General features: G+C 40.5%; 2 protein-coding genes across 3 annotated transcripts; both read left to right on the forward strand.

Moving 5' to 3' along the window:
• Positions 1 to 27,408: 27,408 nt before the first annotated feature.
• LOC140364988 (phospholipid scramblase 1) lies at positions 27,409 to 29,068 on the forward strand. Its single transcript, XM_072451361.1, has 5 exons — positions 27,409 to 27,469; positions 27,547 to 27,767; positions 27,857 to 28,018; positions 28,529 to 28,690; positions 28,952 to 29,068. Exons 2-5 carry the CDS (start codon positions 27,660 to 27,662, stop codon positions 28,979 to 28,981), a joined length of 462 nt encoding a protein of 153 aa, XP_072307462.1. The 5' UTR covers positions 27,409 to 27,469; positions 27,547 to 27,659; the 3' UTR covers positions 28,982 to 29,068.
• An 18,977-nt stretch (positions 29,069 to 48,045) lies between these two features.
• plod2 (procollagen-lysine, 2-oxoglutarate 5-dioxygenase 2) lies at positions 48,046 to 80,229 on the forward strand. 2 transcript variants are annotated; one of them, XM_072450916.1, is made up of 20 exons: positions 48,046 to 48,338; positions 58,935 to 59,026; positions 59,320 to 59,456; positions 62,118 to 62,281; positions 64,138 to 64,250; positions 64,970 to 65,033; positions 65,298 to 65,395; positions 66,117 to 66,218; positions 68,450 to 68,575; positions 68,651 to 68,772; positions 69,888 to 69,992; positions 72,327 to 72,452; positions 74,686 to 74,827; positions 76,004 to 76,066; positions 76,965 to 77,078; positions 77,745 to 77,810; positions 77,936 to 78,040; positions 79,063 to 79,209; positions 79,297 to 79,422; positions 79,532 to 80,229. In XM_072450916.1, the coding sequence occupies exons 1-20, from the start codon at positions 48,236 to 48,238 to the stop codon at positions 79,685 to 79,687; spliced, it is 2,271 nt and encodes a 756-aa protein (XP_072307017.1). In that variant the 5' UTR covers positions 48,046 to 48,235; the 3' UTR covers positions 79,688 to 80,229. The 2 variants fall into 2 exon arrangements, with proteins under 2 accessions (XP_072307017.1, XP_072307016.1); XM_072450915.1 differs by lacking the exons at positions 76,004 to 76,066; positions 79,297 to 79,422; positions 79,532 to 80,229 and having other exon boundaries at positions 79,063 to 79,278.
• Positions 80,230 to 144,179: the final 63,950 nt, after the last annotated feature.

Here is a 144,179-nt window from a genome sequence, read left to right on the forward strand (position 1 = left end):
CTCCTGCCTCCTGCCTCCTTCCTCCTGCCTCCTGCCTCCTGCCTCCTGCCTCCTGCCTCCTGCCTCCTGCCTCCTGCCTCCTGCCTCCTGCCTCCTGCCTCCTGCCTCCTGCCTCCTGCCTCCTTCCTCCTGCTTCCTGCCTCCTGCCTCCTGCCTCCTGCCTCCTGCCTCCTTCCTCCTGCCTCCTGCCTTCTGCCTCCTGCTTCCTGCCGCACGACTCCGGCACAATTAGCCCTCCTCTTGACGTGGCATACAGGCTCCTGTCAGTTGCGTCGTGCATAATACATACCTGACATTCTGCTAACTCTGCCTGCCACGTGTAACCAGTCACACTGTAAAAGGCGTTTGTCGTGCTCTCCCGCCAATCAAAATGCTAGAGATTTAAAATTAATGGCTGTGATTAAGATACTTTAAAACCCGCAAATGGTATATTTAAATATTAAGTCACATGTAATTAAGCAGGGGAGAAAAAAAAAGTCTTCCCCGGCGTTAGGGCAATTATTACAATTTCCATCAAGAGATTTCTTAGCTTGACTTTTGTTCTTGAGCAGTGGTGATTAACATTGTGATTAATTGGTAGTAATTTCTTGAAAACTTTGGTCATTTCCTCTTATTGTGAAGAAAACAAAAGGGGAAAAAAATCAACTGGACGTCCGAAAAGACAGAAGAGGTCATATAGTGGACCACACTGGGTGATAATGTTTCCCTTCTAATCATCTTTAACATATAAGTATAATTGCCTCATTAGCTGGACAGTAGGTATACATTCATCAAGTAATCTTAGAAGTCTCTATATGGCTTTCGTTGACCTTCCTTTGCGGAAAACCTCCACAAAGCGCAAACTTTTCTCACTCTGTGGAAGCTACATCTGTCCCAATTAATAGATTATTTCCATATTACAATTATTTGAGCTAATTGCACGCCACACTGTTTTGCATAATGATGATGAACGACTCGACTCACCTGTTCAGCCACAGGGAGAGCACAGGGATATCTTAGATTTCAGACTCATTTAGATATTTAGATGGTTGAATGCTTAACTGAATGACATGTTTGCCTGCTATATTTATGTTTACCAATCTGACGTCAAAGATTGAATACAAATTGAGGGAAAATATAGGTTCCTAAAGTAGATGTGTGTTAATGTAGTAACAGTAGCGAGTAGTAGTAGTAGTAGTAGTAGTAGAATTAATAGAAGTAATTATCAGTGGTAGTGAGAAGCATCAGACATATTCTTAAAGGAAATATATAAATTAAATGAGCTTTAAACAGCGGCGTTTGCACATAATTACTTACTCAAAGTTGTAGTTTCATTGATTCCCCCCATGTCCTCCCACATTCCTGTACTTAGTTACAATTGTTTGCGAACTTAAGACGCCATTGCTATATTTAGGGTATGTACTTTTCAGAAAACAACAACAAAAAACATGTCATTGATAATCTGATGATGATGATGTTACACATTCATTTAGCTGAAATCTGTATATTTATTATTGAAGCATGTCAACCAGCAGCTGTGATTGGCTCAAACTCAGTTGAGAGTCTCTCCTGTTCCTAAACTATATTGATGGGAACGTTTCCAAAAGGATAAAGAGTAGAATTCCATCAGTCAATCTGACGTCAGACCGATTAGTGCTTTACCTTGACCTAAAAGTAAAATTAAAAGCCATGTTATAGTTAAAAACTAAGTAAAAGTTAAAAATCTATATGTTAAAGAAATTAAATTGTAAATACAATAACTTTAATAAAATGCAAAAATATATATACATCAACCAAACAAGTCTATAAAGAAATACTTACTGATACTGTTAAATGAATAAGATCCCCCCCTCACCATTTGCAGCCACATAAAGCCATTACATGAAGTGAGTTCAAATCCTGTTCCTCTCTGCATCTTTGTTCAAATGTCTAGTTCTTAAAGTACTACGTTTGAGTACTTGTCTTCACGTGTTCTTCATGTGTTCTTCACGTGTTCTTCACGTCTCGACAGGGGGACACGTCTCTCTTCAGATAATTGCTCTTGACTTTTAAGTAAACATGGGCTCTGCAGTAAGACCCTCCAATCAAGACACCTTTTACCACTCTTCTTGGTAAAATAATGTAAGTGATACTGTCCCACACCCAGCAGAGCCCCTTCTGAGTGTTATTACAGAGGCAAGCAAGGTCAGATGATACATGGCAAGCATTTTCCGCATTAGAATCTTTTTTTTTTCTTTCTGCGTCACATATTGACCTTGGCGTGTTTGACAGTAACATCCATCAAAAACATGAAACCTTTCCAACAGGCAGCACAGCGCGGCCAACTGAATCAGATTAAGGACTAAGAGCAGAGGATGGATGCTTGACGTCAACATGGCGGAAGGATCAACCGGACTTATCCAAATGTATTCTACCTCAACTCAACTGTAATGACCGACAATACTCACCCCGTGACAGGACTGACTAATGGGAGGAGGATTACGCGTGCGTTCAGATTGGAAAAGGAAAAGAGAACTAGAAGGTGTAATTAATCACAGTCAAATGTTTCTTTAAACACATGAAAAAAACATTACTGCAGAACGGGAGATAGGAAGTGTCTGGGGAGAGGGATAAATGATAAGTATCCATGCTAGGTAACAAAAGTGCACTAATAACTGCACTAGTTGTAGCAGCAGTTCTATCAGTATAAAACATTTTACACAAAAACTATACATTATTATGTTAATCATGAATTGTTGACTTTTATGTTTATTAAGTTATGACAGTTAAGTAGTAATATATAGTTTAACCAGATTAACTAAAATAATGTGAACATGTAATTGACATAATTAGATGGAAAATATACGTATATATATATATATATATATCACTGCTTCCGGCCCTTACATCCGAGTTAGCAAGAAGTAAAATACAATATTATAAAGACAACAGCTTTTTTATGGCATGTACTCTTTGAAGAAAAACACAAAATGTACTCATTTACAAAAAGTCAGGTACCAGCTTTAATAGTGTTACTTATATTTCAGGTACAGAGTTTGAGTACTTCTTCCACTTGCAAGCAATTAACCCGGTATCTTTATTCTTTAGGCCGTAACATAAAGAGCTGAGCTGGTATAACTCTACAGTTTTATAGGTTTTCCATCAAGTGTCACTGCAGGACGTCCCATTCAGGACTAATGAAACGTCATTTACAGTGAAGAGTTGTTTTCCTAACGCCACAAACTCTATTTTCAATTTCCTACAGACATTTGTTATTGAACCATTATTAAAGTGAATTACTCAGTTACTTGTTTTGTTCAAGAAATTACCAACTACTGGAAGATCACACTTTTCCAAACATGGAGTACAATAAGTTTTACAGAATACAATAACAAGGATTATTATTTTTTATTCTGAAATTTGATTTATGTATCATGATGAGGGAGAGCTGACCCTTGTGAATTGCATAGTCTTTGATACAATGGTGAATAAATGCTCATAACGACATCTTAATTAGCCTTATCTAACCTTAATAAAGCATGAGCAAAGACTTAATTAAAAAAGAACAAATAATGTATTAAGAATGATTCAGGCTTTGTTTCAATTTAAGGTTTAGGGTATTTTTAAGTAGTACTAAGCCTGACTCATTCAATAAACTATTTGTTCATTATCAATTCATGTTACCGTAGTTACCATAGTTTTATTTGTACTTACTTACTCGGCTAAACATCTGGCATTAAAATATAAATTGCACAAATACAGAGTTTACTGCATGTCTTTATAAATACATCACAAAGTACCGGTACATCAAGGACCACTTTGATGAAGAAATACTACGTTTTGTTACTTAAGTAAAAGTACAGATACAGGGAAAACATTTTGAAAGTAAAGGTATAACATAAAAAACCTACTGAAGCAAAAGTATTGTAGGATCTGTTTCAGATTTTACTTCAATTTTGGAACTGTTAAAGAGTCAAATTCTGTAATTTTGAAGGAATTTAGTAAATTTTCAGTCAATAGAAGCGATTGAACCTTATATTTATGTTGTTTTTATATAGACATTTTTGTTCAAAACCTGGACTCTCAAACCATAAACAATATGTTTTACTTTGAAATGCAGTAACAAATGCAGTGAAGTAGAAAGTACTGTCTCAAATGTGAAGTAAAATGTACTTTCTAGATAATAGAAACTGAACTGTATGCTAAAATGCAAATGTTCTTGATATTTCTTAAGGCATAAGATCTCTTTACACATATTTCCATTACTTGTTTTTGGCCTTTGTACAAGAAGTCAGAGTGGAAAAAGACATTACTACTGTTTGTGTGTGTGTGAGAGAGACAAGTATAAGTACTCAGCTGGGAGCATCCACTCGCTGACCCCTGACTGTCCGACCGCGGCGTGACAGCCCTGCGAGCGCGGCGGTGGGCTCCAGGACAGAGAGGTGCATTGTGGGAGCTGCAGGCCTCCTACGGGCCCCGGTCCAGGCTCATGTACATACCGGCGAACCCAGCCAGGAGTCGTGAACCGGCTCGACCCTTTGAACTCTGAACTGACACCGACACGGGCCGAGCGAGGCGGGTGACGAGCCCGGGTTCAACGCCGAGAAGAGGGAGAAATGCAAGCTCACGGTGCACGAGGACGGGAGCTCGTTCATCATCCAGGACATGTGGAGGCGACGCTTTCACACACACACACACACACACACACACACTATCAATGAAATTTCCCCATGTGTGGACAATAAAGGATTATCTTATCTTATCTTACACATTGTGAACACGAGCTGGACTTTTTGATTTGGTTATATAGTTTTCAGTGTTGATTTCATGACCCTAAACAAGACAGACTTAAAATCTGCTGTTTTGCCAATGAAAATGTCTTAAAGTAAAAACTGTGGAACTCTGGCTCAAAACCCCCCCGAAGCATAGGATCGACGACAAGACATGACTGAGTCTCGATGTCGATTCAAATTTGATAAATTACCCAGCCATACTTACATTACTTACATCTAATGAAATGAACAGACTGTGTTTTGTTTTTTTGAAAGCAAAAAAAGGTTAAAAAAAAAAAAGTCAAAAGAAAGAAAACGATGGAGAAACAGAATATGTACAATTATGAGACGAGTAATGAATGTGCAACTTTAACTGCCTCGGAAAAAAAAATAATAATAATAAAAAAATAATAAACCAACAAACTATTTGTTAAAATGATCTAAAAAATAGATTAAACTCTGACAGTGAATTCAGTAATAAAAACATAAAATATTTTAAAATTTTAAATAGTTCTTATAATGACAGTGACACAGTCAGTAGTTATTCCATCTTCAGCAGACAACTTGTTTTTTTGCGTCATAATAAGAATGTTACAAAAAAATATTGGCATAAATTGTGGCATGCCTTTATTTTATCATAGTTTATACGTTTCTGATTTTGAAGACTATTACTTTGTCAAACACTTTCCCCCCCAAAAAAAATTAATTAGAAAAACAAATAAAAATACAAATAGGCTATATTATATTATAAGGCTATATTATTTTGATAAGATAAAATATATTAAATAATATATTAGGCTATATTTATATGTATAATTAATATATTAGGCTATATTATTTTGATAAGACAAAGAAATTCATTCTGAACAACCTAAATGTTCGACATCTTCAATGATCGAACGCCACAGAACACATTTTTCACTCCAAAACGCAACATTTTCCAGCATTTTTTCATCCTTTCAGATTAAAATTTATAACATTTTGCCCAAACTTCTGGCCGCTAATAGAAAATAAAACCATCTTTCATATTTGTATCATTCCCAGCATGAGGGCGTTTTGTACAATCAGGTTTTACGGTGTTGCCAGCGGGGCTCTGTGTCCGCGGGGAACGTGCAGAGAAAGAGGTGAGGACCAGGTGCAGCCACGGCTCTACTGGCCCCATTTTTAACATTACACACTCTACCCCAAAATACAACCGCCAGAACTGCAAATTCGACACTTGTACGATTTCACACTGAAGCCCGCATTGACAAAACATGGAGGACTCGATCTAAAATGGGTCCTTTGATTTTTTTGGGGGGAGAACTGAGGCTGAATCTGGTTCTAAATGTGGGCTTGGAGCACCCTCTACCCATCACTCTTCAAAATGCAACCGCTCTGACCTCTGCATGTTTTTCAAGAGAATCTAAATGTTTCAGTCAAGTATTAGTGGTAGAAGTACTTACATCGTGTGTGATAACAATGATTGAAAGTGGTATGATGACTACTAAAGTGTAGTATGATCACAAAAGTCATCAAACGCATGAAAAATCAGATACTAATCGATTCTAAAAAGCAGTATTGAAACCAGATCATACTCATTTGAACAAGAATTTATACTCAAAAACACATTAAAATGATACAAATGTTTAGTTTTAGTTGTACATGATCTTGATCTGAACTAGCAAAAAGTAAGATGACATAATTTAAAGAAAGTGTGGTTATTTTATGTTGAAAATGAACATGAAAACGTCTAAAAAGAGAGAATTCTTTATTATCATTGCGGTATTGAAGTTAGTATAGAGCATTTTTGAAGTTTCAGTATGACAAAACTAAAAAGCAGTACTATAGTTTAGTATTTTGCAGTAATAACACGGACTGTATCACGTTGAAGTATTATCAGAAGTAGCACTTGGAGTAGTAGTTTGACCAGTTGGTGAAACTTGACTCAACCGTTCATTTTATTTGATCATTTTAGACGTTTTCTTCTTTTTTTCTTACCTTTCTGATCTCAATCTCTGCGTTATCCCTCCAACAGCATATTGAGGAGAGCAGACTAGAAGAGGAGGGTCCGAGGCTTCCCTACCTCCCCTTGAACCGCGGCCACGCTCCGCAGGAGGTGACAGGACCCGCTTTGAAAAATAACACCTTTGTGATCCTCGGAGCTGCTATCGTGGTCCACAGATGGCTCGGTTTGGACACGTCGTTGCTGGACGCTCTGGAGGATGAAGATGCGAGGATAGAATAACTCTTGGCTATAGGTGAGTGACTAACCTTGGTAAATGTTTACTTGGGTTTCACACGTCAACAGGTTTACAGACATCCTGATGAACAAAGTGTGGTATTTCCATGCGCAGACATGTGAGAAGAGTTATGTTCTTATGTGTCATCTGAAAACAACATGAAAGCCAAGGCAACGCTTATACTTTATATTACTACTGTCTGAAGAGAGACTTGAGGCCTGAAACGTCACGTGTGATGTGAATACAAAAGCTCCAACTACTGTGCGGATTGTTGTTTTGTGTTTTAACTTTGCATCAAGCTCAGGACCAGGCAGGTTTCATACATTTATTTTTCTACATAGTACTACTATACAGTATATACTTCATATTGTACCATCACATTACTTTATGGTTACATTAACATACAATATAGTAAAAACATGCAGTATTTCCCATGGCAATTCACATTTCCACTAAACATTGTATCTTTTACATGGTCACGAGTCCTACAAACACAAAGCTGCTACGTTTTGTAGACTTTTGACGTCATCTGCTTTGTACTATTTACATTATTATACTGTATTTATACTATAGTCATATTTATAAAGTTAATACTGCTTTTACTTAAGTCCCTCCTATGACTGTGTTGAGAACAGTGTTTTCCTGTGGCTCAGATCTTCAGAAGGAGAAGAAAGCTCCTTGGACCTGGACCTTGGACCCTGGACCTAGACCTAGACCTAGACCTAAACCAAGACCTAGACCCTGGACCCTGGAGCCTGGACCCTGGACCAAGACTCTGGACCAAGACTCTGGACCAAGACTCTGGACCATTTGCATTTCTCTCATCTTCTTTCTCTAGTTAATTAAATTGCTTATGACTTAATAACAGTTCTTAAGAAGTGACGGCTGAACTTAACTTGAGGATATAGTTTTTAATTTGGCTGCAATACGTTTTTAGAACTACACAGTAAAGTAACATTTCAGGAAGTACATGAAAAGTGAACTGTGACAGTCGTGGCAAATGTAGATCCTTTGAACGTTTGTCAAGAAAAACATTCTAAATTCTAAAAGGCAAAAGTGGAAGATGATGTGATTTCAATGGAGAAAACAAAAATACTTCAAATCAAAGTGGTTCTGGCAAAGTAAAAGTACTCAGATACATGCGAGTGATACCCGAAACAGGTTTAAACATTTACAATCATATTTTACTTAATTTAGTTTTATGTAATTGGAGATTATGACAAGCATTTCTGATGACAGAGAAATACTGCTTATTGGACAAATATCAAACCCACAATCGTTTTTCATTTCATCTGGAGGAATGATCGCTTTTGTAACGCTCAGACTGTATTTTTTTCCTCAATTCTTGACTTTTCAACAGTCTCATGACATAATATTTTGAAGATATCCTTAAAAGTGATAGTTAAAACGCAGTAACCAGTGAAGAAACTTGAAATTACTACATTTCCCCTATACGTAACACCACCTAGGTACATAAATGTAACCTTTAGACATAATATTACATACATTATAAACAGCGCTCGACTCTGTTCTTTGCTCATACGTTTCAGATGAAGGGGAGACGTCCACGAGTACTCTCCGGGCTGTAAGAGTACGAGCTCCAGCGACAGTACGAGCTCCAGTGACAGCGTCTGCAGCTCGGGGCAGAGGCAGGAGACGGTGCACGACGTGGGTTTGTGTTGCCCATAAACAGCTGTGTGCGGAGCCTCCTTTGTGCTGTTGGCCCTTTGCTCTATTCAGGGCTTTCACACTAGCCTCACTCACTTCTCACTCCCTGGGTTCCTCTGCTAAGGTCATAAATTAAACAGAGGGAGGGAGGAGGGAGAAAAAAGACCATGCAGTCGACTTGGGATTTTCATTTTGAGTTCATTTTTAACAGTTATTGCGTCAGGAAAAGCTGAATACGGGATAGAAAGTTAGCTGGTAGTGGAGTCTGTGGGTTTGTAAAGGATTCCGGGGTTCACATGGGGTGGTAATTTATAATTCTATTGATGAATTGTGTGCTTTTATAGTGTGTTTATGATGGTGGAAAGAGTGGAAAGGTTTGCAGGTAAATCAGTCAATGTTTTAATGTTACTTTTACAGAAATTTGGGCAAAGGATTTCTAAAATAGTGAAGAATATATGTACATTTTAATATAGATAAGGATCAACAGTTGTGGAAGAAGTACTCAGTTTTGTTAGTTCAGTAAAAGACAGACAAACTAATAATGTAAAAGTAAAAAAAACTAAATTGTAAAAGTATTTAAATACCTGTTAAAAAATGTCTTTTTGATGTAAAAATAAATAAATACACAGATTGTGAATACTATTACAGTCAAATGAAGTGGTTTTGAAAAATAATTGTGGAAATTATTTTTAATCAACAGTAACAATCTTATTTATATAGTCATTTTTTTATCTTTTATAAATTTTAGTTTTCTCAAAACCGGAACGTTATACAAATCTTTACACAGGAAGTCACCATGAAGAAAATAAACCTCAAACCATGAAAAGTACTTTTTACTTTTCAGATCTTTTAAACAAAATGTAGTGCAGTAGAACGTACCGATACTTGCTCTTAGATGTAGTAAAATGTACAAAACTACACAGACACCTATACATTTCACATAAGCGCAATACTTTGATGAAAACATGTATGAAGCATAACACTAAAAGTAGATTTAAACTGAAATAATAAAAAGATTTCCACACATTTTGACTATATAGAAGAAAATTGAAGAAATTGAAGAAAGTAGGCGGAGCTAAGTCATTATCCCTCGCATTAGCTGGAGCGTGGCTGCGACTGAGACAGTGTGGAGGGGTCAGCGGGGGGCACAACATGACCACGAGCCACGGGACACCTCACACAGCCCCTCCTGTAAAAAATAAAGCATGGTTTGAAGTGACCGAATCACGAAGCGTTTTACCTTAATTTGTTTGTATGGCCTTCATTTCCAGATTGGCGTATTGAATTCAGTTAGGTCGCATACGGAAGCCCACGGAGCACACTGCGACAATGACTTAATGACATGAAAGGGCCAAATATTGCACAGCTCAGTGGCTCGTATTGCTCGCGATTATCTCTTTGTGAAACCGAAAAGAGCCAAATTATGAAATATCATGTGGCATCTATTGAGCGGAATCACAAAAAGTCCCATTGAAAGCTCTTTAAATGGCTTTGCATGAGGCTGTGCGCAGAGCCATATGGAGGCCTCGGCATCTCCTCATTTCATACATGTTTCTTTTGACATCAATAACGCCGCGGCATCCAGTGGCGCTTGGAACGCATCCAAAACAATTATAAAGTTGCCGTGGAAACTGCCGTCCTGTGCCAGGGCGAGGCATACTGTCTGCGCTCAGATAACCGCATGGAAAGTCACGGCAAACAAAGCACTTGACAGGGGAGCGCCAGAGGAGGGAGGTGAGGGATGGGCACAGATGATGGAATAACAAAAGCTCGCAATGTGGTGGATTTGGATGTCCAGAAATGATCAAATGTACAGTGGAAACATTTGCAATTTTAGCAGTCTGGATAAAGGACGAGGGACGAGATCAAAACTCCAGCATCTAAAAGGAAAAGAGATTCATAATTTGCACGACAATGGCTTTTATGTGACAAGAAGAAAGCTTTTTTGCTCATCCTGACCTCTTAATTGAGCCCCATTTGAGATCACACACACAAAAATGCATTGTATTGTCTCCTTTAACCTCTGTTTGTGAAGAACTTTTGTCAGTTTTAAATGTGCTTTAGAAATACACTTGAAGAAAATGTTTTTATTGACCACAACATGTTTTGGACCTGATGATACTTCATTGATTTGAAAAAAAGAAAGAAAGAAAGCAATTGTATTAGTTGGAAAAGCAAAAAAAAAAAACCTGCATCATCCTGAAGTATATTTGATGGAGTTTTACAGCATCACCATTGAAAGAAGTGTCCCTGCTCCATGTAAGACAACGTTCTTCTTTTTAAACCTTTATTTACCCACAGTTAAGTGAATATGTTCTTATTTACAATAACAATCCGGTGGGACAAAGAGGGATTTAAGTACAAATTAGCAGCATATAGGCTTAGTTTGCCGTGATTCAATGTATATGTAATCTAATTAATTGGGCTAATGTGACTCTAACAGAAGTACAGCGGAGTTTAAGTGAATAGGTTCTATTAAAACAAGTGCATTGGTTTTAGTTAAGCAAAGTAACTGAAGACACTGTAAACACAAACATTCTACACAATAAATATTACGTATGTGCTCTATAATAGTTATAAGTAAATAAGTACATTTTATTTGTATAGCACCTTTCACAGACAGAAGTCACAAAGTGCTTCACAAAACACAGAATAAAACAATAAAAACACAAAAAACTTACAGTGAGCAATACATATACAACAATATACAGTCAAATCTGTCCCTAAAGCAAATGCAATTAAAAGGCTTGACTAAATAAAAAGGTTTTAACAGAATGTGTATACTTTTTACAACTTACTAATGCCATTCATTGACTTTCAAGTAAGTTCTCATGACTTTATATAAAGACATGTGTCCACAAAATGCTCCTGTTATTGGTTTGGTTACATTTTAAGATTCTGAAATAAAAAATATCTATTATTTCTTGTAAAAAAAACAATTCAGTTATTGTGTCACCGCCTATAAGATTTGCAAACCTGCACTTTCCCCCCCAATCGTGTACACAGAGATATCCAAGAACTTATTGTTTCAAGTTTATACAGGTGGACTGTGTGAAGAAGCATGTGTGTGTGTGTGTGTGTGTGTGTGTGTGTGTGTGTGTATCGCTAACACACACAGCTCGCCCATGGCACCTGCAATTTTGTGCGTGGAACACTGGGACCGGCGTAATGTATTGTAACCTTATGCTAACCTAATGAACACGGGGATGAAAGTGCTGTAATGGAGGTACTTTTACATTCATCTTTACGCTCCTCATTATGCGACCGATATGACAAGCTCGTTAGGAGAGCACGAAAGATTACCCGGGCTAGTAAAGAGCACCACCTTCAAACCCAAAGAAAAACACAAACAGAAAAGGATATTTAGGCAGGTACAAGGCTTTGCCCCGGACCTGGTGGAAGTCAGACGTTTCCCAGACACATTTTGAACACCTCTGTGCCAAGAGTATTCAGAAGGGAGAGAAACGCCATCACAATATGTTTGGATGGTGCTGATGGAGACAGTTGTTTTCCACAACAGCTGGAAAAGCAGCTTCCAGATTCAGAATGCTGTTAACTTAAATATAGACTTACTTACTCAAATATGCTTACTAAATTAGGCCTACGTCTTCTCTTCATGTATCCATATGGTGTGGCATCAGCTTCCCCTCCAGTGCATTTGGATTTGACATAGACTTAAAGGGTAAATATTATGCATTGTTTGGATTGTTGTTATCCTTTAAACATTCTCTTGAGCACCTTTGGATTGGAGTTTCATATTTTGTGAATAATAACATGTGTTTATAACGAATATAACTAAAGTACATTTAAATCTCTGCTGTTTCCCCGGGACTAACTGAGTTTTGGCACCATCTACTGGCTGCTGATTTAATTACACACCGTTTAAGTTACATTTCAATGCATTTCAAGTTGGTTTATCACTTCCTGGTGCCACTGACCCTGATTAGACAGAACAATTCTGGCATCTGGTGATGATTTATGGACTTAACAATTGTGTTCTTGATGCTTGGAGGGGAGAAGACTTTCTAACCAGGATTCATCAAACTAGTGTGAATGAAGCTAAATGCAAATCAGATATGTTTTGGATGAGGGAACAATCAAAGATAGAACACAGAATAAAAAAAAGTCAATTTTGCTCAATGCATTTATCAGGGCATGGGGATGGTACAACAGTGACCACTTGGTTCCAGAAGTGCAATGTCCATTTTATTTTTTCTGATAGGAAGCCCACAAAAATAAATGTTTTTTTAAGCTTGCTTGGGGCTAATCAGCGATGTGATTAGAAGACATATTTGTATTTTATTGTATGTTACTGAAAATTTGAGGTATTAAAATATTTTGCAGAATTTTAAGTTTTACATGTGTTTTTTGGACTAAAAACATGGCTTTCTTGTGCCTTTTACCTATTCATATTTGAATTATGCTAAATCCCTGTGGCAAACTGAATGAAAAATGGGCGGGATTGAGTTCCATTGTTGTTTTAGTACATCAACATTTTATTTTTTTCAGTGTAGGCTTAAACATATAAAAGTTCTTCAGGTAACTGTAAGCAATTGCAGTAAGATGAATCAATTAAAACCGTTGTCGGAGTGTGAAGTGTCAGCAGATCTTTGGCGCAGTCATCATTTGTTCTCATTAGTGTTTCTTAGAAGAAGGAGAAAAAAATCAGCGGTGCTTGAGTAAATCTGGTCATTTGTAATCGCAAATAAGGATTCTCGACCTAACAATGCACTCTCGTTTGTAACAAAATAGCAAGTGTCTATTTGTGACCATTTGCTCTTACACTGAAAAGGTGTTTTGCACATTAGTCTTTGAACAGAGCCCGGCCGAGGATCATTAGCTCAACACTGCTCTCCAGTGGACAATGAAGTGTAACTACAACTGCACAAACGGGATATTTTGATACATGTAAACGCTGTGTAAATAGATACAGATATAGATAGATAAAATCGTGGAATTGCTCTCAATAATAACGTTTACATTCCAACACTTTTGAGGGGGAAAACAATGGAGGTGTTCTTTTTTGTAATCTTTATTTAGTTTTCTTATGTTTTCATCTTAGTGGTGAACAGTCAAGATATAATTCAGCCGCCAACATTTGTCTTCTGCATTTGACTCCTGATCCTACGATGCAGTTGGGGCCTGTCAGGAGCAGAGGGCGCCACAGCGAGCGCTCCGGGGCCCATCTCCAGATTCCAGGCTTGGTCAGGACCTTAGCAGGAGGATTCCATATTGTGCATGTTTTGGGTTGATGGGGGGGTGGCCAGGGGAAACCCGCCCTGACGCGGGTAGTCATGTCAAGTTTATTCATAAAGCACATTTAAAACAATGGCCCAAAGTGCTACAAAGGCAATATAAAGAGCAATCTGATGAAACATATGAGGCATGGAAGAACACGCTAAAATAACACAATACAAATGTTTGGTTTGTGTTAACAGTGCAAACAAATGGGTTTTCAACAAAGAGTTAAACATATTCAGAGACAGTGATGTTCTAATACCCAGAGGAAGACTAGTCCAGAGTCTGGGACCTGCAGCAAAGACTGTGACCTCAGAATGTCTTAAATTATCCGGTTATCTGATCTCAATGCTCTATAGCAGAGCTTCTCAAAGAGTGGGGCACGCACAAGGGGGTGCAGAGCCGTGCCAAGGGGGGCACGAAACATTTGGAGAAATGTGTGACGGACGTGTTATGAGCAACAGAAACACGCCCTTGTGGTTATTCTCCTAATACAAGAGAGCAGCTGTCCCTCTGTCCCTCCTCTGTCCCTCCTCTGTGCGTCCTCTGTGCCTCCTCTGTGCCTCCTCTGTCCCTCCTCTGTCCCTCCTCTGTCCTTCATCCATCTCTTCTCTGTCCTTCACCTTTATCTTCTCTGTCCCTCCTCTGCCCCTCCTCTGTCACTCCTCTGTCCTTCATCTGTCCCTCCTCTGTCCCTCTACTGTCTCTACTCTGTCCCTCCTCTGTCCTTCATCTGTCCCTCTTCTGTCTCTCCTCTGTCCCTCCTCTGTCTCTCCTCTGTCCCTCCTCTGTCCCTCTTCTGTCCTGGTTCTCTTTGTGCTCGTCTCTCTCCCTCTAAAAGGTAAATTTATAAGGTTTCTCTGTTATTTTGGCAACTTCCGGTTTCACCGAAAGTGTTTTACAGTGAAACAAAAATCGACTTGGAAGCATAGACGTATTATATTAATTCCAGATAATTTGAGACATTCATAATGCAGAAGACGTATCCAGGGCATGAGTCAAAGAAAAGATGCAAAGTAAAGTGTGGTATTCCGAGGGTCGTTTAGCTTAGCCCTCTGTCCAGTGTGGCTAAACCAGACTAAACCATCTCATGTTTTGATAAAAGCCAACAACGCCACCTGGGAGTTGGCCCAGGACCAGCTAAATATAAAGGCACATAGGTTCGTCGTGATAGGCAGAGACTTGAGGTTAGCAAAAATAACTGTTTATTTGTACATGGTCAATAAATTAATCGGACATTAGTTTGAATAAATTACGCATGGTTCAATGTTCAGATCCAAGCAGGAAGGACACAACTGCAAGGCAAGAAGACAAAGAAGGCAGCAAGGCAGCAAGTAGAAGGCAACAAGGCAAGGCGGCGACAGTGCACCCTAGCTCCATGGTTCAGATCTATAAAAGACAACATGGTCACTAAATGTACAACTGTATTATTTGAATTACCCGCTACGCCACGCACCTGCAGCTGGATAAATGTCACGGAATTAGACATACACCAGATGCTATTCCGTAACACATAGATAACACAATTCAACTTAGAATATGAAACGACACAGAAATATCAGACATTTGTGTGGCAAGCTTGGGAGAAAACGCTGGGCTGTCAGCCAGGCCGTTGTAAGGAGCCTGGCTGACCCTCCTGCGTCTCACCCCGTTTTTTCCCATGCTGGTTGGTTTTATTAGATATTCTGGAATAGGCGGGTCACATTTCTCATTGGTCAGCCTCACATCAAGGCAATTGTTTTACAGCTGGTATTTTTCCTAGAGATCAAGCCTTGGGTAAACATTACCCAAACTCCTCTGGGCTGTCACCCCCCCTAGGGTAAACATCCTTTGGCCCATCTTTACGACCCCTTCACAAATGCAGTTTGTCACACACCCGTTCTTCTCTTAGACTAATGATGCAGATAAAATATCACTATTATGCAGATAAAATACATCACAGAAATATAATCATATATTCACATTTTATCACAGTTCCCTCCTGTTTATCAAAGCATTAGTCTACTGTCTCATATGCCAAACACATTACTCTTTTCAGTTTTCAACATGTCTTTCATATGTATATATATATAGGTGTTAAAATGACACTTTTACACACAAAAAGTAATGCACATTTCTCAACATTGAACACGCTTCTTTTCTCTCGGCCCACAACATTTCTACTGCATCACTGTCCTAAATTTTGAGTCAGATTGGTCAATCTCTGTAATTTGACAAACAAACAATTTATCTTGTCTATAATTTTGTGCGGTGTGATGGGAAATATAGAAGTACAAGCGGAAAGCCCTTAAACCCGCTGCTCTCTGGTCAGTCAGTTTGACTCGTCAGGGACCTCTCTGGACACCCCAATAGAATCTAATACGTAGTATCAGGTGCTACTGGGACCAGATTGTCCACTAACCTCTCGACCTTGACCCTGCGGTATGGTTATGGGTGATGCTGATCTTTGTTATGACCATGGCTGGCCACAAAAGGGATACATAGACACAACGTCCCACAAGTGTCCCCACATCACCACACGTCCTCGCTTGGTTTCTTAAGAGACCTTCTTCCGCTGCTCGCTTCGGTCACACCTATGACACATATGAACTGGTACATTTCCCATCTCAATTCATAATCTCATTAACATTACATGTAGTTATGTTGTAGCAGATAAAAAAGCTCTCTTAGTTAGTGTAAACAACAGTGGCTGTGGTGTAATATGCCATTGTGTTTCTTCAGCTACTGTCATGTCAATTATACATTGTACATTTCATAACCTTTCAAGTTGATCACTTATTTTCTTCCCTTTATATTCCATGTCTGTGTATGTTTCATTTACCGGTATACACAGTTGTGTATGTTGATCGATTGTCCCGATTGTCCCGATTGTCCCGTACATAATACAGGTGTTCAGCACCCATATTATCGTCATAGCTGTGATGATGATAACTGTTGATTCTTTTTCCACAGAGTATGGTACTCTGCGCACCGTAGCCTCTGGCTCTCGTTCATCGTAGCAGAGTATAGTACTTTGCGTACTGTAGAATCTGTCTCCGTTCATCGTAGCAAAGTATCGTACTCTACCGTAGACTCTGGACAAAACTCATACAACCAAAGTCCTGCGTCTGCGATGTTATGGATCTGCCGCTGTGTTGTCCAGACATTTCTCTCACTTTCCCATGAGAGCACCCCTGTTCTCGTCCCTCCAATGGTCGGTGTGAGGACGACATGGTGTGGCTCCGTCCACTTGGCTCGTCCACTTGGCTCGTCTCTGTAAACACCACATCTCCAACACGCTTTGCTGCGGTGATAAACAAAGTCTTTTCGACAATTCAGTGTATTTCAAACAGTTTTCTTGTTTACAATTTTTTTTTTTAGTAATTATTGATTCGGAATATTTGTTTACACGTACATATCCCTCCTTTTTGAGATATGGCTTTGCCCATTTCTCAAACTTCTACATTTAAACAAAAATCAATAATCCAGATAGTTTACAACGTTCACTAATCCAAGATGTAATCAAGGAAGAGATGGAATTGCGTCTGTCACTCCAACTCCGCAATGTAACCTCTTGACCCCCCCCCCCCTCCACGGCGCTGGGCCCCCACCCTGTGTGGGTCAATCAGTCTGTGTGTAATCTTACACTTCCCAAACCTATCTGTTTTACCACCATTTGTTTCAAACTCTAAATGTTTCAAACTCTAAATGTCTCAAACTCAAAATGTTTCAAACTCTAAATGTTTCAAACTCTAAATGTTTCAAACTCTATATGTTTCAAACTCTACATACCACATTCTACAAAGCCATAAATGACATGGCCCCATCCTACCTCAAAGATGCTATAGAACCATATCATCCAAACAGAGCTCTTCGCTCTCAGAATGCTGGCCTTCTGGTGGTGCCAAGAGTCTCTAAAAGTACTGTAGGAGGTAGAGCGTTTAGCTACCAAGCTCCTGTGTTATGGAATCAGCTCCCGACCCATGTTAAATATGCTGACACAGTCTCTTCATTTAAGTCCAGGCTTAAAACGTTCCTCTTCGAAATCGCTTATGGTCAGACTAGTTAGGAACAGAAACATAAACCCACAGCTTCAGCTACGCTGCCCTAGGAGTAACTATGCTGGGGGAAGTATGACAGCTTGAGCACTATCCTCTTCTTCTTCTGACTACTTATGCTATCAAACAATATTTATTTTTTGATTCCACTTGCAAACTGTTCACCGCCTTCTTTTCTTTCTCTCACTCCTGAGGACCTGTGGACCCAGATGCCCCTCTCCTGGTGAAGTGGTCCCTGCCCTGTGTGGACGGTCCCTCATCTGCCTGAAGAGTGGCTCCAGCTCGCTTCCGACGGTCCCTCATCTGCCTGAAGAGTGGGTCCAGCTCGCCTCCGACGGTCCCTCATCTGCCTGAAGAGTGGGTCCAGCTCGCCTCCGACGGTCCCTCTTCTGCCTGAAGAGTGGGTCCAGCTCGCCTCCGACGGTCCCTCTTCTGCCTGAAGAGTGGGTCCAGCTCCAGTCTCCTTGTGTCCGTCTGTCCGTCTGTGAGAGTCGGATCTCTCCTTCACTGGAACTCCTCCAGGTTTCTACGCTTTTTTCCCAAAGAGGTTTTTTTGTAGTTTTTCCTGGCCGAGAAGGAGAGTCTAAGGACAGAGGACCCTGGGACATCGTCCCTCGCCACCACAGACATTGTCTGACTCCCTCGCCACCACAGACATTGTCTGACTTCATCGCCACCACAGACATTGTTGATTCATTTCTCCCTGTGGCCCTCAGAGGCAACTGTTGTTGTGATTTTGGGCCTTACAAAAATAAATTGATTTGATTTGATTTGATACATGTTTCAAACTCTAAATGTCTGGTGTCCACGTGTGCGCGCGTATGTATGTATGTGTGTGTGTATGTGTGTGTGTGTGTGTGTGTGTGCCATTCAAATACATCAAACAATAATAATTATCTCAATAATTCCCCCGTTGAGCTGGCCATAAGGGTCAGTTCACAACGTTGAATTCTTCATCACATAATTAACATCAAATTTCACATCTCCTCTGTGGTGTGGCCTGCATAAGGTCACACATCTAATGTAATATGTGCTAATCTTCTATATGTGCTTCAGGTGAGTTTCAAACTCAATCTCTCACACCTGCTCATGTGGTGCTTTACAAACATTGTGTATTAGTTTGTTCTAGCAAGTCTATATGTGTATTAAAAAATCAAAATGATTCTAAACCTTCCCCTTGGTTATAAGGCAAGTCTCTTTATCAACCTGCTTTCCCCTTGTAATTGCCTACTTTCTTTGTCTTTTCTTTGTCTCTCATCACATCTTCCTCTCTGTCTTCCTCTCTGTCTTCCTCTCGTAACGGAGGAAACACCCATTTCCAAATTTCTAAAACTGCTTTTTCTTTCTCTCTTTTCACTTACTCTTTACCCTCACTTGTAACCTGATTTTACTTTCTAATTGCTTCTGATATAACTATCAGACGCTGCATCCCCTGGGATTCCCCTGTTATCCTTTATAATGTCCCTGTCATTCTGCTTCTAAACTCATGTATTGATTACCCATCCCCCTGTTTAGTTTTCACTATCTTCAGGTAATCTGCGGGTCTCATAAAATGTATTCTTCTCCTGCATTACGCTGCTCTACACTCCTCCAGAGTCTTTGCCAGTCAATAGCCCCTTATCTCTGACTATCTTTATGACTTGGTGTCCCATGTTCCCCCACTTCTGCGTCAATTGCCTTAGTTAATGACACATTCATGTCTTTTCTGGGAGGGCATTGGACGTCACTATTTAACTTATTCCCTCGCTTACGTCTACATGCAATACGAGGTTTCCTCATGATAATACAAATAAATAAGTTACTGATATAACTTTTACTATCACTTTACTTACTGCCCGTTCTACTCCTATGTCCAAAAACATCAGTAGTCACTCATTTACCCATATTATCACTTCCAGGCCTGTGCCTGTATTTGATTCTAAATTTAAAAACACTTCTGTCTTTTCGTCCTGTACGTTCATCTAGTCATGCATTAAGTCCAAAAAGATAATTTTCGTCAAGTCCAAAAATAAAACAAAACGTAGCTTTGTTCTGTGCACACAAAAAACAAAACACAACTTTTGTCTTCTATGTCGGGGACAGGAAGTGTCCTGTCTTGTCTGTGATCACATTCCCCAAAAAATTGGCTATCTAAAAAAATCTGAATTCATCTTCATCTCTTATCAAGTTTAATAAAATCTTTATAATTGATTTTTGTCAATCCAAACAAAAACCCTAAATTTGTTCTACAGAGCTCTCAAATACTAAAATTTAAAACCAGCTGGGTTTAGTTCCTAATTCATTCACGTTCAGAGCGTCCCCTGATTGCTGTCTTCTCCCCTTCTCCTGTCTTGTTGACCCCCCTTATCTCCCCCTCTCTGCCACGTCATCTGAGCACACTGGAAGTCTCCCTCCAAAATCCTCTTATGACTTTTCCTTTGTCTTTTTACAGTTTGGGGTGATAATTTTGGCATTATGTGGTCTCGGTCGTCTGAGAGAAATGCTACTTGCTTTACAGACACGTCATATCTCAAGCTTCTAGTAGAATTTCTTATTGATTTTCCACCGGAGATAATGCTAGGTGTTTAAAGATTCACCCGTGACTGCAAATTTTTGATCTCTCAGAATAACGCCTTGTGACCCTTGTATGATTAATTGTGATTCACACTTGTTAGTTAATCACTTATTAATCCTCATCCACACATTCACACTTCTCTCTTACTTACTTTGCTCGTACACAACGCTTACATTCACACATATGTCCTCAGTAATATCAAACTGGGCATTTCCTCAGTAATACCTAACTGGGCATTTCCTCAGTAATACCTAACTGGGCATAAAAGCCTATGATATTTTTCCAGTAAATATCAAACTAATGCATAAAACGTTTTATGGCTAACTCTTTTTCACACACAAAGTTTTTGTCTGACCTTCTTTGTCGCCTGTGTTCTCCTGCTGCTTCGAAACGACGCGCTCTCCTCGCGGAGAATGAGGTGCGATGGGCGGCCACGGGAAAAGTGGACTTCCTTCTGCTGTGCACACAGACTTTCACCGATTCACCCGTCAATCTCCGCGAAGGGGCTGCTTGTCGTCCGGCTCGATAGGACCAGAAAATGTCACGGAGTTAGACATACACCAGATGCTATTCCGTAACACATAGAGAACACAATTCAACTTAGAATATGAAACGACACAGAAATATCAGACATTTGTGTGGCAAGCTTGGGAGAAAACGCTGGGCTGTCAGCCAGGCCGTTGTAAGGAGCCTGGCTGACCCTCCTGCATCTCACCCCGTTTTTTCCCATGCTGGTAGGTTTTATTAGATATTCTGGAATAGGCGGGTCACATTTCTCATTGGTCAGCCTCACATCAAGGCACTTGTTTTACAGCTGGTATTTTTCCTAGAGATCAAGCCTTGGGTAAACATTACCCAAACTCCTCTGGGCTGTCACCCCCCTAGGGTAAACATCCTTTGGCCCATCTTTACGACCCTTTCACAAATGCAGTTTGTCACACACCCGTTCTTCTCTTAGACTAATGATGCAGATAAAATATCACTATTATGCAGATAAAATACATCACAGAAATATAATCATATATTCACATTTTATCACAATAAATGAGACGGAGGACTGGACAGACTAACTAGCACGCCCGTTAGCCGGCATAATGGGCGGCACACAGAGCGCGCGGGCCCATGGCAGCAAGCACTGAATTAAAGTTACAATCAGTGTTAAAGGAAGCTAAAGGTCTCACATCTGAATATAGGGAATACTACCTGAGAGTGGTGTGCGCGGCGCAAACACCGGGAAAAGAGCGCGAGGTCAGAGGGCGCAGGTAAGCGCTTTTAAGAGTGGTTCACGTCACCGTCAGCCAATAGAAATTATGCTTAGTAGTAGAGCCCGCCTGCAGGCTATACTGTTACAAAAGCTACGGTTAACTGTGAAAACATAGAAAAAACAGGGTGAACGTTCCAAACCCCAAAGAATAAGCTACAGTCGACAGGGGAACAATTTGAAATGTTTATTTTACAAATGTATGGAAATATTCTTTATTTTGTCTTGCCTAGCTCTTCCATTGGTTGAATGACATGGAATGGAAACAATAAAAACATATTTAACCATTAGTTCTGGCTGACTGGATGCTTCACCCCCTTTAAAAAAAAAAAAATTAAAAACACATTTTAAATTCCTTAGGCTTTATTAGACAGGACAGTTAGATTCACTCCCCTTTTTGAATCTAACTTTTTGAACTTGCTGTTGTTACTTTTAATGAAAAGGTGCATTAATGTGTTTTACGCTAAAGGAAAATTGGTAAAACTGAATTGGCATCAAAACACTGATGCATTGATTCAGGTCATCTAAGGACAGCATGAGATGGCGACAATAGTATAAGATAATGGAAGAAGAACTTCTATAGAATACAACAAAGTCTGAAGAATAAAGTCTGGCGGTAATGCAACACTTGGATGCCAACCGCCATAAACAACAACAACAAGATGGCGGCAGTGGAAGATATTGGGGACAAACAGAGTATGCAAAAGGCAGGATGTTAACTTGTGTTTGCAGAGAAAACGGTTGGTGGCTCAATGGAAGCTGAGACAGGACACGCAAGGACCAACTGCACATGGTCCACCATCATTTGCATATTCATGTCAATGTGTTAAAATACCGGGTTGTTGAGGAAGTGTGTCGTCTTTTGGTCGTGCCTAGCGCTAAGACACACGTAGATGGTCCGTCCTGGGCTGCGCTCTGGACTCGGTGCAGGAGGTGGGGGACAGGAGGGTCCTGGCTAGGTTCACATCTATGCTTGACCATGAGTCTCACCCCCTGCAGGACACTCTGTCCGCTGCAGGACACTCTGTCCGCTCTGGAGAGCAGCTTCAGTGAGAGACTGATCCACTCTCGCTGTGTGAAGGAGAGATTTCGCAGGTCTTTCCTTTCTGCTGCTGTCAGACTCTACAACAAACACTGCTAGTCCTGAACACTCGCAATACTGACCTAACCATGTGCAATTCCGTCATATGTGCAATTACTGTCGTAATTCATGTGCAATTACTGTGAAATTCATGTGCAATCCATGTGCCGTCGTGATACATATTCATGTGCAATTACTGGCGTGATCACATGCAATGGTATTTATGTATTTATTTTTATCTCTAATAATAAAAATCTATATGATTTTTATAATTAGAGGTTTTGTCTATGGGAGTTTTCGTTAATAGGAGATCTTCTACTGAAAGTGTTTTTCAGTCTTCCTATAAGTGATCTGTTCTTCTGTATCTACCTCTGTATCTACCTGCGTTGCATCAATGAAATTTCCCCATGTGGGACAATAAAGGAATATCTTATCTTATCTTAGATTGTGTGCTCAAGGACCTCAGCACAAGGAATTCTGTATTAGAATTGTATTGGCAGGGAATAAATCCTCGTGGCTTGAAATGACTGAATCCTGGTTGTCTCTCCTCGATGCATGAACACGCTTCAAGGTAGTTCAGAAGCTCTTTCAATGCTAGACCTTTTTTTTTACGGTATAGCGTAAAACACATACTTTGAAGACGTACAACTACAGTAGGTGGCGGTAATGTAACACTTGGATACCAACCGCCATAAAACACTAAAGAAGAAGAAGAAGGAAAAAAAAATGTCATGTCATGATAAATGCGATTCCGTTCCGCTTTGATCTCATGGACTTTGAAGAAGACTATTAAACGCAGTAGTACGAGTCAAAGTCTGGCGGTAATGCAACACTCGGATACCAACCGCCATAAAACAACAACAACAACCAACCGCCATAAAACAACAACAACAACAACAACAACAAGCTCCACGTAGAAGTCTAAAGAATAAAGTCTGGCTGTACACACAACAACAACAACACACACACACACAACAACCACGCAGAAAGCAGTCTGTGTGTGACGGTTGTGGACCTGCAGCGTTAAAAGTGATCCACAGTGACAAGAAGTGAGTGCGTCTTCTCCTTGAAACGCCGCTTGAACCGCAGTGAAGCACCAATTCTGAAACATCTCTTAATACAGACTCAAAATCAAACCTGTAGCTGACAGAGCCAGTGCAAGGAGGCCACAGGAGAAACGACCTTGCATTTCCTGGTGCCTGTGGGCAAATGAGCAGCCCAGACCCTTCTCTCTAACCACTCTGCCACCATGCTACTACAACTTGTTTAATTGTGGTTTTTGAACTAGAAATTTAACATGTTGCATATTTTTCTCACTATCCACTTCTATAATGAGAAGCAGTACTCATTATGTATACTCCAGAGTATTATTTAGTTTGAAGTAACAGTACTCTCCCAAGTGACAAAAGTACTTATGTTCACAAATATTGAATTATATGTTTACATTTGTGTTTCTTGCTCTGCTCCTTCTGATATGATGGTTTGGCCTTGGAATAATAGCCAAATGTTACATCCAGACAGCAAGTGTTCAACAGCTGCTAAAATGGTACTGAAGTAAAAGGAAAAACTACACATGAAAATACTTCTCACAGTACTAGTTACTCGTTATTTTAACACATTTTTAGTAGCATTTTGGATCAAGATTTTGTACAAGATTTGAAAAATGAGATAGTTTAAACTGAATCTAGTCATTTTAAACATCAATTTGAATATTCTTTGCTTGGTACTTGTGCTGTACTCAATACCCCATGATTTTTACAAGTAACTAATTATATTTACATACAAAAAATATACAAATATGTATAAACAATTAGAAGTAGTTTCCTGAAATTGACTCTTACTGAAGTAATTTCTTAGACTTTGTACTTTTCCTTGAGTAACATTGAACATAACATTTTGAAGTAACATTAGTTTTCTACTCTACCACCACTATAAGCCTATCAATTGTTAATAAAGCCACATCTAAATATCATCTTCACACTGCTGCAATTGCCATGACAACTTTTATCAAACATTTCACCCACAAACTAATTATTTCTGAGATCTTAACAGCCTTTATCCGATGTATTTCTATTTAGATTATTCCCTAACGTTATTCCATGATTATTAACACCACATATGCACTTCAATATCAATAACTAAAACGTTTACACATCAATAATCTATGCTGGCCTGGTTCCAAACTAAAAACGTCGCTCTGACGCGCTGATCTGTCACATCGACTGAATCTTTCCACTCCCACGTCGCGATTGGCGCAGAGATATGGGAAGTGCGCTGACGCTATCCAATCAGATTGCAGTTTTATTCCGTGGGTTCGGTTGCGGAGCGGTCTGTTATAATTTAAAGTAGCAGGTGAAATCGGTGAGTATATGTAACTTGATTTTTGCTGAACGGTCATCCAGGCGTGTGCGTTAAGATGCCGCGCGCGGTGTTCACGTCGCGCGCGCCGTTTTTTCCCCCCATGGAAGTCGCTTTTGCTTGAAAAGTGATGTCAGATGTGTGAGATGCGCTCTACTAAAACAAGCGGGCGTAATGGACATGTTCAGTAAACAACAAACGCGACAATAGCGGCTCAGACGTGGCCTACATTCAGCTCCAGATTCCACAAACACGCGCCGCGGACAGAATTGGAATAAGCGGATTTCTCAGCGCGTGTTTTCTTAATCGTCGCGTCACTTCTCGTTAAACCGGGACTGTGCCGTTTGCAGCCCCAACGCCAAAAAACGTATGTTCCTCCGCCAGAATGTAGAGCATGTCTGTGCGCGCCATTATTGAAATAAAACCATCTGAAAAGAGGATGTTCGTACACAGAGCAGCATCCCCCGTTTCCAGTCCAGAGATTTTGTTTTATTTTTTTTAATTCTCAGATGGTTTTGAGGGGCTTCAGTGTGCACAAGATGGCGCTGTGACCCAGTTTTCTTGTTTCATTTATCAACAGGTTTCCCCTTCTGTGAGGCATGGACATGTATGCAGTGCCCGGCCCGAGCCCGGGGATTCTTGGAGTCCCGCCGGGCCTGGAGAACCTCGTCACGGCAAGTCCTGTCAATCTTTATAGTATGATCAGGTGATGCTAGTGGCTTTCAAGTCATGGAAGAATATTACACAATTCCATTCATGAAAGTCCACAATTTCCATGTAGGAGTGGACGATGTTAACAAAAAAGTATCCTCATAACGCATGTCAGACAATATTGAATGATTTAAGGTGCTTGGATTGGTTTTATTTGCTGATAACACCAATATTTTTTCATTGGTACAAGAAATAAATATAGAACTGAAGAAGATGAAAATATGGTTTGATAGAATTATCATTAAATTTGGAGGAAAAAAAGTTTATAGTGTTTGGGACACGATATGGGTCTCGAGAAGTATATCAGTTATAAGGAGCAAAGCACCTTCTAAATTTAAAAGCATTACTTATTGTTTGTCACTAGTTTTGCCATATTTTACTTTCTGTGCAGAAGTGTGGATTAACAATTATAATAGAAAAGAAAAATGAAAAGTGGTTATAATGTTATATTATAGCATTATAACCACTGTTCATTTTGCTATAGGCATAAAGTAGGCTAAAGGGCCACACCAATTCACCTTTTTAACATTCTAAACTATTAAAACTGAAACGTGACATTACAAATTCTATTCAAGGCAACAACAAAAAATTACACTTCTCCAGAACAATCTCTCAAAAAACTTTTCATTTTAAAGTGTGTTTCTGTTCAGGGAGTAAAACTGTGAACTCAAGGAATGTTCAAATATAAAACAATTAAAAAAATAAATTAAAAAAAATCAAATCACTTTCAAAAGTATTAGAAGGAGAGTCTTGTTCTAAGTAAAACAAAGAAATACATAGAAAAGGTTATACTTTTCGGGCTAAATTACATGTTTTACTACATATCATTAATGGTGGTCATTGTAAATATAGATGATTTTTCTTTTCTTTTTTGCTATTTGCTATAGAATTTTGTTTATAAATTAATTAATTAAAACATTCATAATAATATCTAGATTTTTATTTATTACCCAACTCAATAATACTATGAATAACATGATATTGGGAGAATAATAACTGGGGGTAGATGTGTGAAGAGTGCGTGTTTGCACCTTGTATGGGATAAAGTTTAATGACTTTGGAACAATCCATTGGAACCTCTCCTGGAGAAGTTACATATCAGGGGTATTTTTTGAATTATGCACTTCTTTTCTTGCTTGGGTTGTCAAAAAGTATCGAAAATCAGATACTCGAAACTAGACACTCACTTGAACAAGTATCAGTAGTAAAAATCACATAAAGAAGACTTCAATTCAATGTATTTTGATAACTGTTGTTGTGATTTTGGGCGTTATATTGAGGGATGACAGTGAAAAACAGATTAAACAATGTTCTTAAGGACTTGGCAATGTCCCAGCATCCTGTGTCCTTAGACAATTGTTTAAGACCACAATGTTTGGTAAAGAAAGTACTTATATATTTTGTAAATTGTTTAAAATCTTGACAAAATAGCATTTTAATTATCATTGTAGTATCGAAATTGGTATTAAAAACTGAGTATTTTCCAAATTATAAAAAATTTCAATCGTTATTGTTAGTATTGTAGCAACTCTAACTCTTGCTTCAATCATTTGATTTTTTTTTTAGGTGGACAAGCTTTTGATCAAACAGAAAATAGAACTAGTTGAAGGTACAGTATAATGTGTGAATATACAATAGTTTGTGATTTCGATACATATATATAATCTTGTGTATACATATATTCAGCACTGGTTGGTCTTGAAAGCAACAACAAGTATGAAGTCCGTAACGCGCTGGGTCAAAATGTGTTCTACGCCGTGGAGGAGAACGACTGCCTGAATCGACAGTGCTGTGGCCCCATGCGCTCCTTTACTATACACATCCTGGACAACTTTGGCCAGGAGATCATCACCATCATAAGGCCACTCAAGTGCATGGGCTGCTGCTTCCCCTGCTGTCTACAAGAGGTCAGTCTGCGTTCAGAATACCCTAGTGTAGCTAATGCAGATAATATAGATTCAGATCACAATTCATTCTCCCTCAACTCTTCAAACAGATTGAGGTGCAGGCGCCCCCTGGGAACCCAGTGGGATATGTCAAACAGCAGTGGCATCCAATCTCCCCCAAATTCATACTGGAGAATGAACTTAAAGAGCCTGTGCTGAGAATCCATGGCCCTTTCTGTGGATGGACGTGCCTTCCAGATGTTGACTTTGAGGTGAGTGTACCTAAGCACACAAATCCATTATTACCCGCTGCAGTAACTCTGGCCCTCTGGACATGTGGAGGGGATGTGTGCACTGCTCCGGAGAAGAAAGTGTGTTTCCAATCATCAGCACAGGGCACGGCGTGGCCACAGCCTCACAGGGCAAGCCCCTGTGTGGGACAGTGTGGCCATTGTTTCATGGCTCAGCTGCTTTTATTAGATTGAGCTGAGAGGGGGATGTGGGTCAGTGATACGGACCTTTACCAGACTTACAGCAACTGTAGTGTCATTTTTCTGAGCTGCTTTCAAGATTTACACAGACACCAAGCAAAACATAGCTCTGGAAAGACTACTGCACAGTATCACAATATAACTTTGTGTTGTGCCATTGAAAACTCATATCACAAGTGCAGTATGAGAATTAAAAGTCAAGTCAAATAGAATTATTATGTATCTTTAAAAAGTCTGTCCTTACAATTCCGGATAGATATCTTTTATGGTAAACATTGTTTATATTTCCAGATTATAACAATGGATGAGACCAGTAAGATTGGAAAAATCAGCAAACAGTGGTCTGGACTTCTGCGAGAGATGTTTACTGACTCAGACAACTTTGGTATCCAGTTTCCTGTGGACCTGGACGTCAGGATGAAAGCTGTGATGATCGGTGCCTGTTTTCTCATTGTAAGTAGCACATTGTTATGCTTTCACAGCCTCATGCCACTGTAGACAGCAGTGACCTATTTCTCAGAAATTATGCCGTACAATTAATGTAAAATGCAGATTTCCTCCTCCACTTGGGACTGCCTCAGTTGGCAAACATACCGACAGTCTATTGATACAGCTAAGAGCCGAACTCTCAGCACACTGTCGATGCCGACTTATTTGTGAACACAATTAGCATTGCTGCCAATATTGTAAAACATCTTATCTTTTTCCTTTCAGGATTTTATGTTCTTTGAATCGAGCAACTAAGGAGCCAATATCGAATATAAGGAAAATTTCTGAAAAACGCCATAAAGCCATTTTAATCATCCCTGTTTGATCAAAATCAGGGATGATTATGATCAATCAACACTGTTTTTAGAAAATATTTAGACTCATCCAATAGTCATTCTCAACCTGCGGATCGAGTCTGGGAACTCGTATATTTATCCTCCTCTGTGTAGGCCCTGATGATGAGAGCTCCAGGAGTTCTCAGACTCGATCTGCAGATTGAGAATGACTCTTTGATGAGAGTTGAAACTTAGTTTTTCTACAGTGTCCAGATGATAAAGCTGAATCATTTTCTACAGATACCTCAGTGTTTGTGCATGAACAGTGAAGTAAGAGGTCTGAGTCATAGTGTTCAGCCTGAACATTTGGTCTGGGCAGTGCAGAACCCTGTCTGTTTACAAAATGGCTCCTGGGTCTTAGCTATTAATGACTACACTTGAATTGCATGTTCATGTTAAGGAACAAGATTTGTGTTTTGAAGCTGGTTTGAATATGGATAAGTCCGACAAGCACAAATCTATGACTTGAGCCAGTATGATTAGTATAAGCCACTCTTTGCTTGTAGCTTTTTGTGTTGAATGAAATAGTAGTAGTTGATTTTAGTCCTTTTAACATTGAACAATGTATGCACTATACGTGTTGTGAGCTATGAATGTACTGTGTGTACTGACGCAGGATATTTATAAGATACCTTGTGGTATTTTCAATGCCATAATATACATGTTGCCAACTCCCATTGAGTCCACAAGAGGGAGCTAGCTTTTCACTAAAAACCTCAGCCAAAATGAACTGACTCATTTGCAAATGCCATAGGTCTTTATTCAGATGGTGTATATTTTTGGAGAAACTCAGGTTGAAATGCATGCTACTGTAGTGCTGTTAGCTGCTGTTGGCAGTGAGAATTAACAAATAAGATTAATTATTTTGTACACTATACATCACTTAAATATTATGTTGCATTATTAGATCATTAATTGTCATTTATATTCAATTTCTGAAACGCATTGCAGCTCGTTCAGTTGTTTTGATCACACATGGTTGTCCATCGTTTTAAAGGAGCCCATGTGGTTTCCATAATTCGTACAGTATTTGAGAGATAACTCTGTTTTTACTTGTTTTACATTTTTTGTATATACACTGCCAGTGGACTATAGTGTTCTATGATTGCTTTTATGTATTTCCCCTCTTTTGTGAAGTCATGTGATAGATCTCTAGTTCTTACTCTCATGAGCAGCTGAGTTTACAATTTTAAGTGAATCGAGATTTGTGGTGACTGTTTTTGCTGTAACATCATTGTTTAGGTATAAATGTGGGTGTTACCATGCTAATATTTAATATTTAAATAAACGTTTAGTCATTAGGTTTTTAAGTGCCGTCCAGAATGACCAGCAATATTCAATGGAAAAGTATGTTAATAGTATTCACTTGCTCTGGAGATAAAGATAAAGTGGATTTAATGACTTGGCACTAATTGTATGAGGCGCTGGTGCTACATCCTGTGAAGGCTCTCTGATTGTGTAAAAGCCAAAATGTGACATTCCAGAAATAAAAAGGGATAGTTAGTTATAACAATGTTTAGCTATCCTCTTTATGTTACTTATTTTAAATAGATACAAATTACTATTCTTCTACTTTTGCACAAAAACTGTGAATTTGACGTTTTGTCATGCGATGTATGCAAACACATTTTGTGTGCAAAGCTAAACTTGTGTCAAGATATTGGAAACACAATAAAACATGTTGACCAGAGTTTTCATGGGTTTATTTCTTGCTCATAACCTTTCCTCTGGGGGGATATTGTTTGGCCTGGAATGTTCCACAGAATTGCATAAAATTCTGTGGAACTTTATGCAATTGAATCACCTGCTTATCTATGACAAGCTGGTGATTCAAGCCAAGCCAAGGCAAGGCAAGGCAAGTTTATTTGTACAGCACATTTCAAACACAAGGCAATTCAAAGTGCTTCACACAGCAGGAAAAATGCATTAAAATCACAAAGAAATTACAGAAACAGAAATAAGATAAAATTAACTAAATAAAAAAATAATAATAAAAAAAAAAACACCTAGCCACAAAGGGTAACGTGTTTTCGGAGTCCAACTCCTTTTTAAATCAGTCCAACTGATGGTACATACTATTACACGTCCAACGTGTTTCGGAGTCCAACTCCCTTTTAAATCAGTCCAACTGATTGTCTAAACTAATGAAATCACATAAAAGAGAAGAGTGCAAATAAAAATCCTTTCAGTCATATGCGCAGCTAAACAAAACAGTTTTTAGCTTAGATTTGAACATCGTCAGAGTAGAACCTGTCTCACATCTTCAGGAGGACTGTTCCAGATTTTAGCTGCATAAAACTGAAATGCAGATTCCCCATGTTTAGTTCTGACTCTGGGCACCAGCAGGAGGCCGGTCCATGTTTAGTCCTGACTCTGGCACCAGCAGGAGGCCGGTCCATGTTTAGTCCTGACTCTGGGCACCAGCAGGAGGCCAGTCCATGTTTAGTCCTGACTCTGGGCACCAGCAGGAGGCCGGTCCATGTTTAGTCCTGACTCTGACACCAGCAGGAGGCCGGTCTCTGAGGTCCTCAGAGTCCGAGATGGTTCCTATGGCACTAACATGTCCAAGATGTACTTTGGTGCTAGGCCATGGAGAGACTTGTACACAAGCAGAGCTGCTTTAAAGTCTATTCTCTGAGCCACAGGAGCCAGTGCAGAGACCTGAGAACAGGACTAATGTGATCATACTTCCTGGTTCTAGTCAGGACCCGAGCAGCAGCGTTCTGGATGTACTGCAGCTGTTTTACAGCTCGTTTGGAGAGGCCAGTGTGCAGGCCGTTAAAGTAGTCTAATCTACTGGAGACAAACGCATGGATAAGTCTCTCTAAATCTGGTTTTGGCAATGTTTTTTAGATGGTAAAAAGCTGCTGATGTTATTGATTTAATGTGGCTGTTAAAGTTCAAGTCTGAGTCCATTATTACCCCCAGATTTCTAACTTGGTTTGTAGGTTTTAGAGCGAGACTCTGGAGGTGACCGCTAACACTTTCTCTTTGTTTCTGTGGGCCAAAAACAATGATTTCAGTCTTGTCTGAGTTCAGCTGGAGAAAGTTGTTTTGCATCCACAAACTGATCTGTTGGATGCAGTGACAGAGTGAATCCACTGGTCCATAGTCACCTGCCGATAGTGAAACATAGATCTGAGTGTCGTCTGCATAATTGTGATAGGACACATTTTCACTGCGTATCAACTGACCTAACGGCAGCATGTAGAGGTTGAACAGAAGGAGACCCAGGACTGACCCTTGGGGCACTCCACAGGTCAGGGTCATGGGGTCTGAGACACAGTTACCAATTTCAACAAAGTACTTCCTGTCTTCCAGATAGGACCTTAGCCAGTTTAGGGCAGTGCCAGTGATGCCCACCCAGTCATCTAGTCTCTGTAAGAGGATCCCATGATCGACAGTGTCAAAAGCACTCAGATCTAACAGAATTAAGACTGAGGCTTTGCCCATGTCAGTGGCAAGGCAAGGCAAGGAAAGTTTATTTGTAGAGCACATTTCATACACAAGGCAATTCAAAGTGCTTCACACAGCAGGAAAAATGCTTTCAAATCACAAAGAAATTACAGAAACAGAAATGAAGCCTGCGTAAATTCAGCCTGGAAGACCTAACTCCACCCATATACATCAAGGCCACCATGGAAGGATCCCTCTCCCCAGCGCCATCATCGCACTCAAGCGGGCGCCCGCCTGTCCGTCTGTGAGAGTCAGATCCCTCACTTCACCATGGACTCACCCAGGTTTCTGCGCTTATCCCAAAGAGGTTGTGCAGTTTTTCCTGGCCAAAGAAGTAGGGTGAAAGGACAGGGGGCGTCAGTACCATGGCCCTCGCACCTGCTCCTCATCCCCAATCAACGCTCTCAAGTGACTCCTCCCCTGCTCCCAATCAGCACAAGGCGGTCACATTTAAGCCCTCAGGCAGATGGCTCGACCGCTCAAACCGTACTGCGACCCACCACCTCCTCCTCTACATTCCCCTCATCCTCTACCTTCTCTCCACATCTACCACCACCAGTCTCCAGGCTCCGGGGGGAGACATCTAATACAAATAGATCATGGAGTGCCCATGATTGCAACGTCTTCCGCCGGGGTCTGAGCGCCAAATAACTCTCGAATAAAGCTTGCTCAACAGTCCATTCTCGTGGTCTCTTTGTCTCTCCAGGGTGAAATACAATAAAATTAACTGAATTAAAAATTATCAATCCAACTGATTGTCTAAACTAATAAACGCCAGTATTCAGGCGGATGTCATTTGTCACCTTGACAAGAGCAGTCTCAGTGCTGTGATGAGGTCTAAAACCTGACTGAAAAACATCAAATGAGTTGTTTATTAAGAGGAAATCTGTGAGCTGTTGGTAAACAACCTTTTCAAGGACTTTGCCCCAAAATGGCAGATTAGAGATGGGCCGGTAATGACTCAGTACTGCGGCATCAAGACTGCTCTTTATGACCGCAGTTTTCAAAGACATTGGGAATGTTCCAGATTGAAGCGACATGTTAACTATGTGAGTGAATGGTGCTAACAAACTGTTCAGCACAGACTTTAGAAATTTGGTGGGTAACACATCAAGGCAGCATGTAGATGAACTCAGACTGGTGATGATCTCATGGACAGTTTTGTCAGTTACAGGTGCAAAGTGAGTTAGCTCTAAGTGTCTTTGTGGTTTTAGGGTAATTTTTTGCATTGTGGGATTTATAGCATTTTTAATGCCCTGAAATTTGTCATTAAAAAATAATGCAAACTCATTACACTTGAATGTGGAAATGAGTTCTAACGGCAGCTGAGCTGGAGGGTTTGTTAATCTGTTTACTGTGGCAAACAGGACACGCCAGTTGTTACTGCAGCTTCCAATTATTTCAGAGAAATATCTCTCCCTAGTTCTACATAAAATGAGGTTGTATATGTTCAGATTCTCTTTGTAAATCTCTTTTTGAACCTGGAGCTTTGACTTGCGCCATTTCCATTCGGCCCTGCGGCACTCCCTTATCTGACTGAATCATAATTTCTCGACGGCGCCTTCTGCTTATTTTTAACCATTTTAGCCTTCATAGGGGCGATGGTGTCCAGAACATTCAAAACACTAGATGTAACAGAGTTCAACAAATCATTTACATTAGAACATGAGACATTTTCAAAGTTTATAATTTCCATAAACAGTGCACCTGTGCCATCACTTATGTGTCTCCTCTGAACAACTGCAGGACCAACCGGTGGTTTGGGAGAAACAGACAGGTCAAAGAAGACACAGAAATGATCAAACAGAGCAGCATCGACCACATTGACATTTGAAATATTTACCCCCTTTGTAATTATGAGATCTAGAGTGTGTCCTTTGCTGTGGGTGGGGCCACTCACATGCTGAGTAAGACCAAAGGTTTCAAGGACAGCATCAAGCTCTTTAGCGTTTCTGTCACAAATATTATCAACATGCACATTGAAATCACCTGTAATGACCAAACCATCAAAGTCTGTGCATACGACTGAAAGCATCTCAGTAAAATCATCAATAAAACGTTTGCAGTGCTGGGGAGGCTTGTATAAAACAATGAAGAGAATGGATGGAGACTGTTTTAGCTCCATTTTAAAGGATACGTACTCAAATGATGAAAACACCCCAAAAGACCACCTGCGGGTAATTATTTCATCTCTAAAGACAGCACAGACTCCACCCCCTTTTTTGTTTTCTCGTGTTTCAGATTCAAACTTAAAGTTGGGTGGAGCAGATTCTATCAGAACTACATTTCCTGTGTTTTTGTCAAGCCATGTTTCAGTTAAAAACATAAAATCAAGATTATAAGAAGAAATAAAATTATTAATTAGGAGTGATTTGTTACATAAGGATCTGACATTTAGCACAGCAATTTTCAGACTAGTTTCAGTGGGACTGGGCTTTATCTTTTCACAGGGAATATAAATCACATTTCTCAGATCGGGCCGAAATTAAAACATACTGGACGAAGACATTTCCAGACAAGGAGGTGACAGACCCTCCACCAGAAAAGTTGGATACAGCAGCCTTAAATCACAAAATAATTTCAGCACCACAGCGCCCCCTGCTGGCTTGGACCAATACGACATCAGGTACGTGAAAGTAAAATCATTATTAGTATCCTGCTCTCGTTGTGTGTATCTAACACAATTATAGCAGGATAGTAAAAAGACAGTGATGTCAAAGGCATGAACAATATGATGGATGGCAGTGGATAAGCTGTGTTACATGTGTTTGCAATGAGCGAAAACAAAATGGCCGACTTCCGGTGTAAACTTCCGGTCTCAAACTAAGCCTTCAAAATAAAAGACGGAGAAAAGCACTAAAACCAATTTTTAGCAAAACAATTACACAGAACGTAATAAGGGCAAAACAATTAGGATTATTTTTGAGGATGTTTAGCTTTACGAGAGAGGACAGCTGAGTGTGAAATGGGGCTTAGAGAAGGGAGGACATGCAGTGAACTGTCCAAGCCGGGATTCAAACTCACTGCACATGGAGCCTGACATGTGTGCTGTCGCATTAACCACTCCATCACCGGGCAGCACGTCAATGTAAAATTAATATGTTTTTTTTTTTTTTTTAAAAGGTAACCTGCTGTGATAATATTAGTCTAGCTCTGGCCGGTTTATCGGTTTTATTTTCAAGAGATTGTCTTGGTGTTAAAATGAAATACAGCAGTCCTTGAGCAGAGTATGAAAGAATAAAAAGAACATGTTTTGCAAACGAGTAATTAACCTGAACATGCTCACCATAATCCTGCTGTTTATTGAAAATATGTGCACTAGAGAGTACTGCAGAATATGAAAACTACACTTGAATGAGACAAGGCTTTACTATTGGATATTACTGCCAATATTTCAGGTTTTTGTGACTGACCGGCCAGAGTTGTGCATAATCTAAAGCAAGTCTCCTGCTCGAGGCCTGTCAAGGGCTGAAAACAGAAATGTACTATGTTAATCAGTTCTGGATTTACATTTTTGGCTTGTACAAAGTTTGATTTATTTTGAAAGTATTATAGTAGTAGTAATAGTAGTATTCTTGGAACTTTGCTCGCCACTATTGTTTTCACTAGCTGCAGCTGTGTATTTGTATATGTGAAGTTACTGTAATTCATTCTTTGGTGTACTGTTACAACTACATAGTGATATACCGAATATAAAATGCCTTTGTGTATGTATTTTGGTTTCAGCATATTTTTGCATGTGTTTTAATATTTTTTAACACCAATATATACAAAGCCATTTTTATACTTCCATCACTGCCATTCCCTGACACATTTGTAACCCTAAACTCGATATGAAGGTTCTTCTGTTTCTTTAGTTATGACTCAGTTTTGCAGGATAGAACCTGTGGTAAATATGTATCACAGTTTTACTTCTATTAAGTTGCAGTTGGTGAAGAAAAATGTTTGAAGTACAGGAAGTTGTGCTGAACTACTGGTCAGTCGATGAACGGTCGAAATGAGTTCCTCCGCCGGGTGAGAGGGTAGGATGCTCAGTCACAGGAGCTTGGAGCAGAGCCGCTGCTTCTCTTTTCCGGATACCTCTTGAGCACCTCCCTGGGGAAGTGTTTTGGGCATGTCCCAAAGAGGCCCCAGGGAAGACCCACAACACGCTGGAAGGACTCTCTCAGCAGGCCTGGGAACGCCTCAGGATCCCCCTGGAGGAGTTGGTAGAAGTGTTTGGGGAGAGGGAGTCCCTGCTTAGACTGCTGCCCCCGCGACCTGGCCCCGGATAAGCGGAAGAAGATGGATGGAGTGCTGAGTTCTCTGGAATCGCTCTGTGAAGCCATGGCACGTTGCATAACACAAAAACACTTTTACAAATGAGTTTAAATGATCATTCAACAAAATAAATGTGTGAAAAAGTATTATTCCTTGATAAATCATAACTATGGTGTTATTTATATGGATTTTCAGTATGGTTCCTTGGTAACCCCTAACACTTAACCCTAAGTACCTCTACCTATGTCATATTTGCTGACCATGTCCAACCGGGAAGTACAATTATCAACTTGAAATTGTTAAACTGGACAAATACCGGTGGTCAAAATGTTTAGTAAAACCTGAAATATAAATGTCTTCTAACTTGTCATATGGACGTTAAAGCCACCTCTTTACCACACTTTCAACATTACCTTGAAGAAAATAAAGGCGGAAAAGCAGCAGCTGTAGCCTGGAAATGAGCGACTTGTTTATCCTGCGTTCATTGAGGCCGTGGAGAGCGTCCTGGAGAAGGATGGTCTCCACACCACACATGGTCATGATGTCATTGTGTCCCTAGGAGCTGATTTGTTGGGTGAAAGCTCCGGTCCGTGCTGCCAAACACAGATGTTTCCTACAGTCTGTGGTGACCTTGTGTTTTATAGGCCCGCCTTATAATTAAATACACATAGAAGCCAGCAGGGAGCAGGCTGTGTGGTCAGGGATGGAGGTCGGAAGCAAACAACAAAACAAACACGTCAACATGGCACCAAAACAGTGAAGATGTGGCACTCTCAGTCTGTTGACAGTTTCAATAAACGGCTATCATCACTAAGGGCGTTGCTACGCACTGGAATGGAAAAAGGGTGTTTGAAAGTAAAGAATATGAATGAGAAAACTACATCTACTGCTGCTACTACAACACCAACAACAGCTACAACTTCTACTACTACAAATACAACAGCTACTGCAACCACTATAATTACTGCAAAAACTACTATAACAACTACTATTACCACAACAACAGTGCTATGACTCCAACTACAATAATTACTGCAAAATACTACAACTGCAACAACAACAACTACTACTACTATTTCTACTACTACTGCATCAACTACTACAACAACTACTACAAAAGCTAATACAACTAGGCAAGCCAAGTTTAGTTGTGGATCACAATTGATACACAAGGTAATTCAAAGTGCTTGACACTGGGAAAACTGCATTAAAATCACACAGATCTTACACAAAACAGTTTAAAAGAGAAGAGCGCAAAGACAATCATTTGACTCATTTGCACAGCTAAACAAAACATTTTTAGCTTAGATTTGAACATTAGTACAACATTTTAACAAGTAGTACAACAACTACAACTACAGCTAAAATTACAACTACAACTACTACAACTACTACTAATATTACTACTACTACCACTTCTTGGTCCACTACTACTACTACTACTGCAGAATGAGAAATTATGACTGCTGCCATTGCAATTAACACTTAACAAACTAAATATTATATCTTTAGAATAAAATAAAATAAAAACCTCAAAATGTTGCACGTAATTTTGGCATTTACATTTGATTACAATGGCATTTTTGTGTCTAGCAAAAATTATATTAATAGTATGTTCTGATACCATCATTACTTTTATTTTTGGTACTATTATTTTACACATCTGGATTTGATATAAAGCATCTTGCCTGAAAGTAGTACTATATAGGCCAAACAGGATTAAGCTAGCTTTTCTCTAACTGCTCTGTTTTAGTGATCGCAGCCAATCAGTGAAACCACACTCTTAATGTCTTTGGCCTCGTTACGTCAACATTTAACAGGAACTATGACTCCTTCCAGCTCCAACTCCCTGGTGTTTGGATGATCCCTCTTTTATTCCTGTCTGTATGTGGAATGTCCTCCAGAAACACTGGGATAAACAAATGGCTGAAGCAACAGCTGTGCAAACGCAGCCATAGAAAGTGACGAGCTCTCAAAAGCACATGTGAGAAATCAAATGAGGGATGAGTATTTACACTGGGATTCTTTCTGTGAGAAAAGCAAACCATGGACACTGTATCGAGAATGGAGACTGTTTCAGCAAAAGACACAAGAACACATTGAAGTTCATGGAGAGGCGTGTGTGGGGTTGGGCGGGACAATAACCATTTCAAAGCACGTTTAGATACAGATGTAACAAATTAAATACTGCTACTTCTGGTGCTACCCATTTTTACAAGTATGCCTATTACCACGGGTGCTGTCAGTGCTTCAGATGCTGTTACTATCCACTAAAGTACAGTCACTACTTCTGCTGCTTTACTGCTGGTACTACTGTTGCTGCTGCCACTACTACGACCTCTACAACTCGTAGCTACTGCTGTATCTGCTCTTCTTTTTCTGCTATATTTTCTCCTGTGACCATACCTCCATGTGAAGGCCTAATCTCGTCAGATTTCGTAAGATAAGGAAGCCCGGGCCTGGTTGGTGCGGGACGGGGAAAACCTGGAGTGGCGCAGCAGTGGAATAGTGGAAACTGTTGTTGTGTCCTTAGGCAAGACACTGTACCACCTTTGCCTATATTATTGTCGTGTGTGTGTGTGTTGGTGGTGGTGGTAGGAGGGGCTGATGGTGCAGATTGCCAGCCTCACTTTTGTCAGTCGGTCCCAGGGCAGGTGTGGCTTCAATAGGAGCTTACTACCACCAAGTGAATGAATAAAGCACTTTGGGTCTCATGAAAGGTGCTGTGTAAATCCAATGCATCACAATAGTTATATTGTTTCCACTACTTTTAATTTAAAAAAGATAATAATAATAATAATCTGTATATATCAGTTGATTCAACAAAAGACAAAACTATGCTTTTGTAACTGATAAATGTAACTAAAGGAGAAGGTCAACACAAAGTTTATTGAGTATCTCTGTGGTTACATCTTCAGAATAAACAGACACTCCTCATCATGGTACAATGGATGGGAGGGACAAGAAAAGCAGTGTTTATGCTGTGATGGGGCAGTTCTCCAGTAGAACGTCCACAAAGTTTGTTTGAAGACCACAACCCTCAAAAGAACTCCAAGTTTTATTCTATTTTTGAATATACGGTAGAGAATGCATCATTACCAGAGCTTAATGTTGCATATCACCACTATGTGACCTATTTTAGCTCATAAGCCATTCTGAATACAAAAGAGAAAATGTAGTCGTTTGGTCCAAAAAGGAAATGTCAGGCTTTGAAATGTATATTTTTATAAAAGTAACTTGATGCTGCTTGAAGTATAAATAGGCTTAATACAAAAAGCCCTAGTTAAGGAATATCTTAAAGGTGCTCTATGTAACTTCATGATGGAGGGTCTGCCACTTTCTTGTCTCCATGGAGATGCTTGGAATGTTGCACAATATGATTTCTGTCTCTCTCTCCTCTCACTTTCTCTCTTTCCCTTATTTTTCTTTTTTACGGTATGGTGTAAAACACATACTTTGAAAACGTACAACTACAGTCGGTGGCAGTAAACGCACCTTTTCAGTTGGCTGCAAACCGCCATTAAAAGTAACACGTCAACAACAACAACAATAAATCTGTTTCCATGGAGAAAAGAAGGCGAAGCCACCAAATTACAGGTCAGGTCTTCAGAGTGGTGACCCAACTCACAATTATACTGCATGTTTTATAATAAAAATACCTGTAAATGAGTAAATGCAACATATATATATATATATATATCAATATATATACATATACACATATATATATATATATATATATATACACATATACATACATACATATATATATATATATATATATATATATATATATATATATATATATATATTAATGAAGGCAACGTATGTTCAACTTTAATATTTTATTTTTTAAGTACTAACAATGCTGATGTGTCTTCTCAAAAACTGCATATCATGGCTTCTCTATAGCGTGAGTTACAGTAAACCTTCTTGCACTTTTGAACACATGAAAGAGCAGACGGGATTAAAGTGCACTAATCCACATCTAACCCTGCACCCCTTCTGTCGTGACACCCTGGGGTGACACTTAACACAGCGCTTGTTAAACGTCTCTGGCGTTGGCTTAACTGCTGTTTACTAGACGCCTTTCATACAGACCACACCCTGAGTTATTGGACCCCATGGCCTTCAGATAGACCCCACGTAGACATACAGGGGCCACATATCGCTGACGTGCTCAAGAAGAAGAGATGAGGGAGCACAAGTACTGCCTCCTCCATTGACCAGGACTTGTAATTACACCCATCAAAGCCTTCGGATAAATATAAATTCCATTCTCTTTTGGCAATGGTGCAATTGTGGTTTTTGACTGGGGACAAGGGGACTGAGTTGTCTAGGATTTGTGACTCACAGTGCAATTGCAAAACCATCCTCGGGTATCACCACACTCCAAAATAGATGCAAAAGTAGAAAGAGTCCAAGGTGTGTCTTGACCACTGTGCCATGTGAGATACGGGCTGATAAACGTGGACATACCTGAAAACCCTAACTTCAACGTTAGGGTTTTATGTCTGTGTAGATGTATACATTTACTACTGATTTATTTATAAAAAATGGAAATATGTTCTAATGTATTTTATAAATACATTATTACATACAATTTTATTTTAATATATATATATATATATATATATATATATATATATATATATATATATATATATATATATATATATATATATATATATTAAGAGTTGAAATGATCCTCGGCAGCTTTTGTCTCATTTCATATAATGATTAAATCCTGCTTATTTAAATTGTATTTTTTACAGCAATGTCCCAAATGAATCATATATTTCTTTGACCAGACTACACTTAAACAGCACCTATGAAAAAAACTGTTCCCATCCTCTGCCAGCCTGGAACAGTCAGGAAGCACTTGTTTAGTCTTTTCTAATACCTGGGCACCACCGAGGGAAGTGTGGATGTAGACACAGACAGGACAGTAAGTACTTCAACTTCGTACATGTTCTACAGCTGTGTTTACTTGTTTTGTTTATTCATGGACCTTTAAATATGAAAAACATAGTTTTGTCCTAGTTGATCAAGTAACCAAGGCAAGTTCATTCGTGGGGCACAATTTCTACACAAGGCAATTCAAAGTGCTTTACACAACAGAAAATTTCTATTCTTTCACTTTAACAATTTTGCTGACATGACTTAGAGATCTGCCAGATGGAAAAAACAAATCTATTGGACCACACTGGCAGACACTCTAGAAACTCTTTCCCATATTTATTTGACATTGCCAGCATGACAGGTGTCTCCAGGATGGGCACAACGCTTTTTAAAAAATCTTTCCCATGTTTGACCGTCCCTAGACGTCAGCGCGCTATCTGCCCCCTATCTGCTATCTGAGCGTATGTATCTTTAATGCCGACTCTCTCATTGACGCCACCTTATTTGTGGCGCTTTTGTATCTTTAACGACGGACCCAGTCTCGTCTGCCCCTTCCCCAGATTTTGCTTTTGCTAAACTAATTGTCCCAGACAAAACTCAACCAAAGCTTTTAGTACAGCAGTACTATTGTAGGCACATTTTTTAAAGGAACTTAGTTTTGGACTACAACTTAAGTAGATCATAATTTTATAATTTGTTCATTGTAAACCACAATATTGATCTAAAACTTCTTAGTAATAGAAACCTGTTCAAACTCCGCCTCTTTCAACATTTCAACATAACACATGATTTTATTGTTGAAATGTTCTGAGCACTTGAGCCTCAGTTGAAAGACAATACAAGATTATTCAAACATGCATGAATCAATCAATCAATCAATCAAAATACGACTTTGAGTAGAGGAGAAAACACTGCTAAACCAGGGTTAAAAGCTCATTCACGTTGGCTTTCCTTCCCCAATTGTCCTTAAAGTGACAACTGGGGAGCAGTAGTAGTAGTAGTAGTAGTAGTAGTAGTGGTGCTGCACTATAACATTTTCATGTTATTGCTCTGCCTGGATGCTCCACAGTCTAGCATTGACCTTAAAGGCGGTATGGACGATTTTTCGGCGATTTGAGAACTCAGGCGGAAGTGCACATGCGCACTCCCCCGTGCGGACTGATACAACACACATGTGCATTTGTTTATTAGCGCAACGGAGCGCATCGCTCGTCTCCCGTAGATTTCTGTCCACTTCTGCGTCAGCTCGAACTGTCTTTCTCCGTCTTCATTTTGCCCAGTACACTGAGGGAACTATATTTTGATAGATCCATGCGCTTAGACACGTGGAAACGTGGGGACGAGCCTGACGCGGCTGCAGGTGAGCGATAGGTGCGTTTTATGATTGATACGTGGCAGGACAAATGATTTATCCACGCCACGAGGAAATATGATAAAAGATTTGCTGAAAAAAATCGTCCATACCACCTTTAACTAGTTTGCATGCATTAAATTACACAGCTAAAAACATGCATTCTTACTGTGATCCATGAAGAAAGATATGTTTAGGGTGCGTTTACGCTTTCTCAAACACCAAACTGGAACAAAACTAGGACTAAACCAGGAAGTAAACATGGACAAGGCCAGGTGAAAAACAGGACTAAAACAGGTCAAAATCAAGTCTACATAAAAATAAATCTAATGTTTAACGTTACCAAAGAGCAGAACACTAGCCCTGACTAACACGCATGAAGTAGTGGCAGTAGAAGTAGTGGAAGCAATACAGTACTAGTTGCAGAAGCAGTTGTAATCATGTGCGGGTGACCTTGTTGTCACGGCGACCCGCTGCTTCCACGCGTCATTGTCTCCTCGTTTACCAGCGCGGCTCCCGGATACCGCTGCAGTCTGGATGTGACGTTTTTCTGTAATTAGACCCAATCTAGCCACCCACACCACAGGGACTGAAGACTGGAACATGTCATCAGCACCTCTGCCACCTCGCCCACCTCCGAAGACAAGGGCAAGGCCGCGTACACACATATACCGCCGTTACATACAATATGGGAATAGTGAAATATTAAAGAGCTCATAAAAGTTGGGGCACGCTGTAATTGAATCCAGATTTCCAAACGTCCAATAGCAGTTGTTCAGATGGGATATTGAAACTTGCCTTAAGCCGTTCCCTATCATACGCAGCCAAAATCAAGCTCGTCCCACAACCACAGAGAATTTCCAGTCGGAGAAAGTTTCCCACTAACAGGGCAAAAACCCTGGATATCTGTAATGTTGCTATTCAAATTACATATTGTGTCACACGTTATAACTGAGAATATTGGGGTAAATGAAAGGTGAAAATAGCTTAGGGTGATTTGATTTGGAGTTTGAAGTTTGAATCCAGCTCCATGTCCTTCCCTTTCTCATCCCCATTACACGCTGCACTGTCCTGTCCAAGCCCAAAAACATAAACTATTATTATTATTATTTATTTTATGACCTAGTATTAAACTATCCCCAGTAGAGGAAGTCTGTTGAAGTACAAATATTTCCAGCAAAGTTCTGCAACACAGCAAAATAGTCTTGGATGCAAAGACCTAAACTGTACGTTTTTGGAGATGTGTTTACTTTGCCTAGAATGTTCCACAGTATGTATCATGACTTGATTACATTCCAGAGTTTTTATTGTCCATAAAGAACTGTTGAAAAACTCTCAGCAGATCTATAACTTGAGCTGGTATTGTTATCTTTATGGAGATAGATGCGTTTAATGCCATAGAGTGGAACAACATGCCTTCTTCTCCTGCTGGCACTAATATCACTTCCTAAACTAAATGTATGCATTATATTTGATACATTTCAGCAGGAGTTTCATGCTGTTGATTTTTTTTGTTTGGCGCAAGTTTGCTTTCTGAAAGGTTTCTCACCGTTTTTCTCTGGAAAGAGCTCATATTTCCACTCTCCAACTCCCCAGTGATGAAAACCATAATGCAGTGATGTCACTGAGTAGAACAATATGGTTCAAACTGATATGTATGTTCATCTTTCATTGGAGACATGGAGGAATGCAATGGTCCAGGATTATACAAAATGGCTATATACAAGCTGTCTTTACAACTCCCTAAAAGTCTCTCTACAGTATTTACAAAGGAGAGGAGTCGGATTACAGCATGTCTCGTGTCAGCGCTGAAAGAGGTCACAAGGTCAGCTGTGTGCTGTAAGTGAAATCCTCAGTGATGAAAAGATAATGCAGATGTACCGTGGAGTTCTAAGTTGGATTCACGCTTTTCCCTGTAAAACTGTCATGTCCGATAATGAGCTTTTATATTTGGGTGTCAAGAATTGATATGGCGCAATATTAGAAGTGTTCAATGTTTGTTGTCTGTGTTGCACCGAATCACCAGTACCAGTCCTTTGTCTGTGAATTTTTGTTCATCGACAAATGGCAATACACCTCTTTCTGATTCTGATTCTGAGTAAAGACGCACCTCAAATTTGACATAATTATCTTTTTTTACCTATGTTATTAGGTTGTAATTGCAATAAGTGCATTTTAATTGCATGCAATAGTAATTGTATTGTTGCAAACATATACACAGGGCCGGCCCAGCCTATAAGCGAACTAAGCAGCCGCGTAGGGCCCCGAGGCGTTAATAGGGCCCCCAATCTGGCAACCCGTCGTATGCGAAGTGCAAGCGCAGCGTGCGCCACTAGTGTAGTAGCGCTGCTGGCGCGGCAGCGCACACAGCGGTAACATAACGCACAAACCGCATTTATTTGTAATGACAATCTGGCAACCAAGACACCAAACCTGCGCTGATTGGTCAACTTCATTGTGCGCGAGCAGAACGAGAGCAAAACATAAACACAACACAACGTGGTCCTCATGTCCAGAGGAATATATCTCCTGGTGCCGAAAAACGAAAGAAGAAACTTCTTGACGATGTAAAGAAACTGCAAACTCAACAACACTCTCCAGGTATTGAACTTCTCTTACAAAGACGGTTAATGCTGCTGTTTGAAACAACACGATTCTGTCACGTTAGTTCGCTCAGGCTGAAGGCGACGAGAGCTCTGCCCCGCGCACAATAATATGTCTGAATGAAAGATAATAAGCTTCACATTTACACCAGCCCGGTAGTGTGAGCTGCAGGTGAGGCCGGGGAGGGGCGTCTGTGCCCCGGTCACTAAGAGGCGGAGATCCGGTCCGGACGAGCGCCGTCTCGTCCGGAACCTCTGACGTGAAACTTTGGAGTGAACAGTGTGCGGCCCCTGTCCTGGGCCCCTGTCCCGGGCCCCTGTCCCGGGCCCCTGTGCAGCCTCAGTCAGAGATGAGCGGGTTTGAGTTTGCGTCCCTCTCTCTCACATCACCATGTGTGAGATCAATCGTGACTCGTGATGTCTGTTTTACTTTGACTTCTTAAAGTGCAATAAGAGGAACGTAAAGGTTTAAGCGTGTAAGGTCCATCAGCCAATCACATTGCAGCATTGTTTCATGCAGGAGTCCAGTGTGTGATGTTCTGATCAGAACAAACATTTATATTGTAATTCACTTTTAATAGAGCAATAAAACATTTCAATTTATTTAAAAAGCATCATTAAACTATTTGTTATAAATTATAATTAATTGTCAGTGAAAAATAACCAGACATATTATGATTACGTCTGTTATAGAATAATACTATATATTTTCATACAAAAGTGGCAAAGCTGCAGAAACGCAGTCTCTTCACTATAGCTAGGTTTGGACCTTCACTTCTCGTTCTGTTCATTCTCTGGGAATAACATGTTTGCACTGTTTTATCAGTGTTAATTGTTAATCAAGCAATGCTTATGCCATTTGTTTAATTTAATATAACTTGTTTTGTCACTTTAGCAAGAAGGAACAGTTGGGAGCTGTAAAAGATAAATTAGTAAGGATAACTATTAATTTTACATTTTCAGTTAAAATGAATCAATTTGACCATAATTATTTTTCATAGCCAATATTGTATTGAGTAATTAAGTACACTAATGTATTAATAACTGGCTTTAGTCATTTTCTCCTGGCACAGTTTCATCACATCATCATTTTATAGCATTACAACCTCAACATTTTACTCTTACTTTAGCCGGTTGGACCACATTAAAATGCACCAGAAGACCCAAAAAAGGTCTGAAAATCTCTGGGGGAGGGCCCCCAGACCCCCCTGTTCATTAATTTAAACTGCTAATGTGGCTGTCGACCCTTAACGCCCACAAATACGCCCAAAAACATATCTGGGACGTGTGTTATTTGTTCAGGGAGTAGAGGTGATGTCAGCGGAATACCAAGTTGCATTGTGGGATTTAAGTTAGCAATATTTGAGCTTGTGAGGTGTTGAGAATAAACTAACTGGCAAACAGATGCCCTGGAGTTTTGGTGCGCTTTGTTAGCGTTGAAGAAAGTTCCCATATGTGAATTGTTTACTGACAATGGCAATAAAACTGATTCTGATGACGTGGTGAGGGGCCCCCAAATTTTTTTTTGCTTAGGGCCCCCTGAAGGCTTGGGCCGGCCCTGCATATACAAATAATTGTACAACATTGTTTTACTACATATTTATATTATTCATTATTTTATTATTACTGTACATATAATGCAAATGTTGTTTTGTGATTAAACATGGGCAAATAAAGAGCCTATAACCTGGACGAATTGTTGTTTTGGAAGAAAATAAAGTCAATACTTGACACTGGTTTGTGAAAGTGATGGAGTGCAGTCTCCTCACCGTGGCTCTCAGGCTGTGGCAGTTTACACGGAGCTGTGGGAGCAGGGAGGATGGGGCAGAATGTGAGGATGGGGCGGTATGGGGCAGAATGGGAGGATGGGAGGATGGGGCGGTATGGGGCAGAATGTGAGGATGGGGCGGTATGGGGCAGAATGTGAGGATGGGGCGGTATGGGGCAGAATGTGAGGATGGGGCGGTATGGGGCAGAATGTGAGGATGGGGCGGTATGGGGCAGAATGTGAGGATGGGGCGGTATGGGGCAGAATGGGAGGATGGGGCGGTATGGGGCAGAATGTGAGGATGGGGCGGTATGGGGCAGAATGTGAGGATGGGGCGGTATGGGGCAGAATGGGAGGATGGGGCGGTATGGGGCAGAATGGGAGGATGGGGCGGTATGGGGCAGAATGTGAGGATGGGGCGGTATGGGGCAGAATGTGAGGATGGGGCGGTATGGGGCAGAATGGGAGGATGGGGCGGTATGGGGCAGAACGGGACTATGGCACCGTGGGAGTATGGGAGGGGACAGTACACACACTCGCACAGGGGGAGGGTCCGGAGGGGCTGGGGAGGAGAGGCTGATGGTGGTTTAAATACAGCGGCGCTTAGTCACACTTTCGCTCAGGACTGCCCTGTGTCAGCGGCTGCCCCCGCTCTCCTCATGGGACCTGAACTCAAGCGGCTGCTGATGCTACAGACGAACCTCACATGTTATTGTCCCTTTTGAACATTGGGCAGAGTCGTCCCGAGTTGCTCACAATTTGTCTAATTTAATCATCGCGAGAGCTTGTTCACAGTAGCGCTTGACCATCCGCGAACACGCGCTGAAAACTGCCATGGAGTACTTCAGCTTTTGTTTTATCTTCTCCCTCTGGTTCAAGTTTGCGTCCTGTGTCTTCTCCACTGACTCTCCTCCTGCCCCCGCGCCTATTCCCAAAGGTAAGATAGATTCATGATCACATATAGAAAGGCAAATAAGCTGCAAAAGTCTGGACATTGTTTCCGACTTTTCTATAACATGACGTCACCGGAGTGTACGACGCGCGCACGGGACACGCGCGCCTGGGGGCTCCCGTCTTTACATTTAGAACTTTAGAGCAAATGTTAAGGGCGCAAAATTGCATGATAAGGGTTCAAACCAAATTGGTCTGCGGCTTGTCGCAATATCGTGTTTATTTGATGCGTGCTGCTGGAGCTTTTATGTCTGTGGGCTGTAAAGTGTCGGAGCGTGAAAGAAGTTCATTTGAAGGCGCAGCTTTGATGGGAGAATTGCTTCAATTAAGGCGCGTTCAAAGCGGGTGAAATGGGACGTTTTGTGGTGATCAGGTGCGTTATGGTTTACTCATTATGGCTGGGATTCTATGACAACCTGCATCATTAAAACATTAGCCGTTTGAGGAGAGGAACTGCATGCAAATGTCACAACTGTGTATTAAGAAAGTATCCGAATGCTTTAGGATATACTTCATGTAACCTATAGAATTGTTAGCCTACTTTTTCAATACAGTTCAATGCATTGTAGTTCTGGTATAAGAAGAACAAGAACAGCAAAAACATACATCAACATGAATAGGCATTCTTCTGCTTGAGTCATTTTCAATTTTGAGGCGACTTTACATTTATTGAGTAAATTCCATAGTAGTTCCTCCACCTCTGTTTACAGTGTATTATAGACACCACACTAACCTCACTATTCCACAGCTTTATAGACTTGTGTGAGACGCTTAGCCCTGTTAACTGTAGCCATGGCTAAATTGCTCTAAATTGCCCTAAAATGATCTCGGTTAAATAGGACTCTGTTTGCAGGCACAGGCTTAGGTAAAACCTCCACATGACAGTTTAAATGGATGCATATGCTTCTGCTGTCACAAGTGTCTGTAGGTGAAGTCCCAGAGCTGCACTCAAGACTTTCTCTTCCCCTCCGACATGTGCAGTAGTCTTTTCAGTCATGCAGATAATGCACAAACTTTAACTAATCAAATATTGCACAGCCTACTAGAATGGAAGCTTCTTTTTATGAAGGGCACGCTCCCAAATTCACCACCAAAATCAGGACCACATCAGAAATAAAATGAGCTCATTTTATGACCAAATAATGACAAGCGTGATTGCATCCTTAAATGTTCCATTATATCTGCCACTAAAATATACTAGAATTAGTGGAGAATTAGTGGAAAATTGGCCATTTTAATTTACAAAATGTAAATCTAACCTAAATTATTTGGAGTAGCATTTATGCAGTGGTGGAATGGTGCTAAAAATGTGTACCGGTACTTAAGTAAAAGGGTTATTACCAGTAGAAGTAAGTAAGTATGAAGTACACATGAAAAATACTACTCAAAATATGAGTTACTTATTTAGTTTATTCGTATGCAATTCCACGAGCATTTTGGATCAGTCTTTCATCCAAAACTTGATTAATTAAAATTTTAAACTACAATAGTGCTGTTATGTGTATATTTACTGTAGATTGGTATTTGTAGGTTTGACAGGAACAGATGGTGACAAATTATACTCAATTACAAGTACGTGTTTGAAAATCAGCTCATCTATCAACTATTAAAAATCTATTTTTAAAGTATATGTAATAAGTTAATGTTTACCCCTGCATTTAAAGCAGAACTAGGTAATTTTAGCGATAGCGTTCCCCCTGCAGCTCATTTGAGAAAATACACTGTTGGAGAACAGACAAAAAATAATTTTATTCTTTCCCTGTATAGAAATTCAGCAGTAAAATCACAAAAACCATAAACGTTGACAAATATTGAAAAAAAGGAAGAGCCAGGGTTTCCCAGGAGTCTTTAGGTCGTTGTCAGACAATGTTTCAAGGCTGGTTTTCCACCCACAGACAGCAGGGAGAGACCAACACCCTGAAAATACATAATTAAATGTCACAGGGATTTACAAAGACGTCTAATATGGTAAAAGTCATAATTATTCCTCCTTTAAGTAGGTTTCAGTAAGCCTCATTTACACAAGTCTACAGACTTTCCACACTGTAACAATTGGACCTTTGCACAGTCTGTGTTAGTAATTCAATCAAATGTCTCTGATTATGTGTTAATGGGCTAAAAGAAAGACAGTCGTTGAATCCAGGAATCATGATTCACATTGTTCCAGAGTTTCCAGAACAAAGGACAATGAAGTCAACACACAATAATAAAAAGCAAGTCAAAGCGATTGGACGTGGCTGATCATGTTGAGGTGTACTTGGTGTGATAGCAGGTGGACACCTGCAGGGGCTGTGGACAGCAGGTTGTTTGTTCCCTTGTGGTTTTGGAATGTCTCTGGGTGGAGTAGACCATAAAGTCCCTGAAAGGAGTCATTCAGAATCTTACAAAATGGACACGCAAAATAGTCTTGAGTATAGAAATGAAAAGTATCAAAAGTATTCACAATTCTTGACACCATAACAAAACAACAGTGACATTCTTATCGTCTAATACAGTGCCATTACACAAGTTTGTGAGCAGCTCTGAATGATAAAGTCAATTTAATGTGAGTCAGATAAAAAACAAAAACACGCTTCACGTTGGAGGTGGGATATGTATTAAAAAGAGATATTATCTCAGTTGTTCTTTTGTAGATATGAAAATTAGAATATCAAGTGTATCGTCCGTCAGAATCATTAAAAAGACTCCAAAAGAGCAGCACATAAGAGGATGAGGCACTTTTGTTTAATTTTATAATCTTATCAGTCATATCATGTTTTAAGCAATACTAAAAAAATACATGTACAAGCTCATTTTAGCACATTTTTGATACATTGTAATAACAGTGAGTGAATAGAGTGAATATTGTCATTGCAATAATCCCCAAAAAACAAAACATTATTTTTTGTCTGTATTGCCGACATTTAGGTTTACTTTCCTAGAGTAGTAAAAAAAAAAAAAAAAAAATCATAAAATTATTGTGATTTTTGATTCTTATGATTATAACGTGATCTGAATAATCTTGACATCCCACTTGAACGTCTTTATAATGCTTTTGTTGATTCATTGATGCCAAAAGTTTATACATAGAACAGGAAGGAAACTCCACCTAAGTCCGTCCACCACTTGGGCCCTGGATAATGGCTCTTTATCATCAACAAACTAACAAACACATGACATTATCACCTCGCACGATACCGTCACCACGGATCATCACCACTTCTTTTTTAGGTAAAAAAAAAATAGATTAGCGTTGCACAGTTAATTGTGTGTCACATTTTAACCAGGATCAAGATTCAGTCGTTTAATAGTCCATATCAGCTTGTGCCTGTTTTAATCAAATTAGAATATCTAGACTGTAATGTTCATGTTCATGGAATTAATGTTGAAAGCCACCACTTATAATAACTACAATTTAATAGCCCTAATCAAGCATAAATACATATTTATAATGAACAAATAGTTTATTAAGAATGATTCAAGCTTAATTAAAGGGTTAGGATATGGATTAAGTTACCAAGCTTTACTGCTTTAGTTGTTCATTATGAATTAAATCTTTGTTCATGCTTCATTAATACTGATGAAAGTGTAGTTATCTAGAAGTGTGATCAGTCCGTTATATTTGTTTTAATTAGACAAAATTCAATTGAACGTTGTGATTGATCAATATAAGGGAAAAAAACTAAACATTCATACCTTATAATTAACTTTACTTCTTACTGCATTCATCAGTCTTCTTCACTTTTTCTGGGGCGCCACGCGTCATCATCTTCTTCAGGGGTCACTATATCATCTTATATGGCATCTGTGGTTGCCATGGTTAGAAGTCATTTAAAACCTGCAATAACATAATACTTTTTGAGGCACAACCTTGGCACATTATTAAATACAGGGACCCACAGCAAGATTGGGCCAAGAGTTACAACATCTTAGTTCAAATGTATTTTAAATGTCAAATGGAACAAACACATTTAACGGTCGAAAAGGACATCTCGCTAACTTTCCATTATTACATTGTTTGGAAGATCACTCCAAGCAAGATTTAATGATGACAAATAATTACCTTGCACAGCTTTTTAAAGGTCTGGCAGGAAATCCATAAACTGCATCACAATGGGGCGTGTTTGTCGTTTCATATTTGGTGCTTAATTCTGCATCGAAGGAATTGATTGACATCTAAATGAAAGCTGTAATAAAAAACGACAGTGACCTCATTGTTTTGGTGTACCAGTCCATCCCTTTCATCCGTAATTGTAGTGGATTTAATTGCTAACTAAATAAGGTATTCAGAATGATGCAAAACGAGAATCCCGACTTATTTCCGTGCCCGGGGCGATGACATCATGCCACTTCCTTAGGCAGCGGTTCTGTGGTTTGACACATGTAATTGAAAGCCCAGGCGCTACATGGATTATGGACTTGGAATGTTTTATCTATTATAGAGTGAATGTTAGGCTATATAACGCCTCCCACCTCAGAGGGGATTTCTGAACTTACCCTTTATGTGGTTATGAAGAGTTTTGATGGTGAACATATGGGCCACAACTCACCTAGGACAATAGTATGAGCAGGATAAAAAAAAAAAAACGGTCGTCTCCATGTCTGTCTTTCTGTCTAGCCTTATACTTTTTGGTGTATTTTGTGCCTTCTTGTAACTGTTGCATCAATGCCAAAACAGTCTGTGGTCATATTAAAATTCTGATGGATTCTACGGATGGAAAAGCCTCACTAAGTGCATCTATGTTTAGCTGTATGCTGAGAATAAAGAGTGTGAAGGGTGCGTACTCTCGTGAAAATGGCTGTCTGTAATTGGTCGGTTCAGTACTGGCCTGTGTTTGCGATGGTAAACATTTACGATATAGTGTAGTAGGGTCAACAGTGCACGCGTAGGGTTTAATGTATCAACAATTGCATAGTTACGTTTGCCAAGGTGGTCAGCTTATTGTATACTGGGCTTGTGGCGTTGGCTGTTAGTGATTAGCTACTTGCTAACTACGGCTCGAATGTGTGGGAGATTTTTTTTGCAAAGATCGGTAATGGGTAGAATGCTCTGATACGGATACTGGTGATACTGGTATGGATATCGGCGCTGATCTAGATGAAATAGCTGGATCAGGAGTCACTTTCACGATATGGGTTCAGCCAATACATTGTTTGGACCTGTAAATTGATGTAATAAAACTGTTAACAAGCTTTTCGCCCAAAACCTTTTATACAGTTTTAACACTTTAATGAATAATAAATAGTTAAATGGCATAATCTGATCCATTTTATAAACACATGCTAGTTTTAGTGACTGACAGGGGTCGGTTGGTATCAGGTGTTAAAGCCCATCAATAACAGTATCAGAACTGAAACTGAAAAAGCTGGATTTGTGCATCCCTGGTAAAATCATGCACATCATTTGGACTCTCGATTGTGCAGAATGTAGAAAGATCATATAAAAATAATCGCAAAATCATTACATCTAAATGATTTTTCCACAAACAAGAATCCCCCTTGACACACGTCCACGCTTGGGAACCACACTTGAATTGATTGCAATATATGACCAATTACCTGGAGGACTTGTGTGCTTCTTCAAACGTGAGTTATTATTTAACATATTCACATATTCTTGTACCTAGAGTACCAAGTCAGTGCATGAGTAATGAGGGTATAAGCAATAGCAAAATAACAAAGTGGCGTTTGAGATGATAGACTTTGGCAGATAGAGATTTATTTTTCACCAGCAAGTTTCCAGGGACATAAATTTATCATAGTATTAGTCAGGCACCAATTTAGGACTATTAACACTAGCACTTTCCATCGTCTGACAGTTTCCAGCTTTTCTGTTGAGTCGTACGTATATTTATTTAGAATACTGGAAGAGAATGATCTTCTGCGTGAAAGAGGGACGATCCGAAAGGTCGAAGTATATTCCCTTTCCTCGTGTCCTCCCTTCCGAGCGGCTCTAAACTCATGCTAGTGTGAAAGTTTACCCAGAGGCCTGTGGCAGAGGGGGAGAGAGAGAGGACCACTGGGACTCTTTGCCTTTCTTGGAGACGCACTACAGTACGGTCCACATTCTTGTCTTCCTGTGGCTGTTGGTACTGAGCTGAGAAGAGAACATGTAGGCCTAATGTTTATTCTAACACTACACTCTCGCTCCAAATCACAGCTGTGTCTGTGTCTGCCGACCCCTCCCTCCCTTTGCCAGGTCTCATCTAAGAGGACTGCTCCTTCTGAGCTTATGTTTGGACAGAAGCCTCGTCCCATTTGAATCTGGCCAATGCCATGTGAAAAATCCAATCGTGATCTGATCCCAGAGAGAAAATGTAATTGAAACCGTTCATATTTGCAACGTAATGACTGTTTAGTCCTTTGTCTAAGATGTAATTTGCAGGAATTTTCATATAAAAGGTGTTCAGGTGAAACTGGATGAGCTAAAAGGGGCTTTCAGTACGTGCCCGTCCAGAATCACATACATATGGTTGCAATTCTGATCATCTACCTCTTCTCCCAAGCAAAATAAAAGAATGCAAATCATTAGTTCAGTTGATTCTAGTTTCTTTTCAGTCTTTTCAGTAATTTGAATGACACGTTGCAGCGCGGGACTTGTATAAATCAGTTGTCTGTTGTCTGAACGGGATGAACCCTGTTAGTAATCAGGTTTATAAATAGATGCATACATTTGGTTAGCTTGGTTTGGCGGTCCATAATTCTTCCTAGACACATCTTCGCCTGAAGTCACCCTGTCATGTCAGAGATGCGCCGGCGTGTGTGAAAGCGTCTCTGTCTCGTCGCGGGGCAGCTCGTCTGAATCCCCGGGCTCTTCCAACGAAACATAAAAAGTGTGGCTATGTTGTTCCGATCGCAGTCACCGAGGGAGACGCAGTGGAGAACCCGCCCGTCTGTTTCTCTCTCTCTCATAATGCAGTGCTTTTCTGGGAATACAACGTGAAAATAAAGTCTGGTGAAATCAGGACACAGACAGAACAAAACTACCGCTCCTAAATTATGATTTTTCAGTGACATGGCAGTGACATTTATTGTAAAAACCATCACACTCATTTTCTGTCACACAAAACAGACTAACAACATTAGCAGTCACAGCTTAAAAGTGCATTTTATTTAAACTTTTATATTAAAATCCAATAAATATGGCATAATTTAGCATTGTCTTGCTTTATAACTATTATTACTACTACTATTATTTAACAGGTTTAAGTATTACTGTCAAGACCACTAATGAGAATAGGCAGCACTACTACTACTACTTCAACTAAATATTACCGTTACTTAAAGCTGTTTAAACCGCTGCAGAAGAAGTGTTTATTTTATTTATTTGGCTTATTTAACTGAGTCAGTGTTCATTAATCAACATTTTTGTAAATGCAATGTAATGTAAATTTATCCAGAGAGGGTATTTTTCATCTGCAGTCCCTAAAACGATGGTAAATAGTCACCCTAAAACACAATTATACATTTAACAATGCAAATAAAAGGGTAAAGATTATACAAATTAATCATTAAGACTATTCTGTACTTTGTAAGGTAAAAAACAGCAGAAAGGAGAAGCTGGCTTAGGTACAGAAAGCACACTAGTGATCGCAGGTTTAATGTGTTTCTTGCCACTTCTTAACAAGCTTTATATCCAGTCTTGTCTGTTTGTAAAATTACACTTGAAAGTGAGTTTTGAGTCAATTGTTATCCTAAGATATTTGACTTCTGAAACAGTTTACATGTTTTCACCAGTCACCCAAACATCTGCAGAAGTATGTGTAATGTTGGATTTGGGGGGAAAAGCACAGACTTGCTTATATCAAGTTTCAAGCTGCACTGATTCAACCATTCAAAAATGTGCATCGTGGACCCAGTTTTTCTGTAACTGTGTGAATAACTGTGTCGTCTGCATACATCTGACAGGAGGACATTTATGTAGCGGGAAAAGAGGACATAATATAGAACCTTGGCCCAGTGCTCTTTTCCCTCTACGTAAATGACTGTATTTAAATGGTAAATACATGGTCAGTGGTCACATTTATATTGCGCTTTTATACCATTAAGGCAAGTGAATCAGACCATGTTGAATGTGGGATTCTGACCTCGAGTTACGGATCCGAGGACCAGGTCTTTACCAACTGAGCTACTGTTACCACAAATCTATCCGACAAGTTAAAACCCTTTGGCACATCGAACATATTGATGTGAATGAATTTTCGCGCACTTCTATGGCTTTAGAACTACATTTTTCATATGGCAAAGTGAAATGGGGACTGACTGTCAAAGTGTGAAAGATAAAACACATTATATTAGAGAAAGTGCTGCTTTTACAATGCACTATGGGGGGGAAAAACTCTATTTAATTTTTAATAAATGTTTAATAAACTCAGGTACCGCAGCATTTAAGTATAAAGATTACATTTTTAATCTAACATCACTAGTAACATGGGGCAACCAGAACAATACACTCATAAGTTAGTAGCATATAGTAGCATTGCATCTGTTTTCTGTCTCTTTTCATATAACATGCTTCACCTACAACATCTTTGACTCAGACTTGACCTTTGCCTCTTTGCATAAGTTGCAGCGCCCTCGGAAGCATGTAAAGTTCTGCTGTTGCTATAAAACGACTTGTTGTACACGGCTAAATGTGTTTCTCAGATGTGTCCCGCTCCCCTCGCTCTGTGCGCCGCCGCTCAGCCGCCGCTCAGCCGCCGCTCAGCCGAGCAACAGCAGCACAAGGAACACCTGTGCTCAGAATAGGCTCCTCGCTCCCCGCGCACCACTTAACTTTGCGAGTTTGGAGACAGACGAGGCCACTGTGTCCAACCTGCAGAAGTGTGTGGAAGACCTTGTGTCACAGGCTGAATAAGCGATTGAAAAACCAACAGATTGAAACAGGATTACGACACAGATGTAGAAGAACAGGAGTTGTTTTGTGACTGTTAAAGTGAGCGAATGTGAAACTGTAATTGTCCTAATTTCTCCATCCAACTGGTCCTGGGGCAATTGTAAAGTACACACAGAAGTAAGATTCTACGTAAGATATTGAGGTTTTAGAAGGGTTTCTGTTGTAGAAAATTGCCTGGTTACTGTTGTCACGATACTTAATTTGAATACTCAGGAATAGGCTTTATACTGAGTTTAATGCCACAATGACACTTTCTGGTCTTGTTCAGAAGCTCAATATCAGACTAAAAATGTTCAGAAAAGATCACATTTATTTGAGATTATGTGAAGTATCGATACTTGCTCAAAAGAGGATCTGCGTAGTTCATATACTAGTTTTAATAGCGATTAGTATCTTATGTTTGATGCTTTTGAAAACCCTATTGGTGAGTAATGTGTTACTACTTTGGCTACATGGCTGACGAGTTTTTGGACTATTAAATGCTGTAGTAGTAGGACAATAATAGTGTTTCATTTATCCCCAAGAGCTGTGCATTCAATGGTCAAACAAAACATATAGAATACACAAGTTAATGGACAACAAGGCATTAAAACGGCAATTGACATAAACTTTATTCAATACTAGTTTGAGTATTGATTAGTATCTAGACTCTCGTGTGCAAGTACTCAAAGCTGTGTATGAAAGTTCTTGTACTTTGCATGTGCATGAAACTTCATTTACTGTGTATTAATGAAGAAAGACAAGAAATTCTAAACTCTGCTTTTCCCACTTTGATGTCACTTTATGGCCTATGTTGAAATGAGAAGAGCTGCACCAAGAATTCTGAAATGAAAGATTCATAACTTTAGCAGTAGAGTTGTTTACTTTACTACAAATGGCATTGCATTTGATTTATTTCATCCTCAATAAAAGATTGTCAGTGCTGTGTTTACATTCATCCATCAGGGGAGGAGAGGGGAAAATGGGCATTTGTGAAAGAAAATGACAGAAGAAAATGACAGAAGTTTTGACCACATTTGTGCAGAGTCCTCACAATCCGGGCCAAGGCTTCAGCACGGCCTTCTATTCATATTAAGTAGTCTTTTTATATTTCCAAATGACCAATAAATATTTGAATGGCTTTGGCGGGTCACAGGGTGGATTATTTAATAGAAAGCAGATTGCGCCCTGAAAACAGCAACACTATTCAAGTGGTCCCATAAAACAATATTAAAGTGCCACAATACGCACATCTATCTGGATAAAAACACAGATACAAAACCTTTACACTCTTTACTGTAATACATTGGCCAAGGCTGAGGTGGTTTGTCAAAAATAATAGAAAAGAGGAAAGTGGCCAAAGGCAGTAGTCTGCTCTTAAACTCTTCAGGAGGTTACAGTGTTAATTTGTATTTGGTCTAACCCTTTCCTAACCTCAGACTTCAGCGCTCAGGGCCGCTGGAAATGTCCTCAAATTATGTGGGGATCACTTGCCCCAAAAGGAAAGAAAACACGCCTCATCCTTGTATTTCTATTTTTTGAACCAAACGTGTTGGTCTGCTGACACATGTCTGGTGTTTCCAAGGGACGTGAGCACTTAAAGCTATATCATTGACAGTGCCCTGGATTTCTAAGAAAATACAGCACATTATTGCAATTTGAATCCCTATAATTTGGTTAACAAAACGATATGTGGACTTTACAAGGGCTTTCTCCTTTGTTTTTCAGAAAAGCTGCTTGTCCTTACGGTGGCCACAGAGGAGACAGATGGGTTCCACCGCTTCATGCAGTCGGCAAACTACTTTAACTACAACGTCAAGGTAAGATGGCCTCGGATAAACTGAACAACAGCCTTGATCACTGAGTCCAAGAAATGTGCACGCACGCAGCATGAAGAGCAATCACACATTTGTTTTGTATCCCTCCTCTGTGAATAACTCCTGAACAGTGTAGTTCCATGGCTTATCTTCTGTTAGACTTTACACAACTGGCCAAGCATGCATTTGATAGAGAACACGATTTATCTACGTAACTTAGACAATAAGGAGTTTAAAAAATAGAATCCACTGTGTTGTGTAAGCCTTCTGAACTGTATAACGGACTTGTACGTCAGGTACTGGGGCAAAACGAGGCGTGGAAAGGAGGAGACGTCGGGCGCTCCATCGGCGGAGGGCAAAAAGTCCGACTACTGAAGGCAGCCATGGAGGAGCTGGCCGAGCAGGAGGACCTTGTCGTTCTGACCGTGGACAGGTAAAAGCGTCTTTCAGCGACAAAACCAGACGCCTCATATCCCCTACACCCGCTCTGTGTTCCACATCCAACAACGGTGTGTTTGCTTTCATGTGGGAGTTTTTAATATTTCATTTGCTTCTCTTAAAACGTTCACTTTGATGAGGCCGGTTGACGGCAAAAGTGATGCAAACCACATTGAGCTGCTGTGTGGATGAAAGAATTAAAAAAAGTCGAGCTAATTGTCATAATAAGTGCTTTGACTGTTGTGCGTTCTCGAGGGGTTTTGCTTTCATGCGCGCCGCGAAGCCACACGAGCACGATGTAAGAGCAGGTAGCACGATTACAAGGCAAAGTGAGCGGTTGAGGAATCAAAACAGAGCTGAAAGACAGATTTCCTCAAAGATTGATGCTCTTCAACTTGGTGAACTCTGCAATTCCAACAATATCTGCTACAATTGCCCTATAAAAATTCCACACTTTTCAAACAAGGTGTTCTCTTGTTTTGAAGAAAGTTAATGTATTGCAGCAACTTTAATCACAACTGTTATGTAATTTAGTTTAAATATTGTGTATTATAAGCGCCACTTCCTCCTCGGAGTCAAATTGTTGTTATTTCAAATTGAGCTGAATTACAGCACAGGTCGGTTTGGCTTTTCAAAATTAAATACAGTCTGGTCAATGCCAAATCTGTTGAAACAATATTATTTCAATAGGAGTTTCTGTTTTTAATCACAGCTTCAGCGATGATCACAACCTTTGATTTTGCACCATGACAGCACCATGATGATGTACGTTAGCTGTGAGGGCGGGGCCAGTCTTCTGGTGTTGCAGCAGTGGCAGTGATGGATGAGATCGGTGGCGACAGAGCTTGCCTGTGTGAACATGTGCGCGGCGCGTGTGGAGACAGATAAATGTACACTACAGGACCAAATCAGCCCCACTCAAATCCCACGCGAGAGCTAGAGAGGCTAGAATGTTCCATTTCTGTAAATCAGGATGTTCACAATACAAGTGTGATGGATGGCTGCAGAAAAAGGTCACAATAAATTGCTCTAGGCTCTAACGTTAAAAATGCCGAAACTAATACAAAGCTGAATGAAATACTTTTTAGTGTCTATAATTGGTCATAAAAGTGACTTATTTTACTGCTACTCAAGTCATGTCGTGCCCCACTAGTGCAAAGAAAATGTACACGCGATAAACATTAAGATGCAAAAGATATTGTTCCAGCTATTATTATTTATCAAGGCTTGGATAATATAATTATTTATGCCTATTGTTGAGTTGGGGGATGTTTTCTTAGTGATTTGTCTTGTTTTAATGTATAGACCCCCACGCCGGCTGTGTTTAAATCCAAGCTAAAAACTGTTTTGTTTAGCCGCGCCTATGACTGACATAATTTTGCCTGGTTTTTAATATTTTAAAATACTACATTATTTTTATTCTTTACTTTACTCTGATGTACATTGTTTTACATTTTTATAAACTGCATTGTGTTTTTACTTTATTACTTTTTTTTTTTTTAAATTGGGTTTTAAACACTGTAAAGCACTTTGAATTACAGTTTTAATGAATTGTGCTTTATAAATACATTTTATTTGATTTTTATAGAGTATCCTACTAAATGGGGAGAATATGCTTCTAATTATAACAGTATAACAAAAGTAAAAGCAACTTGACATAATTGCCGTTAAAACAAACCAGTGCAATATAACAAACACATAAAATGACGGCTGGTTTAGCGGTTCTGAACATCTCACTAAATGTTTCTACTGCTTTCAAACAACAACATGCCAGCTGCTGTAGGTAAGAAAAGCCAACTTGCTTTAATAATAACTCAATCAATTTCATGATAAATCTGTGCGGTCACATGTTTGAAGTACATGTACATGTCCGAACAGCAGGCTTAGTGAGGTCAAATGCCGTTCCAGTTGCAGTTTGCAGCTGTAACTGGCTCTTACAGACACAGATGTGAGCTGTTTAGACTGGCCTGGCATCGTTCTGCAGTAGTTTGGTGAAATATATTTGTTTTAGCGCTCAGACGCGGCCTGTTGTTTTCCTCGCCGAGCGCTCAATGTTAAAGTCGAGATCGTTGATTTGTTCTCCTCTTGTAAACACAGACTAATTTTACATGTAAATGTAACCGCCTGATTACAGCGCTGCCTCCTGCACAATCTAGAAGAGCGTTTTCTTTGGACTAAACAGATTGTGTGATTAATCTGTGACGATTCATGAATGATACGTATATTTTCTATGATTAAAAGTTACTGCGATAAAGCAGCCCTAATTAAATAAACAATATAAAAAGAGTGATCGGACTGAGAATTGTATTGCTAAATTATTGTAAGTAAACCAAAAATCTGGGAGCAATAAAGAAAATAAGGGGGAAAAAGGGAAAATCTGATTCTTTCATCTTTCACATAGATTTCTCATCCTAAAATATCCGTTGGGAAGTAAAAAATCCATGGCAACATGAATAACAACAATACCAAGTCTGTCAGTGCAGTCTTTCTTCACGTGTGTGCTGATGCGTGCTGCAGCGCCGCTCCAGTCAATGCTAAAGAATGTGCACAGTTTACAGAGCACATCCATCTCCTGCAAGTTACGGCAGATTCCGTGTCACGATTGTCAGCGAGACTCCAAATAAAAAAGGTTAACAGCACTTCTGTTTCATTCCAGCTATGATCTTATCTTCGCTGGGGGGCCAGAAGAAACGCTCAAAAAGTTCCAGCAGGCGAACCACAAAGTCGTCTTCGCTGCAGAGGGCCTGGCGTGGCCCGACAGAAGACTGGCAGACAAGTATCCCACAGTGCGGAGTGGAAAGCGCTACCTGAACTCTGGTGGTAAGAGAAATTGGTTCCCCAAAATGAAAAACACAAAGCAAAAACCTTTAAATGAATAAAGTCATCAAGCATAACTTCAACCGTAATCACCCAAAACTAGGAATATTTGCTCTGTTTCATGATTGATGGGTTACAAAAAGGCTGGGATGTCTAGAAAAGTACTTCTCTTTGCCCGGGGCACTAAATTACGCCATCATAATTAGTTGACTGATACTTTATGGTGACGATTTTGAAACTAGAAAGACCTAAAGGCCACAAACACAGAGGAATCAGACGGCTTTATGTTGGAAGCGACGCTCTCTTTCCACAGTGTTGTTCTAAGCATGCTCGTCACGGATAATAATCAGGGAGATAATCGCCCTGTGTTTAGTTGGAGGTGTTTGTATAAATTTGTGTTAAGGACATTCTTCTGCGAGCTGTCAGAGGAGACACAGGGGTCCAAGTTTCAAAATAACAAACCACCAGGGCTGACAGTGTTTCCTTTTTATTTTACGACTGTATATTCATTCACCGTTATACTGTAAATACTTGTTTTTTCTGTATGCAAACTCCCTGTTGCAGGCATTTCCTGTCCAGTAGCAGGGAGTTGCTTTTGGACACAATCCCATGAAACGGGATCTAATCTCCACATTCCTCTTGCTCTGGCTGTAATAGCTGTACAATAAGCTTTCTGGTTATCGGAGGAATGAGAACAGGAGCTCAGATAGAACAGGCCTTGCCACATTTGCGCACATTTGTAACATAGAAACCGAGAAAATGCTCGAGAATGTTCCAAATACCGCGGGCCGTTTAGCCTCGCCATTCAGAATGACCGCTTTCCTTGTGGTCGTCCGCTGGTTTGACCTCCCATAGTGGACCCGGAGCGTTCTCATTCTGATTAAAGACCGTTTTAGCGTTCATTGTCATCAGCTCGACATGTGGATTTGTCTTGGCCCCGGCGTGAGCCACAGATTGTGTCAAATTGTAGGTTTTGTTTGTGTTTATACAGCAACCGCCCAAGTGACCATTGGGATTTACTTTATGGGAGCTACACCGGTGCACGGGGTGAGAACGGGCAGTGAAGGGCAGACATGTGGCATTTTACGAGGAAGAGGAGGACATTGTATAGTATAGTTGTATAAAAGTAAGTAAAAATAGCTGAATATTATTGAATTAAATGCACATAAAACAAATTAAATGCACATAAAACATACCAAATGACATAATAAAACAAACTATTAATCATTATTGCCTTTCGGATTGCCTTTTTATTTTGAATGACAGAAATCTGACGGTGCCAACTCGTTTTTTTCCCCCTCTCAGATCAAGCGTTAACAACACAGAGACATGTGTTGATTTTGAAAGCTCTCATTTTGTGGGAGGCTACTGTCGATAAAACTTCGATGTCATGACGCTCTTTAGGCGTTCGGTTGCTGCTGCCAGTCGCATTATGTCATGTCTATCCGCCGACTTGTTTACTGCGTCTGAGGCTCGTTTGAAAAAGTGCGGGATCCAAAAGCACGGGCCGAACCCTGCAATCAGCCGCTGTCGTCGGGAAGAAAAGAGAAGACGGGGAAACGGGAGAAGATCTTTGCCATGAGAACTTACTGTGGACTTTAAGAGAGTTGCAAAAGCTGTGTTGCATTCACGATTACAGCTTTTTATTGCTCGTCGTTCCTCGCCTGACGATCTCTAAGTAGTGGAAAGAGACAAAGCCCATGCGAAGCCAACAATCACACGTTTTTTTTTCTTTTCTTTTCAAGCCAGAAGCAGCTAATGTAATCTGCTCTAGAGCTCTGCCAGCCCAGTAGAACCTTGTAAAAGTTTACTAGACACTTTGCAGCTGGAAATGCATTTGACACTCTTTTTACTTGCAGGTATAATTGGATATGCCCCGTACATAAGCAGGATAGTGTCGCAGTGGGACCTCCATGACAACGATGATGATCAACTGTTCTATACGAAGATATATGTGGATCCACTGCAACGGGTAAGGATGAGAAGCTCTAGTATTGCACAGGAGCTATATAACTATAGGAGTAACTATAAGACCCCATGGACCAGTTGGATGCTAACTTTAAACGGTTTTTCTCTCTGGACAGATATTCGTTTTAAATATATACTTTCATTACTCACAATAGGGAAAACTATCACTTAGTCTTGAGTACATAGTGTTGAAATAACAGGGGTCAGACTATAGAGCTCAAGTCCAAGTCAAGTCCAAGTTAATGTCCCACAATGTCCAATTCAGTCCTTATACTAAATTACCAAATACAGATAATAATTTTTCACGTTTTATATTTAGTTTGTAAAATTAAACAATGAAAGTCGGCCTGAATTTAGTTTTAAACTGCAGGCCAATAAGAGTTTTGAACACATTTTTTTGAAGAGAAGCATCCAGTCGTCTCACGTTCCTAATCATTGGCCTTTGAGTTTAAGTCCAAGTCGAGTCCCAAGTCTTGGTCCATTTTATCAAGTCAAAATAGTGTCCACCCCTCTGTAAATGCTATAGACGACTTTCTAACCTTCCTGAATGCAAATGTGTGCAGAACGTGATCTTGAACTACAGCATAGATTATATACATATATTTTTAACAGAGAAGCATTGATGGTCAGATGGTTGGTTAGTGTTCTGAACATAGTTATAACTCGACATTAGTGAAAGAAACATGTTTTATATAACTAACCATCTAAATGATGTTTCTGCAGCTCAATCTCAACGTGACCTTGGATCACAAGTGCCAGATTTTCCAGAATTTAAACGGTGCTGTTGGTGAGTAATGGCAAAAGGCTTAAAACCTGCCACTTAGTTGTAATTCCATTTAACAATTTAGAATAAACCATTTGAAAAGCGTTTTCTGGTGTTTTTCATGAAGACTAATGAACACTTGAATCCAACTGAATTTAAACTAAACTGCATGTGTGTAATTTCCTCCATAAAATGATTAAAAAACGTTTTTTCATGGCTGAAACAAACAATGTCTGGCCAGTTACCCAAATCTTTCCTTTAAAACTTCACTTTCCTTTTTGTTTGCAGACGAGGTGCTTCTAAAATTTGGCACTGACCGCGTTCGAGTCAGGAACACAGCCTATGACTCTCTGCCAGTGGTCGTCCATGGCAACGGAAACACCAAAGTGAGTGAGACATGAACCTCCGAGTCTCGGCGCTGTTCCGTCCAGCCTTCTTTACACTTAGCACCCAGTGAATGATTGGACATTCTCTTAGATTTTTAACAGACACGTATAAAAGCTGCTGCCCAGTTGGATCTTTAACATGGTAAATCAGCGTGTGAATATGGTCGACATGTAATGATGGATTAGATGAAAAATGGAAATGGTAGTTTGAGTTCTGTTGTAAAGTAATCTGGCCAAGTCATTATTTAAAGAGAGCCAAAAGAAGGTCCACATTGAACCATCAGGATGAGTGTGTGTGATAAAACTCAGGAGCATGTGAACAGGACATTTAAGGTCATCTATACTTTTACCACTCTGCACATGTGCCACTTATCAAACTAAATCACTGAATATGAAGAAGGCTTCAGTGGTTTTGAGTCATTTCCCACTAGTTCAGCTGGTTTAACTAGTAATAAGATAAACATTGATGGGATATATGTATATACAGTAGTATAACTGCACAGCACCTGGTACTTCCTCCAGACGTGATCATGTTACCCACCATGCATCAGCCCTGAGGTCAGGAGACAGGCCTGTTGTTTTAGCACATGTGACCACACTTCCCTCTAAAAACTGTACAAGACCAAAACACATCATGGGAATTTTGTGGAATGTGAAAATTGCTCAGTCATGACAGATTAAATTTGATATTCATCGTCTTTGTTTGTTCCTTTCTTTACAGATGTACTTGAACTACTTAGGCAACTACGTTCCCAACGCCTGGAACTACGAAAACGGCTGTGGCAACTGCGATGAGGACATTGTGGATTTATCAGAGTTAAGAGTAAGTGACAGAAACTACCATTTATTATAACATTATTTTCCACCATGATCTGTGTAATTGTGTCTTGAGTCAGCCTTTAGTTATTCACGGTGACAGGACTTTTCCTCATCAGAGTTTAGACAGTATGAATAATGTGAGATAAGTCAGACACTGCAGTGTTCCCGTTGGTCCTGTTGGACCTTTCTTCAAACACTGCAGTGCCAGGGAAAGGCCAGAGGGAAGAGGAAGTGCGGCGCGGCTGCGGTGCAGAATATGGCTGTGGGCTTTTCAAAAGGCTTCATTTAAAAGGGTGTCACTCTGGAGCACGCTGCCTTTTAGTGACCTCGTCTGCGTGGGTTCTGTCCACAACAGTCGCCCCGAGTGGTTGGGTTGAGAATGTGTCACAGAGAATATAGACAGAAGGAATGGCAGATTTCAGGAAACTCTGTGTTTTTGTGGCCACAACTGTCAAGCGATGCACGAGACACGGTTCCATAGAAAGAAATAAACTCATCTGACAGCTTTTATTCTCTTCTCCATTCAGGCTGCTCTAGTCTAAATGTTAACCTCATCCGACTGCTGTGTATTTAAACCTGTCTGCTCCACAACAATTACTGCATCATTTATTAAGCTTGAACAGTTGGAGGTAGTTCAGTTTCAACCCAGTGGCACTTCTCTGAGAGTGTGTGGAGCGCAGTGAGGAGTGGGTCAGCCGGGGTCACTACTGCACACTCACTTATACCTGCCTCGGAGCCTTCACGTAGATCATTAATACAACTGGAGATTGTACTTCTCTCTACACACTGTGACAGACTCTAGTCCAGCTGTTTGCCTGCAGCAGACGGACATGGCACAGGACGGTGGCGCTCCGGTGCCAGGAACTGTCATTGTGGAACTTCTAAATTAGAGAGCTTTACTGGGCTGTTCTTTGTCCTGGGCCCAAACCCTTTCTGTGAACTGGTCATCACACGTCCAGAAAGAGCTGTGTGGGCTGGAGCACAGTCATGGGAAAAAGCTGTCCAGTTTGTCCACTCCAGTGTCCACCACATTCTCTTTTCCTCAGATTTAACCTTGTGTCTTTTATGATTTAGTTCATGTTAACACTAATAAAAATATCCACTGAAGTTCAGTTAATATTGAGTTTAGCACTTCAGACATACATCTGGCAGGCAGATTAGTCCCAGTTTTCAAACTTTGTGAGGAGTTAACATTTTTAACCATTGAAACCTGAACAGTTTTCCCACATTCACATTCAGAGCATGTGCAGTGAGCAGTGAGTTGTGGGGCTGCACCTCCTGCAATGCCTGACCTCATCGTTTGACCGGTGGGAATATCAGCTGCCAAAAAGACTTGTGTCCTTAGGCCACACTTCACCCATATTGGCAGCCTGTCAGTCGGCCCCAGGGCAGCTGTGGCTACAATAGTATCTTAGCACCACCAGTGTGGAGTGAAGGAATAAAGTTCAAAGCTGTAAAGTGACTTTGAGCATCTGGAAAAGCACTGTATAAAACTTGTATTATTATTATAGAGCAAAGGAATCACATCAGGTCTTTGCACACACGACTGAACGATGAGATCCACTCTCACTACAGCTGTACAAAACAGTCAGTGGAATACATAAAATTAAAGAACTAGACGTGTAGTGTTTGGAGCATCTTAGTAATGTTCATACAAACGCGACACTAGTAGTTTGCTCCTTCTTCGTGCTTAAACTGATGATTTCTGCCTGCAAAGCCTTGCTCTGGTTCTGAGTGAAGCCAACTGTGGTGTCGACTTCGATCCAGTATAAAGTCCTGGGTTTGGCATCAGTTATTACATTTCTGTTCAGGGGTAGGTCACTCTGGTAATGCAATCAAACCATATCTGTATCAGTTTAGTAAGAATTGTGCACTTTTAGACCTGCTCTGGTTGATATCAGGTGTTGGTAGATATTTGACCTGCATTCACACAGCACATACAAACTGGGATCAAACTGGGGCTAAAGCTGCAACTAAAGCTGGATTATATCATTGAAACAGAACTAGAACAGGACCTAATCAAGTCTACATCAGAACTAAACACAGCCTAAAGCCTACAGTCTCCAAACTCTCTGGGCCTTTCTCCTTTTGTGAAACCGCCATCTGTATCTGCTCATTGTGTGTACGAAAGCTTAAATTCAAATGTCAAAGGGAGCCATGAATAATTCTAAACACATACCTATACGCTGAGCCAATGTTTGACATGCTCCTAATTTATTTCTCCAATCCAAACAGGAACTACCCAACGTGCTGGTGGGAGTGTTCATCGAGCAGCCCACTCCCTTCCTCCCGGAATTCTTTCACCGTCTTCTCACTATGGACTACCCCAGGGACAAACTCAGGCTTTTTATTCACAACAATGTACGTTTATTCACGGCAACAGCGTCCACGTACTGCAGCGGCGTAATAAGAATGCTTGAATATTGTTTGTTGCAGGAGGTTTACCATGAGAAGCACATCCAGAGTTTCTGGGAGGCAAACCGGAATGTGTTCGGAAGTTTCAAAGTCGTGGGACCTGAGGAGAATCTGAGTCAGGGAGAAGCCAGGAATATGGGCATGTGCGTGAGCCTCTATTCTCTGCTGGAAAAGAAAAAGTCCAAAATAAAAGTTTTAGTGATATATATGGAAGTTACTGTGAATGGAACGTGGCAGATCTTCATATAACAAAGTCTTTTATGGTTTTATAGTTATAGAAATGCCATTTAAAATAGGCCTAAGCATGTTTCCTTGTTTAAATGTAACTTTTCACACACATTTTACCTGCACCTCTAGTACAGTACATGATTTATGAATAATGCTTGTACAGAAATTGGGATCATGCTTGCATTTTGATATCGTACTTTTTCAAGCGTCCATAGAGATGCCTAATATTCTAAAAAAGTGCCACTAGTGCTAAATAGATTCATCACACTTTTGTCTGAATAGTTATTAGTGTTTGATAGGTTGCCTGATTAGCATCTTCATATCTAAGGGCAGCACAATTTTGAAAAACAAAATCAAATTGTGATTTCTCTGTCAAGTTTTGGGATTAGATTTGTGATATGTATTTAAAAAGTAGGATTCTATCAAAAGTGCACTTTGGAAACGACTCCAGGAGGATTAACAATTGAAAGAAGACTGAAATATGAACTGATAAATTGATAGAAATTAGTGTTTATAGAGGTCTAAATAAGATGACAGGCTATTTTGTTCATTGCAGAGGATCTTTGCACTTCGATAATTGCGTCAACATCAATTTCAATTCAATTACGACAACGAAAACATGGAATTTGACATCAAAATCCCAAATTCTACTAAAACAATACCTACAGATTTTGTCAGAACGCATGGCTCCCTTCACCTTCACCCTTTTTCATTCACGGCGTTCCCCTAACTGTCTGTTGTCACGCACCAATTCAACCCGTGGGCCCTCATTACCCAGATCCTATCACGAGCACGTTGGGTAAAAGAGTAAAAGTCATGATCGGCCTATAATAACGGTTTATTAGCAGCCTCTAATCTTTGCCAAATCACTCGATCCACTCCAGACTATAAAGATAGCCCGCCACTCTGCAATTTACCCTGACATCTTATATTTAGAAGCTGATGAATTTGAAACAAGTCATTATTGAAAGCGCTGCATTGACTGTAATCACATCGCATTGACTGACGACTGTTTTGCTCCTGCTTTTAGGGATCAGTGCAGACAGGACTCCACTTGTGACTTCTACTTCAGCATCGATGCGGACGTCATGCTCACCAACAGGCAGACGCTCAAGCTGCTGATCGAACAAAACAGGTAAAAAGACAAAAGAAAGACAAAAATAAGACAAAAATAAAAGTAGCCATCGTCCCACGTCGCTTTGTCGTGAACTTTCTTTCTTTCTCAAGTGGCAAAACCGCAAGAACATTCCAACGGGAAGAATAAAAGTTTAAAAATATGCCGGCGTTATGGTTTTCCTGCTTTTGACCATGGGAATAAAACAAACATATTGCGCTCACCATGAAATGTCACTTTGCGTTAAAACAAAAAGCAAACTCCGAGGTCTTTTATTTGCTTCTGCAGCTACACACGATTGGGGAAAAGCCGTTTAACTAGATGTCAATGTGGCTGTGGTATTGTATTGTGAGCGGCTGCAGGCAAGCAAAGCACAGGGCCTTCTGGGATATTTAAAGAGCGCATGGGAAATTTCCCTTGGCACAGAGGGAGACAGCGGTAGACGGCGTAATGTCTGTATTTGAACCAAGACAAATTTGCATCACGATAAAACCTCCGCATCGTTTATCATAAGGGACACTGTCACTGGTTAATTTTATAGAAAGCGTATGGTTACTCCCTACTTTATAAACCTCTTGAGAGTGATGGTTTATGAGGCATGCATAGTCAAAGGAATAATTGAAAACAAGATGGATGATGTACATTTTACATGGGCGAGATCAAACTTCAGATGATCAAAGTGGAGGGCCGATTCAGAGTAATACACAGTGATTAATACAATAAAGTAATAAGTTTAGTAAGTAAAGTGCATTTGTATTTTTTGAGTTACGACGTACTGTATAAAATTCACACTGGAACTCTCTCACATCTTGGAATTCCTATTCGAAAACTGGCAAAATTTCAGCCACAAGTTTGGTAATAACTGCACCATGGCAACGAGGCCTACTTAATTTGCAGCTATAGCAAATGCAATAGATTCGTGATCGCCGATAAAACAAACGTTTTTTCACGTTTCGTAGTCTATCCTAAGTGTATAATTGATAATAATAAGGGTTGTGCAACACCCATAACATAATAGTTAAGAAATATCACCCAGACCTTGGACCCCCTCACCAACCCGGAAATGCAAACGGCTTGGTTTGATATTCGCCCCCACCCTTGCGAAGAGCGATCTGGCTCCCTCGCCCGACCCGTGACGTAGTCTCAGAGTGACGCGTGTGTGCCCCGCCCACCCGTGACGTAGTGTGTGCCCCACAGCTGTGTGCTGTAAGCTCCGCGGAGCAGCGCGGAGTGAGTGAGAAAGAGTCTACTTTGAGACTGAATAAAAACACGTTGATTCTACAGCGTGCAGTGATATATCGTGTTGATTCTACAGCGTGCGTGATATATCTATATATATATATATATATATATATATATATATATAAAGTCTTATGTCCATCGCACTCTTATTTCCTGGTTTTTCGGTATCGGATAGAACTTCTCTTTGTTTATTTTCCCGGTTGCTGCATCAACTGCCACATAAACCTTCACCATTGTGATAATAGTAAAGAGTGCGATATCATTAATGAAGTTTTGGGCCTCTTTGAGCCGTGTTTCGTCGTAAATCGAAGCAGAAAAACTCCGGGGCTTGAATGGGAGACACGAGCAGCGCGGAGCCGGGGGGAAGGGGGGGGCAGGCGGGAGGGGAGGGGGGGAGGGGGTGGAGAGGGGGGATAATGACGCGTGCTTGCCCTTATGACGCGGTCTTGCCCCACCGCCCGTCAGTTTGGAGATTCGAGAAAAGGAGATAGTCTGTAATATAGCTAAACACTACGGGAATCAATCAGAAAAACACTCTGGGTACATATATGAAGCACAAATAGCAATGTAAGAAGGTTAAAAGCTCTGAAAAGTCGATTTTGCTTGTTATGGGACCTTTAAATTAGGACACACAGGGTTATATTAAAACACATTTCAGAGCATATTAGTACACATAAACACGACTACTGTACGAGGATAGCAGGTTTTAAGCATAATGAGTCCACACTGAGACGAGATACAGTTGTAGTTTGACCTTAACAATTCGAGCCTGTCACAAACAATTATCTTGCAGACAAAATTGCCAGGTTCACTTTTTTCCACACTCAAACATTTTACACAGATCCCCAACTGTTTTGCAACTCAGGTTATGCTTAAAATGCATCAACAACATCTTGAATTACATTGTGATTTATGGTTTAAACCCTGCATGCAAATTCCAAGAAAACATTCCACACTCAAAAGTTGTTTTTTGACTCGGGTCCAGAACGATGCACAGCTGTCAAAAACACACACAACACTCTTTTCTGTTGCGCGAGGTGGTTTGCTTTCTGTGAGTTTTATCTCCTCCGACAGAATTACCATCTCTTCTCCTCTGCTTCTGCCTCTCCACAGGAAAATAATTGGACCCCTTGTCACTCGTCACGGCAAGCTGTGGTCCAACTTCTGGGGAGCCCTGAGCCTGGATGGTTATTACGCCCGCTCCGAAGATTATGTCGACATTGTGCAAAGAAAACGTGTGTAAGTACAAGCGCGCCCGCACGTATTACCTCGACGCTACGGAGGAAGATCTGTGCGTTTGTCTCGCTCCACGTATTTGCATGTAAGCATTAAATCACTGTTGGATTGTGATCTGGAGTGCACTGGAAACTTGCTCTGCTGAAGTGCTGTTTTGGAAAATACGCTCTAAATCCTCAGAGGGAAACATACATCAAGTTCATAAAGTGGCTCAAGGAATGAAATGCAGTGAACAAATCTCCAAAGTCATAAAGGAATAGCGTCAACTCTATCAATTCTTTATCAAATCATCTCTTAAGCCACTCCCCTTTTCATAGATTGTGGGAAGTAAATATGGGTCATCTTTATCAGCATACGATCGGCAAATATCAGGTCTAGAAACCCAAACCATACATTATTAACTAGGTCACACAGCTAATCTACTGTGACACCAAATTATATCAACATCTGATCCATTCTGCCATTTCTTTACAGAGAAATGATGATACTCACTCTTTAAAGCTTGTTGTATGTATTAACGAAAGACGTACCGGTATATACTGTACTACTGGCTGGCCAACAGCAGCAAATACACTTTTATTGTGTAGATGAAAGAATCCATATAAGTAATCTATAGAGGAAAGGCTTATATTGCTTGCACAATTTGAGCTTTCAGCTGCAATAATGTATCTGAATGAGCCAATCTGTTACAGGAACTTCAATTCCTATTTTCTCTTTCTTTTTATTTACTTTCTCTCTCAGCTTTTCTCATCACTATCCCTCTTCTTTTCTCTCCTTGCCTTTCTCTTCCCTCATATCTGGGTTGGTTATTAAACAAAAATAAGTATTTAAATGAGTTTTATGTAGTGCAGTGACAGTAATAATAGCAAACATTAGTTGCAGTAATAGTGTTGCGTTGCAGTAGCTGTGGCGGATGTAGTTCTACTTAACTTATAGCGGAGGACATATTTCGAGCTGTAAAAATATATGCTCTGCCAATTCCCAAAAAAGCCTCAAAGCACCAAGGAAACCTTTGGCTTAACTTAAATATTTTTTTTTCTATTCAACAATAATATGAAATGAGCCGTATAGAGTCAAATAATATACATCGACTCACCACAGAAGACGTTTAATATCCCGTGAACCTGTGGCCAGTCAAGGGTCTACTTTGCTCAAAAAGGGAGTTTGAGAATAGCACAGACCTTTTGGCTGCAGGAGAAGTTGACCAAAACGGGCAAAAATCAGAAACGGCAGAAAAAGGAAAAATAGCATTAGGTTCAAGTCAAGCATTGAGTTCTAAGACAGATTTACAGTTACATAGAGAAAGCGTGCAGGAACAAAGTTAAAGAAATGTGTATAAGTGCAGCCACATAAAAATGTTTGTGTTGAAATGGGGCGATTTGAACCTCCATGAATAACCCAGTCTGTTTTACTCTATTGGCAGTACTTGGTTTGGTTTGGTTTCCATTTATGTGTAGAATCTGATATTGTAGTAGTGGATGAAGCTGGCACTGAAAAAATGCTTTGTACCTGTAAAACATGGTCTAATAGAAATGTTCTTAAAGTGTAGAACAAAGTAGAGTAAAGTTGGGCTGTTTGGGGGGATGTGGTTTTCAATTAAAAGTAAAATGATCATGTATGGAGGGATGTGGCAAGATCTAATCCCACAAGACGTCAAGATATGATAACATAATTTCCCCAAAAATTATGCACCAGTGGAAAAAGATCTTGTGATATATATTTCCCATGTTTTGAACTGTTTTGAAGAACAACTAAAGGTATAAAACATGGGTAAGTTGCATCTTTTGATCATAAACAGTGCTACAATGTTGGCAAAAAATATAAAATATAAATAAATTGAACATTTTAAGCAGAAATGATGTCAAACGTCACATTCTCGTGGCCCTGAACTCGTATCCCATCCCTTTAATCAATATTATTATACAGAACACTTAATGTATTCTTCATCCTTAATAGCTTTACTTGACAATCTACAATGCCCAGTCAAATAAACAGTTATCCAATCCCACATGGATAGATAAACCAATGAATGAATGTCTTATTGAAGAAATTGAAGTGCCCAGAGATTCCCCACGGTGACAGAGAATGCAGAATCCATCCCGGTCGGTCAGTGGCAGCCTTTTGACCACCTCTAGACTGGATTGTTCCCAAGTTACAGTCCAAACAACAATAGCCACATCCTCACACAAGCGAGGAACGCTCATTTTAAATCACCCTCTACACTTGTTGTTTCTAGGGGCGTGTGGAACATTCCTTTTATGGCGCACGTCTACCTCATCCACGGCACTGCGCTTAGGAATGAGCTGAAAGAGAGGAACCACTTTGTTCTGGAGAAACTGGACCCGGATATGGCTTTCTGCAGAAATTCCAGGGAGCTGGTGAGAGCTGACCGCTTTTGTGTTATCGTGTCAAAAGTTCTATTTGAGTTCATTTATTTTATGTTCTATGGACCCTTTAAAAATGTCGATAGAATGTTCACAATTCTGGAATGAAGGCGACATTTTCTCTGATAAACACTGATGATTTTAAGTCTTTCTAACAAAAAACAGGCAACAATTTTGAATTTTCAGACTATGAATGTCAGGAAGTATGGTTTTCTATTACAAAAGTTAGGAAAAGAAAATCTATCCTAAAATTGTGTTCAGAAAAAGTATAATTTGTGATAAAGTGTGTAATATATCTGCACATAAAATTAAAAAAAACAACGATTGTGAGATCAACATTTCTGTACGTATTCGTGTGGTAAAGTCTAAATATAAAATCAGGATTTTGCCTTCATCAAACATGCTCAGTGGCAATCATAATCTCCTATAACAAAAATAATATATAATATATATTCATATATATATATATATATATATATATATATATCATAAATGCCATGTATCTCAATGGTTTTCATTTCCCAAAACCACTTTGATTTTTCATATTTTATTTTATTCATGATATTCTGTGGCAAATCCCATTGAATTTGCCATTGGAATCACATTATATCCCACTTCACATTTACCTTCATTCTGGAATTTAGAATGTTCTTAAAGGGGTTATATGTGGCGTCAGCAGCTATTTTAAAAGTATTTAATCTCACGCTTAATTGACCATATGAATGTTAACCGTGATGTGCAGCAAACAGTACACTGGTGAATGTGGTTGAATCATCTTCCTGTCATCTGTCACCAAGGCATGGCTTTCCTTGTGTTTTTGGAGGGCTCTGTGGTGCTCAAGAGCTTAAACTCGACTTACATTTCTACATCCATCACCTTCTCCCTGTCGGAATGTGACCAGAGACACTGTGCATTGCCTGGCTGACAAAAAAAACACTTTGGGTTTCTAACTTTTCCACATAATACTTCTAAATGTATCCAAACTGCGCCCCTTTTGGATTGTGCGACTATTTCTCCCAGCATGCCTTGACATCAGCTTCAGAGGGACCCTTGCTCCTTTACACACAGGCGTAGTCGCTGTTCATCTCTGTGTGTGCGACAAATGTATCTCAACTGTGTATCTAAAAGTATTTATGTTCTTTTTGACATAATGCTTCTCCTTTATTTTAGACGAGTCACAGAGAAAAAGACTCCCCTTCTCCGGAATCATTCCATATGCTCAGGCCCCCGAAGGTTCCCATTTGTTTTGATTATTCTGTCCAATGGCTTAGCTCATAGCACATATTTCGCAGTCTAGTATTTTATGTGCATGTTGTAAACGCAAAAGCCAATTCAAATAGAGTTTGTCAGCTTTTTGTGTGAAACTGCAGGATTGGTTTTCAAGAACGACTGCCTGGCGACACTTTGCTCAGTGAATCCAAGTTCAAAAGTATAAGTTTAACTGGTAGAAAACACCTGTTGTTTATCTCAGATCTGTCAAAGATTAGGCGAGTCCCCTGTTCTGATGCTCGACTCCAAACAGCCCCTTAACTGCAGCCACCTGCTCACTCCACTCAAAGACTGATCTCAGACTAGGCTGTGGCATTATCACATATTATCTTTGGCATTTGTTCAAGATTTTTGCTTTTCTTGGCAATTCCCGTTCCAAAATTGGTCGTAATTCATCATATTTATAAGCCCATAGAAAGCCTAGTCTGATAGTGAGTCCAAATGTAGAGCACTCCTCCTCCTCCTCCTCCTGCTTCACTCGAACGAAAGTAGAATTCCTTGATTTGCTTTGACCCAAACCGTGCCCTTTCCCTCCTCCTGTGATCTCATCTCACTCCCAGCCCACAAAACCCTGCAGCACCCATAAATAATCCCAGATTATTTATATGGCACTTCTGGTTTTACCCACCAATCAAGCACTTGATTGCAACAAACATCCTTTCTGCAATTATACTTGTCTTAGCCAGTTGAGGTGTAACTTTAATTGAATGCTCAAATCAGTCGCAGTCACATAATGAGGAGCTGCCGTGCATTAGGTGTTCACTTTTACATTGTGTGCATTTGGATCAATTACTGAGTTTTTGTAACGTCTAACATCTTTGTATACAGCTGACTAAACCTTTTTTTTCTCCATTTGCCACAGGGAGTCTTCATGTACATAACAAACCGCCACGAATTCGGGAGACTAATTTCCACTGCCAATTATAACGTTTCTCATTTTAACAGCGACTTGTGGCAGATATTTGAAAACCCAGTGGTAAGTCATTATGGCAGCATGTTATTCCGCTCCATTGTGAAATAAAGACATGTATTATTCTTCGATAGCACAAATGAGCAGCAGGCACTTGTAAAGGGTTTCAGCTGGAATGGAAGTAATGGCTTTGCGAGGAGAGGTGGGCGATATATTGCATCGTCTAAAAGATTATATCAACATTGTTCTGAACATATGCAAACATTTAAAACATAGGATTCTGTCTGAATATAGCAAGTTTTTAAATGCTGCATGAACTTGCCGTGAAATTTTGCAAAAAACGTATTGTATACATGTATTTATTTGTACAATCCATTCAGTTTTTGTAAGACAATCCACAGTTAGATGGACCACAGAAAGAATACTTATTACTGTGGGTATAACTAATGGGGAAGCAGACTAAAGAAGAACAATCATTTATAGGCACAGCTAAGAACATTTCTGATGGATTGCTAAACCATGATCTTGTGGCGTTATCGGCAGGATCAGCAAAAAAATATTAAGATGTTAATTTTTTTGCCAATATCGCCCACCCCTGCTTCAGAATGAATGTACTTGGAACGCGTGGCATTTGCGGTGTGGGATTAACGATGTAAAATATGCAGGTCAGCAAACAGTCTAGACGATAAGGCCAGTGACTAACAGTACTCCCGGTATATGTAATCTCCACAGGACTGGAAAGAGAAATACATCCACCAGAACTATACACAGATCTTCACCCACAACTACTTAGAAGAGGTGAGCCTACAAATACATAACATATAAGGAATACAACAGCGTGATGTAATGTAGGCGGGGATCTACAATACACATGTCTTTTGTCTGGGTTTTGAATTCTGTCTTTGTGCTTGTGTCTGCTGCAGCCTTGTCCAGATGTGTACTGGTTCCCAATGTTCACAGAGAAGTTCTGTGATGAACTCGTGGAGGAGATGGAGCACTACGGTTCATGGTCCGGAGGGAAACATCAGGTCAGTGCTGCGAGCCCAGGGATATTAGACAAAGCACTTGGTTTAGGGATTTCCAGAGTGCACACGCCATTATGCAGCGTTCAGCGGCTCTTTTAACAGTCTCAATATATACTTTCTTAAGTGTCCTGTCCTTGAGGGCTGTTTTCAACTAGATTACTCTTCAAAAGTGATACACACACAATGAATTGACACCTCTTCACCTGTGCACTTCATTTGCTAGTTTTCAATTTTGTATTTGTATGTGACCTTTGCTTTGGACTCATCCTTCAACCATTGTCTCTGGGCAGGTTGTCAGGAGACTAGATAGTAGTTGTTCTAAAGTAGTACTTTATTGGAAGATAATGTGTATTACTTCAAAGAATTTTGTATACAATTGAGTTTCATGAGTAATTGAACTTTGATTTGATGTATTGCCTTCCTACAATTACAGGGGAAAACCGAGGGGCCACATATATGAGCGCGCACAAAGAGGATCATAAATGCAATCTTTCACAATATGTTATTGGCAGTGGTTTCACTTGTACACTCCAAGTATTTAGTATTCCCACCAGTTTTAGTTCTGTATCACATCACAATGTTTGTTATTTAGCTTATGATGGTAGAATTTTGATCATTTGGGCTAATTCACCAGGAAGGCTGAGTGCCAACAAAAATTGAGGGACACAGTTTATGAATTAGAACACAAAATGTTCTTTAATTTAATTGTATTCGCCTATGTTAATTGCTGTAGAGTTGTTACAATAGTAATATAATGCTGTATTTAAAGTGTAAGGCACGTAACTGCTTCTATGTAGTTAGAAAGTGGTAATTAGCGTGTCACAAAGTTTTCCTGGAAAGATGAATGTGTGCGTTTGGGAAAAGGCTCGGCTGTACGGGTCATTAGGCCTAGCGCTGCAGACAACAGCACACCCTGTGGTTAATAGTCACCAGACCAGCACTTTTGTTACTGAGAAAACACTCTCACAATCACAGGCGGTCGGGTCATTTGTTCCATTGCTAATCATGCCTCTGTGTCTTCTCAGGACAAACGAATCTCTGGAGGCTACGAGACTGTCCCGACCGATGATATCCACATGAAACAAATAGGTTATGAAAAAGAATGGCTGCACTTCCTCCGAGAGTTCATTTCTCCAGTGACGCTAAAGGTGTTCTCTGGATACTATACTAAGGCGAGCGCACGTCGCAGTTCATTTTGTCAGACATGTTTATCCAGACACAAGTGAGCGGAGCGGCTAACATGACGTTTACTGCTGTAGGGATACGCTGTGATGAACTTTGTGGTGAAGTACACTCCAGAGAGACAGGCGTTCCTCAGGCCGCACCACGACTCCTCCACTTTCACCATCAACATCGCCCTCAACAACAAGAACACGGACTTCTTGGTACTGACAGAAGATCACATTTACTTTTCTGTGTTTTCAGGTGCAATGAGTCGCCTATAGTGACGATGCACCTCAAAACTTGTGTTCATTTGACTGTCATGTGTTGTAGGGTGGAGGCTGCCGTTTCCATAGATACAACTGCTCCATTGAGTCCCCCAGGAAAGGCTGGAGCTTCATGCACCCAGGACGCCTGACCCACCTGCACGAAGGCCTGCCCACCACCAACGGCACCCGCTACATCGCTGTGTCCTTCATCGACCCCTGAGCTAGTCTTTTTACTGAGGTTTTTAATGTTTCTGTTTCTTAATTTGTGCCTTGGATATCTGTTCTGATATTTTAAAGCTAATGCTTTAAAAGAATAAAGAATTGTTATAAAATCTCTGTCAAACAGAGTGAAATGTTGAAAGGGAAGTGACAGTTTTCTCAGTAAAGATACACAAAAACAAGTGACAATCATGAGAAGAAAACGAAGAACAGTTATTTATTGTTGAGAATGAAAGTGCAGATTGGAGTCTGTAACACACTGGTCATCATTATGAGCTAGCTCCTGTAGTCGGGTTAACTTTAGCCCGCTAGCACACCTGGAGAACAAGAAGGAAAATGTCACTGAACTTTTGGTACTGTAATCTGCTCCTGGTGCTGCCCTTCTGTGACTGCTTCAAAGCTGTTGCAGGACTTTACCTGTTGTTTTTTTAATCTGAAGCTGTAACGCAAATTTGATTTGTGATTTTGTTTGTTTTCCTTTCCCTCAGTTACATCTTCTAAAGAATCAGGTTAGGTTTAGTTTAGTAAAATGCAATGCACATTTTACAGTTAGACATTTTTCAGCCATTTTTTCTTGAGCCTGTTTGAATGGATTTTATGCAAATTATTTTTGAAATAAAACAAAAGCCTGATAAAAAAAAATGCATTTGACTTGGTTTGTGTGAGTCTTTCCCTGTTCACTGAGCTTGTGTGCACAAGAACATGTGGAGACGCAATCTGAACACGGCCGTGTCTTCGGGGAGCTGCAGCGCAGGAGGCTGGTGTGGTGATGATGTACATAAAGTGTGAATGTAGTAGAGTTTACCTCGGGGGGCAAGAGTAAACATGTACTGGGGTTGTACAGGTGGAAGGGGGGCTACTGATGAAATCACAGGGAGCTGAACTCACGAGACCCTCAGAAAGTTAGTTTTGAAGGCGAGAGACAGACTCAGGGTTTCCCCATGTCCACAGTGTCCACAGTGTCCACAGTCGCACTGTAAATCCAGATTAGTATTAGTTATCTCACAAAGAAACTCAGGAAACCGATGCCTTCATTTGCAAAGTAACCTCAGTAGAAAAGACAGATTTCACTCAAGTTTGTAGAACTTATTTTTCGCTAGTAAACAAACAAGTTCCTGGTTTAGTCCTGGTTTAGTCCCTGTGGATACTCAATAAGAGCATAATAGTAATGTTTCTCAGTCTGGATTAGTTATGTCACTATCCCAAGCAAAGTTATAATAGTTTTTACTCTTACACAGGAAAACTATTTAGGTTTACAGTAGAAAAATACTAGGGAGGGAGGGAGGGAGGAGAAGGAAGGAGAGGGGAATGAAAGATTTAGGTCAGCACTGGGGGTAAGGCCCGTACCTCAAAGGGGTCTTTATAGGCATCACTTCCCAGTCTGCGTTGTGTCCAAAAGTTTCTGAAAGGTGACATTGATCTCAAGCATGCAGGACATACCTCGTAAACCAGCAGCTTCACAAAGGTCAGACTTCATACACGGGAGAGGAATGGCCAAAATAGTGAGGGAGAAGTTACGAATCTTTAGATTCACTTTGGGTAAAATGTAGACAATTAAAAGGTTTCAGGAACAATTGGACCAAAGTCAATAACTTAAATCATCAAAAGAACACATAGTAAATAGTAAAGGCTATGATGAACATATTTTAACAGCAACATTTTAAATAAATCTGCTGTTTTAAAAATGTGTAAACCTATTTGAATAGTCAACACATCAAGAGCCTTTTGTGTATTTTCTTTTTGAATAAACTTCTGTCTCGCTGCGCAGACCTGCTGAGCTCAAAGTCACAGAGAGAGGAGGAATACTGGGATGCTAAACAACATACCACAGTGCACTGCACCACTAACTGCAGGCTGCCATAGAGACAAACAGTGTTTTAGAGCAACACTTCCTGCCTAAACAAACCATCGAAATTAGGTGTTGGGATAAGATGCCTGAGGTTATACTCTGTTTGGACCTTTGTGGCATTGGATTTGTATCGTAGAGAGCATACCACTGGTGCCAGTCTAGAGTGTGGTGTGCACAAAGACTGTGGTTAGTGCAGTGTTTAGCTGTGCACGTGCAGGAAGAGCTGTAAAGCATCAAAATAAACTCTGGTGTGAAAAAATCTCCTCCTACCTGGGAACGTTCAGTTATTGTTAGAAGTCGGACAAAGGAACATTCTTATAGCTTGGAATTTCACGTTTCAGAACCCTTCGTTTATCCGAGATAGACAGTCCAACATGGCTGCTTTCTGTGTTTGGATCAACTTTAACATCTTACACTTTCACCAGTGATAGAACTGGTGTTATTTTCCCTTTAGTGGCTCTGTACTGTCCGCCCGCTGTCTGTGACCTGCTCCTGTGCAGCCGCTGACCCTCTGCACTTATAAATATGTTACACTAACGTTGTTAGTGTCTACACGTAGCCAACAAACAGAGATTTAAAACCTACAAATGTAAGAACACTGTATGGGTTATAAATAGACTTAATTGGATCCACCTTTTGGTTTTTGGTGTGACCACTTTCCTGGTTAGTACATCAGGGGTGTCCAAACTTTTTTTCACAGTGGGCCGCATTTTGAAACTTACACAGTGCAGGGGGCCACAACCCAACTTTGTCGAATTTGTTAAGGACAAAGTGAAACAATGGAAATTTTGCATTTGACATAGTTTCAATGCGCCTCCACACGTTTTAATGAGACTCGGAACATGAAAATTAGGTTGGTATAGCATCAAAATGCAAACATCAAGAATTATTTTTCCAATTTTACAGTAAAAAGTACTGTTTGGACCAACTTAGCAGGAAGCCGGAGGGCCAACAAAAATTGGTCTGAGGGCCGCATTTGTCCCCCGGGCCGTAGTTTGGACATGCCTGCTGTACATGAACTGCTATGAATTGCTTATAGTTTTCTGAATTGACAATTTGAACACAAAAACTCCAAGAAAACGTCTTTCCGATGTCCAGGGTCCAACGTCATTTCATGCATAAATAACCAAACTCATTTCTGACCCAATAGCCTATTCAAACCAGAATATTTCACCCTAGATTAAACAAGGGACACCATTGTATATTATTGTTGAAACACCATTTGTACAATCACAGCTAAACTGTTTGGGCCCAGCTCCAGCTCAGGCAGGCATTTGTCAGCCAGCCGAGCTCTTGTTGATGGAAAGAACATAACATTAGGCCAGCTCTGTATGTGCAGTGTATGTGTCGTATGGAGTGCACAGAACTAATGGCCAGGGCCTGGAAGGTGTTTGCATAGCAGGAGCAGGAGGCTGGAGTCAGGTGGGTTCAAGTGCAGTGCAGCAGTGCAGTGAGTCAGGCCTTCTTTAGTGGAAAAGTACTGAGACCAAACACAAATATGACCAGGAAGTGTCAGGTACGCCACGGGGCACGGAGGGTTCCAGTGTTTCTGAGAGTTAGTGTGATAAAATGTAAATATATGATTATATTTGTGTGTTAAAAGTTATCTGCATCATTAGCCTGAGGGGAGGGAAAGGCATGTATTTCTAATAACATGTGTGAAGATGTTGTAGAAGCAGCCGTGAGGAATGTTCCTCCCATCCTGGGGACCAGATGGGTAGAACATTCACCAAGGTTTTTATCTCTAAAGATAATACCAAAGAGTCGTAAAAGACAAGTGCCTTGATGTGAAGCTGACCAATGAGAAATGTGACCCGCCTTTTTTATGTGTGATTTTAATAAAATTACTTGTAAGAGGGAGGAACGCTGAGAGTGATTTTGGAAAGTCGTTCAGGTTGTCCTCCTCCATATAATACTTACCCAAAGCCAGTATCAAAATTGTATCCAGCACTACCTACGTTAAGTGTTCCCGTAGATTATGCCCCAGAGGGAGCAAAATTAGTGTAGGCTGATCCATTTAAGGAAGGATCGAGCAGAGTGTTGCGGGATCGTGAAAGTTTAAAGAAACCTCAAAGATACTGTGAGGAATATTCAACAGCGGAGGCATATCCTGCAATTGAAGTCCAAGACGGGGCGGGAGGGACGACATACGTGTATAGGACATGGACTTTAGGTGACGTTAAGGCCGCTCTAGAGGGAGTAACGAAACCAAATGTACACATTGATAGATGTCTTAATGAATTATCACTCCTGATAACACAGTACAGACTAAATGAGGCAGAAATACAACATGTCCTAATGCAACATCTGGGCCTTCATTGGATACAATTAAAGGGGAATTGGGATCCGTTTAATGCAGGAGTAGCTAGACCATATAATGATGTACCGGGGGATGGGGCTACGACAATGGCCAGATTGCAAGAAGGAGCAGGAGGGGGAGTTTGGGGCAGGGCAAGGGCACATTTTACGAGGCCGGCGGATTACCTGAAGATAGAGCAAACTAAACAGGGGGATGGAGAAACAGTTCAAGAGTTTAGAAGCAGGCTTACGGGGATATTTAAAGATAACAGTGGAATCCCAGAAAACGCAGCTGCTGATGGCGTTTATCAGCAGTAGTTGAAAAGAGCAGTAATGGACGGACTTAAGCCCCAAATCCAATGGTGGCTGAAGAAAAATTATGTACATATGGCAACAGGAACACTCGAACAGTTCACAGAACAAGCAGTGCATGCAGAATCAGTGGAAAAAGAAAAACAGAAAAAAAGGAAATTAACAGAGACGTATGTTATGGTGCCATTGGAAGAATGCGTCCAGACAAGCATAGGAAAGAGGGGAGCAAGGGGAAAAACAGGTTACAGAGGGGGATATAGAGATAAGAAAAGAGAGGAACAAAGAGAGGAGGATTGGAAATTGGGAAAGTGTTTTCTCTGTCACAAAACTGGACATGTGGCGAATAAATGCCACAAAAAGAGGGACAGGAGAAGAACGGAGGAGGATAGTGAAGAAGAGGAAGAGGCATGACTAGATAGGAAAAGTAAGTGCAGGACAAAGGAGGGTGGCTCGGACAATAAACAGACAAAGAATGAGGGGGACGAAGAGACAGAAATGTTTTTAAATTTAGAATATGTCAACAATAAACACAGGCCTGAAGTGACGATATGGGTAAATGGGAAATTACTGATATTCTTAGTCGACACAGGAGCAGAACGGACAGTGTTGCGAGACGTAGGTGTGACTGCACCAGGGGAGGCTGTAGTAAAGATGATATCAGCACATGGACAAACAAAAAGAAATCCACTGAGTGTACCTACTAAATTTAGGTGGGCAGAAACAGGGGAAGAAATTTTAGCAACAGCTGTGATGGATTCAAAGTGTCCTCATAATCTCTTAGGAAGAGACCTAACCACAGCACTAGAAATGGCTATAGTGCCTCTGACAGACGGGACAATGACCGTTATAAAACACCCGTTACATGAACCCATCAGCGGAGCATATGTCACAGAAGGGACAGGATTGCCATACTATTCATGGACACTAGATTTACCTACAGGTGACCCAGGAGAAATAGTAACCACACTGTTGACATTGGCAAAAGAAAACACAACCAGCCCCCGTGACATTAGAAAGCGAGATCAGTTACAAATGACGTTGCGTTACAAAGCCACACCAGGACCAGACATGACTTACGACGAAGCTGTGAATAAACTAGGTCCGCAGAATATTACAATAACTAATCTGTATTATCATGAGGGAACCTCGTATTGCGATGTAGACGTGAGTGAAAACGTAACATTGCTAATGTCCTCCCAGGAAAAACGGCATCTGCCATTAACTAAAGCAAACAATGCCAGGTGGGAGGATATGGGACAGATAGTCAAAGATAACAGACGAGCTAATGACTGGGAAAACACAGGAGAAGGGAGAAAGCAGATTAGCAAGAGGACAGGATGGACAAGATGTCCGTTATCTTTACGGATCACAGTGACGCCAAGGGTGCACCTCAGCGGGGGGTTGACGGAATGAGTAATAGAAGAAGTACAGAGTTATGTATTAACAGGAGGAAGAATTTGAAATCCTAAAAGAAATACCTGTAGGATTATGGAGTTTAGGACCATCGGACGTGGGACTGATGAGGGGGGCCAGTCCGGTAGAGATCCAACCAAGGACAGAATATAGGCCAAAAGTAAGACAATATCCTCTAAAATTAGACGCTAGACAAGGTATAAAACCAGTAATAGAGGATTTAAAAAAGGCAGGCATAATAATCCCATGTCCTGACGCTCAATGTAACACTCCAATATTCCCTGTTAAGAAAGCACCACCCTCTTTAAGCTGGCGAATGATACAAGATTTACGAGCAGTAAATGAAGCAGTTTTACCTAGGGCTCCGAATGTGCCTAATCCACACACGGTGCTAAATAGTATAAAGCCAACAGCTAAATATTTCACTGTAATAGATTTAGTCAACGCTTTTTATTCTATACCATTGTCCGAAAAAGCTCAATCGTGGTTTGGATTCACCTTTGAAGGGGAGAAATTGACATTCACCAGATTACCACAAGGTTACTGTGAATCTCCTACCATATTTTTCCAAAATATGGCAAATTGCTTAGCTCAACATACCCCAAGTGATGGTTCACAAATATTAGCTTATGTAGATGAACTCCTAGTGGCCAGTGACACTAAGGAAGCGTGTATTAAAGACACAATAAAACTACTCAAACATCTACACCAAACAGGAAATAAAGTAAGTAGGGAAAAACTACAGTTATGGAAAACAGAAGTGAAATACTTGGGGCATACGTTAAGTGAGAAGGGGCGCACAGTAAATTAAAAACGAAAAGAAGCTGTGAGACAAACACCTAAACCGCAAACAAAAAAACAGATGATGTCATTTCTTGGGTTGTGCAATTACTGTAGGATGTGGATATTAGAATATGCAGAAACGATAAGACCCCTGCAGGATATGATATTCAAACAGAAAATATCCATGACAGATAAACTAAAATGGGACACAATATCAGAGCAAGCTTTTGAGAAAATAAAGTGCCAGCTCTGTGAAGCAGGAGCTCTAGTGCTCCCAAATTATGAAAAACCTTTTGAACAGATGGTAGATTGCAAAAATGGGTTTATGGCATCAGTATTGACTCAAAAATATGGGGCAGGAATGAGGCCTGTAGCATATTACTCTATGCAATTAGACGCAGTAGCTAGAGCAACTGCACCTTGTGTCCAAGCGGTATTAGCAGCTGCTGCAGCAGTACAAACATCAGCGGAAGTGGTTTTATTTCATCCACTCACGCTGAAAGTGTCACACGCTGTTGCCGCACTGCTTCTCCAGACAAACATGACATTTTTGTCACCAGCTAGACACCTTCTGTGTACTGCAGTACTATTATCTCAACCACACCTGACTATAAAAATATGTGCAGGATTTAATCCAGCCACGTTTCTACCAATACCTATAGACGGAGACCCACATGACTGTGTACAAATTTCACAAGTTCAATACAAACCAAGACCTGACTTAAAGGACTTGCCATTGGAAACAGGCCATGTGATATTTGTGGATGGATCAGCCAGCAAAAACGACAGAGGTCAAAACCAAGTAGGTTATGCAATAACGACTACAACAGAAGTGATAGAAGCTTTAAAGTTACCGTGTAACTTATCAGCACAAGCAGCCGAACTAATAGCATTAGCAAAAGCATGCAAAATATATGAAAGAAAGGAAGTGACGGTGTATACTGATAGCCAGTATGCATATGGATCCGCACACATATTTTGCAAACAATGGAGCTTGAGAGGATTTAAAACAACTACTGGAAAACCTGTGACGCATCGTGGGTTATTACAGACATTATTAATTAATCTACAGCTGCCAAACAAGATAGCTATATGCAAATGCGAAGCACATAAAAAGGGAACAGACCCAGTAACAATAGGGAATAACTTAGTGGATGAAGCAGCAAAAAAGGCAGCACAAGGCCAAGTTACTATTTTGATAACAGAAGAAAGTGCTTCACCAGACAATGAAGATCCTCTCGAGATATTGAAACAACGGCAAAGTGATGCACCACAGTCAGAGAAACGAGTATGGATTGCTAAAGGAGCAACAAAAACTAATGGACTATACAGAAACATTGACGGAAAGCCATGGCTACCGAAGTCGTTGTTCAAATGGGCTGCAGAAATGAGCCATGGGCTATGTCATGTATCATGTGGAGGGATGGATGGACTAGTAAACAAATATTACCAAACATATGGATTCAATACGTATTCAAAAAAAAATTGTAAACAATGTTTGATATGCACAATGAATAATGCGCAGGGAAACATGAGACCTAAGAGAGGAAAATTCCCAGCACCGAAGTATCCATTTGAGGTGATACATATGGATTTTATACAGCTAAACAAAAGACAAGGAGTAGAACATTGTTTAGTAATAATAGACGCATACTCTAAATGGGTAGAAATATTTCCAACCGCAAGCCCTGATGCAGTAACAGTAGCAAAAGCTATATGTAAGCATATAGTGCCAACATTTGGAATTCCAAGAATCATACAATCAGATAATGGAAGCCATTTTGTCAACGACGTGATAAAAACAATGGCTGAAAATCGTAAAATTACTTTAAAAAAACATTGTTCCTACCACCCGATGTCGGCTGGCACAATTGAGAGAAGCAATGGGAATATTAAAAATAAATTAAGTAAAGTAACTGCTGAAACAGGACGACTATGGCCAGAATGTGTGGAGATAGTGAAGTTGAACATGCACATAATGCCCGCGGAGGGACAGACACTATCACCGTTTGAGATCATACATGGAAGACCTTTCATAATGCCTGGACTCTCAGAAAGCCCTGCAACCAGCAGTGATAAACCTACGGACTTATCATGGCATATAAGACAGACAATGCATATGAGAGAATTGTTTAAAATACACGAACTGCCGAAAGACTCTTTTATCACCACAGCCTGTCCATGTTGGAGATCTGGTGTTTACAAAGGCACTGAAGCGGGCCAAGTGGAACAGCCCAAGGTGGGAGGGACCGCACCGTGTCCTCCTCACCACTCCAACTGCTGTAAAAGTGGAGGGACGTTCAACGTGGGTACATCTTTCTCACTGCAAAGTGAGGAATCTTTCTGACCTGGCGGCGGACAACACAGCGGCGGACAACACAGCGGCGGACAACACAGCGGCAGATCCATAAGATCTACAAGACGCAGGACTTCGGTGTATTCTTCATTTTTGTATGCAGTGAACACAGAGGCCACAGTGCGTAAAGTGCTATACTCTGCTACAATGAACGGGAGCCAGAGACAGCAAAAAGACGTACGTGTTATCATCATCGCAGCGACGGCGGTAATATGGGTGCTGACACCTGTATTAGGACAGTCGGGGCCACGTGAAAGAACAAACAGCAAGCCAAAGGTACTCTGGGCACCCAACCCATGTTCTAATAGATCAGCATCCACTTGGGTGCCACAATTGTGTATACCTGTGAATGAAACATACATTTTTGAAATTCCATACGCAGATCTGAAATACAGGGGGGAGAAAATAAGTGATCAAATTGATGTAGAAGAGTATGAAATGTATATGATGGTGGGGCAGCAAGATAGTAGCTGGGAAAACACAATGGCATTTTCAGGAAAATCATGGGAGCCATACGCTACTACAGCCGCCGCACAAAGATGGAAAGGTAAAATAGAAATGGCTCAGACTAGTGGTAATGTGTTAATAACGGTAAATCTACACAATCATCAAAATAAGACGAAGTATTCAGACTGTATTGGTGGGTTCCGGGACCAGCTCTGGATCCATTCTGTCATATTCTTGTATGTGTTGTAGCAATCTCAAGCAATCAGGCTCAGACACTAGACACAGTAGGAAGGGCAATGCGGGGATCCATAATAGTTACCAATAAAAAGCAATTAACGCCAGACACCTTTCTATACATGGCAACGGGTGCACATATTGCAACAAATATGTGGATACAAGAAGCATTAGCAGTGGCAAGACCTCTGCGAAGGGATTGCATAATATGCATGACAGCACGACCACAGTTATTATTAGTAGATGCGATAATAGTAAACATGACATGCGTCCAACACCTAGCCAACAGAACCATGAATAATAAACTATGTGCCAATTATGACAGAGCATTTCCAAAATTATAAAAAAAATAATATGCAACAGCCATTGTTTACATTACCTAAAAGCGCCTTTTTTGTCTGCTACAACATAACTACATGCAAAGTTAAAGAAATATGCCTTAAGATGGGAAATGTACCAGTTCATATGTGTAACCTAACTGTGCAGATAGCGGGAGGAGGTCTCTTGGATACCCAACGCCAGGATGTATGGTGGTGGTGTGGGGACACCGTGCTGAGAGGACACTTGGAAGCAAAGGGAGTAGGACTCTGTGCCTATGTATCCCTCTTGTGGCCAGCCGCGGCGAGACGTTAGTGGACAATCTGGTATGCTCTCAGTAGCACCTGATACTACGTATATAGATCCTATTGGGGTACCCAGAGGAGTCCCTGATGAGTATAAGCTGGCTGACCAAATAGCAGCAAGGTTTGAGGGCCTTCCGCTTGTCTCTGCGATATTTCCCATCACGCCGCACAAAAATGTGGACAGAATTAATTATCTGTCTTTCCAATTACAGAGGTTGACTAATCTGACTCACAATTTAGGACTTGCTCTCGGGTCACAGTTGCATTACACCGCTTTAATGGCGTGGCAAACTCGAATGGCAGTAGACATGTTATTAGCTGAAAAGAAAGGAGTTTGTTCGATTTTCAAAGGTCAATGTTGTACGTTCATTCCTAATAATACAGCCGCAGACGGCTCAGTCACAAACACTCTGTCACAATTGAGAACTATGTCTAAAAAAATGAAAGAACACACTGGAGTAGACAATAAAATCTCAGAATGGTTAGAAAGCTGGTTCGGCAGGTGGACTGGTATCATGGTTCCGGTACTGACCTCACTGTTGGTAATAATTGCCTGTTTTGTGTTTTGTGGATGTTGTTGCATACCAATGTGTAGACACACTATAGAACGTACAGTGGAAGAAGCGATCACAAACCGAGGGCATCATAGTTATGCCTTAGTAGCTATAGAAGAAGATGAAACTGACAAGTATTAATGTGCATGACCCTTTGAGTGTAAAATGTATTATGTTCACACCAATATGAAAAACATGTTGAAAACTGAAAAGAGTGATGTGTTCGGATATGAGAAAGTGGGCTAATGCTTTGATAAACAGGAGGGAAATGTGATAAAATGTAAATATATGATTATATTTGTGTGTTAAAAGTTATCTGCATCATTAGCCTGGGGGGAGGGAAAGGCATGTATTTCTAATAACATGTGTGAAGATGTTGTAGAAGCAGCCGTGAGGAATGTTCCTCCCATCCTGGGGACCAGATGGGTAGAACATTCACCAAGGTTTTTATCTCTAAAGATAATACCAAAGAGTCGTAAAAGACAAGTGCCTTGATGTGAAGCTGACCAATGAGAAATGTGACCCGCCTTTTTTATGTGTGATTTTAATAAAATTACTTGTAAGAGGGAGGAACGCTGAGAGTGATTTTGGAAAGTCGTTCAGGTTGCCTACAACATCTTGGCTCGGCTAAGCCTTCCTCTCCCTTGCAAGCCACGCAAAAGACTGACATTTCTGTGTCGTTTAATATTCTAAGTTGAATTATGTTCTCTGACTGTTAAGTAATAGCATTGATTCATGTGTAATTTCTTGACAGTTAGTGGTGTGTGTGTGTGTTAGTAGGACTAGTATGTACTGTGATACTTTCACAGGTGGGTAGTACTCAGTCACATTTAGTTGAATAAAATTGCACTTCTCAGTAGTAGAGTAGTTTTTTGAACTGCATTGAGTACATTATTTGACAATGTAATAGTAATCCTACTTGAGTAAAAGTGTTGGTTCCTCTTCTCACTGTGAGTAGTAAGCCGACATGTGACAAAATGAAATGATTTGTTTCTTGCGACAATCCTTCAGATACAATTTTATTTTGCTCATTTTTGTGTGTATCCTTTGGACTTACCAGGATAAGTTAAAGGATTTAATTAAATTGAGATGTTTCCCTGGGTCAAGTGTTCTAGACTCTTATTCTCACAATTATTCTTACTGGAGCAGTATTGCCAGCAAGATGAATTCTCACAATTTTTGTGACTTCACAAACTCATGTGAAGAACTCAGAGTGAGACACATCAATCTGGCCGAAGCCAGGTTAACGTCTTTGCTCTTACTAGAGTTATTTCTTGGTCTTCTACATTGACGTTTTATCAAGTAGCGTTATTGTTACTTGAGTACAATCTTTTGCTACTCTATGCACCGCTGAATACTTTTTGTTGGCATATTTCAAAATAAATGATTAAAAAGCAAAGAGGTAATGTCTTATCTCATATTTTATAATGGCCCATGTTCTCGTCCTTTCGAGAAAATGTCATCTTATACAAATTTAAAATATTTCTAGAGGCAATCTGCACAACGTACATGCTAATATACCATTAGCTGCTAAAGTCATGTTTAGGAGCACGGTTCATCATTTTTGCCACGCCCCCTAACATTAGTGACGATTCCGTATTTGAGATAAATTGATTGTTTGATTTCCAAGTGGCTGAAGTTTGTATTTTGGACATTATTTAACAAGGTTTGGGAATACCTCAAGACAACGTTCTTGCCCCAAACAGGTTTATATTGTCATATTTAGATATTTACACCATAACAAAGCCGCACACTTTTAACTGGTACTTGGTCCTTTCAGCTTGATTTTGTCCAAAATCCAGGAAGGACTTCCAGGAAGGTAGTATGAACTCTATAGACCACAGTGCCTATTAGAGCAGATTGCATGCTTTTAGTCTATCAGCGGCACCCTCCCTTTTTGCCAGGCAGACTGTTTACCATCCTGGAGTAAACTTGGTGCAAGTGCCATTTAGTCAAATTACAAAGCAACGCTCAGTAAAAACAATCCCCCACTCGCACACACTAACACCAGACATGTATTGATTTATGGCAAAGCCAAAGGCGTAATGGAGATGCAGGAGGCTGGGGAGCCACGTAAGAACCAGCTTCACTCACTCAAACCTTTTCCATGTTATTTTGAGCCATTTGGGAGAACAGGTTAAGATTATGGGGTGTGTCAATATTGATCATGCAAAGGATTATGACTATTTCCTAATACTATTTTAATCTTGGGAAATAATATGGAACATTGGTTAAATCTTTTGTCACACTGTAAGAAGATTCTGCGTTTGACTTCCAGATCTTCACTGCATTAGTTGGACTACATTAAACTCATTATGAGACTCATTTCATAATCTTATCCCGTGGGATTTGTGGCTGGAGCTTATCTCTAATATGGGTCCTATAGGTGGGAGGCACTTAACAACCAGAGAAATAGAAGGGATGACAGAAAACAAAGCATTCCACCCCCACATTCATCATTTTGAGTCACCATTGAATGATGAAATGATGATGGAAAGACTAGAAAAAGTAGAAAACTTAATGGCAAACATATCAATAACATCATGATTAAAGTATTGGAGGGTATTGTTTAACCTTTCAAAGCAGGTCAGAATAAAAAAAAACATAATTAGAGAAGTAATTTGCCAATTCTATATTTGATTATCACAACAGACAGATTTCCCTCTTTATTCTCTGTATATACAGTACAATGTATGTTACAGTGAAAGGTCTCCATGAAGATGCTGGGCCTGTCACTTCTGCAGTTTATTTTTTTAGAACAATATTGGCGTTTACAATAAACAAAGTGTAAAATGAAAATCTATGTAAGTTTATAGTAGTAAGTTATAAATAGTACATTTTGTGGCTTTTTTCCCAAAGAGTATATTGTAAATTCATAACTTTGTTGCAAAATTAGACCTCTGTACACTGTCTGTGGCTAATAATAAAGTATTTTACTTCTGTCAACCAGGAAGTATGAGCGGTGCTATGATTGGCTGTGCTTGGGTGGTCCACCCCAGGGTCACTTAGCTGTCTGAAAAGGCTGTTCCAAAGCAAACACCTGCAAATGAATGCATGTGAATAAAAAGTGTTTGTGAGAGCTAGCAATGATTCAGATAGATTTAAATAACTACTTCCTCCTTTCATTCAATACTAAATGCTTTAATACTAAATACCAGAAAAACACAATGCGTCTCCTTCAACTATAACCTACAGATATAATGCATGAGTTGTTGTGGCTTATGCAGCTATGTGGAAGCTGACTCGTGACTCCTCCCACAGTGGCCCACATGACCTCATGCCATAGACAATCTCCCATGCCGTGTCTGTCTGCTGCCACCGCCTAATTGTATGTTTCCACTTTGCTGCGTGGCTCCTGCTCCATATTTGAGCTCCTCTTCTCCAGGTCTGCTCTTGAACCCTCCATGGTCGGGTGTGGATGTTCCAAGTCCTCCCTGTGAACTCTCTGCCCCTGCCAGAAGCCATAGAGACTGGCAATCTGGTGACCACAGCACATCAGGACAAAACCAACCTTGCATCCGCCCCTAATCCTTCTAATTGCGACTTCTTTTGGCAGCCAGTTCAAAGGCCCACCACAAGTTGCGGCGACTTTTTCACTTGGATACCTCGGTTACGTGCACAAACAAAATCCTCCGCGCTGAACGCTGGGGTTAGGAGCTCTACTGTTGTGGTTTGGGGCTTTGATGGTAAAGACATCATGCACGGAGCCACCTCTACAAGTTTGCAAATCGATGTCATCTTGATACATTCACAGGCCAAGGCCACAAACCGCCGTCATTTAAGATGGTTTTGTTATTTTTCTATGATTTATGATGCAAGCTATATCGGATTTAAAATATATTTGTGTATCATATACAATATATATCAATGTTCTAGATCACGTTAACTGAGAAACTACAGGGGAAATGCCACGCAAGAGGAAGCATTTTCTTAGTTCTGGGTTATATTTCAATCACATATTTAATGAAGGGCTGAACTTTCACTGCTATCGTGACATAGGTCATTAGAAAAACAACTTTCTAATCAGTTAATCACGTTTTTTACTTCTTCCTGTTCCCTTTTCGGACCCACAAAGAGAGAGATAATGCTGCCAGTTTGTTTGTTTTTCTTCACTGCATGACTTGTAACTGGAAATAGACCGAAATGTATATTTTTTCTAACCCCTATACATTGAATACAATTCATCAATTCAAAAATGTATTAAAGCTAATTCATCCTTGTAAATATTGCTACTCAAAAGCATTTCCACCTCAGAATAAGCCTGAAAGTACAGACTTCACAATTTATCAGCAGCTCACAAATGGGAAAATGAAAGAAAGAAAAAAAAAATACATTTAGAGCTTTGGGAATCAAGGTGAAAGATAAATGTAGATAAAGTGGAGTTGCATATTGGTCCTACCAGACGACAATAACACGTGTTGCTTTATCCCTGATACTATAATACATCTAATCTAAAACTCAAAAACCACATTGTACTCTACTGTATTCTTGCCATTGTTATTTAACTCTACCTCTTGCCACTCGTACCATTACATCACATTTACTTCTGTCCCGTGAAGATCTCAGCTGTGAAAAACCAAGTGAAACGGCAGAGTGAATTCAGCATTTAAAGGTCAGCGTTTGAAGGGGAAAAAAGCCAGGATCTTGTTACTATATTCTCCCCTCCCTCATCACACCCCCATTCATATATATATACACAATACGGTCAGACAACCAAATCCAACATTATATATGAACCTAAGCTCACAGGAATGCAAGGCTGACTCACAAGGTCACGTTATCCTCTACCGTCTCGGCTCACGGCACTGTCCTTCTGGAGAAATCGCAATTGTGGTCAGAAAACTATATATATATTAAAAAAAACACACATTGGAAATTGCCCTCCGTGTTTGATTGTTTCTTCTATGTGGCTCGGGAGTGGTCAAAATGTGGCAAATAGACTTGATTTATTGCCTGGTACATATGCAGCCCATATGGTTCCACTTTTGGACCGACACCAGCCCTGTGTAAATGCCATAGTGTCTGATTCTGTACAGTGTGGACTCAAGGGCACAAGGAGCACAAAGGAGACAGACATTATGAGAAAGAGGGGGAAAGTGATACAAAAAATAATCATCAGTTCAAACTAAAATTGAATTTCTTGGAAGCAAAAAATAAAATAAAATATGTTAAATGAATACAATGAATATGAATGAAAATATGAATACATAAATAAATAGAACAAATTAAATATGAAATGTACTAAATATAAAAAAAAAATATATATAAACAAATAAACAAAAACAACTGAAAATAGACCGAGGGAAAATATGTGCACTGTTACATGGTCAAATTAAAGACTTATTTTACATTTTGTTCAATGTAAAGCGCAGTATTGATCTAAAACAGCTTAATAATAGAAACAGATCCATTGACTTCTGCAGAACTGATAAACTCCGCCTCTTCATGGTGACGTTGCACTCTAGCGATCAGCGGATTTAGGTTTAGGATTTAAGTCTAAATTTAAACTTTAAGTAAGTTCATGAAGAGAGAACGCCTTTAAAATGTGTTTAAAAGATCATAAAAGTTGATTTTACGTAGCAAGCCCTTTAATGAACACAGCAGAGGGGAAATATCTTTCACTTATTATTTGCGCTGCTATACTTTTCACAAAATGTCAAAACATAAATTGATTGCAAAGTTTATTACAGTTACTTGTAATGCATCCAAAGACATAAAACTATAAGTGTGTGCATAAAATGAGCAAGCGGTTCATGATGATTGGCATTTCAGTTAGTAACATTAGACTAACTGCTTTGTCTATTTCTGACATTAAAAATCAATTACGCAGAGCTGTAAATGAGCCGGAGGGGCCATCTCGTGTGATTAAGGATTCATATCGTTGGACGTTTATGACCAGCCCACAATGTGATAATGATCAGATTTCTACTTTCACTTCATATCACAACCTCAAGGTCAATATATCAATAAAACCATCTGCATATTTACATACATTATGAGGCTACACCCACATAGGAAAAGTTTGTGAACAAATACATCGGAGCATAATGGAAAAACATGAAGAATCAAGTTGGTTTTGGCCATTTATAATAACTTGGGTTTGTAAGAAATCAGAGCCTGGTTTGAAGGCATTTGTGTTATTTAGGGGATTCTAATAAACAGGTTTAGATGAAGGCACCATCCTGATTTTTAGGTTTTACAGGACAAATTCTATAAAATATTGACCTTACAATAGTTTTCTTTGCATCTAAATATTTATTATGTCCGCTCCTACAAATTTAACATTTTGCAAAACTCAAATACAATTTTGAACATAAATTGTGTGATAAAAAAGCAGATTAAATTACATTTTTGCCTTGGAAATTCTAAATTGTTGCTTATTTTTTTGGTTAGAAAGACTCAAATTCATCAGCATTTAAATTTGATGTCAGTTAAGCATTAAAAATATGTTAAGATTTACTTCATTTTGCCTCTTATAACATTTAAAGTGTCTTTTTGTGTGATGAGTTCAATCACTGTTTGCACTTATCCTTGTACGTATATTTGACTCCTCCATCGGACAAGCTTTCCCGTTCGCTCCACAGTGATGAGATCTTGTTCTCCAGTGCTGAAGCTCGACATTATAAATCACGCTGGAAATATCCGGAGATTCGGCTGCAAAATGATCTGTACATTAGCAATAATGATGCGGAATGGTTCTCGAGTGAGCCGTGATGAAGCGAGGGACATCAGCAACAGCACTGCCTCCTGTGCCACGGCTCTGCTCATCAGCAATCACACACAAGAATAAAGAATTAGATCACGTACGCGCCGCAGCTCTGCCGGGGAGAGTTTACAGCCTGTAAAATGAGGCTGAAATCTGTCATTATTAGAAACTTGGGTCGGATCCAAAGCAGGTGAAAAGGAGGTATAAATCACGTTTGCTAATTTACATCAAATCGTTATTAGTGATCATTAACTCGCCACTGGGGATGTTCAAAGTGTGGCCCAGGAGCCAAATGCGGCCCTCAGACCAAGCCTTCTGGTGAATGTGTCCGAGTGATGGAACTAAGTGGTGCTTTTACTGCGAGTTTGAAAATGCTCTTCATGACCTGATGAATTGTGAGGGACAAATGAGTCTGAATGAAGATGACTCACTCAAACCAATGCTGAATGACACAGTTTGAATGATTCACTGCATTGACCAGGAGTCTACGGCCTTCAACGTACGATACAGTACAATCAGTCGTCAATGAGAACATGTGGAACAGCTCTGCTAAATTAAAAAATAAAATGAACTGCACTCTTCTCTTTTATGTCTTAAATTATTTACACGTTACCCTTTTATTTATTTTTTAAAATGTATTATTATTATTATTATCATTATTTTTTGACATTTTAAATACTAAAAGATGTATCTGGGACTATTTTGAGGTAGTACCCTACACCTTTAAATTTTAGCTTAAAAATAGCACCTTTTAAATGTATTCAAATTAAAAGGTCTTTCTTTAGGGAAATTCTCTATTTTTATTTTTTATTTAGTTAATTTTATTGTATTTCTGTAATTTCTTTGTGTTTTAATGCATTTTTCCTGCTGTTAGAAGCACTTTGAATTGCCTTGTGTATGAAATGTGCTCTACAAATAAACTTGCCTTGCCACAATAACAGTATAATTTTGCTAGGATGTCAATGTTCTCTGTTTTTGTATTGAACTGTCATTAAAATTGCTGAACAGTGTGGCTTGTCAGTTGTTGTGCAGAGCAACAACGAGCCACTTTTTTTTTTTATCTCTGAGATAAACATGAAATGAACAAAGCAATAATAAAATAAAGTGCTTTTGGGAGCTAAGCCGTGGCATGTGATTGTGAATGTTTTAAAGTGCAAAGGGAAGGTTCTCTTTTTTTATTACTATTGCTTTGTTCAGTAGAATAAAACCTGTGGTAAATATGTATACTTGGTAAATATTTATCATAGTTTTACAAGTGGCAGTTTGTGATGAAAATGAAGGAAACAGAATCCCTCTGTCAGTGTCATCAATGTCATTCCGTTGAAATTACAGGGAGGATTTAAAAGCAAGTTAAATTACTTTTTACAGTTTAACAGTAATTGAACAAGATAATAGCACCATCAGGTACATCTTTTTGTAAACTTATAAATATTGTGTAATTCAAATGGTCATTCATACGGTAGTTAACCTGTGGAATTATCTCTACTGTTCATGTCAAACCAGGAACTAACAGTCTAGACCTCCCCAGAATGGTCAAACTGGGGAAAAATAAGTATATGTTGTAGTAAAATCTGAAATACTATACTTCAGTGAAATGTGTAGTCTAACCTGTCATATGCGCTTAAATCTAAACCCAAAGGCACATTTTCACATCAGTGGATAATAAAGCGACTGTAATAGAGCAACACATTACATATACTGTATTTGCTCAATATGAAAAAATATGAAAAATAGTTCACCTATAAGCAAATGATTACCAATAAGGAAGGCTCCTGGCTGTGTTGTGATGATGATGATGATGATTGATACGCTTTAGCTTGTGTTGTTGCCGTAGTGAAGGTGGACGGTGTTGTAAAGGTGATATCTGTGCCACATCAAAGCTGCTTATCACTCCATAACCCCAATGAGAACAGGGGGAAAGGGAATCATCATTATTGTGTGTAGCAGTTGCTTCCACGCCATACTGTCCCAGTGTAACAAAGCTTTCCCAGACGTTACAGTGGCAGGAGACATTTTCTGCAGATTCTAATGAGTCATGGTAGTCTGAGAGGAGCTGACATCATTTCCTTGGGTCTGGAATGTGGCCTTAACTGCGAGCTGTGAAATCCATCTCCTATAGAGCGGGTTTTAGCGTCGCACAGTGAAAGTCAAATGATAGCGCACTGGCGACGAGGATGTGTGCATAATATCATTTAACTGATCCACTTTAGGAAGCATTACGGTAATGACAGGAACCCTGAGAGGACAGTGCGATTCTGGTATTTTCCCCAAACGCTATTTACAGTGAGAAGCAGTAATCCGGGCCTTTTCAAATTGCAGGGTTGTGCCACTAAAATAGGCATTAAGTGAGTTTTTTTGTGCATCCATTATATTATGCGCCCGGCAAAGGATGGAACATTGACTAAAATACCAAATTCAATGGTGTTATTATCGCTATCTGATAATATAGTGCTGCGTTTTGAACGGTCTGGCAGATGCAGGGCTGAATATTCGAAACAAAAAGGGAGGATATTTGAAAAAAGGAGACAAAAAAAAGCTTTTAGGATGCGTGTGTTTCAGCAAGTTCCTCCTCAGCGCTGATACTGTGAATGATAAAACTGCAATAAATGGGTTGAAATGAAGTGTGAGAAAGGGAGGAGATACGAGATGAGACTAGTTTGTGGATGGTGCAGTGCTGTGGGGGAGAAACATCTGGTCAGTGAGGCATTAGGGGAATAAAGCCAAGAGTCCAGATACAGAAGGTAAAGGGCAATAATATTCTAGAATGATGGAGACAGGAGGAGAAAAGGACACAACAGCATCACGAGGAGACAATTCACTCGCTTAATGAATATGCAAAAGGTCCAACGATTATTCAACTAATCGTGCCTATTCGAGTTGTTGGAGAAAGAATAAACAAAAAAGTCTGATTTGTAAACATAACACAATATATGTAAAGGTTTTTTCCCCTTCAGAAGCCACAATTAAACATTTGACAAGTCATTAATCCTCAGTGACGGCCCCAGTCCAGAGTGTGATTACTGGAGTGGAGTTTGCATGTTCTCCCTGTTCATAAGTGGGTTTCATTGAGCGGTTTGGCCCATCAACCCCCCAAAAAACACGCACAATATTGTAAATGCAAAATTCACAGCTAATATAATCAAGATCTGGGCTCTTGACATGTTCCTCCCATTCTTGTTTATCTTGGTTACAAAAGGGAAAGGACAAAAGAATTACAACTGACAGTATAAACAATATGACTATGAGCCCATGGGCGAATATGGTTATGTATGATCAGACTAACTTGTTGTTTTTTTTGTTTTGTTACATGATTTTAGCATTCATTCAGGTTTGCACAAGTAAAAGTGCTTTTCCAATTGTGTGACTAGATTAATCTTTGGGAATTGGACTGTTCTTGCATCAGGGGAGGGCAATAATGACAAAAATGAATTATCTCAATATGTTTTTGCACTATATTGATAATGCTAGTCAGAATATATTTTAACACATACATCAGAAAGGTCCAAGTAAAGCACAAAACTAAAATGACCCCAAAATGCAAATATATCATTTAATTTCCTAGTCATTACATCTAGTCATTTTTATATTTGTAATTATAGACTATTCTAATGATGAATATCTCCAAAACAACAATTGTGATATTATCCAGTTTGCTCTGTATCTCCTGCCGTCTCAGAGTGGTGTTTTTCACTTTTAGCACAGCTTACAATGTTTGATAAAACATTCTGGGGCTGAACTGGAGGAGAATAAGTGCTCTTGAAGGAAGCTTATGTTGCACTTTCCAAAACAGTGTCAATCAAAAATAAGTCACAAAAGACCACAGAGAAATACTGCTTTTTGAAAGGGCCCAAGACTACAATTCCAATTTCTCAGGGAGTTTGATAATCGCAGTTGCGTGATTTTAGCTAATTGGTTTTGAGTTTATTTGCAGCATGGTTAAATACCCATTGTTCATAAAGAGAGAAGTGCAGTGATGATATGAGGCTGTCTCAAAGCTCTGGACACTCATTACACAACACTGAACATGAAAAGCAAATTGGCTTTTCCACATAAACGTAAGTGTCAGTGGCTCAGTGGTTAGAGCGTAAGCCCACCAACCCAAAGGTCAGCGGGTCGGCTCTTAGTTCGGACCAGTGCAAATGTGGGTGCAAATTGGTGCCCTCAATTCCATGAGTTTTCCAAGTTCTAAACAAATGTAAAACACTTTTAATGGGGACATATTATGCTAAATCAACTTTAATGAGCTTAGAGCCTTGTTACAACAGTGTTTCTTTATTTAAAGTGAGTCATGCATGTGTCATTATTCCTGTTTTGTCCTGCAATTGAGGCTCGAGTGCTCGGAAAAATCCTGCTTTCACCTTCCTATCCAATGGCGTCGCGAGGGTGTCGTCACTTCTTCTTCTCTTTACCTTTGGACTTAAAAAAAACAACAACCTATAAACATGATTATGGTTCTTCTGTTTTGCAACAATAATGCCACAGTTAGTAATTGCAGTTGAACCCGTGACTGAGGACAGTATGCCAGAGGAATTGAACTCACTGATCTCATCTCATTAATTGTGGACAAAGTATAAAAGTACAGACAATAAATAGACCTGTCAATGAAATGTAATGGCTTTAATTAGCCTGTTGTAGCATAAAGACCCCCAAGGACCCTCGTCATCTGTCTATTATTAAGCCGCTTGACATTGTGATTTATAATTAACTGATTAACTGATGGTATAATAATAAATATACTATACAGGCTATAAGTAGGCTATACCGGTTTTTGGAATTTGATCTTTATACATTTGAGTATTTTTATAGTTTTCTGCAGTAAGACACTGTGAAAAGACCTAAAGTCACAAAATGTAATGCAAAACTTTTGCAGGTTTGTTTGTTTCCTGACCTCCACCAGAAGTTCCTCTGCGCATGCTCCTGTTCCCACATCCACATCAACAACAGCATTAAGCAAGATTCAACAAGATGATATGAATCAAAAACCTAAATTAACATTTTCTCCTCATTCATCTCTGCATTAATCACACGGCGGCTGCCTCAGAATAATCTTTAAATAAAAAGAAGTCGGCTTGTGAAGTTGTTGTCAACATCATTAACAACAAAGCAGAATTTCAAATGAAAAGCGCACATTTGATCCTGGGATGAGAGAGAAGGACCTTTGCCTTTATACGCCATCTTATTCCCCCTTGTGGCCGGAGACGGGACCCCAAAAGAAAGTTTAAAAAAAAATAACCTAATTGAGCACGCACTCTTTCATATTTGCACACTGTCCAACATTCCTTTCAAATCAAATAGCACTGGAATGAGCCTTAAGTTTGAATCGAAATAAATAATGATAAATCATAGCGCGAGGCAGGAGCGCAGTTTTACGTTTGACCACAAGGGGACGCCAATGAGCTACAAATGAAACGCGCGACTTTCCCAAAACTTCCAAAGAGCTCGCGGAGGATTTTTAATTGACGATGTGTGTTTTGGAGCCGCTTGCGCCGCGTGCACTGGGAGCAAACTGGGTCATCATTTACCAACATCATTTAATAATAATGCCAATTCATTAGCGCAAGGCCCCGGCAATCTCTTTCATCACTGCGGAGTAGGAGAATGCCAAGGGGGATGCTGGGAAAAAAATAGAAAAATACAAAAAAATAATAATAACAGGGTCGTGGGGGGAGGAGGGGAGACACAGTGCACGGATGTTCTCTGGCACAGGCACAAATTAAGTATCTTGGGTGAAAAAAATCAAAATTAAAGGGATGGGGGGGAAATTCCAACATCAGTGCTGCCAACATTTCAAGGATATTTCATTTTGTCAAAGTTTGAGGAATTCTGGAGGCGACATCAGCGTGGTTGTCCTACATTATTACTGCCAATCACGTCCCAAATTGCACAGATTCCCGAGCACGATGTTCATGTGCAACTTTCACATTTGCATAAACAAACAATGACCTCTTTTGTTAATGAGAAAAGCCACATATTCCATCTCTGAACTATGTGGGTCAATGGAGCGGGCGGAACTGGTGCAAACGGGGTAATTGTTTTCAGAGTTCAGACCCTGCTTTGTTCTGCCATTTTACAGTCAATTATAGTCATTATTTTACTAGTGTGTTAATGTATTTGTTTGTGTGTGACTGGCAGTGCGTCGTAGGGAAATAAGTATGTTTTATTGCATTTGACCCTTGCTGCGTGGGAAATCCTGTCAGGAGCAGATCTTTAACTAGAATATTAGCCAAAACATTTGTGAGGTATTAGTCTACGTCTTTAAGTTGACACTGAGAGGACAGCCAGACACAGGGAGAACATGCAAACTTTAGAAAGACTGACGAAGAAGGCATGGATGTTTTATAACAGAATATAGGTGTAAATATAACAATGTTGCTGTTGTTGATTGTGTCTTTCCAGTATTCGTTCACATCAAATAAGATGAGAGAGATTTCCAATGCTTTTTTAATGTAATTTTTTTTATGGCTAATGCAGATTGTTAAGAATCTAGAGAAAACAATAGCCTATAAGTTCTACTATATCGTTAGTTTGACTAATATATAGGGGCGATTTAGATATTTTTTGGGCAAAGTTACGCAATTTAAATGTATACCAAAATTACTAGCAGACCTGCTTTACCACCTAATAAGAGAGCAGTGTAGGCGTGTTTAAGCTCTTCACAATAATGTGTATTTATGTGCCGCTGATCAGCCCCAAAAAATATGGAGATTCAAGACAAATGTCTGACACGCCAAAAAGTTCAAATATTGTCCCGGTGTCTGTCGATCTCTAATAAGAACACTGTTTTGCTTGATATTTTTTTCCAGTCTGTTATAGTTCCACCCACAATGAACTGAAAAAGAGGTCTAAAGGTGAAGAAGTCAAACAGGGCTGTAGGTGCTTTTGCTTGTGTGATCTTTTGTGCTCTGAGGTTGGACCCATCATTTCAGAGGGTGATGGGATCTGGGCCATGCTGAAGTGCTCTCTTATAAACTCAGACCAGACCGAGCACCGAGAGGAGGACTCTTCACATGGAGCAGAGAGGATTATGGGACTTGTCGGAGCCTATTTGTTGTTAACGTCTTCACATTTTAAGCAGCCTGAGTTTTCAAAGTGTCGCACATGTTACTCCAACTTCACAAACACTCACTGTCCTCCTGACGACTGCAGACAACGGGACTATGCACTACGTTTGAGCTGGGCATGTCACAGAAGCCAAATAAAGGTGAATCGGTTGTTTCAAATATTTGTTTTGGTTAATCATGAAAATTCTGAAAAAATATTAGTTTGTTTTTAAACACAAATTTCTTCCGTAAGAGATTTGAAAAGACTTCTGAATTGAAACACCATCAATTGTTTCCGATTGTCAATTATATTGGGCCAGTATAAAGGAAACAAAACGGGGGACCAAGCACAACCCTGTCTCATCCCTCTTTCCAAAGTCAGTCAGTCTGTCAAGTGACCAGTAATTTTGATTCTTGGTGTTGGGCCGTCATAAAGAGCCTCAGTATTTTTCATTATTACGTAATCTATTTTAAATTTGGCCAGCAAACAGATCAAAAGCTTTTTCACTGTCCAGACTTATTATTACAACTTTGTTTTGCTGTTTTTATGGTTCATTATGCGTAAAAGTATGTTATCTTGTGTTTGCCGTTTGTTAATAAATCCCGTTTGATCATTGTGAATTAAAAAAACACTGCAATGCCCAGCTCTTTTCAAAATAATAAAGACCTAAGGGAAATCTTATAGGTTCTGTGGCTGTTTTATACAACACACTGAGGTTGTGTTGATTTGATAAAGTTTCGATTGACATTATGAACTAATGAGCTTCTTTAAAAGTACAATATACAAACTGCAACGTGACAATGAAATGAATTAGCAGATTTTTTTTTTATCCCATGATTGTCGTGGCACATTCAGCGGCGTGACCATTTAAGATAAGATAAGATATTCCTTTATTGTCCACACATGGGGAAATTTCATTGTTGCAACGCAGGTAGATACAGAGGAAAAGGACAGATAACTTATAGGAAGTTTAAAAAAAGAAATTCAAAGAGGCATTTGAACCAAAAGGTTTTCAGTTTTATATATAATAAAACTACATTTTGTAATAAGAGCAGTGAATGAAATAAAAAAAAATGTATACATATATATTAAACTTGCATATGTATTATTCTATATTACTGACTCTTTTTGAAGAAGAAAAAAAACACCTGCATTCAGTAATTGAATGTAGAAACATTAAGCCTTCAGGCAGTTTACATCCTTGCTAAATGTCTTTTTAATATATCGATGATGCATTATTAATATCATTCACACTGCAGTGTTTTGTTGTGGTAAATATGAGACTGCAAACTGACGAGAATGTCAATTACAATTTGAGATTTGATTCACACACTGGCAAAAAACATCACCTCTTTCCATTTCCAAATACAGAACGTCACTGTGTTTACGACTGGAGACTGCGGTACGCTGCTGCGGATGAATGTACATGAAGGACTGGTTTATCTTCCTCCTGCTGGTGTCCTGGGACGTGTGATAGATGTGAAGGGGTGAAGAGTGGCTGCTGGCGCCGGCGCGTTCACGGGACAAAGACAACGCAGTGGAACGGAAAAGAATGGGTCCCACACCAGCAGTGGGCCGGGACACTTAAGAAGCACTGTTACCGTCCTGGGAGAGCACTTCGGGTCAGGAAGAACCCCCGCTGGGTGTACGCCGTCTGCATGTGGCCAATAAACAGGAGTGTGAGTTGGCAGAGTTGTTAGCCCTCTGTAGTGTTCTGGTTACATCTGCACAAAACGGAAAAACCCTTTATTGATACAAAAATCAGACTATTTTGATGTGAAATTATATAAAACTATGTATGAATAACACACAAACAACCACTTGATTGTGAATATGTTCGTATATAATCAGATTAAAAGCAAATTTGTACTTTATGGTGCGTGTTGAAGTTGGTGAATAGAGACAAGAGGAGCGCTTTATTGAACTTACAACAGCAATGAATCAAAAACGACGGTTAATATAACATCAATTTGAACAACATCATTAGCCAAAAAACGGCCTCAGTCCCTCACAATAAAACCTTTGTGTGCGGGACATAAATAATACGCTGTCGGCCACAAAGAGTATTTTTCAATTTGTATTGGTTTTTGTCATTTGACCAAAACGTCTTTCTCATAGTAGGAATAGTTTGGATGCCGTCTTTTTATGTTTTTGTGAAGTTGGTTGATTGAATTTCATTCCTTGGTAATCATCAAAAGGCCCTTTAACATTATCAATAACTTAATGGCTAATGGACTGACCTCACTGTGTTAATAATTAGTATTTTTTATAGAGGTTTTGGCCATTACTGTCCTATTCAAGTCCATTAAACTGCATTTTGTTACTACTATTTTGTTCACTGGTGATAAAGAGTTAAACCTAAACAATCACGATTATATGGGCTTGAAAACATGCTTTAAAGAAAATTTAATTATGGTTGTGGTTTGTTTATTTCTTATGCAATTCCATGTGAATAACTAATCAAGCATTTGCCTTCTATTCTTATATAATGACATATTTGAACAAAAGTGAGCCATGGGGCAGCTATGGCTTAATGCAATCATCTTATAAGGTTGTGTTCACGTGACATCACAACATAACAGAATCCTACAGTTTAAAATTGAGCCGGAAGAATTCTATGATAGAATTTGCCTTTTAGCTTCTGAGTCAGATTGCAGATTTGTCGAAATGTTTTAGTTCATAACTCTGCAATTACTGGGCCGATCCACTTGAAAGACAAACTAGCACAACGTTTGACATCTTCTCTGTCAGTATAAATAAACGGAATTCAAATCAGCTTTTAAAAAGAGTAAATGGTCCAATTTATATCACACTTTTCTACATTCAAGGCACTCAAAGGGGTTTACATCAAGGAAGCACTCACCCATTCACACACCAGTGCAGCAGACACTGGGGACGCAGACACTGGGGACGCAGACACTGGGGGCGCAGACACTGGGGACGCAGACACTGAGGACGCAGACACTGGGGGCGCAGACACTGGGGGCACAGACACTGGGGACGCAGACACTGAGGACGCAGACACTGGGGACGCAGACACTGAGGACGCAGACACTGGGGGCGCAGACACTGGGGATGCAGACACTGAGGACGCAGACATTGGGGGCGCAGACACTGGGGATGCAGACACTGAGGACGCAGACATTGGGGGCGCAGACACTGGGGGCGCAGACACTGGGGGCGCAGACACTGGGGACGCAGACACTGAGGACGCAGACACTGGGGACGCAGACACTGAGGACGCAGACACTGGGGGCGCAGACACTGGGGATGCAGACACTGAGGACGCAGACATTGGGGGCGCAGACACTGGGGACGCAGACACTGAGGACGCAGACACTGGGGATGCAGACACTGGGGGCGCAGACACTGGGGACGCAGACACTGAGGACGCAGACACTGGGGACGCAGACACTGGGGACGCAGACACTGAGGACGCAGACACTGGGGACGCAGACACTGGGGGCGCAGACACTGAGGACGCAGACACTGAGGACGCAGACACTGAGGACGCAGACACTGAGGACACAGACACTGGGGACGCAGACACTGGGGGCGCAGACACTGAGGACGCAGACACTGAGGACGCAGACACTGGGGACGCAGACATTGGGGATGCAGACACTGAGGACGCAGACACTGAGGACGCAGACACTGAGGACGCAGACACTGGGGGCGCAGACACTGGGGATGCAGACACTGAGGACGCAGACATTGGGGGCGCAGACACTGGGGACGCAGACACTGAGGACGCAGACACTGGGGATGCAGACACTGGGGGCGCAGACACTGGGGACGCAGACACTGAGGACGCAGACACTGGGGACGCAGACACTGGGGACGCAGACACTGAGGACGCAGACACTGGGGATGCAGACACTGGGGGCGCAGACACTGAGGACGCAGACACTGAGGACGCAGACACTGAGGACGCAGACACTGAGGACGCAGACACTGGGGACGCAGACACTGGGGGCGCAGACACTGAGGACGCAGACACTGAGGACGCAGACACTGGGGACGAAGACACTGAGGACGCAGACATTGGGGACGCAGACATTGGGGATGCAGACACTGAGGATGCAGACACTGAGGACGCAGACACTGAGGACGCAGACATTGGGGACGCAGACACTGAGGACGCAGACACTGAGGACGCAGACACTGAGGACGCAGACATTGTGGACGCAGACACTGAGGACACAGACAATGGGGGCGCAGACACTGAGGACGCAGACACTGAGGACGCAGACACTGGGGACGCAGACACTGAGGACGCAGACATTGGGGACGCAGACATTGGGGACGCAGACACTGAGGACGCAGACACTGAGGACGCAGACACTGAGGACGCAGACATTGGGGACGCAGACACTGAGGACGCAGACACTGAGGACGCAGACACTGAGGACGCAGACATTGTGGACGCAGACACTGAGGACACAGACAATGGGGGCGCAGACACTGAGGACGCAGACACTGAGGACGCAGACACTGGGGACGCAGACACTGAGGACGCAGACATTGTGGACGCAGACACTGAGGACACAGACAATGGGGGCGCAGACACTGAGGACGCAGACACTGAGGACGCAGACACTGAGGACGCAGACATTGGGGACGCAGACACTGAGGACGCAGACACTGAGGACGCAGACACTGGGGACGCAGACACTGGGGACGCAGACACTGAGGACGCAGACACTGGGGACGCAGACACTGGGGACGCAGACATTGGGGGCGCAGACACTGAGGACGCAGACACTGGGGGCGCAGACACTGAGGACGCAGACACTGAGGACGCAGACATTGGGGGCGCAGACACTGAGGGCGCAGACATTGGGGGCGCAGACACTGAGGACACAGACACTGAGGACGCAGACACTGGGGACGCAGACACTGAGGACGCAGACATTGTGGACGCAGACACTGAGGACACAGACAATGGGGGCGCAGACACTGAGGACGCAGACACTGAGGACGCAGACACTGAGGACGCAGACATTGGGGGCGCAGACACTGAGGGCGCAGACATTGGGGGCGCAGACACTGAGGACACAGACACTGAGGACGCAGACATTGGGGACGCAGACACTGAGGACGCAGACATTGGGGGCGCAGACACTGGGGGCGGGGCAGTATTCACCTGAGGCAGCTGCGATCGTACCACCAGCCAGCCCGTGGGTCACATGACTGCTCTACCAAGGTTTTACCATTAATCCACCTTAAAGACGGGATTGTTGTTTGTTTGTTTTGTTTAAGTCATTGATAAACGTGGCAAATGTGTGGATCAAATCTTTTACAAATAAATGATAAGGTGTAGCAAAAGTTTCAAAGGTAGTGATCTGAACATTTTTAAAAACAAGATTTCCATCAGAATGTCATTTTCAATCTGAAGTTCCCAAAACAGGTTTACAGGTAAACAGAGAGCCAATTTCGCTTAGAGAAGCATAAAGTTTAGCGGCTCAAGCCAGCTCTTTCAGACTGAAAATAATGGAAGTCTTTAAAAAGCATTGTCCAGATGAAACCTTTGCTGTGATGGATCACTCCTGGACAAATGAGAGATTACAACAAAAGGTCTTTCCTTCTGCTGCTGTCACTTTACAACAAACACTGTTAGTCCTGAACATGTGTCACTCATCTTCATATTCATGTGCAATACTGTCATATTCATGTGCAATACTGTCATATTCATGTGCAATACTGTCATATTCATGTGCAATACTGTTTTTTCAATATTCTCTGTCCATATAACATTGTCACTATTGTTATTATTATATAGTATAAGAGTTTTTCTATAATAGTGTTTTTTATACATTATCTGTTTTTGTATTATTTACTTCTGTACCTTTGTGTTGCAACACTGGAATTTCCCCTATCGTGGGACAAATAAAGGCTTATCTTATCTTAAAATAATAAGACAGTTCAAAAATTGTGGATTATACAGTTGAACATCAAATAAATCCCAGATTTATACAAGCCTGAAATTTATGACACCGTCAATTCTGGAACATGAACACAACCTTTACAACTCCACAACTATTTCAATCACGCTTTTAGCCAGATTAGAACCCCCGCGCAGCATCTCCACATCATTATTTTTTATTCAACATTTCTAAGATGTCTTTACCGCGAGTGAGGGTCACCTGAGTTAAGACTTTCTATTAAGCCATCTCCTAACACACAATTGAATGTCCAATCTGTGTGGCCATCTCCCATTCCCCCACCGCCCTGCTCTCTTCTGTGGGAGGCCGTGCAGCCGGACAATGCACACGGCGGAATTAATTCAGCCGAGAATAAAGGCATTCAAGTCCAAAGGCACCTTCATTGTGGCAGATGAAGTCCCGCTTGGGGAGGGGGAGACTGAATTATTAACACCGCTCTTCCCATATGGACACGCCTGGTTGTGCCGCGCTGCTTCAGAACCAGGAGTCAATGTCGCAAACACGTAGATGTACACACAACCTTTGAACTCTAAGAAAAGGAATGGTCTACGGTGTTCGATGTAAGTGTTGCGTGCTCGGCGATGCAGTGAGACGGCTGCGGCAGGTATTTCAGGAGAGCTGCATTTGCGTCACGGACAAATTCAAGAATAAATGATGTATTGATGTATAAAACATTTGAATAGTGCGGAACATGGCTTCTCTTTGTGTCATAAGACATAGAAACAACTTTATAAAAACAACATCATAATTAGTCTTAAAAAAGCATGTACAAAGATTTGATTAGATTTAAAGGGGAACCATTTTTTAATGAAGAATGATTCGTGCAGGTTTGGAGCATTGAGTTACTAAGCGTGAGTCATTCTTAATAAAGTACAGGTTGTGACGGGGTTATGCACTTTAGATTTGTGCTGTGGTTTTTCCAGGAAGCAGGTTTCTGTGGAACGTTGTAAATGTGTGTGTGATTTTATGTCATGCAGCTTTAGTAAAGTCAAATTAGAAACAATAAAGTTGACGTTGAACAGTTGTTGGGAAGAATACAACTCAATGTTGTATTGTAATGCAAATGTTTGATTTTGAAAGATACTTTTGTTAAACCTGTAGCTCGAGGACTACAGATGGAAATGAGCAACAGGCTAAATCTGGTGCGAAGAATATAGAATGTTTTTTCCTTGAGATTGCACTGCTTTTGTTTTAAATATATATAGAGCACTGAATACCTGCATTTAGATATATTCAGTAAATGTATTCAGTTACATGGTCCAATCAGAGAACTGTATTCTGAATACTTTCACATTAAGTTGCATTATATTATAGTGTAAGAACAACAGGAATAAAACAGCTTCATGTTTGTTCTGCATTTATTGATCATTGATGCCGCATTAAACACAAGAGCTGTGTTTTATTTGTATTTTCTTCTCACAAATGATGTGCATTTTAAAGAGTAACTTGCGTGATCAAATCTGTAACGTATTCCTTCAATTTAGTAAGTAACTTTGTTCTGAATACCATCAAATGAAGATGAATGCTTATTTTTTATTCTGAAATGCATTTAGTTACTTACCAAAACTGTTTGATACTTATTGAATCTTTGTTCCTGCTTTGTTAAGGGTAATAACGGTGTAGTTGTAATAAAGTGTTTATTACAGCACCTGAAAACAGAAGAAGTGGTTTATGTAGTGAGCAATGTCCCACAAAGTACAGTATAATATAACACAAAGGTTGGTGTTTTGATTGGAGCTCGGGTGTTGTGTCCTCGGGCAGTGCACTTCAAACTCCTTGCCTGAATGATTGCAGTCGCATGTGTGATTGCTGGTGGTTGTCCTCTGTGTTTTTTAGAAGAAAGAAGAAGAAGGAAGACACATTCAAACCCACAACACTGCACCACCGCTCAAGCACGTGATACGGAACATTTTAAAATCAGATCCTTTTCCTTTTACTTAATTCAATCTTAATTATATCCGTATATGCTGTGAAAGAAGTGGAGAAATGTGGATGCAGTGTCCAGGGACGTTAAACAAGACTGTGCTTATTTAATTAACATACTATTATCCCATAAACATAATTATCAGTAAACAACAAGAACAGTGTATTTGCATATCAACCTTTTGATTGTTAAGTACAATTACCATTCAGAAGATGTATGATACTTTTTTATGATCTGCTGGAAATACTACATTACATTAGGGGTGGGCAATACTGACAAAAATAGATACCTCACTATTTTTTTTCATAGTATCAGCCAATATTATGTCAAGTCAACAGAAATGTATTAAAATATGTCTTTAAAATGATGAGTACATGTTGATTTATCAGACAAATGAATCGTAACAGAAATATCACCTTATATCATAGGTGTCAAACTCTGGCCCGTGGACCAAATCCGGCCCGCCAGACGTTTTAATCCGGCCAAACATTTCAAATTTATATTTAAAAATAATGTATATATTTTTTTTTGAAGTTGTAATGCACATACACGGAAGCACAGTGTTGGTGAAATTATACTTGTTTTTCTAAATACATTTCAGTTTATGAGAACAAACGTTTTGTAATTGTTTTTAATTGATCCAGTAATTGCTTCAAAACAGCGCAGGCTATATAAAGCTATTTATTTCTTATATTTTTAATAGTTTTATGTTTTACGTTATGTTCGGCCCGTGACCCAGCCTGAGCGTTGAAATTCAGCCCACGGCCCAAAATGAGTTTGACACCCCTGGATTATATCCTTATTCTAAAGTTTACAACATCACTTTTATATCTATTTCACCATTTCCACGATAAACGACGTACGCTACTCGATATTCAAATGTTTCGTACCCTCCAAACAGCTACATTTCAATATATTGCCCACCTCTACCACACATTAATAACAAATCCCCTAATCTCACGTTTCTCTCATGTAAAGATCAGAAGTCTCCTCCGTCGCTGCGGCCGACAAACGCAGCGCCACATTCCCACGACGCTCCGGCAGAAGTGGTAACTAAAGGAAACATAGGGAGCGAGTATGGGAGGTAGTCGACCTGAAATCCAGGCACTCCATATCCTCGCTCTGTAAGCGCTCTTGTCAGTGCCGGACCGAGAAGCAATTAATCTCCGCCACGAGAGGAGGTTAAAAAACACAGGAGCACAAAAGCTATCAAGATGACAAGACGGATCCGTGCGATGAATGCGGATGTGTGATGAATGTATTATTCTGTGGCCGGCATATTGTTGATGTGGGGCCGGCGCTGATAGCCTTGTAATTATGATTATCTATTAGGGCCGCTGTGCAGTTAATGAAGAGAGGGTTGAAGAGAGAACATGCGAGGAGGAGATTACATGCATTTATTCAACATGCAACTAAATTAAACTACGCCAGGCGATGTAAACAACACTGTCATTAAGATATTTGTTGTATGGAAATGTGTTTTATTACAGGTTAAATTGGTAGTAGTGGGTAGCAAATTGGAAAATATGATGTTTGTATCCAGGAAATAACATCATATGAATGTGGTTATTCAAGCCTATTTCAACTCAAGGTGAACCTTGTAATGACCGTAACAATTCTCATCTTATTCCTTCTTCGAATGATCAGATCCGGAAATGTGTTAATACAGAAAACATGACAGAGAGAGCAAGAAACAAAACAGAAAAGGAAATACAACTAGCACATAACATTGAATACAGCTTCTCGAATTGTTTTAATGTCCTTGATTGTTAGTGCAGTTTGTGCCGTCCAGCTTCTCACGATGACCTTCTTTCCTGCCGCCATGAAAGAAAACCAGAACATTATTACTGGTTAGAAAGTCATTCTTATTCTGTTTTCAGTTCTCATGCTAAAATCAAATATCATTTGGACATTTTTGCTGTCGCATTGGTGATGATCATTCAGCTGCAACACGGTATTTGAACCCGATGGATGCAGTGAGCGGCTTCTCAATGCTGAAACAACCATGTGGAAAGACAAATCCCGTGGTCATTGATGATTTCAGTGTGTTTGAGAAGGGTCAAATCACTGGCATCGAGCAGAGAAAAGATCTAAGGAGAAGCAGAGACTGATGTACCACAGATCTGAACCCAGTGAGAGTGTTTGGAGCTGGAGGAGGCTTTGTGCAGTGGTCACTCTCTTTGTGCAGTGGTCACTCTCTTTGTGCAGTGGTCTCTCTCTTTTTGCAGTGGTCACTCTCTTTGTGCAGTGGTCTCTCTCTTTGTGCAGTGGTCTCTCTCTTTGTGCAGTGGTCACTCTCTTTGTGCAGTGGTCTCTCTCTTTGTGCAGTGGTCACTCTCTTTGTGCAGTGGTCTCTCTCTTTGTGCAGTGGTCTCTCTCTTTGTGCAGTGGTCTCTCTCTTTTTGCAGTGGTCTCTCTCTTTGTGCAGTGGTCTCTCTCTTTTTGCAGTGGTCTCTCTCTTTTTGCAGTGTTCTCTCTCTTTGTGCAGTGGTCTCTCTCTTTGTGCAGTGGTCTCTCTTTGTGCAGTGGTCACTCTATTTGTGCAGTGGTCACTCTATTTGTGCAGTGGTCACTCTCTTTGTGCAGTGGTCACTCTCTTTGTGCAGTGGTCACTCTCTTTGTGCAGTGGTCACTCTCTTTGTGCAGTGGTCACTCTCTCCATCATCAACACAAGATCAACTGGGGAAACATAATGGCACTGGATGGAAATAAAAAATCTTTTGAGTTTGCCGACGCTTATTGAAATTATGCCACAGCGAACGTGAGCTGTAATCAAAGCTACAGCAAAGGCGGTCCAATTAAATATTTGTCATTCATAATGTACTATTTATATGTTCATAAGCACTTAGACAATTACTAGCATTTGGAGATGCTTATAATAACTTTAAAATATGTGAGTTGATAATCCCTGTATAAAAGTGATTTATAAGTGCTTATAAACAAATAACACATGCTTATTGATGCATTTACAAATAATTTATTTTTTAATTTGATTTCTGCAAGTATCAAAAGCCTTTTGAAAATATTGACATTGAGTTTGTGTTGCACTAAACGGCCGTGTTTCACATACATATCAAGGAGAACGTGCAACCTTCAATTATATAAGGGATGCATCCAATATGTTTAACACAAATTATTTCCGTTAATTTATAAAGAATGCAAAAACAGCCCTGAGAGCCCCTTAAAAAGGTTAACACGAGCGTCAAAAACACGGACATCTTTTCAGACCCTCCAAACCAGTATTTTAATCGTTTTGAAACGCCCTGTCAAAGAGATTCAAGGAGAATTCTGATCATATCATGTGGGAAAAGAAGGGTCTGACCTTCAAACTTCTCTCACACAGTTATAATGTTTAAATCAAAACCATGCGTAGTAGTCCCTCCAAAGATCCAATATTTAAATACTAAATTTATTACCAACATTTCTGACGCAGATTCACCCAAGATAAGGCAAGGCAAGTTTATTTGTAGAGCACATTTCATACACAAGGCAATTCAAAGTGCTTCACACAGCAGGAAAAATGCATTAAAAGCACAAAGAAATGACAGAAACAGAAATACAATACAATTGACTAAATAAAAAATGAAAATAAAAAACACCTAGCCTAAGATAAGGCTTAAAATAGTAATAAAATAGCACTCTGAACTAAAAGTACTAATGCAAGGACATTCATTATATTAGCAAACTAAGCAGAATTTACATTTTTGAAGTAATCAAATGGAAGAAAGGTTTAAATTTGAAAAAACAAAGATACAGGTAGAAGTCAAACACAATCCGGGATTCAAACCTGTGACCATCTTGCAGCGCGGCGAGACAGCTGATCCTATTTTCTCATTACAGCTTCAATCTCTAAATGAATAGCTGCGCACCGCCTCCGCACAACATCCTTTTTTCAATCTATGCTAATTAGGAGGTGCTAATTCAAGTTGCCTGACGACAGACATTTCACAGCAGAGCAGGTCCCGCACCTGTGCAGCCGCCGGATCCCTCGACGGCCCGTGTAACAGGACGCTCAGGGATTTGTGGCTCCGGAATAGCAAAGCCCTGCTGCTTTGAAGGGATGAAGTGAGCTGCAGTGTCGCACGTTCACTGGAATGGAAAAATAATGAACATAAAAATGACTATATATTTCTGAAGATGTATCGATGAAGTGTTTGCATAGCCGGCTAATCTAGTTTGGACGGATGCGATGCTAACCCAGAACGTCTGAGAGAGAGAAAATAAATGAGTCTGGCTTCAAACGCAAAGCCTAAACAATGATGGGTTATTTTCCCGCACAGTTGCTGGGTAAAGGCTATCGGGTCAGTGTATTGATTTGTTATTTTTCCAGTGAGTTGCCGACTGGATTATGACATATCCTATAAACTGGCTGGGTAATCTGTGAATGGTTTATTCTTTAGTTATTCCATTTTGAACCCACATCCCAAAAAAAAGAACTAATTGTCTTTCTTTGTTATGTTTTTCAATACGAAATAAAACCAAAACTAAATTCAAAAATGGTAAATTTGGGTTTGTTTGTTTAATTCAGCCTAACATTACTGGTCAAGAGAGGTTTCCAAGGGCTGATGCGCCTGGTGGTCCTGGTTTCCAGCACAGCACGGTTTGTTTTTCTGTTTTTTGGGTTCAAAAATATAAAAAAAAACAGATGAACAAACCACACAATGATTCTGGACACATTTTAAGGTGTGTTTTAAATTGTCAGATTACAAAAAAATTAATTATGGTGTTTAGAAAACATGTTTAAACTCAAAATTCTAAAGTTCAAATAGAAACATTTGAATTCCATCTGGGAATGAGAGTAGAGACATTGAAAGATGCAATGTAATCACTGACCAGATCCATGCAACTACATCTATAAGCGACTATACTCAGGCTAAAGTACACGGAACAGCTTTTAACTGGTGCTTTATGTACATACATTTAATCTAAAATGAAACAAGAAAGCTCAAGATATTAACGCTATCTTACTATATTTCAGTTATGGTTTTTTGAATAATTCTTTGCTCCGAATGCTGTATTAGACGGGACAGGTGAGCGTGAAATGGGGGATGAGAGAGAGAGACCACCGGGAAGCACACGCATTACATATTCATTGGCTTCTTAACTGATCTAGGTGTTTTTTACACTTATTCGGTGTGAAGTACTGCATTACTGAAACTAAAAGCACCACAGCATACTTTAGAGCGAGGAAGGAGAGCCATAGGTTATTCTGTGAGGTTAGCCGTCCACCAAACCGTCTTTAATTGGCTTTATTGATGAAGGCGTTTTACTTTTAATGCAGTGGAGATGGCAAGAGGCAATGAAATTCTGTTTACGGCGCATTCACGGGAGCCCTTTTCTCCAAGGTGTGCAGACACTTTATATTACAAAAGAGGAAAAACACAGACAGAAGAAGCTAATTATTCACCTGATATTTACCATTCTGCCTGACAAGCGAACACACCAGGTTGTTTTTGTAATTTTTGTCTCCGTTTTTTGATCAAATTCGCGACGCAAAGAGGACTTTTAATAAGGCTCCGGCACCGGCAACCGCCTCGCTGTGCGCCCCGAGAATCAACATCCCACCAGAGAGCGGGAGAAAGACGCATACCAAAAAGGAAATCATTACTTGCAGCATTGGACGACACAGAAAATGAGGGGCACGAAGTTCTCCTTTGGCAGCGCGAGTAAATGGAAAACATTAATTTTATTCAAATTGATTTTAGTCTCTTTTTCAAAATGGAGTCCCAGCATTCTGGCTTTCCATCACAGATATTAAGGAAGTAAATGGCTAAAAATAATGGGAATAAGTGGGATTTTACATAATTGTATTGTTTTTGGCAGCAGATACAATCCTAGCGCCCACTGCTGGTGTTTTGTAATGACCAATTCAATGCTACTATACGTTGATACATGAATACTTGTCACTTATCAGTAAATTCACTTTCTAAATAATGTTTTTCTTCCTCCAATATTCAACTCAACATTGAAACAAAAATGTCTTCTATAACGTACACCCAGTTTTAGAATTAAGTTAGCGTCTCTGGCACATTTACAGAAGTGTTGATTAATGTAAAGTGTCCCTGTTGAATAAGCAGAATAAATCAAATAAAATGAGCACTAAAATGTGTGATTGTAACACGTTTCTTACAAGAATGAGATTAGAATGTCAAGAATGAATACAGTCTTTTCTAAAATGACACGGTTATGTCTGCTTAAAATATAAATAAATTTAATGCTGCTCCAAAGGGTGACCTGCAGTGTGACATGAAAAATCACATTTATAAAGACATAAAAAGGTCATTGTAATTCATGCACCAGAACAAGCTCTGGTGTTAAAGTTTAAAGCAAAAGCACAAAAGAAATCATTATTTTATTTTTACTTTTGTTAAATCTGGCTTTTCTAACCCACTTGGCACCAATTTGATGTGAAAAATACATTTATAATTGTAAATAAAATACATTTTGAGATGGGACAGTTACATAGATATTTAACTAAAATCACAGCCGTATTAGGAAATGCATGATATTTTTAATGAGGCAAAATTGTCATGAATGTGCTGTGACAGGAGATTATAAGAATATAGCAAATGGCCCAAATGTGTGAAAAGGAGATGCCAGAAAATATTAGCAAACGTTCCAATCCTGACACGATGAGGCTTGATAACATATTTCACATTCTGTCCCCTTGTGTTACGTACATTATGTAATCACATTTGTTGTTGTTGTTGTTTTATGGCGGTTGGCATCCAATTGTTGCATTACCGCCAGACTTCATTCCTCAGACTTTTCGTAGTTGTTGTTGTTGTTTTATGGCGGTTGGCATCCAAGTGTTGCATTACCGCCAGACTTTATTCCTCAGACTTTGTCGTAGTTGTTGTTGTTGTTGTTGTTGTTGTTGTTGTTTTATGGCGGTTGGCATCCAAGTGTTGCATTACCGCCAGACTTTATTCCTCAGACTTTGTCGTAGTCCTCAGACTCTGTCGTAGTCCGTAAAAGTACTCCTTCCATTGCTTTGGTGTTACAAAGCCCATGAGGTCATGATATGTCTTTGTGACTAAAATAGTTGTTGTTGTTTCAGAGACCAACCGGCTTTATTCCAGGGAGACTCCCCCTCATCTTCCTCTCCCCCTCCGACGCTCGGTGCCTCCACCATACAGCCCCACTCCCTAGGCCTCACTCCATAGGCCTTAATATGTCCACCGATGCCGCCGCTTGGTAGCCGTGCGTCCACGAGACTGGGCGAGGACAGGAGACCACCCCCACCCCCATCTCGTCACTCTGATCACTCTGACTCCCCACAAGCAGACCCCCATCACTCCGACTCCCATTTAGCGCCTTTAGCCTGTTTTCTATATCTGCCCAATCAAGCTCCTTTGTTCCAAGGAATCTCCCTGCAGCTTTAGCAATGATCCTGATCCTTTCAGTTCTGCTTTGAGTCTGAGCAGCACAGTTTACAACATCCACCATAAAGAGTACAAAATCCTCCCTATCCACAACCAGGGTATTCTCATTAATTCTGGAACCTGCACACTTGGGACCTCCACTCTTGAAACCTTCACACTTCTTGGGAGCCACGCTGGCCTCTCTCATTTCGCCCTGGCTGGGAGCAGCGCTGGCTCCTCTCTCTGTATTTACTCTAAACTCGTTACTTGAAACTTTCTTGACTGCATCTGCATAGGATATACCTTGAGAGACCTTTATTTTCTGCACCTCAGCAGCTCTTTTGCTAAACCTGCATCCCCCGTAGGCAGAGCTATGTTCTTCCCCACAGTTACAGCACTTCAGTTTTGCTCCCACGTCACACTTCCCATACTCATGATCTCCTGCACATTTACCACACCTTTGCCTCCCTCTACAGACCGCTGCAATATGCCCAAAGCGCTGGCACTTAAAGCAACGCAGGGGCGGCGGAACATATGGCCTGACGCTATAGCACATGTACCCAATGAACACCTTACTAGGCAGGCACCTCCCTTCAAGTGTTACCATTACCGAACAAGCTGTCACATCTTACCCCAAACCGGGTCACCTTCAAACGCCTAGCGTCCACCACCGTAACTCCCGTCAAATTCTCCTTAACTTCATCCACAGACGTCGCCGTAGGGACACCTACGATAACTCCTCTGACCGTGTTTCTTTCAGCATTAGACACAAGAATGTCCTTTCCACCCAGACGTTTAGTTCCAATCGCCTTCCGTTGCTGAGCCGCGTCCTTGCACACGACCAGCAGCGAGCCATCTCTAAGGACACTCGCACTCTTGATCACTCCCACAGCTACAGTTAGGCTCTTTGACAATGCCACTGAATTCCACTCCTTAAAGGATGCACTATCCTGTGCAAGCTTTATGATCACCTTACAGTCTCTGCTCTCACCCCGGACATCAATAGCTTCAGCCTCATCCTGCTGCTCATTCCCAGAACCCTCGGACGAGCTAAGGGACTTTTTACGTTTCCGGGCACGTGCAGGCAGAAAAGGCTGCTCCTCCACGCCGTCCAGAACGTCTTCCATCCCCGATCCACTCTCCTCCGCCATCTCCCGTCTCTCCAGACCGGGTGTTGAGCAAGGTTGTTGTTGTTGTTGTTGTTGTTGTTGTTTTATGGCGGGTCTTTTCGTAGTCGTCAGACTCTGTCGTAGTCCGTAAAAGTACTCCTTCCATTGCTTTGGTGTTACAAAGCCCATGAGGTCATGATATGTCTTTGTGACTAGAATAGTTGTTGTTGTTGTTTCAGAGACCAACCTCATGGGCTTTGTAACACCAAAGCAATGGAAGGAGTACTTTTACGGACTACGACAGTCTGAGGACTACGAAAAGTCTGAGGAATAAAGTCTGGCGGTAATGCAACAATTGGATGCCAACCGCCATAAAACAACAACAACAACAACAACAACAACCGGCTTTATTCCAGGGAGACTCTTCTTCATCTTCCTCTCCTTCTTTGACGTTCGGTGCTTCCACCGTACAGCTTTATTCTTTAGGCTTCATTCTATAGGCTTTAATATTTCCACTGATGTCGCTGCTTGGAAGCCGTGCGTCTACGAGACTGGACGAGGACAGGAGACCACCCCCACCCCCATCTCGTCACTCTGATCACTCTGACTCCCCACAAGCAGACCCCCATCACTCCGACTCCCATTTAGCGCCTTTAGCCTGTTTTCTATATCTGCCCAATCAAGCTCCTTTGTTCCAAGGAATCTCCCTGCAGCTTTAGCAATGATCCTGATCCTTTCAGTTCTGCTTTGAGTCTGAGCAGCACAGTTTATAACATCCACCATAAAGAGTACAAAATCCTCTCTATCGACAACCAGGGTATTCTCATTAATTCTGGAACCTGCACACTTGGGACCTCCACTCTTGAAACCTTCACACTTCTTGGGAGCCACGCTGGCCTTTCTCATTTCGCCCTGGCTGGGAGCAGTGCTGGCTCCTCTCTCTGTATTTACTCTAAACTCGTTACTTGAAACTTTCTTGACTGCATTTGCATAGGATATACCTTGAGAGACCTTTATTTTCTGCACCTCAGCAGCTCTTTTGCTAAACCTGCATCCCCCCTAGGCAGAGCTATGTTCTTCCCCACAGTTACAGCACTTCAGTTTTGCTCCCACGTCACACTTCCCATACTCGTGATCTCCTGCACATTTACCACATCTTTGCCTCCCTCTACAGACCGCTGCAATATGCCCAAAGCGCTGGCACTTAAAGCAACGCAGGGGCGGTGGAACATATGGCCTAACGTCATGGCACATGAACCCAATGAACACCTTACTAGGCAGGCACCTCCCTTTAAGTGTTACCATTATCGACAAGCTGTCACATCTTACCCCAGACCGGGTCACCTTCAACCGCCTAGCGTCCACCACCGTAGCTCCATTCAAATTCTCCTTAACTTCATCCACAGACGTCGCCGTAGGGACACCTACGATAACTCCTCTGACCGTGTTTCTTTCAGCATCAGACACAAGAATGTCCTTTCCACCCAGACGTTTAGTTCCAATCGCCTTCCGTTGCTGAGCCGCGTCCTTGCACACGACCAGCAGCGAGCCATCTCTAAGGACACTCGCACTCTTGATCGCTCCCACAGCTACAGTTAGGCTCTTTGACAATGCCACTGAATTCCACTCCTTAAAGGATGCACTATCCTGTGCAAGCTTTATGATCACCTTACAGTCTCTGCTCTCACCCCGGATATCAATAGCTTCAGCCTCATCCTGCTGCTCATTCCCAGAACCCTCGGACGAGCTAAGGGACTTTTTACGTTTCCAGGCACGTGCAGCCAGAAAAGGCTGCTCCTCCACGCCGTCCAGAACGTCTTCGACCACCGATCCACTCTCCTCCGCCATCTCCCGTCTCTTCCAGACCGACGAGTTAATAGGCCTCTCGCCAGCTTGTGGCGCTCAGGCCTAATTAATCGGTGTGTAATGGCGGTTGGCATCCGAGTGTTGTTGTTGTTGTTGTTTTATGGCGGTTGGCATCCAATTGTTGCATTACCCCCAGACTTTATTCCTCAGACTTTTCGTAGTCCTCAGACTGTCGTAGTCCCATTTATCACATGGCTGTAAAATGAGAGCATTGGTGCGTCTGTTGTGAGGTGATGTAAGGTGGTGTGGGTGATGTGGGGTGATGTGAAGTGGTGTGGGGTGATGTGAGGTGATGTGAGGTGATGTGAAGTGGTGTGGGGTGATGTGAGGTGATGTGGGTGGTGTGAGGTGATGTGAGGTGATGTGAGGTGATGTGGGTGATGTGGGTGATGTGAGGTGATGTGGGTGATGTGAGGTGATGTGGGTGATGTGAGGTGATGTGAGGTGATGTGAGGTGATGTGGGTGGTGTGAGGTGATGTGAGGTGATGTGAGGTGATGTGGGTGATGTGGGTGATGTGAGGTGATGTGGGTGATGTGGGGTGATGTGAGGTGATGTGAGGTGATGTGGGTGATGTGGGTGATGTGAGGTGATGTGAGGTGATGTGGGTGATGTGGGGTGATGTGGGTGATGTGAGGTGATGTGGGGTGATGTGAGGTGATGTGGGTGATGTGGGTGATGTGAGGTGATGTGAGGTGAGGTGAGGTGATGTGGGTGATGTGGGTGATGTGAGGTGATGTGGGGTGATGTGAGGTGATGTGAGGTGATGTGAGGTGATGTGGGTGATGTGGGTGATGTGGGTGATGTGAGGTGATGTGAGGTGATGTGAGGTGATGTGGGGTGATGTGGGTGATGTGGGTGATGTGAGGTGATGTGGGTGATGTGGGTGATGTGGGTGATGTGGGTGATGTGAGGTGATGTGGGTGATGTGAGGTGGTGTGAGGTGATGTGGGTGATGTGAGGTGATGTGAGGTGATGTGGGTGATGTGAGGTGGTGTGAGGTGGTGTGAGGTGATGTGGGTGATGTGAGGTGATGTGGGTGATGTGAGGTGATGTGGGTGATGTAGGTGATGTGGGTGATGTGAGGTGATGTGGGTGATGTGAGGTGATGTGGGTGATGTGAGGTGATGTGGGTGATGTGGGTGATGTGGGGTGATGTGAGGTGGTGTGGGTGATGTGGGTGATGTGAGGTGATGTGGGTGATGTAGGTGATGTGGGTGATGTAGGTGATGTGAGGTGATGTGGGTTATGTGGGTGATGTAGGTGATGTGGGTGATGTAGGTGATGTGGGTGATGTGAGGTGATGTGGGTGATGTGAGGTGATGTGGGTGATGTGAGGTGATGTGGGTGATGTGGGTGATGTGGGGTGATGTGAGGTGGTGTGGGTGATGTGGGTGATGTGAGGTGATGTGGGTGATGTAGGTGATGTGAGGTGATGTGGGTGATGTGGGTGATGTGAGGTGATGTGGGTGATGTGGGTGATGTGAGGTGATGTGGGTGATGTGGGTGATGTGAGGTGATGTGGGTGATGTGAGGTTATGTGGGTGATGTGGGGTGATGTGAGGTGATGTGGGTGATGTGGGTGATGTGAGGTGATGTGGGTGATGTGGGTGATGTGAGGTGATGTGGGTGATGTGGGTGATGTGAGGTGATGTGGGTGATGTGAGGTGATGTGGGTGATGTGAGGTGATGTGGGTGATGTGGGTGGTGTGGGGTGATGTGAGGTGGTGTGGGTGATGTGGGTGATGTAGGTGATGTGAGGTGATGTGGGTTATGTGGGTGATGTAGGTGATGTGAGGTGATGTGGGTGATGTGGGTGATGTGGGTGATGTGGGGTGATGTGAGGTGGTGTGGGTGATGTGGGTGATGTAGGTGATGTGAGGTGATGTGGGTGATGTGGGTGATGTGGGTGATGTGGGGTGATGTGAGGTGGTGTGGGTGATGTGGGTGATGTGAGGTGATGTTGGTGATGTGAGGTGATGTGAGGTGGTGTGGGTGATGTAGGTGATGTGAGGTGATGTGAGGTGATGTGGGTGATGTGAGGTGATGTGGGTGATGTAGGTGATGTGAGGTGATGTGAAGTGATGTGGGTGATGTGAGGTGATGTGAGGTGATGTGGGTGATGTGAGGTGATGTGGGTGATGTAGGTGATGTGAGGTGATGTGAAGTGATGTGGGTGATGTGAGGTGATGTGAGGTGGTGTGGGTGATGTGGGTGATGTGGGTGATGTAGGTGATGTGGGTGATGTGAAGTGATGTGGGTGATGTAGGTGATGTGAGGTGATGTGAGGTGATGTTGGTGATGTGAGGTGATGTGAGGTGGTGTGGGTGATGTAGGTGATGTGAGGTGATGTGAGGTGATGTGGGTGATGTGAGGTGATGTGAGGTGGTGTGGGTGATGTAGGTGATGTGAGGTGATGTGAGGTGATGTGGGTGATGTGAGGTGATGTGAGGTGGTGTGGGTGATGTGGGTGATGTGAAGTGATGTGAGGTAATGTGAGGTGGTGTGAGGTGATGTGAGGTGGTGGTGTCCTGCTGCTCTGTGATCCATGGAGGCGACATGATTATAACGGGAGTCTCTGCTGTGGCCAGTGCACAATGCCATTACCGGGACAGCAAAGAGCAATGCGCGTTCATATTGTGTTTTCATGAGTAGCTCAGGGCTTTTGTTTTGTCCTTGTGTGTGGAAAGACAAACTGTCTTTGTGCCATTTAGTGCAAACACAAAACATTGTGATAAATAATTGACATACAGTAAATTATATAGGGTAAATATGGGTAATGTGGGACAATAGTGCATGCTTTATATTTTAAAATCCATGCACTTATAACCTTATCATTCATGTCTGCAGAATAAAATGACAGGTTTTGTAGTAATGGTGATGATTATTTTCTGAAATGTAACAAAATAAAGTTACCAGTGAAAAAGGGTTATTATACCTTATGACATAGAATTTTGGGATTAATGTTGTTGAAGTATTTTAATCTTTTTAAGTAATTTGATTTCTACAAAAAATAACATGACTAGGTACTGCACAAAGAACATTCTAGACTCTGGCCTTTCATTTAAAATAAAAAGAAAAAAGAAAAACAACCAGAACTTTAACTTTACCCACACTCCCCCCACTATGCAGATGGTAAGATAGAAAATAGAATAAATACAAAATGAAAAGTGCAACATGAGAGTATTGAAGTGACAGCTGTGATGTGTTCATGAGTCTGACTGCAGAAGGCTGCAGCTCTGTGGCCTCCTGCCTCAGGGAAGCGGCTCAAATAGTTCATGAATCGTGGCTGAAGTGCAGCAGTTTGTGAAGGAGTAAGAACAGGAGCGACACCACACATTCCTGTAGAGATCCTGGGTCCCAGACATTATTCCACATTATTCCACAGCCGCACGTGTTGCCTCTTGGTCCGTAATCGACCTGGAGGTGAATTTAGAGGGTGTCGAGTAGTTTAGATGGGTGAGCTGGTCCTGGAGGAGAGCAGGGGTGGACATCGTGCATACAATGGCTGATTTGGTCTGATCTAAACTTGTCTTGAGTGTTCCAGACTGAGCCCACAAGTGCTTTTTACAGCGTGTCTCTTTATCCGACAGCAACAGCGAACAATAAATACACTATAGATGGGATATTGCTACATAATAAAAGCCCTCCCTTGTAGGAGGCTGAGGCACAGGTGAGTAGGTAGGTTGACAGTGAATTATTAAACCACCAAATTTAACAGATTTTCGTATAATCATAATTCAGTCTTACATATTGGTACAAGTTTTGTCAGCTTTCAAGTAAATGGATGGAGTAATTAAGTCGTCATTTTGTTCACTTTCTTTACTGACGGCAGGAGTGCGTCGCTCCACAGCTGTCAGTGCGAACGCTCCCACACAACACTGGCCAGATCTTTTATGATAATGATCTTGGAATTGTCTAATGATGTCTTCCATATGTTTTGGCCCGCGGTCCGTCTGTGGGCCCAATTGAACCGTTCCTTCCGATTCTTTAATCTTCTTTACAGACAATTCTCAACTGTGGCACATTGTGAAGTCTGCCGAAATCTGGAGACACGGCCAATCAGCGGCGCTAATGGAAGAGCTAATTACCGGTAGCCTGATTGTGCTCAGATGTGCCGCCGCTCTAATCCATATTCATGCAGCTGACCTCGCTCCGGACGGACATGTTCACGCTTTTCAATTATCGCTTGGAGGCAAATGAAGATGCGGTGTGGTTGCTAAGATTGAATGAGAACGTCTGAACTTTGAAGCTATCCCAAACATACAATAAAGGTTAAGGTAACACGTTGATCCACCCTTCTGTACAGCTCGAACACACTGTTTGGAGCCGTAGACGATCGCAGAGGGCATTACTCAGATGTTGAGTTAGAGTCTGTGTCAGGGGTACCATAAGTCTTAAAATTGTAGATTAAGTGGAGAGAAGCAGGAGGTTCTTACAGAAAACACGTTTTAGTGGTATTGTCTATTCAAGTCTGGCCGTGCTTGAATAGTTAAGTGTACGGTCGCAGTTCAAAGATGGAGATATCCACAAAGAAATGTGAACCAGGACTGGAGTTATCTTTGGTTCGGCTGTGCAATGGAGAAATCCCCAACCTAATAGTGTTGGTATTGGAACATTGATACCATTTGTTGAAGGAATCGGATTTGAAAAAGAGGTTGGTGTGATCTCTCATTCACCAAGAAGTGGTCCATACTATTTAAATGAGTCATTTTCTGCTCCCTCCATAATGTTTGTAAGTATCAGACGTATAACTCAGACGCTCTTGAGGTACAGGTTAAGACTGTATTGTCCCCTGTATTGTCCCCTGTAGGACATTCATTTCCAGAAGGATATCTCTCTCTCTTTACAGATACAGATCTGTTCTGTTCTGGTCACACTTTTCATCTCCTCGAGTTTGGATGGAAGGGATTGACAGGTGGACTAGCCAATTAGGGACTGACCTGGTCTGTTCGCTTACGAGCAAAAATGATAGATATGTTGCCACTAGATGCAAAAACAATGAGCTAAGGACACAACTCTATTAAACTGAGGTTCTAAATAATAGATGACCAAGAAGTTCCTCTGTTTCACTGAGATAAAAAACAACAACCTTAAAGCACGGTTCTGTTTGAGTGTGGCTCAAGGCGAGACAGAGGGTGAAGTGACCAGACTCACTCTTCATGATGAAGGGATAGAGAAGGTGTATCCTCAATCACAGGCAAGGAAAATGTGTTGTTTGCTGTCGGGCCATTATATATATAGAGCCACAATATTTCAAGGAATGAATGCATGAGCACGAATACATACGAGAAGCAAAGACTCTGAACAACCTTTCTCTAGCTCCAATCTCTTTGACAAATTGAAAAGACAGCTCAAAAACACTGTATATTTTAGTGTCAAAGTTTAAATATTGCGATGCCCAGTTAAGTCACAACAAAGTAGCCTACGTGTTGCATCATTAATAGAGTGTGCCTGTTTATTTTTAGAAGCCTGGAGGCAGTGGCATTTCTGCTGGAGGTCTGGTCCACTGGCCTCTGTAGCTGGCTAACAGATGGCGGTTCTGTCAGATCTGGACCAGGGTTAACAGTATTTGCATATGAAATCCACTCTTTGAGCAGGAGTTGGTCAGCCTAGACTCACTTGTTTCTCCTTACATAAAAGCACACAAACGAAATGGACGGGCAATTGCAAGAAAAAATAAAAACAAAGACAAACATATTGCCTCATCGAATTAACTATTTGTACTTGAATGCAACGTGTTAGATGCAGGTGAAAGGTTAAACGTAATGCAAGGGCAAAAAAGTGATGTCATATCTGCATGGCTATAGGTGCATAAACATGGTTCCTGGTTCAATAAACGTGAGCGTCTACACTCCAAACGCCTGAAACCACTGTAATGCATCCAACAGGCCAGAGTGCAGTGCTGTGGTTCTGACTAGTGATGGCCAAATGAAGCCTCATGAACCGTTTGAGGCCAAGTGTATCAATGTGACACAAACACAAATAAAAGGATTAGGCCTTCTTTAATACGGAAACGCATTCTTAGTGCCCGGACAATCCATAACTCAGTCCATATCCAGGCATGTTTGAATAGGCATTGCTGTTATAACTATTTACAGTGGAGCAACATAACTCGTAGGCTTTATTTTTTAGGTCCAAAACGAAACAATATCCTACCTGATTATATACACTCTGCAATGCTTTAACACACTCTATAAAACACTGATGACGTCACTCTCTGGAAAAGACACAAGCAACACATGCTTCTTAAAACTTCTACCCGGAGAAGATTGAAGCATGTTTAAAGACTCATCAGCCTCAAGTCAGTGTCTTATAGGCAATGCACCCTAAATAAAGGTAAATTAAAATTATAATAAAACCATAGTCATCATATATAATGCATATTTCCTTGATGAATCTAGTATTGAGATGTGGCCCATGGTGCTGGTGGGTTTTTATTCAAGTCAGAATAAAAGGGATACATCAGTGTTTGAGAGGCCTCACTTTCTACCGGTCTCGTGGTTTTTGGCTGAGGCAAGCCTGGCAAAAGGACCCTTTCTTTCAAATGATGTTCACAAATTGGTCAAATTCTGTGTTACTGACCACTTCTCCTAATAATAGTAAGAATAATGAGAATTTTAATAATAAGAATAATCCATTCCACCTCACAGGTTTGACACAGCAGGATGCTGATCAGACCTACATGAATAGTATACAGGTGTGCCTTCGGCTGCAATAAAAGGACACTGAAATGTTCAGTTTTGGTTTTTGGGCGGGTCATTGGGGTCGGTATGTGGTGTGACATTTTTTGCCACACACAGTGTTACATATCTCCTTTGCACAGATCTGCCATAGACTGGCCACAATAAGGAAACTGAAATGTCCAGTTTTATCTCACAGTATAATGCCACAGATGTGGCAAGTTTTGAAAGAGTGTGCAATTAGCATGCTGACTGCAGGAATGTCCACCAGAGCTGTTGCCCGTGCATTGAATGTTCATTTTTCTACCATATGCTGTCTCCAAAGGCGTCTCAGAGACTTCACATTACATCCAACCGGCCTCACAACCGCAGACCACGTATAACCACGCCTAGCCAGGACCTCCACATTCAGCATTTTTGTCTCCAAGATCTGAGACCAGCTGCTGCAACAATCGGTTTGCATAACAAAGGAATTTCCGCACAAACTGTCAGGAACTGTCACGGAAGCTCATCTGCATGCTCATTATCCTCATTGGCATCTTGATCTGACTGCAGTTTGTTTTCTTAACAAACTTCGGGGGCAAATGCTACATTCAATGGCATCTGGCACATTGGAGAGGTGTTCTCTTCACGGATGAATCAGTTTTCACTGTTCAGGACAGATAGCCAACAGCAAACAGAATGTGCAGTATCATGTTGGTGAGCAGTTTGCTGACGTCAACGTTGAGGATTGACTGGCCCATGGTGGGGGGGTTATGGTATGGGCTTATATGAGAGTGTGTTCCAGTTCCTGCTACTATCCAGCAACTTCGTACAGCCATTGGAGAGGAGTGGACCGAAATTCCACAGGTCACAATCAACAACCTGACCCCCCCAATATGGCAAAATGTAGCATTTCAGAGTGTCCAGCCTAAGGCACACCTCTGTATATTCGTGCTGTCTGATCAGCATCTTAATATGCCACTCCTGTGAGGTGGGGATGGATTATCTCACTAATACACATTTTGAAAGATTTGTGAAAATATGGGGCAGAAATGGGCCTTTTTTTGTACTGCATTTTGCGCACGAAAAGGCGCACCGGATTATTAAGCACACCATCAATAAATGGTCTACTATGGATACTCGATCATATATAAAGCACACCGGACTATGAAGCGCATTAAGCTAAACAATATAAAAATGTTTTATATCTTTGAGTTCAGCTCATAAAAAGTTTAGTTCAGTTTAGTTGTATTATTGGTCTTGTATTTTTGAGAAAAACATGTGTTTATATTACTGCATTATCAACACAACATAACACATTATCAAGAGGAACAATCCTTTTTATTTTTTCAAGATACAGTATATATCATAATGTATGCCATTTTTAACAGGAATTTTAAATATATGTATAATATCTGTCATTGTGCTGTGCTGAAATATGTAGCTTGGAGCCTGAAGTAATAAAAAAAAATGGTATCATCCTGTAACACCACTACAGGACTAATCACATTTGAAAAAACATAACACAACTGAACAGTGTCATGTTCATCACAAATATCAACCTATGAAGGTGACACTCATCGACCCTGTAGTCAGGATCATCTCATCAGCCACATTACTTACGGGCTCCAGTGGTCAACCTGGGCCTGCCTCTGACTCAAGATTTGGCCCCTGAATGAGCTGTTGAGCTGTAGATTTTAAAATACTGATTTTATATATCAATTAACAGTTATCAAACACAGAAAGTTAACATTTCTGATATCGGCCCCTTACAATTTACCTTCACTTTTACTAATATTCGAGGCGGAGCTCGCATTTTTACACTATCGCTCTCCAAATTCACTATTTATGAGTAGTTTTGGTGATTATGATAATGTTTCTTAAACTTAATGAATTGTATGTATTAAACTAATCTAGTGATTATCCCAACATCAGTTCAATAGAATTGTTTACACCTACAGCAAGTGTGTTTTTGGCTAATGCATTTTATATTTTGCCTCCGTGTTTTTTGAGGGCTTAATTTCGCACACTTTCTCTACAGGTGTAAATATGTAAATTTAACAATGCTCACTTTTCAATCACACCAGAAGAATGAAGACTAACTTGAATATAAACGGTTTAACTTCAGCTCGCTCTGAACATTGTAATGCCTCTGTCAGCGTTTCAGCAAAAGACATTTCCCTTCAACAAGAAAGGGCCCAGCGTTCCATGAGTGGATAACGATGATAAAACACTTCCAGGAAACCTCACAAGTGTAATGTTGTTCAGTTTGTACCAACTTTCCTGTTTTGTCTCAGTTTACAGACAATAAAACAATAACCCTAACCCTTATGTGGATATGTTTTAGAACAATGAATACATAGTTGTGACACACGGTCATTTTAGATTTTATTGGCCAATCACTGATTCCCTTGATTTCCCTGACCGCACGCCACTGCCAGACAGTGTTTGCAATAGGCTGTAGTCACTGAGGACAAAGTCAATGGTGTTTGTAGGTGAGAAGACCGTGAATTGATAGAAATAACTGCATTATTTTGAAGGCTCAAATACTCTAGTCTTGCTTGACTTTCCCTTCACTGTCTCTTGCCGTTGGGTGCGATAGAATATGCTTATACAACACCCACTCACCACTATAAATTAAACCAAGCAAATGTGATTTATCTCCTCTCACGTACGGTCCCCTTCAGCGCGGCTCGGCAGAATAACAGCAAACATAAATAGGGGGAATAAAACGGGGACTTGAGAGAGTGGATTACGCCATGAATCAGTGTATTAACAGTAGGCTTGCGCTACACCGGGGGAATTTATCCATTCATAAAGCAGTGTTTACAGCATTTATCTTCACCCTAGAGCCGAGGCCCTAAAATGTAACAAAGCACCCAAAGACATTGATATGGCAGGATGGATCTGAGGCGCGGGTGTCACGGCCGCTAGCACATTCCAGCTATTCCACTGCTGATGCTACGAGACAATAATGTAATCTGCAACTCAGTGGAGAACTAGGTGCTCGAATTGTCAGGAATTAGATCTGCTTTACACAACGTGAGACTAAACTAGGTTGATGCTTATAAACTATAGGCTGTTTCTGTAATTTCTTTGTGATTTTAATGCATTTTTCCTGCTGTGAAGCACTTTGAATTGCCTTGTGTATGAAATGTACTCTACAAATAAACTTGCCTAGGTTGGAAAAGGGGCGATATCGATGCATTATTATCCTATTTATCAATTATTATTATTATTATTAGGAGGGATGCACATAAAAGGGGAAGAACACATCCAAGCTGAATAACAAATAATGTAATAAATCATGTATGTGTAATGTTTTGTCCATCGAAGAAAAAGATTCAAACGTAGTCACCCGAAAACAAAATGTTTTGACTTTCATTAAAAGTCATTCCCACCTGGTCTGAGAACTCAGATATTTATCCAGCTCTGAGCCCCGCCACCAGGTGGAACCTCCTGATAATAGCCTGTCCTCTTTATCTATTTGTTTACACTTGAAGTTTCAGCTGAAATCGTCTTTGTTACCCCAACAGCCCTGTAATGGACCAAATAAATCCTATTGTTTGCTGGCTGCAGCTCCCTCAATCACTGATTACTATCTGATTAGCATTTGACTGGTCTGAGCAGTTTCCTGACCATGGCCTCAGAATGCTGTTGTATATACGCAGATAAATATCTCAGGCCAGGTCCGCTGAGTAAGAGTGACTTTTGGATGAAAACAGTGTCCAGATGACTACAATAGCAAATCATATTGAATCTTCTTTTATGAGCTTTAAGCCAAATGTATAATGGTAATCATTAACATCCGACGAATATCCTATTGTCCTCTAACCGTCACTTCACCGTCACCTCATTTTGCTTGTCATCAAAGTTAAAACTAACCATTCATAATCTTGGGGTTGTTTTTGTTGTTAAATTTGACAAAGAATGGTCTTTATCTTTACCAATGCAGGGCCTGAAGTTAAAGAAACCGACATGCACACTATGACAGACTTTGGCCTTTTAAAAACCTGGGTTATCTATTAATTCAGACTTTTAACACTCAGTATTGCAGTGACACGTTATTTTGAACAGTTTGTTCAATCGGTAAACATAGAATATTATGGTTCTATGCTGTGTATTGGCTTATTTTTTCATTGGTCACCGTGAGTGGTGTAAAGGGCCATACAAATAAAGATTGATTGATTTTCACCACACCCCGTCACCGCCCACACGTGTTGAAAAAAAGACTTCGGGTCATAATATGAAATGCTCAAAAATTGTGTGCAGCCATTTTTTGGCAATAAAAAAATGTCTACTTGCTAGAGTGAAGAGCAACTATGAAGAGGCGAGGCAGATGGCCCACAGCAGGAGCTCATATTTGGCCCTTCATGCTGGGAGAGCCACCGTCCACTGCTGATTGGTGTCACTCTGAGCCACTGGTTTGTTGATTACTCCAATAACACTCCACAGGAACCAGTGTTTGTATTGGGAACAATTATAATTACTGTTTCTGCAATTTAAAATGTAAAATTATACACAGGACATTTTCTAAGTAGCGTTAGCCTTCACAAATGGAAACCATTTTCAACATGGCAAGTGAATGACCTTCACCAACAAGACGTGTGTTTAAAGCCCACTTTCCTTCGTAAAATGAACTAATGGTGACTGTGGACTTCTCAACTCAAAGGTACATCATTTTTACTACCAAATTTGTACTCGGTAAACAAATATGGTAAAACACACACTACCGGTAATTAATGTATGCTTATTCAAGTTGAGAATACTTTGATAACTAAAGCTGTCGAATGTGAACAAAGGCCTTCAAAGTAAACCTTGACGATAATTAATCGCTAGTTGTGAAATTATGGCAATGTACAACTTTCAGATATGATCTTAAATTAAAAAAATCAATAGCAGTTTTAACATGACATTTTCACATAAACATGTGGTACAAAATGATGCGATAACAAAATACATGACGTGACATGACGTATAAAGAGGAGTAAGTAACTTTTTGCGTGTTTGTATGAATAAATGCAGATTATTTTCATGATTTTTTCCAGTTGTAGAATTAGTAGTGCTAGGCTAGGCTAGCAGTAGTAGTTGCAGTAGAAAAGGAGGTGTATTGCCTCTAGCTTGATACTGCTCGTACACAAAAGCAAGGCTGCTTGTGTCTCGCATCACCACGGCTACCACGCAGGATGGTTATGAGCAGTGAAAAGACCCTTGGCACTCATCCGGAAGCATTCTCCCAAATACATTTGTACTATTAGGCCTTCTTACGAACATTTTTGGCATTCACAGAATGTATTCTTAACTGAAAATGTCCTTCTCCTACAAATAGTCAGGAGCACTCTGGCAACCAAAGAAAATCTAATCCCTACATGTTAAATAATACAAATATTAGAGATCAGGACTGCAAAACTAGACTTCTCAGCCCCAGTGCCTCTGTATGGCCCACTCTTATAAACCCACAAGACTCAACCATCCCTCTCAGCCCCCCACAACCAGAGTCACTCGCTTCCTGTGCGTCCCCCGCAAATAATGGAGAGAGACAACTTGCGAAACTTTGCAAAAAAAACATAATAATCTGTAGAAACGTGACATCCTCGTTCACTTTATTTTTTTTCTTCCTTGCTCTATCGCAGTGTCACATGTCCTGCCTAAATATAAGATAAGATAATCCTTTAATGTCCACACAAGGGGAAATTTCGTTGTTACAACGCAGTAGAAACAGGAGGAAAGGACAGATTATACGAAGTTTCAAAAACACACTCTTAATAGAACTCTTATGAACAAAAACAAAAAACTCTTATTAACAAAACTCCTCTCCTATCTTAATAGGGAATGGAGGGGGGGAATAAAATAAAATAAAATAGATAAATAAAAATAAAAAAATAAAAATAAGATAATAATAATAAAATAATGATAATAGAATAAAATAAAATGAAAATAAAATAAAGTAAAAATAGCTAGCACAAGACTAGGTAATAGGTAATACTATTAGCAGGTAAGTAAACCGAATAAAAACAAAATAGAACACTCTTATTTACAGGTATTGCACATGGTTAATTCAGTATTGCACATGAATATGATATAATATACACATCTTCTATGGTTTAGTGTGTGTTACCTCGCTCCCTCTTGTTTCTACAGCGCATGTGTGTGGCAGAGCTGCAGAAGAGACATACCTGCACTTCATCTAATCCCTCTCCAGTATACTGCACTGGTCTTCTCACCAAGAGCGAAGTGGGCCTGCTCTCTGCCTGCACTGCCTACAACATTTACTATTATACAATAAACTGTAAAAACCTGCCTCAGTCTCTTGATTTTGGGGTTAAACCTCTAAACCATTACAATAGCAGCTATAAACTATGACAATGTTACTTCTTTCAGGTTTTTAAGAGCAGGCTCTAGACTCAACTTTTTTGTATTGTTTTTATTCAGATTTATTATTCAATTTGTATTTAATTATACAGAAACATAGAACTTTCAGTGTAGTGAAAATATTTTTTTCAGATTTCAGACTTAGTTAAAACAAGAATGTATTACGCTAAAACAACGTTATTATCTTACACAACATATTTAGGTAAGATCTTGTTGAGGACCATGATCTTTGCCATCGTGCTGTGCTGAAATAGGGGGTGCTTTTCATTTTGCTTGTGTTTATTGACACACACATGCACACTCACACTCAACTTGTGAGCATCTTTTAGACGTTGTGCCAATGTGCCTGAAAACAGGAGCGCACATTCAGAGCATGTAGCGACCTTCTGTTCCTCATGCTCAGCCTACATTAGACGTGTCAGTAGACCCAGATGGCACAAAAGATGAATAGTGATCATAAACCCTATTTAAATTACCGTAGATTTGGAGAAAAAAAAGCCCTCTGGAGGTTTAATGCTAGTCTGCTTAATGTCCCTGGTTTAAGATCAGCTGGGATACTGCTAAAATAGGTTTGAGAGGTCAAATTATTGCCATTACCTCGTCCAAAAAGAAATAAAGGCAGAAAAAGTTGAAGATCTACAAGACAAACTAAAACTGTTGGAGGTTAAAAAAAGCTAAGAATAGGAATCATCAAATTAAAAAGAAGACTCAACCAGTTCTACTGATTGAACAGAGATGCTTTACTGGTGTAAATTTTGGGGTCTGAAAGCGGAGTCTGTCAGAGCTCCAACGGCCCACCATGAACCCGCCGTGGTGTGCTCAGAGCTTTTGAGTTCCAAGGATTGAACCTGGAATGCTCTACTGCTGTGAATGTTTGAATCTGAAACCAGTGTTCTCAGAGCGCCAACGACCCACAACAGAAATATATCTTATTTTTACAGTTTAATTTTTACAGAATCAGTATTTTTACTTGTACTTGTAGATTGAGAATGACTCTCGGATGAGTGTCAAAACGTTTAGTTTTTCCTAAAAAACAGAGTCCAGATGAATCTTTTTCTACAATGGAACGCTCCTGGAGGAATGAGAGATTACACCGACTTGTACTTGTAACTTGTAACAATACTCTTAGATGAGTTAATTATAACTTTTTACTCAAACCATATCTGCAAGTTTGTGAACATTAGGGATGGGAGTATCGATAATGAAATAGCAACACTGATACTCGACTCGATACTGCTATGCAAATGTTGAAATGAATTATACAAATGATAAGTCAAGGCATAATTTAATGTCCATTTCTTCATTGTTTTGTGTCAAACACGTTCATACAGCAGATTGGACTGATCCATCTGTGTCAGGTTGTTCTTTAGAGCCTATTTGAAACAGTTTTTAAAACAGCTTAAACAGCAAATAAGGTTTAACGAGTATCGATTTTGAAAAAACGACCCCCAAAGTATTTGGCATCGTCTCGATGTCAAAAATTGCCGAACATTGTTCAAAATCATCAAATCATCAGTGCAACCCAAGCAAGTTTTTTTAGTGCACAATTTTAAGGGCCAGAGAAATAAAAAAACTAACCAATAAAAACATAAAGAGTCATCACTGTTGAAAAAGTTTACCTGCTGTTTGTCCATGTGCTTTGCAGCACATATTCACACACATTTGAATCAAGATCAAGATAAAGTTGTTTCTATTTGTCAATGATCTGCTTGGGTCATCTTTTTATCGAAATCCTCTGTCACTAAAACATGTGGTTGTGAGTTTAGACTTGGGAGGAAACACAAACTTCAAAACATGCACAGTAATTAGAAAAGACACGCAAATGCAAAAAATAACTTGTAAAAGTTGATTTAGCATATTCTTAACACCATGTCAAAGAGCTCAATCCTCACAGAGTCAGACTGTTGTCAGGAGGCACATTATTATTATGTGTTCTGGGACTGTCACACAAACATGTTCAAAACCCCTGCCATGGACAACATGAACATGCCTCTGGTGGTATGACACAAACTGCACAGATGACTAAGGATTAGACTGACACAACAATGGGAAAACATTTTATTGTGAAAAAATTAAATATCTTGCATAAGTTGTCTCTTATGGACAGTTTCAACCGTAGGTCTCAAACCCCAAATTCGATAAGATGTAGGAGTGAGAATCATGAGTATATTGTCAGTGTTCTTTCCATCCAGTTTAAAAGAGGCACTTTTTTAAGACCAAAACATTCTCTCTCAGTCTTAGAAAAGAAAACGCATTACGTCTAACAATACGTCAAGAGTACAGCAAGAGTGGCCAATTTACTGTGACTAACCTGAAACTGGTTCCTTTTGCTTTCCAAATAACTAGCTGGAAAATGGTTTCTCTACATGGAATAGCACTTTGATTGAGCTTGTGTCAGCTTGTGTCAGCTTGTGTCAGCTTGGTCGCCAGCGGTCAGCAACACCGGCTTCCTGTGAGCACAATAATCAGACAGCAGATCTCAATTAGGGAGAGTTATATGCTTCATTCAAACCTGACATTTAGGCATTTTGAGATGTGTTTGGATAAATTATGCTTTCAGTTGGTTGGTTACTCTCTCTCTCTCCCTTAGGGTCAACTGTAAGCCATATATATATATTTTTTTTTCCTCCAAGTTTTTCAATTTAACTGTACTTGTTGTAAATGCTGTGTTTGCTCCATTTTGAATATCTAAAGTTGACAGGATAATCGGAATGTAGGATCTTTTGGAGTTTTTCATCAATATTAAAATGTTTCCTTTTTTTTGTTAAGTTAGTGGCGTAATCCAAACTGCCGGCAAATAAGAAAAAAAATAAAGATTGTTAAATTTCAACTATTATTCATGTTAAGCTCGTTATATTATGTTATGTTTAAAACAGCCACTTCTCGCCATTTTCTCAGACATTCATAAAACACAAGAAGACTTAAGAGGGAGTATTAATCTTATCTAGTGTATTTGTTCTGGGAGTGTGTTTTCTACTAAACAAATGATGTGCACGTTGGAGTCTTCCAGCGCAGGAGTGTTTTCAGCTCCTCCTGCTCTTCCTGCTGTGTCTGCACCAGCAAACAGTGAGCGCCCTTTAGCTCCCCACTGCTCATTTCTCCTGCCATGAAAATGATGACTGACAGAATCTAGCGCTCTGTCAATAAGGAAACAGACTATCGCATAGACAAACAATGCAGTGATACATGGGAAATGAGGGGCAACTGTAAGCCATTTGTGGGTTTGAAGAACAGAAAAAGTAGATAAAGTGGGCAATGGAAATACAGAAACATGCTTAAGTACTATAAACTGGGACAAGGGGGACTTTTTGTTTTCCGACACCAATTCTATCCAAAAGTGCTACTGGTTGAAGCAGGACAACAGCTCCAGCACGCACGCGCGCGCGCACGCGCACGCACGCGCACACACACACACGCACACGCACGCACACACACACACACACACACACACACACTGCACATTCTTGCTCTGCTCTTTGAATACATGATCAGAAGACCAATATACGTAAATGGATCACAAAAACACAGTATACATTACACTTTGTATTGAAAAAAATATGTTAGCAAACTGAAGGCCATATTCTTCAGATTATATTTTTAAAAATCCAGCAGAAAATGCAAGGATTCCACATGCTTTAGTTTAGAGTGAGGCAGTGTAAACCAAGCTGATTACATTAGTTCATATAATAATAATAATAATACGTTGACGGCAAATAAAACTTGCACTATAGTGTCAGCATCCATGAACAGATGGTACAAAGTAAACTTTTAAGCACATTATACTGTGCACCCTGTAAACGCAGGAGGAGCAGCTCATTTTACAAAATTACTCAAACCGCTACCAGTTATTTTTTATTTGTATTATATTATCTTCATGGTAATAATAAAGTGTTCTACTGGACAATATAGCCATCTTTTAACAACAAACTAAATTCCATGACGGTCTTTGTCTCGTTCTCGGACTCAACTGCAACTGTGGGATCAACAGCATTTTCCACTTTTAAAAATCCCTTTTATTGAGGTTGTGACTATTGTCTACAGTCTCGTGTCCTTATGTGAATGTATGTTGTCTTTTGGCTGTTTGACATGTGCTAAAAAGTCATAAGGTACTGTAATGTTCAGCTCCTTGCCATATCAGCGCTACAGTTGCCATAGTTACCACTCTAAATATCCAGAATACTCAGATTCCGCATGTAAACAGGGATATGAGTACCCTGGTTTCTCTGAGCGCATGTAAACAGCATATCCAGAATACTATCATCACCGAGATATTTCTCAATAACCGTGTTAATCATGAGTTAAATTCTGTGATTTATTGGTAAGGTTTATATAATAGCAAAATGTACATTGGAAATACAGGATGATCATATTTGGTGTCGCTTTCCGCCAATATTGAAAAGTGCTATGTCAATGAAAACTGTAATAGAATAAAAATAATGATAGTAAATAATAGTAAAAATAATAGAATGTGTCATCTCCGATCATGTTTGTTACTACAGTGATATTTTAGCGTTTGACCCCATGACCTTGAATGAGAACAAGCAACAACTAAATAAATACTACATCTTATTAAGATCATTCAAGTACAGAACACTTCCTTTGCTGACTATTATCTATCCCACTAGATTGCCTTTTCTTGTGTATATTCTTGTGTGCACACATGTAGTCTTTTCCCCTGTAACTCTACAACTATTTGTTTAATGGCTAATAACTCCTAACCTTTTCGCCTTCACTGGGGAAGTGTGTATGGATACGGCCGGCAGACATGCTCTTAGAGGCCATTAGTGTGCCAGGGCTAACAGCGTGTGGGCGGGAGTACGGTATGGCATTGGCTGGGGTAGTACACAGAGACACAGGCTTGTTTATGTACTGTGCATGTGCGAGGCATATTTATAAAACCATGGGTGCTCCAGCTGGTGGTTGCTATAGCGTTGTGTGAGACTGTTGCATATGGAAAGGAGAGGCACGAACCAGCAGGAAGACAATGATCGTGGAGCGTATTGGGGACATTACAAAGTACGAAAAAGATTATGTATAAGTGTTAGGTGAAAAGCGGATGGGAAATAGGAAATGTATACGGAATGATAAATTGCCAACACAAATGTACAAAAAAGTGATAAATTAGAGCAACATTTGGCCCAAGGGTTATTTCCCCTCAGTGAACCATGCAGTGATTTTGGAGGTTTTGAAGAATGTTTTTGTCTCGGCAATCCGCCTGCAAAGCTGCGATGCTAGTGGTTGGTCAGAAAGCCATATATAATAAAAGGATTACAGACATTGTACAGTCAGAATAGGTATAAGGGGACTTGGAGTTAGGGGTGTAACACTATTATTTCTGTCCTGCAGTGTGACATGCCTGTGCAACAAAATGTGTATTACGTTTTTCAAAACAAAATCAGTTCTACAACAAAAACTGTAAGAAAGGTTCTACAAGTATTTCATAATTTAAGTTTTAACTCATTTTAATTTTTCTACATACATGTGCTGCAAAGTGACATCTCCTGTCACAGCACAGCACATTCATGACAATTTTACCATGTTAAAACATGTCCTAATGTCTACAGTGTTCAGTGGCTGGTCCATTAAGGGCGATGGGGCATTATGTCAAATGGTATTCAACCATTTTTTTTGTCTAAAAACAATGTAATTTTTTCAGCATTTTGTTACATCATTATTAGTTTAAATATGTAAAATAAAATGAAAAAAAAATATGTATAGGATACTTTTCTGTGGTCTGCTGCGTGACGTACGTCGTGGGGCGGTTTGAAAATCGCTCATGAGTCTGGTAGAAAAGTAATGGGAATCTTTAGCAAATCAAATCAAACCTCAAGAAAAATGACTGTCACAATGAGAAAAGCCATAGTAAAACTGTCTAAAATGGGGGATTTTGTTCATTGCCCATTCAGAGTTGTCTTTACACCACAGAGCTACGGTGTTTATGCTGGAGACACAGCGGAGCAGGTGCGTGCGCCTCAGGCGTGATCATGGCGGCGTTAGGGAAAGTGAAGAAAGTGTTCAAAGGTACGTCCAAAGAGATTCAGACATCTGATGTGTCCAACCAGTGTCGCACTTGTTACCTTGACTGCTCTTTACATTCTGAAGTGTAAAATGTCATTTTATGTCAAAACTGCTCACAAATGGTATCTGCCTTATACTCATAATAGTATTACCATTACCAAAAGTAAGTTGTAAAGCTGTATTTAAAATGTGTGTATATACAGTCAATGTAAAATATTCACTTGTGGACATAAAAAACCCAGAAACATTGTAATGTCAAATAGCCCCCGTTATATTTAGCATCACCAGCCGCGACTGATAGAGTTAGTTTCATAATTATGTAACTCTCCCATCCAAGGGGATTTTTTTTTGGCAATTATACATTTCTCTTTCTTTGGAATACAGCTGTCACACAGCTGGTACATCCCACTAGTGCACATTTAAAGTTGATAAGAAAAGTATTCTTTTACAAAAGTAAGGATGAGATAATTACTTCTTTTGAGCTGTAGTTTAAACCCTGAACCCCAGAGCTTGTCCTGGTGCACAAATGACACATGAGCTCCTTCTGGTTTTTGTATAACTGTCTTTAAATAAGTGATTTTTCACACACCGCAGGTCATCCTTTGGATTACAGCAGTTAACTGCTTCAATCTTTTTCTAATTAAAACGAGACATAACAGTGTAATTGTATTAAATAATGTAAATAATGTTATCTTTATGCCAACACCTGTTACAATCACACCACAGGCAATTTTTGTGTCTTTTAATTATATTCTGAGAAAATGAAACACAGCTTGATTCTTAAATTAAGTGCAATTTATAGAAGACATTTTAAAAAGCTAAATATTAATTAGCAAATAAGGGTTTCATTGATTGTCATTTGTTCTTATGCTCGAGTCGAGTCCTCAGATCTCTGAAATCAACATTTAAAAAAGTTATGAAAAAAAATCATGTATGTATCTATTAAACCTGTTTCCTTATTTGACCTCACAAGCCCTCTCACTCTATGTGTCGATGACAGTGCTCATAAGGGTCTACAGGATTGCCTTTCACATGGAATAACTGAGTGACACAATGCTGCTTTCATATTGGTATTACGGAGATCACGCAAGGCCAAAAAGTACAAAGGCCCCCGCTAAGAAGTGCTCCCTCCTGCCAACATGCTCTTGGTTTGTCCGTGGCCTCTTGCACCTCCACTGCATGAAACCCCAACCAAGCCTGCAAATTCAGCCATCACCGCTTGGACACACTTGACTACCATTAATGACACCTTAAGCCTTCAGTATTGAAAAGCTCCCTGGCTGCGCTGAAAGTTTCTCACCGGAATATACAATTTGTGAATAGAGCTCGTCGAGAACGCAGTGTAGGTGGCATTCAAAATTAGGGCCGCAAGATTAATCGCAACAGAAAGCGAATCACAAAGGCTGCAATTTTTGGCGTACCATCATTTTCTCCAAATATTCTTTCATTCTACATTTTAAAACATGAAATAATGCATGAATTTATTAATAGTGACGGTGCTGTTGCTTCGCTTCTCTTTTGCACATGCGCAGTTATGGCAAAACCTGTAAACATCCAAGATTCGCAGACAGGTTTATTCAGCGTGGTTTGAGCATAGATCCATGGGTTAGAGGCTCCTGCTGTTGTCCGCTCTGGTTCTAAAAGCCGGTGTCAGAGAGCGGAGCGTGAACGGGCCTCTAAACACGCTCGCAGACTGAGCCGCTGCAGGAGAAGAAGAACCGAGATTCCTGGACTGCAATATTGCTCAATGGCCTGTGAAAGCCAAGTTACAGCAGCAGAAGTGAGGGGAAAACAGCTTTCTGAAGAATTTAAATATAGTTGTGACATATAGTCATTTTTAATGTTATTATCACTGGTCTAAATGCCATACTATGGGACATTCCAGGCCAAGTAAAAATGAGACTGAGCTGAAAAGTTACATTGTGCTCCTTTAATGTAGGACTTTTAAAATGTTGTGAATCCTTTTGCGTTTAGAGGTGAATACATTTTGTACAAGCCAAAAGCGCCATCCCATAAGCGGAGCGTTCAGTTATGGTGATTACATTTGCTCAAGAACACATAAAACGCTGCCATTTCTGTTCCACAATGCGTTTAGAGGCACAGAGATTCAGGTAGTTGTATAGCCTGTATTCTTGCTGTTAACATTTGTCTAGTTTGATATAAAAGTGCATGACGGACCAGATGTTTCCAAGGAGACGTAAAATACAAAATGCAATACACAGCACAAGCAAAGATGTGTATGTAGACACAGCAGTAGATTTAGTGTGTTCTGGTTCTTCCATTTGCTCCATTGAATGAAAGCAAAGCAGCGTGTTTAGTGAATGGACCTTCGCACAGCTTTTGTCAGGGTTCCGAGAGGCAGCCTTGAAAATACTCGATGTGACGTGGCTAGCAAGCAAAGACTTTCTGCTGCAGTGATGGTTGTGGTCAAGGCGTGCCTTTGCATTCAAATCCCTTATCCATTGTGAAAGACGTTCAGCGATACATTCCCAACAGTTACATTGTTGACTTGCTCGAGTTCGTACAACCTCGACCAAGGATCTTATTAACTACTTGAGAAGGGGCCTGGCATTCTCCTGAGAGCTGATTAGGCTAATAAAGCATATCCACAGGCA

This window comes from Eucyclogobius newberryi, unplaced genomic scaffold, assembly GCF_026437365.1.
Source record: "Eucyclogobius newberryi isolate DKJ021-1_F unplaced genomic scaffold, fEucNew1.0.hap1 SCAF_18, whole genome shotgun sequence".
NCBI lineage: Eukaryota > Metazoa > Chordata > Actinopteri > Gobiiformes > Gobiidae > Eucyclogobius > Eucyclogobius newberryi.

What these genes read in the sequence shown, in the direction of transcription:
- LOC140364988 (XM_072451361.1), top strand. Translation starts at nt 27,660, where the DNA reads ATGCGCTCCTTTACTATACACATCCTGGACAACTTTGGCCAGGAGATC. An exon ending in TCCCCTGCTGTCTACAAGAG is followed by an intron (nt 27,768 to 27,856) that starts GTCAGTCTGCGT and finishes CTCTTCAAACAG; the next exon opens with ATTGAGGTGCAGGCGCCCCC. An exon ending in TTCCAGATGTTGACTTTGAG is followed by an intron (nt 28,019 to 28,528) that starts GTGAGTGTACCT and finishes TTATATTTCCAG; the next exon opens with ATTATAACAATGGATGAGAC.
- plod2 (XM_072450916.1), top strand. Translation starts at nt 48,236, where the DNA reads ATGGAGTACTTCAGCTTTTGTTTTATCTTCTCCCTCTGGTTCAAGTTT. An exon ending in ATGTGGATCCACTGCAACGG is followed by an intron (nt 64,251 to 64,969) that starts GTAAGGATGAGA and finishes ATGTTTCTGCAG; the next exon opens with CTCAATCTCAACGTGACCTT. An exon ending in ACAAGAACACGGACTTCTTG is followed by an intron (nt 79,423 to 79,531) that starts GTACTGACAGAA and finishes CATGTGTTGTAG; the next exon opens with GGTGGAGGCTGCCGTTTCCA.